The sequence below is a fragment of the Lathamus discolor genome, chromosome 5, assembly GCF_037157495.1.
Source record: "Lathamus discolor isolate bLatDis1 chromosome 5, bLatDis1.hap1, whole genome shotgun sequence".
Taxonomy (NCBI): domain Eukaryota; kingdom Metazoa; phylum Chordata; class Aves; order Psittaciformes; family Psittacidae; genus Lathamus; species Lathamus discolor.
The window spans coordinates 12,899,074-13,041,211 of record NC_088888.1 but is presented as its reverse complement, the minus strand read 5'-3'; the positions used below and the strand labels follow the sequence as shown (position 1 = coordinate 13,041,211).

Below are 142,138 nucleotides of genomic sequence, written 5' to 3'. Positions count from 1 at the left end.
CATTTCTAGTCATCCTCTCTCTGGAAAAAAGGGAAGATCTATATTCTCATCCTACATATGCAAATGCAGAGCCTGGCAGCAACTGCTTGGATCAGCAGACTGTAGCATCACTCTATCCACTTATCTATCATTGCCCAAGTCCCGTGGAACCAGAGCACAGAGTTATCATCAGTGCCCAGCACTAACACAGCATTTCAGCACTCTGAATATTTAACAGGAGAAATGATGTAATTATAGTAAGAACTCCATGGATTCTTATCCTTGCTAAAATAAACAGTACTATACGTTATCCTATTATAATACAAAGACTTTAAATTTGCTATTTTAGAGTGCCATTTTCGCTCCTGAATGATTGCAAAGTCAGGTTGGAAGGGTGGAAAAGAATCTTCTAAGATGCTCAACCTGCAAAGTGCAATTCTATGTAGCAAGAAATCCCTCAGCAATAAGATGCTTTGCCTGCCCTTCATCATAGAATTATAGGGACAGGGCAGGGACACCTCACACTAGACCATGTCACCCAAGGCTCTGTCCAATCTGGCCTTGAACACCATCATCAGCACCCTGACAATCCCAACTTGCCTCTCATTCTCAACATCTTCAAAGTCCCCAGGCATCCAAACCCAGACACAAGCACACGGGTAGAGAACGTGAGAAGTACTAAATGAATAGCTGCAATAAAAACTAAAGTTTGACTCAATCCTATAAGCAACGAATGCTATTAGAGGGGGTTATAGGTTGGTCTTTGCTAACAGCCTGCTAGAATAAGCAAAGAGCTTTGTCACACACATATTTGCAGCACATTACAACACCAAGCACCTAGAAGGCTGCTCCTCCAAGGCTCCGATTCCTCAGCTTACACTGGAGTTTCAGCTCTAGCCTTTCACTCAGCCATGGCCCTTAGCCACAGACACTCATAGTATTTTTAATGCTCAGGTGTAATTAAATATCTTCACTAATTCAAACTCAGTAAGAATTAATTATTTAGTGTCTTACTGAGGATTTCTGATTTTGGAATTTCTTACTGAATTTGGACTCATGAATCACTGAATGCTCCAAATCATTTCAAAGAATAAACATTTAAGATCTTTTTCCACATATATATTTTCCATGTATATATAATATATATATTATAAAACACACCAGAAACAACCTTGTGCTCAACAGAAAATAACTGCTTGCCTAACAATACCAGGGAAAAAAACCTACATTGCCCAGGCAAAATGTGTACGAAAATCAATCTCTTCTAAATGGGGAGATTGACTGCCCTCAGAGTTATACACAACACCCAGCTCGAAGTGGACAAACAGTATGTTATTCACAGTCATTTTCTCAGCTAACCCTACTCACCACTCAAGCAGTGAATAGCAGGTTTTCTACAGATGCACCTTTATCTTCATATCTAATACCCTGCAGGGGAAATGAGCTTTTCATTTTCTTCAGAGTATGGCCATAGTGAAGAGATTTCAAGCTGCATCACACGATCTCAGGTATCTCAGAGAGGACCACTCATGCCTCAACATTGTATTTCAGTAAATGTCGAGACACTTTTTTCTCCATGACAGATGCAGGTTTAGATACGGATTCATTGCTTGAATTTAGTTTTCTTATTTGGTTTCTTTTGCTGTTCCAAAGAAGTAGCTATTGTAGAAGGATATCTTGACTATTTTTGGTGATAACAGTACATAATTCTGTCATTTTTGGGTTTTTACATTGTACTCACACATCTAAGGTCCAAGTACCATAGAGTAGTGCATTCACAACTGTTACCATCAATTGCTTTTTTCCCCTCCTTCGCTTCCTAGGGGAAAGGAGCACATAGATCAGAGTGCACTGCTCGGGAGAGCAATCTTCAAAGTGGCGGAAGAAGCCAGTACTGTTCTCAAATTAGCTGATGCTGTCTAATATGCATTTATTTTATAGCAAGTTCCTGCAATAGTAACAGTCACCATAAAATGCATCTGGGAACAACTTGAAGAGATCATCTAATCCACATTCTGCTCCAAGGAAGAATCAGCTGTACCTGTGCCCTTTTTGACAAATGCTTGCCTAGTGAATTTGTCTTCCACTGGCCCTCACTGCCTCTTCATGCAGTATCTGTCTGCTCCATTTTCCAGGTTATCTAGTACCTGTCCTAAATCTTTCTTACTGCAGGATAAACCCAATGATGTAGAGAAGATATTATTCCCTTATGAGTGTCATTGTTTCCTCAGTACACGGACAGCTTATGCTCTCACTTCATCCCTTTCTCAACAGATACCTGAATAGCTCTGATTCCCTCAAATTCCCTTTCCACCAACCGTGTGTTTCAGAGCATTCTCCTCATTGTTGAAAAACACCCACAGATCTCCCTCTACCTGATCTTCCTGTTGTGGTAAACTGGAGTAGGTCCTCATCTCAAAGTGTCCATGTTCTTCCCTCTTTCCATACCCATGAGACTAACTCATTTCATATTTTGGATTTCAGAGCAAGTATACATACTGTTGCTAAAAAGGGGAAAGCCTCCTCTTTTGTCACATCTCACTTTTCTAAGCAAGCGATGTTCCTTTTTATCCCAATTCACATACAGTTCTCCCAAGAGGTCTCAGACCAGAAGGTAAATCATACTGTTTAGCACGTATCACTACTTCCAGTTCCTTTTATTTATTCCCTTGCTTCAGTATTGTCTTCATCTAAGAGACCATTTGTTCTAGGCATTATTCCCAGCATGTGTCATACTGATAGAAATTTTCCCTTGGGATCTTCAAAAATCCATCTTCTAAAGAGTTTTCATTTTATGTGACTTGGTTCAGAGAAAGGCAAAGGTTTAGAAGTTGTGCCTTGGTAAAACACACTCACCTCCAGTCCATCCTACATAAGCAGTAAGCTCTAAAAAGCCTAATTTACACCCAGGATTTTTGTCTGCCTGTTCAATGTCATTCTAACATTAATGTTGCTGTTGAAAGGCAAGTATTGCCAGCAATAGGCTAAGTGGAAACATTAATGTGACAGTTTATTAAGCAATTCCATCCCATAAACCCTAATGCAACAAAAAGCAGCATAAATAAAGGCCTGATCTGGTAAAGTAATATATGGCCTTCACATTGAGACACAGGCCTACTTTAAACTTCTTGGCAGTTTTAGTTCAGGCTGCTAACACTTTGGAGGATAATATACTAGCTAAATGCATTAATGGTAAGTTTGGTTTGGGCTTCCATTGGATTTCCGGTGAAGTTCAGCACTGTTGAAAGGTGCTGGATCAATAGTGCTGGTTTTGAGCACATTTATTTTAAACTTTCCCCCACGGTCTTAATGGCTCTCAGATGGGAAACAGGATTCAGCTTAGCTGGTACTTGGTTAGCACTTGCTGGTTGCTCAGCTTGCGAGGACCAATCCTAAGTAAAGAGTGATGTGGAAGATGCCAGGCATGAGATAGTGTGTTGACTACAGAGAAAGCTCAAAAGAAATCTTGGAGCTTTAGGCTGGCAGCATTTCCAGCTCTGTGTCCCCTGCCCCAGCTATTCATCTTATTCCCGTGCTGATAGTACAATCTTTGCTCGCACGTGGGGAACCAGAGGGGAGAGCGGGGTTAAAACTACCCTGCTCATTAGGCTTGCACTGCCACAAGGCAGGGGGCTGGAGGGGCAGGAATGATGCGGAGGGGTCCAGCTGCTTCTATCAGTAGTAGTGCTGGCTTCCTCCCTGGTTAAAGTACCCATGAAATCCTAATGTCCATTTAATGCCTAAAATCAGGCAAGGTGAATCCAGAACTCCCTCAGTTTTCCTCCCTTGTACAGTCTGAAAGGGAACTGTGCTGTTCAGTTTGGACAACATTTTCACATGGGGTGAAAGAGAACTGAGCGAGACACAGTCTGTGACATTCCTTCTTGCAATCGGGTACAGATGTTCCATATTAAAAACTAATATTTACTGAAATACTTTCAAAGTTGCATCAGAACTCCTCAGAGTGTGTTAAAAATAAGCACATGCAAAACATTACATTTAGCTGGGAGCCAGATTCCTTCACCACAGCTACAGACAACTATACAACTATATAATGTGATGAGCCAAATCAATCCCCTTTATCTGAACACCTCTGAACTCTAGGACTGGTTTGATCTGAAACTGTATTTGGCCAAATGATTGTTACCCTCCAGTGAGTACATGACCACATGCAAAGAGTTCACGGCATGATAAGTTTGTTACATGAAGAAATGTGATAAACTGAAATTTAAATTGAAGACTCTCAAACACATTTGCCTGTTTGTTCAACAGAGAGAACTCTCAACCTCGGCTCATTTAGAGAGACCTAAGATTCCCCCAATCCAAATTGCTTCGGTAATTTACAGAATCATCAGAAACCCACTACAGACACCCCTGTGGATGCTGGGTTTCATTCCTGATGAAGAAATTCACTTCTTTCAAAGCAAGCCTTTGCTTTCATTATAGAATCACAGAGTGGTTTTGGTTTGGAAGGGACCTCAAAGCTCATTCAGTTCCATCCCCCTGCCATGGGTGGGGACACATTCCACTAGACCAGTTTGCTCTAAACCCCATCCATCCTGGCCTTGAACACTGCCAGGGATGGGGCAGCCACAGCTTCTCTGAATAACCTGTGCCAGCGCCTCACCACCCTCATAAGAAAGATTTGTTTCCCCTAATAATAAGTAACAATAACAATAAACCAGCACATGTGGTTCTGATAAGAATGAGCTATATAGGATGGCTTCAAATTCCTATTTGATTAAGAGACCATCATATGACAAATCCAGCAGAATCAAGTATCTGCCTGAAAAGCAGGGAAAGTGCTTGATTTACAGCACTAAATGGATGTCTGCCATGTTTTTTGCACACTTTGCTATCTTGGCTGACCTCTCCCAGACTTATTTTCTGCACACCAACAGATTTCACATGTTTTTAAATATGGGGACAACCAGGAATCCATAAATAATCTATCTCCACTGAAATATAACTGCCGTGTCTGAGCAGTTCCGGCTCCAGGCATGGGCTGCAGCAAAAGCCAGACACAGCTGAGGTTTATAGCAGCTCTCCCCATTCTGCAGCTATTCAAATGACTTCACTGGCACTCAGCTGCCCAGATGTAGACAGCTCAAGGTAATGGTACCTAAATGGAAGTATGAAATACTGCCTCTGGTCAGGAAAAGTTAGTGTCATGCATGGCAAATTTAGGTAGGTGAAACTGCAAAAGAAATGCATCAAAGTGTGGACATGAACACCTTGTTTCAAAAACCAAACATGAACATGCCACATTTGTGTTTGTCAATAGATTTCTTCAGCATCATTCATGCCCACCATGTAGGAATGGCAAACAGCAGCTGTGGACTGGAATATCGCTTCATTCCGGCACCCCAGGCCATGCCCCCTGCATCCCTCCCACAGTAGTGTAGGGAAAGCAAAGCTCAGAAGTATCGCCTTCAAAGGGACAACTAATTTTCTGGTTAGGTGCTAAGTATAAAAGGTTGGGTCACTGGCAATGCCTCTGGTCTTTCTTGCCTCTCAAATTGTTTGAGCTCCTATCCTGAATCACAAATCCTAGGAAAAACAGGATTCACTCTAGTTCTCCAATTTGCAATTGTAGCCTTCAGTGTGAAAAAGGAGAGGTGATAAATAATGAACATACAAGGAAATTTCCACAGAGACAACTTCACATTCATAGGTATTTTGGTCTTCTCACCATCTCCCCCCATCTGTTTCCTTATTGTTCTAAACTTTAGCGGGGGGTTTCTTCTATGCTTCCTGAACATCTACACTAAAGACACTCTGTTGCTTGGGACAGCTCAAAATGTCTATCCTGATCTGAAATCACCAGTCACAGACCGACTGATACTAAAACCTTATTCCTCTTCCCCAAAATCATCATGTTCTGCCTGATTACAACTGTAAGGCACCATCCGAGACAGTAACTGAGACCAAGCTCCTTGATACTCACTCCAGATTCAACAAATTTGCAGCTATTAAGTCCCCCTTCTCTCCCCTGTACAATACATGACATGTCAGGCAATAAGGCTGCTCAAAATGCTCAATCACCCCCTTCAAACAGCCATGTGAGGGAAGACTTCTCAGTGTGCTGAAAATCTTTAGTATGTGGTGCGCCCAGAACAACTTTTGACCTTGTTTGAAACATTCCATGTAGTCAGCCCACACTCAGGTGATTTATAACTGTCCTAAAAGTTCTTAAAATACTTAGAAAGCAGTTAAAAGCAGCCACCAAGGTACCTTCACACACCAGAGCCTGGTATTCTGTGGGTGTGAGAACCTCAGAACACAGCCAAGACCTTTTGGCACAGAGAAAGAGTTCTGTTACTCTCTTCACTCAAACACAGAGTCCTTGAAACGAGAGATGGGAAAGTCCAAGTCCATCTCCCACTCTAACAAGAAGGATAATTCCCCTGGGCCTATCCACCCATCAGTTTCCAATTACTCAAGCGATGGATTCTTCCACCTCATGTCCTGGGAAAGTATCTGTTGGTCTAATGAATCCCACAGCTACACCAAATTCCTACTTCCTCAGCTGAAGCTTTCCTTTCCTTTGTCTCATCCCCTTACTCCAAAAAGCACTCTCAGAATGTCTTCTCCTTCTGTGAGGAGCTGCTGATTCCCCTTTTATGCCTTCTAAACATCACATTTACATCACATTTGCATTTCTAACAAACCACATGGCTCTTTCGCACTGTTAATGTTATACTTTGGTCATTTTTAATCTTTCATTGCTCTTACCAATGGTGTGAACTCCAAACCCAGCCGGGTGGAACAAGGGTGGAGAACACTTTGTATGAAAGCACAGTCCATGGCAGAATCAGAGTACAGAATAACAAAAGCATAGAAGTGCCATTACGCTACCGTCATTGCTATAGCATCTAAGCCCTTCCTCACTAGTGCCAAATTTACCCTCCCATGGTTTGTCCTTCCATCCAGGTCCAGAAAGAAATCCTATAAAGGAGGCAGCTTTGTTTTGGTAGAGCCAATGGTCCTGTTTCTTTTAATGTGCCCTTTGCCATGGATTTGTATGAGCCCAGGAAATGCATGTTGGAGTAGCAAGCAAGCTAGCCTGTAAGTTATGCAGAAGGTCAGGGACATCATCAGATGGTCAGTTAGGGTAGGCCTGTGAAGCTCAGGACAGGGCCAGACACAGGGAGTGAGTTTACAAACCACATGCTCTTCAGTGCTCACAGGCTGAGTTCACTCTGAGCACTGTCTTTCCTGTGGTGAACCAAGACAACTCATGATAATATATGAATGTGCTAGTGCAGACACATCCATCTACTGCACTGAGCTAAGGCCAGCTCAGATGGTGCTGACTGCCTGAGTGCTTGCTAATGCCCTGCGCAGGCACTGGGCACTGAAATGGCTCTTTGTGAGATACTTTCCAGGTACTATCTTACTCTTCCACAGACATAAATTATGTCAATTATTGCAGCAAAACCCCCAATGCTCTAATGCAGTGCTCAGCTGAAAAACTACAAGGAACAGCACTTGCCTGGAGTGCATCCTAGAGTTACGCACGGTTACCTCTGCTCTCAGCTCTGCATTTAGTAAATGTGGTCAAAGTCAGTCTAAAGGTCATATTCACCCATTTGAGAACTCCCAACATTGTAAACCTTTTATTCTGTAGGACATACCCAAACCCCTCTATGTTTCTGTAACAACAGCAAAGGCATCCTTTGAAGAAGTCCACTTTTTCCATCAGGAATGAAACCTAGCATCCACTGGGGTGTCTATACTGGATTTTCACCCTCACAGGTTAAGAAAAGTGCCCTTAAATGGAATTCTGACTTTGAGGTTTAAGTTTAAAAGCAGGCCTACCCCTCTGCAACAAAAAATGGACATCACAAATACCTGCAGTTTACAGAATGAATGTACAGCAATGCTTGATGCATTTTATTTTCACATAAGGTATTTCATGTGCTAAGACAAAATGGAAAATACAGACCGAAGCCCCTGAAAACATCAGTGACAAGCACAAACACCAGCTCAGCTGATGGGGATGAAAAGGTCATGTACAAATCAGAACAAACTAAACCAAATGTTTCCACTGGAGCAATGTAATAATTTTCTTTTTTCTTTAGAGCTTACCAGCAAAGGGTCCAAAGAGCAACTCAAACTCTGGTTTTATTTAAGTGCTTTCTAAAGATACAGAGGAACTGAAAGAACAATGTAATATAAAAGATGTTCATAGAATATTCATTCATGTTGGGTCGCAGCCAAACTCAGCTACAGATTTGGACTCAAACATGCCAAAGTTTAGACATAGTCAGTGTTGTTGTTTCTATTAATTCTAATTATTTCTAACTTCTATTCCACTTCTGGCATCTGGAACTGGAAGAAGAAATCCCAAAATAGGCCTATGGTGTACCACCCATTTATACACTGAAACAGCGTGCTGCAGTGTGCAATGGGACTGTGAGTCAGACCTGCAACTGGAACCTGAATTCTGTACTTCCGGACCATCAGCTATTTTAAACATGCGCGTGAGATTGTGCATTTCTAACAGAAAACAAGGACTCAGGACTCAAACACAACTTTATTCTTAGGAGTTGTATAAGGAAGCAAAAGCTTTCCTGTAGCCTTGCTACTACTGCCTGCTCATTGCTGTTTTGTGGCCAGCAAAGTAAGAGGTGTCTCAGCAGGAGAGTATCAGTGCACCACAAAATGGAGACACCAAAGGAGAGGGAAAGGAAATAAGGCTTCAGGCTTCTTTAATTTAATAAATACTTCCAGGAAAGTCTGTCTCTCCTTTCCATTTCCCACCTTTTCTTTGCTTTTGGTCAGAGAACCAAAAGGCCCTCTTCTCCCCATGAGCTTCGTAAGAAGTTCTTCACTGTGAGGGTGGTGAGGCACTTTGCTTTGGTAGAGCCAATGGTCCTGTTTCTTTTAATGTGCCCCTTTCCATGAATATGTATGAGCCACGGAAATACAGGCTGACCAAGGAAGCGGTGAAAGCTCCATCCCTGGCAGTGTTCAAGGCCAGGCTGGACAGAGCCTTGGGTGATATGGTTTAGTGTGAGGTGTCCCTGGCCATGGGTTGGAACTCGATCATGTTAAGGTCCTTTCCAACCCAAACCATGCTGTGATTCTATGATTAGCTTCATCATGAAGTATAAACCATCTTTCAGATAGGAGCCCCTTTTAAGCCAGGGCTTTCACCTTTGGCCCTGCCAGAGCTATGCTGCACCATAGCCATGCCCAGCCATGTACCACACTAGTCTGGACCATGACTCAACCTCGGGCATGCACTGCCACTATAGATCTGCTTGGCGATCACTGCAGTGTGTCAACCCCAGCTACTGTTCCGATGTGCTCCTCAGCTAACCCCATACAATGGGCAAGGTCTAACAGGATCTCATCCTAACAGCAGTGTGCCTCAGGAGCCATCTTTTCATCCATTTTCCCAGGCATTCACTGTCTTGCAATATAATGAGAAAGGAAGAAGAATGCAGCTATTGCAAAAAAAGCCTGGACTTAGATATATACTGAGCTGTACAAACGCACAGGAGATTCAAGCACAACTGGAATGCCTCCAACCTGCTTTTTCCACCACTGACAGACAGCAAATCTTTCCCCCTAATATATTAATGTGGATTCTGTAACACTAAAATTCATATACTCCAACTCTTGCAACACCCCAAAGAAATAATAAAAGCATTGTATAGAACTAATATAGACCCATTTCAGTCTTCCCACACCGCTCCAGCAGTACAACAGCAGCAACAGAGCAGCACAAGGCCTGCATGTATTTGTACAGTGCCACCATCCCTGTCCTTGGCACAAGGGCAGTGCCAGGACTGGGGGTATGATGGAAGCATTCTGTGCTCCAGAAACAGAAGCAGCTGGGTAAAGTGTCTGCAAGAGCCCCCACGGGGGCTGCTCTAATTTAAACTGGCCCCTGAGCAGCTGAGAAGCTGAGGAATAGAAGCAGAGATGGCCTCAAGCCACTGTTGTACTCTCTCTTCCCGAAACCGCACCTTCTGAAGCACAGCAGAAAAGAACAGCAGATTGTAAGAGAGACAGGAATGAGGCTGGGCAGAACAAAGCCTCTTCACCCAACAAAGTTCCTTTTACAGACACCAAAACCACCCTCAAAGCTGCAGCCCTGCTGCAAGCTGGCACTGCTTGCTGTGTCACCTAAATAAAGATGAAGAAGAGGGAAATGGGTTGGTTTCTCATCATGTTTATCCCAGCTCTGCTGCTGAATACTGTCATTTCCATGGCATTGCTTTTGAATTACCCCCAGGAAACCAGGAGTAGTCAGCCCCTCTTAGCATATAGAACTGACCACAATTTGAGTTGTGATCTTGGGATCAGCCCAGATAGTCAGAGCAATCACTCTGGGACTTTGACTAGTCAGAGGAAGAGGGTTAAACAGGTAACAACCAAAGAATTCCTCTTACAAGTAATGAACCTTACTCCAGCACAGCACACTGACTGCCCATGTCCGACAGATTAGATTGGTGTAAAGGAAACTGTTTTTCCTTAATAAATGCTCTCAATGGGAAGAGCTGGAAAAGGGGTGAGAGAAGGAAAAAAGCAATTTGACATTTGTCCTGTGACACTGTGCACACGCAGGAGCTAATGCAGAAAGCTGCAAAGTCTCCTGTGCCCCACACAAGCTGTAAGAGTCTCCTGGATCCTCAGCCCTGCCAGTGAAAGACTTACTGGCAAACCTAGAAGGGAGAAAAGCACTCCCTTCTGCCACTGCTGAATGGCTGCTGATAGAGCACAAGTTCTAACTTAGCACAGTTAATTCCTCATTTGGACTCACATCCTATTTTCGAATTGGAAGGAATGGGGTGGCCTCCAGATACGGTTTCAGGTTCAAAGACAGGGAAGGTTCAGGGTTTTATTTCTAACCAAATTAAAGTTAGACTTCTCTTGTAAATGTGTGATGCTCTTGAGCCTTAGGCTGGTAGAACCCTCTGTGACCCACAGTATTTCTGGGAAATATGTATTCTTGGGCCTAACAACTGAAAACCACACAAATAATATGCAAATAAATATAAATGCTTGGTTTATTGGCCAAAATAATGTCCAAAACACCCCATCGCCTCCAGGGAATCTCTTAGCAAGTTACTTACAGAGTTTCTCTGCCTTGGGGAGTGAGCACACAGGAACCAGCAGATATGAAACCAGCACTGAAGTGGCAGCTGGTGTGGTCCCTACTGCAAGGCACCTTCTCGTACGTAACCTTATCGCTCTGTACATCCTCTCATTACTATTACGAGGGTAACCATATTCCCAACCTCATGGGGGTGTTGCAAGAGGAAAAGCATCAAAGCTTCTAAGTGCTGTAATCAAGTAAAAAAGTCTTACCTTAAAGTCCACAAGAATATGTTCTGAAAGCAGAGTGGGCTTTGTAGGTTTATAACAACAAATACAATGCAACTAAACAACGCCACTTGTAATGGTTTGGACTAGGGGGATAACTAGTCTTTTGGCAAGGACAAAGGCAAGAGAGCTACATTTTTAGCCTGATAAATCAAGACTAATGAGCCTCTAAATCCTTATGTTTCTCTCAATCAGCACACTATCAGCAGCGACACTATAGCAGCCTTCTCCATCAAAGAGCAGCCCAGGGGCCATCTAATGACACTCCAGCAGGAGTGACTCAGAGTTCCTCCATGAAGCAAAGCTTGCCTACATTTCCAGAGCAGATGGCTGAGCTGTGAGACAGTGCATCAGATGGCTCTGAAGTGTTTAATACAATTAAGAATATGCAATCTGGAAATGCCCCAGGCTCAGACAATTTGTCCACACACTTCTATAAAGATTTCAGAAATAAATCTGCACAGGCTCCTTCTGAACAAACTTCATTATTTCTTAGCCAACAGCAAGGGAATCAGGCAGTAGGGGAAGCAAATAGAACCCCACTTGCTAATGCCTTCTCACCCCTGTAATGGGCAAGAGGAACAGAATGTTGACTGCTGATAAACATCATGAAATAGGATCAGTTTCTCAATAGCAAACGCTTTGTGTGCATAGTGCTTCTCATCCAAGCAATAGAATCATAGAATCATAGAATCATAGAATAGTTAGGGTTGGAAAGGACCTCAAGATCATCTAGTTCCAACCCCCCTGCCATGGACAGGGACACCTCACACTAAACCATCCCACACAAGGCTTCATCCAACCTGGCCTTGAACACCACCAGGGATGGAGCATTCACAACCTCCCTGGGCAACCCATTCCAGTGTCTCACCACCCTAACAGGAAAGAATTTCCTCCTTATAGCCAATCTAAACTTCCCCTGTTTAAGTTTTAACCCGTTACCCCTTGTCCTGTCACTACAGTCCCTGACAAAGAGTCCCTCCCCAGCATCCCTATAGGCCCCCTTCAGGTACTGGAAGGCTGCTATGAGGTCCCCACGCAGCCTTCTCTTCTCCAGGCTGAACAGCCCCAACTTCCTCAGCCTGTCTTCATACGGGAGGTGCTCCAGTCCCCTGATCATCCTCGTGGCCCTCCTCTGGACTTGTTCCAGCAGTTCCACCTCCTTTTTATGCTGAGGACACCAGAACTGCACACAATACTCCAGGTGAGGTCTCACAAGAGCAGAGCAGAGGGACAGGATCACCTCCTTCGACCTGCTGGTCACGCTCCTTTTGATGCAGCCCAGGATACGGTTGGCTTTCTGGGCTGCGAGCGCACACTGAAGCCGGCTCATGTTCATTTTCTCATTGACCAGCACCCCCAAGTCCTCCTCTGCAGGGCCGCTCTGAATCTCTTCTTTGCCCAATCTGTAGCTGTGCCTGGGATTGCTCCGACCCAGGTGTGGGACCTTGCACTTGTCATGGTTGAACTTCATAAGGCTGGCATCAGCCCACCTCACAAACGTGTCAAGGTCCCTCTGGATGGCATCCCTTCCCTCCAGCATATCAACCGGACCACACAGCTTGGTGTCATCGGCAAACTTGCTGAGGGCGCACTCAATCCCACTGTCCATGTCAGCGACGAAGATGTTGAACAAGACCGGTCCCAACACCGATCCCTGAGGGACACCACCCATTACCGGTCTCCAGCCGGACACCGAGCCATTGACCACAACTCTTTGCGTGCGGCCATCCAGCCAGTTCTTTATCCACCGAGTGGTCCATCCAGCAAATTGATATCTCTCCAATTTAGAGACAAGGACGTCGTGTGGGACAGTGTCAAACGCTTTACACAAGTCCAGGTAGATGACGTCAACTGCTTTACCCTTGTCCATCAGTTCTGTAGCCCCATCATAGAAGGCCACCAAATTGGTCAGGCAGGATTTCCCCTTAGTGAAGCCATGCTGGCTGTCACCAAGCACCTTGTTGTTTTTCATGTGCCTTAGCATGCCTTCCAGGAGAATGTGCTCCAAGATTTTACCAGGCACAGAGGTGAGACTGACTGGTCTGTAATTCCCCAGGTCTTCCATTTTCCCCTTCTTGAAAATGGGGGTTGTATTTCCCTTTTTCCAGTCGTTGGGAACTTCACCTGACTGCCATGATTTTTCAAATATGATGGCCGGTGGCTTAGCAACTTCACTCGCCAGCTCCTTCAGGACCCGCGGGTGGATTCCATCAGGTCCCACGGACTTGTGTGCGTTCAGATTTTGAAGATGGTCTCGAACCAGATCCTCTCCTACAGTGGGCCCAAGGTCTTCATTCTCACAGTCCCTGCATCTACCTTCTAAGACCTGGGTGGTGCAGTCAGAGCCTTTGCCAGTGAAGACTGAGGCAAAGAAGTCATTCAGAACCTCAGCCTTCTCCAAATCCTGCGTAGCCAGTTCTCCCGAAAGCTTCCTCAGGGGGCCTATGTTGTCCCTAGTCTGTTTTTTGTTTGCTACGTACCTGTAGAATCCCTTCCTATTATCCTTAACATCCCTGGCTAGGTTTAATTCTAACTGGGCCTTAGCCTTCCTAACCTAGTCCCTAGCTTCCCGGACAACATCCCCGTACTCTACCCAGGCCGCCTGTCCTTGCTTCCATTTTTTATAAGCCACTTTTTTCCTTTGAATTTTCCTCAGCAGCTAGTTATCCATCCAAGGAGGTCTCCTGGCCCTCCTGCTGCACTTCCTTCTAGTTGGGATGCAGCACTCCTGAGAAACATTAATTCTCTCTATGTTCTTCAAAGACTTGCAGTTATACCTGATGTGCAAATAGGAAACATCCTATGTGAGGCACATCCCTACATAGCTTGTCTCCATCCAGGAGATGGTGAGAGAACAGCACACACTGGGTCTGCCTGCATTTTCCTTTTCACTCACCCTCTTCTCTCTTTCTTTGCTTTCCACCTGTACCACCATCAGCCTAAGGAAGCAGTTCCCAAAGTTCCCAAGCTCAGGAAGACAGCTTGCCTTTGACATCAGGAGAGACAGAGGACTTCCAGTGAAGGGACAAGCTCACACTTCTCACTGCAAGTTTGTCACTGGGGAGTGACCGTGAACCACACCAACACATGGTCCTAAGTACCCTTTCTTAAGTCATCACACCAATAAGAGCATCTCGGTACCTGACAGCAACCATCCCACATGTGACACCTCTGACATGTATTTTGTCTGCTGTGGAGAGACTTACTGCCTAAAACATAGGCCCACAAAGACAGAAAAAGGAAAGGAAATGGATGGGGCTGAGGAATGGCTGAGCTGCTATAGGTCAAAGCTAAAAACTAGCACCCACAGGCGATTGCCTGCTTCCAGGTGTGCTTTGTGATCTGTTAAAGGGCAGCAGGGAGATGACCACAATGTCATAGCAGGGCAGGTCAAATCAACCCCTGCACTCCAGGTAGGGATTTGTCCTCTTTGATCTCCAAATAGAAATACAAGAAGAACTTAAGAGTCCTTCCAATAACTTGAGGTGCATTGTACAGAAAGCATATTACATGTGTTTCCAAAACAACCAGTGAAAATCCAGGATATTCAATTTAAAGAATCTGGAAAGAACAGATAATAACTGCATGGCTACAACTACAACCTGTGAGTGCTTAGAGTCATATGCTGTGGTTCCATAAGCCAACAGAACCACCAGCTGCTGCCAAAAAACAACTCTCCCACTTCCCATTCTTGTCACTCCTTCCCATTCACACCAGCAACTGGGAGCTGCACCAAGCTGTATTGGTTCATGCTTGTGCCAGCACCAGTAGCAGGATTGGAGAAGCAGAGATGAGAGCAAAAAGCTGGAAATGATTGCGGCATTGTCATCCCAAATTAAACTCATCTGCTTTTAAAAGATACATGTGACTTTCCACCCTCACACTCACTTTGAGGGCAACACGTCTGACTCATCCTGCCAAAAAGGTGCAGGTTCTTCTGCCAAGACCCATGGGCTCCTCTCTAGGCTGAGCTTCACAGCATAGAACACTTCCTTTTGACCCCACAGCTCATGAAAGAGGCTGTTGTGCAGCCACACAAGTACCACACTTACCAGTGCTCAACAACCAGAGAGGAAAAATCCATGTGCCTGCGCAACTGAGAACACTACTGAGAACTGTACTGGTTGCACATGCTTGGATGGACAAACTAACACCTTGCAGATGAGGTACAGCTCCTGCACCACCGATCTCCTGCTGTTTGTTTTCATACACTTTTTCTGCTTCAGGTTTTCCTTTGTGATACACAGAATATCATCTTCCATTGGCAAGATTCCTGACACAGCTATGGCTGGGTAAACGGCTGTGCACTACACTTCAGGTGTGTGACAGCATAACTAAAAGCAAGTGAAAACCTCCTACTACATATTTTATTATGTATAATAAATGGAGATTATGCCTGTAAGAAGAGAGGGTGGAATCTGATGGTAGAGTACAATCGAAGAGTAAACAGGCCATAGAATGTATTTCAGGGTGGAAGACCCCATCTGCCAAATGTCCTGAAGGTCACAAACTAGTTCAGTCAGTATAACCTTACCAAAACAGGATAGCCAAGCCTGAAAAGGCTAGTGAAGGGTACCTTTCAGCCCTAAAAGAACAGGGGGTTGTGGCACATCAAAACTGGAATGATCACATGTATCACTGATTTAATGTTTTATAGCTCTTTCAGAATGCCGGGAGGACATGACAGAACTCCCAGTGTTTAGGGTGCTACATTTATTGCTGAGTGCAAGGCAAGCACACAGGGACACAAGAAGAGCACTTACAGGGACACTGCATGCCTCCTTGCATGATGCTGCAGTGTGCCCGCAAGGATGTCACTAGTTGGAAACTGCACCTGCTCAAACAAGTTCCAAGGTGTCCCAGATTATATAGTTCAAAACTCAGATTGTATAGTTCAAAGATTACATAATACAAGCTCCCTTCCAGTTCCTACACCGCAAATCCACAACGCTTTGCTCAAGCTGGCAGATGCAGCAGACACAAGAAATGCAGAAGCCATACCAGTTGTAGCATCACTACTCCCACCAGAAGACATTCCCATGCTTCTCCTTGAATCACTGCTGTACTAGGCTGGCAGGTTTAAAGGAGTGAGAAGTGACCTGTTATAACATTATAGCTAAGCAATTATGCCACTCTTTAGAGCTGTCAAGCAGTGTCACATTATAGTTTACATGCAGATTATTTACAAATGAGTTCAAGAGATACTGAACTTTAGTGTTACACTGGCAGTTGCACAAAGCTTGGCAGAGTCTGAGATAAATTCTCCCGTTTCTCCAATACATACTTCTAACCTTACCCTGTTTCACAGGATCTCATCCTGCATGCAACATCTGCCAAAAACCCCTACACACAGCTCCAGGTCCACTCTCAACCTGCTACACTTCCTCTGTCCCCAGGCTCATGAAAAACACCTTCCCTAGACAGCTGCTTCAAAGAAATTTATGTCTACAGATGCTTTGATAAACAGTCTTTTACCAGAAGGATATATCTATCAGGTACCATAACTGGCAATTCAGAGATAGGGTCCCTTGGTACACTTCCATTATGTTTTCTTACTGCTATTACTCAGCAGAACTACTGATGAAAGTCAGTGGGATGATAAGACAAATAATAAAAGGCAAATAAAGTCATCATGTGTTGTGTTGACAGCAGCCTGCAATAGCTGAGCTTCATTCTGTGTGTGACCCAGAGGATTAGTGACACTACATTAGCATCCAGGCCATGGATGGAGCGTCAGAGAAAGGCAGGTGGGATTATACAGGAGAAAGACTTACTCTGCCCCTGTGAGTACTACGGGGGTCAGAAAATCACTTCATTCTGCTCTAAACCTGCAAGGTGGGACATTTTGGCTGACATTCTCTTTCTGATAGCAGCTTTGGACAAATTATTGCGTGTGTGGTTTTATATATTCAAACTCTGACAGTTTCAGAAGATGTCCTTTCCTGCACAATAATGACATTTCAACCTCAGCACATAATTCAGATCTCATCATTTCACTGGGCGCTTGCAGATGAGAGCTCTGAAAAAGGTCTCACTTTCATCTGCATGCTCCTGAGGCAAAATGAAAACCAGAGGGGAGCACCTGATGAAGATTCTGCTGATGGGATCACCTCCAATTTTCCTTATTGGGACTGACCACAGTGTATAAATTCAGACATAAAGATTATTTTTATTAGCAGCATCCCACAAGCCAGATGATTTTTTCCATCCAACAGCAGCTCTGAGAGACAGAAAGGATGTTAAACATAAGGAGTCTAGTTTGAAATACGAGCACCTCAAAAGCATGTCCAGATACTGAATTACATGGCTCAAACTGTCATTTAAAGTCATCATCTTATATGTCACAGACTCTAGCCTATTACCATCTAGCCTAGATTAGGACAGCACAGTATAAAGCAGGATCTGGGCTTCACAGTGTAAACACACTAGGCAATTTGCTCCTAGAAGAAAGAAACTCCATGTCCTTCACTTCTATTCTGACCTGATGTGCAACTTCTGTAAATTGCTCCTCCTCCATGAAGTACATCAATCAGATGTACCATAGCTCTGTGTCCAATACAGGCAGTAGGTTAACTCATGATCAGCTGGAAGAGCTCTGCACAGCTCAACCTCTAATGTTAATTGAGTGCAAGATTCCACAATGCAGCATAATTCATGCTGCCATTAGTATGAAGTGCCTTCACCTGTGCCTGTCACAGGAAAACCTGGAATCCAGGGTACACCCAGAGGTACCTGCAACGCAGACACTGTCACATACAGTGATCATCTAACATCTAACAGCTACATCCAAGTGTAAGTTCTTTACTGTTAGGGTGGTGAGGCACTGGAATGGGTTGCCCAGGGAAGTGGTGAATGCTCCATCCCTGGCGGTGTTTAAGGCTAGGATGGACAGAGCCTTGGGTGATATGGTCTAGTGTGAGGCGTCCCTGTCCATTGCAAGAGGTTGGAACTCAATGATCTTAAGGTCCTTTCCAATCCAAACCATTCTATGATAAGGAGCACTTAAGGCAGAAATGTGAAGAACAAAGTTTTGCGGTGTTCCATGGGTGAGGACTGATACCATGAACCTGGGACTCCTTGCACCAGGCAGTGCCCACCAACATGAGTAAAACTAATGATACAGTATTCAAAACAGCTGGGAGGTGGACATGCACTCCTGGAAACAATGTTCCAGCCTCTGAGGCTTTGTATTTGGGTGCTATGTACCAAAACATCTACACATCAGCCCAGCCTGGGCCACAGCATACTGATCCACAGAAAGAGCATCAGCCTCTGCTGCTCCTTTCCCAAACAACAATTAAAGAGAACATCAGCTTCAAGCTTCATTCTACTGCACCACAGGAGAAATGCTAAAATGAAAACTGGAAGGATGAGCCTGGAGAAGGCATTGAAGGGACTAACCCTAGGTCAGAGGGATGCAATAAAGGTTTCCAGACTGCTAATTCACCTAAACATTGCTGTGGTCAGGGCCCAGGGGCTTTGGGATTTTCATCTACATAACATTCAAATTTATTAGACTGGGGAGTTTTCAGGGTTCACTTTTTTTTTCTCATGGCAAAGGTGTGTTTGTACACACAATAGCTGATGCTATTGATGTTTTCTAACTTGTCCTCCAGAAGGTCAGGTGGAAAGGGTCATAGCACCATAGACTGGTTTGGTTTGGAAAGGACCTTAAGATCTCCCAGTTCCAACCCCCTGCCACGGGCAGGGACACCTCACACTAAACCACGTAACCCAAGGCTCTGTCCAACCTGGCCTTGAACACTGCCAGGGATGGAGCATTTACCACGTCTTTGGGCAACCTGTGCCAGTGCCTCACCACCCTCACAGTAAGGAATTTCTTGCTTAGATCTAACCTGAACTTCCCCTGTTTCAGTTTAAGCCCATCAGTTCTTGTCCTATCACTACAGTTCCCGATGAAGAGTCCCTCTCCAGCATCCCTACAGGCCCCCTTCAGACACCCATCATTCTGGAGTTTCTTCAGCTACGGTTTGATTGATCAGCTCTTGCTGTGTGAAATTGTTTCTGTAAGTGCTTCTGCAAACAAACGAAAAAACAAAGCCCTACTAGACTGTATTTAGTTCAGGCATTTAGCATGGCATCCGAACAAGCTAAATCAGCCTGGTGAGAGCACACCTACCTCCAGCACAGAATCTAGTGGAAAAAACATAAGGCTTCTTTTTGTTCACAGTTTTTATCTCCTTTTCCTCAAACCTGATAACCCTCTGTGACAAAGATTTATACAACCAGCAGTCTAAAGGGGGTCACTGCAGAGCAAGGAAGCATAAAATGGAAATGGAAGAGGGAGAGAGAAAGTAACTTAAACCTAGATTCACATTGCACGATTATCCCCGTAACTTCAGCTCAGAGGAGCCAGCAGTGTGCTGTTACTTCTCACTAAGCACATCTGAGTGATTTACAAGTAACCATCAGTTCAGCTCAAAACAACAACTTAAGTCTTGAAATTACCTTGACTTGCTACTCGCTGCTTTGAATATGAGCTGCGACACTCCACTTTCCAGTCTGCAAGTCTCAATTCCCATGAGGAAAGGCAGTAATAGCTGAGATCTTCAGCAAGATATTTGTAAAACCATCCTTTTGCTGGGATTGCTGGGGAACATTCACTGGGGAAAGAAAAAAGAGAAATGAACACCAAAGAACAGAAAGTCTCTTTGCGTTGATTTATTCTCCAGTTCACATTCTTAAGCACTGCATTATCCATCTTCCATGTAAAATGATGTATCTATTACTATCTATTTTCCAGACATCCCACAATATATACCAGGAGTTATCCTTACAGAGAACTCTGAGCCTAAGGACACATCTAAGGGGATGGGTACAAGCAAACCCAAGCTTCATTGCCTTTCCCTTCCAACTTAGTGCACTAAGAACAATGTGGGTCTCTACTCTTGCTTCATAGACACGCTCAAGGACTCCAGATGTGTGAGGCAAAAGAATGGTTTAGGACTGGCCATGTGCACTCCATATTAACACAAAAGTATCTGGTGGATTAGAGAATAAACTAGTGCTTCTGTATTACTGCTGCTGCTTCTATTCTCCAGAGGACTTTAAAAGTGTGTATATTTACTCTGGGAAGAATCCAAACAACTTTCATTCACTTGTCCTATAAAACCATAATAGCTGAGTCAGTCTTTAAAAGCATTTCTCTTTTTAGCTTTGTTTCCTTCATAGAGTACTTATTTATTTACCATAAAAATGGAATGGATCAATTTTTATTTACTTGAAAATGTGACCATTTTCTTTCCAGAACTGTTTGGAAGAGCTATTTCCCAATTGTAATCTCTTGTACCATATCAATAGGCACCAATGCCTTCAATCCTGAAGCAATTCTGCCTCAACTGTAGAACTAAATGAAAATTAGCATTTTTTCAGGAAAACAGCAACAACACAGCACAATCCCACAATTCAGTAATGTCCTAACGGGAAGACTAAGAACTCAGTGGTGGTCTTGGCAGTCCTGGGATAATGGTTGGACTTGCTGATCTTAAAGGTCTTTTCCAACCCAGCTGATTCTATTTCATAGATAAACTGCTAAATTATTCCCTACTTTGTAAGGTAAGATGTGTTTGATAGCCCAGAAAGTATAAAGCAACCGTAAGACCTAACAAACACTAGGCAAAGGATATTCCACATAATCTACATTCAAATTGCCCTGCTGATAAGGAATGTGGTCTTAACACTCTGGGTTTCATGCTCTGGGTCACAGAGGATGACCCGAGTCTGTTTTACAGCCTGTGAAAGGAGTGACTCCCTCCTTTTCAATGGGAGATTACAAGAAAAAAGAAAACCAACCAGTACAACAAATTCCTGAAGAGCGGCAAGACTTTACACCACTCAAACGAAGACACACGAGAAGGCATAGAAAAGAACTATGGACTGGTACATGGCAGACATTTCAGCACACTTCTGAACACTATTGAAACGGACAACACTTTAGTATTTTGCTGCTCTGATATCTAAACAGGCTTCAACTCATATAGACAAAATCTTCATAGAATCAGAGAATAAGCCAGGGTTGGCAGGGACCTTTAAGTACCATCTAGTCCAACAAGCAGGGACATCTTCAACTACATCAGGTGGCTATCGCCTTCTTTCAATCCCACTGGATAAAGTTCACATATAGACTAACGTACCTTGTACACTGATCTGTTCATCATATATCTGGCAGAAGCACCTCTGCACCCTGACCCTAATCACATCCTGACCCAGCCTTTCCACAGGGGTCGAATCCATTCCCCTCCATATAGCAGAACTCACGGGCTTGATAAATCCACTGCCTTTCACCCAGTCCTGGCTGGAGGTTACAAATGAGTCACTTCTAAATTTACTCACATAATAGCAAAGTAAACTGAGACAAGCATTTCCCAGCACACTAGAAGCATTAATACACCAGTTACCTCAGTGAATTAAGATGCACCTTCTGTGCCCTATGGCAAGTTGAGCTACCCTTCTATTAAAGTTTGGTTGGAAGAAGAATTAATACACATGTATAAGCTTTGAAAGAGATCTGTCATGTATGAAGAACAGCTGCTGGTATTTATGCCCTACAGAGAGGCTCACTTGGAGTTTGATTACAATAGTCTAATGCTCTGATTTGTGAATTACACTCAGGAACAATTTATCCCCTCATGCAGATGTGAGCTTATCCTCATCAGTCCTGTCTGACATTCTCAGTGGTGCTTTTAAAGCTTTTGGGCACATTTGATCACGGAGTCATCTTGGTAATTCTGCTTGAGGGGATTTGTCAAAGCCATTAGAGTGCAGGCTGGATGCCAGTGTCTGAAGGATGTAGTATCACCTGTGTAAGCCTTCAGTAGCTGGTCAGGACTATTATATAGTGAGCTAATTTAAAAGAGACAAACCTCAAACTAAAAGCTTTACACAAAGCTTAATCCAAATCCTCAAGATCCAAAACATTTTCATTCATTCTCTTCCCATTCATTTTCAGCTCTGCATGATGTGTTACATCAGGAAAGCCAAAGACAACAGTCAGCACCATGAAGAAAGCTGTACTCTCAGTATTTCCAATGCAGTCAAAGGCAGGAAAAAGGAGACACAAACCCAAACCCAATCCCAAAGCTGAACTACGGGTTCAGGCTTACTCAGAAGAAGGGAAGTTCAAGGGCCTGCAGACAGTTTGGCCCTTCAGAAGCAAAGGAAGAACTTGGAAACAGCCAATTACTCTCCCCTTTGAAAACCTGGCGCTGCTAGTTGCTATATTTGTTCACCTCATAAACTGCAGATATGCATAATTTGGTCAGATTGTACACAGGACCCTCAGCAGTTCGGCAGCTGAAGACAACACACCCAGAGCATGCAGAACTGCCTGTGCAATTCACATTCCAAACCCCAACCAGCAATGGGAACCACGGGAATGGGTTGCAGAGGAGGGCTTCAATACAACACAACAATTCACAAGTGAGAAAGTACACAGAAACCTTCCATCCAACGTTTCAGCTTGTTCTGTGGCATATGTTGGTCCAGTCCAATAAGTGGGAAGATGAATGTGTTCTCCTGGGAGAGAAGAGAGCTGCTGAGCAACACATTTCACCCACAGAACAACCATTAAGCCTATGTGTAGATAGGACCATGCAAGTCCATCCAGCTTAGACCTAAAACCAGAGAAGGGAATGTTTAAATTCCCATTCTCGTTTGGTTTCCAGAGCCTCCCTACCTGGGGCCTGAAGTGCCTGATCCCAGTCACTGCTCCAGAGCACGTTTCTGCTTCAGCAGAGGTACCCCAGGCTGCCCACCCAGGGATGGTGAGGACAGGTCTCCAAACGCCTGGAGATCAGAACATGAGCACACAGGAAATGAGGGCAGGATACTCTGAATTAACAGCACAGAAGACTAATACGTGGCTACTTTTGCGCCTCTAACCCACAAACTGTTGTCTCTACCAGCAAACGTACGGCAAAATCAGAAACAGAGCTGGGAACAAACCCATACTTTCAGTTCATTGACCTATCCCAGGAGGAAAAGTACAAATCACCCAGCTCCAGTTATCATGCCCAGCACAACACACAGTTTATGTATTATTTATCATACATGCATCATTCCTCCATCTACCTGAAGAGAGCTCCAGAACAAAGAACAATTTATTCCTTGATTAGCATAGAGACTGTCTGCCTTTGGGACCTGGATGTGTTTCACAGGAGAGGGAATGTGAGCACTTGAGGAGGGATCCTGATAGCTGTCACAGGTCTTTTGCCTTTCCCAGGAACCGAAACCCAGAGCAGAGCCAAGCATTTGTGATCACTTGGGTAGCTGCACCCTCAGTAAGCCAAATATTCAAACCTTTGCTGAGACAACAGCCTCCCATGGACAGCAGTGCTGACCACACGGGGACACATTCCCATTTCCCTACCTCCCACTGAGTTCCTAAAGGAGCTTAGTACCTACACCTTGGAAGAAACCATCACAGAAAGTTTATTTAGAACAACGATTCTGATGCCTATTAAGCAGCAAGAGAGAAATGAACCTGTTTGGGTTTTATTCCCCAGAGGCAGGGAGGTTTTATTCCATTCCAGCCCACTTGTAATCTTTTATTTTTATGCTGATAATAATAAGACTTTGCATTTATAGAGCATGCTACAAACACACACATCTGCCATTCCTCTTGGAGTCTGGGAAGGAAGTGCTGGATAGCAGTGGAAACAGGGCGCAGGGTGAAGTGGCAGAGTCCATAGCGGAGTAAGGATGGGCACTTTGGATCTCCGGTTCCTCTGCCTCACACTCATTCTTGAATAGTCTGTTTTCCAAGGAACTTAAAAAACTTGCTTGGAAAATGTGATCAGTACATTTTCAGCTTGGTTTTCCTTGGAAAATGTTTCATGTCACCACACTGGTTGCCAGCCCCAAGGAACTTTCAAATCTGCTAACTGGTTTCAGCCAAATTTGAGAGGATTAATGGCCTCAAAGCTGGTCCTATATTCCTGCACTTTTGGAAACCAACAGCTGAGCAGAGGCCTTCAGGTTAGTGTCACCAGAGAAGGAGAACGCAGCTGCTCTACACTCTGCTTGGCAGCACCAATGTACATACACGTATATGTACATACATCAACATGCAGGTCTAGTGACAAACCGACCAGCAAATGCACTTTCCTTCCTTGTGGACTTCTACAGGGGTGCTTTAAAGAACACTATCAAAAAGTATATACAAGGTATATATATATATATATACTGTATGTATAGAACACTATAAAAGGTCAGCTCTTTCCTTCCTTGTGGACTTCTACAGGGGTGCTTTAAAGAACACTATCAAAAAGTATATATACTGTATATATAGATATATACTGTATGTATAGAACACTATAAAAGGTCAGCTCTTTCCTTCCTTGTGGACTTCTACAGGGGTGCTTTAAAGAACACTATCTCCTTCAGCTAAGACACAGGCCTCCTAAATGTTTTCAACAAGGACATATATTTTTGATAGTAACACAGAGAAACACAACTTATTTAATCCAGGGCAACAAAGAAGAAATATTAGAGCTCTTTCCCAGACATGAAAACATCTTTCACATGCAGCCAATAGTATCTTGATTTTACAAAGTTCCAAAGGATCACCAGCTACCTTATTATCACAGACACACTTTACTACAATACATAGCTTCAAATCTGATCTGGATTGGAGAAATAACTCTGAAGCAAACAAAATTAGATTATTTCTTTCTTGTTTCAGGAAGATCAAATCATAAAGCAGTGAAGACAACATCCCTTCTGCTTGGATCCCTCACATTATGAAAACTCCACAAGACGCATGTTAGCTTCATGCGCTAATGCGTGTTTGTCCAAAACAGCACTGAGACTACCAAAATCATTCTGAAAAGGACTGAATCTATTGCATGTTTGAACTTTTTCCTCTGGAAAGCAGAGTACCAGAGCAAGGGGAGAGTGCACACCAGTATCTCAGGCTAGGATGGAGTAGGGATGCAAGCTCAAACCTGGAATCAGCTTGAATGGCACCTTATCCAGCCTCTGTTACAAATGGCAACAGCTAGTGGAAAAGTCACAGCAGGTTATTTGTGCTCATTTTTAATCCAGTGGTTTTACAAGGATTGATTGGGTCAAAAGTTCAGAACAACAGGACATTTCCTCAGGCATACCTCAATCACACAGGACTTAAAACTTCACATGCAGAAGAGAAGGCAGGCCTCAATCACATATCAAGAGTCTTCCATGCCTAAAATACCCCAAGGACCAGCTCCAAAAGCCACCCGAACTCAGCAGGAAGCATCCCCCTGATTTTGGTAACCTTTCACTCAAAAGAAAACATTGCATTTGTACAAGACAAATTAACCCATCTAACTTGCTAATTAAAATGAATACATTAAACTGAAGACACCTTTATGTTACTACAGAGTTTCTTTAAAAAATAAATCCAACAGTACTGAACCTGTCAAACAAACCCCACCGAACATCCCGATTCATGAGCGCCTGGAGCTGTGCTGCAAGTCCTTTCTCTCAGAGGCTGACAAGGAAAAGCCCATTCTGCTGCTCTGTACTTGTTCAGGGGTAACCCCAGCTGCACTGGGCTGCAGTGACCAGGGATCAGATATGAAGAGGGCAGAGGTAGGCAAGCCTCAACAACTTGTTAGGAGACACCCAGCACTGCTATTTATTTCATACACTGTAGCCCAAAGCTGGTAGCTGGTTTGTACAACAAAACTGAACCCTGAAAAACACCAGTACAACTGAATTGAGCAGGGAACTGGGTGTCTAGGTGGGCAATGGAGTTTAGAAAAGAGAATGCTGTGGTGTAAGAGAATTTCTGGGGTTAATTCATGAACCAGCTGCCTGAAGAGTCATTCCCTTGGTTTGCTTCTCGTGTTAGTATCTAAATGCAAGATAAGGCAATAAGATCATATGGAATATACATGAGATTAGCTCGCTGCTCTTAAGACGGATGTGGATTCACAGTAACACAGTTGATCCTAGTTCTCAAGTTACTTGTTCAGATTTGAAGTGATGCTGTACAAGAAGACATTGAGTATCAGCTCAGTTGTGCAGTGGCGGATGAACCCCCTAAGTCAGTACAAAATCATTTATAAGTTAGAATGGGCTATATTCCAGTATCTGAAAGGGGCCTACATGGATGCTGGAGAGGGATTCTTCATTAGGAACTGTAGTGATAGGACAAGGGGTGATGGGCTCAAACTGAAACAGAGGAAGTTCAGGTTAGACATAAGGAAGGAGTTCTTTACTATGAGGGTGGTGAGGTATGGACACAGGGTGCCCAAGGAAGTTCTGAATACTTCATCCCTGACAGTGTTCAAGGCCAGGTTTGGCAGAGCCTTGGGTGGGATGGTTTAGTGTGAGGTGTCCCTGCCCATGGCAGGGGGGTTGGAACTGGATGATCTTAAGGTCCTTTCCAACCCAAACCATTCTATGATCCTATGACATCTGTGGCCTGACATCAGCTTTACATACAGTTACACACATTATTTGTTCAGTGGGGCTGGTAAGGTCAGGTAAAGAGCTAGCCAGGAACAACTAAGTCCTGTTCTAACAGCCCTGGTCCAGACTGAGTGCAAGGCTGCATCTGTTCTCCCAGTACCCACCTTGTTCTCTAGCTTGAGCCTATCCTTGGTGGAGAGGCGGTCTGTGATACATCTTTCAAATCCTGCTCCTTCTTAACAATTTTCCTCAGGAAAGGGAAACTTTGCTGCATGCTGCTCCTGACAACTTTCAGCATTCCTCCCACCTTGGGAGCACATCTTGCAAAACTGCAATAAAAAGCCCAATGGGCTGTATCAGCAAGGCAGCTTGCAAAGAGCACGCACTTGCTTGCACAGGGGTTTTACTAAACGGCTGCTGTTAGTTCTCCACTTTTACCAGTGGAGAACCAGGTGAAAAGAACATGTGCTGGAGAAAGCCTTAGTTTATCAAGGGGGACACATGACACAAGTGTAATCTTACTGCAAATCAGACGGAGTTCTACACAGCATAACAGCATAGAGAAACGTGGATCTCTTCATGTTTGGCCTATCTTTAAACGCAAATCATCCTACAGATTTTTAGATATATTCAGCCAGTGTGGTAAAAATCCACTCTCTCCAGCATCTGAAGGCTGGGGTTTCCTCACCTCTTTACACAGTACTTAGGCTCCACCTCGTGGCTTTCAACAGCAACGAACAGCAGACTACATAGGCATTTTGTTGCCTAAACGCTTCATTTTCAAACCTGTGTGTCTAGTTGCAGAAAGAATCAGTCTTCTTTAGATATACAATTTCTCATGCTATCTCCCCAAAAATTCTCTTGGCCCTCTAATGGGACTTTCCCAACTACAGTTACTCTAGTTGAAACATCTAAAGCACATGGGTATTAAGTTTAACTAAAGCTTATTGTTGTGCAAATGGCACCACAAGAATGGGCTAGCTAAGAGCATCGGGAGCTTGCAGTCAAGCAATAAGCAGTGCTGATGTAGCTGTTAAAGCAGCAGCTGGTCCCTCCACAGCTCAATACCAGAACTGGGTTGGTACAAACCAAGCGAGACACATCTCACTTAACCACTGACGTCCCCAGCATCGACCCCTTTCAGTCAACTGGGAAACCAAGCACTTGTAGACTGTGATTCAGCCCAGATTTTAGAGGTTTAACTTCAGACGAGATGAATTGCACCCTAGAAGCGTCTCCCTTCCTCACTTCCATTACAAACAGAAGCTATAGGGCTTGCTGATAGCATGGTGCCTCCACCTTGAATCCCACCCAACATGTAGGACTTAACACTCTGCTACACAGTGTAGCCCACCTTGCAGTGAGCTCTAAGCAGGCAGCAGAAGGACTGTGGAAGCAACCACAGCAGTTACAGAGTGCACCTAAGTTAGAAGCAACTGCAACAGGTACACCTACTGCCAGAGAGAGCTTGAATTGGACAACGTTCTGTTCTCAGAATACATTTCACCCTGTTGCTCAGCGCTATGAAACTGAACAGGGTAGGTTTATTTCATAGACAGTTCTGCTCCTGCCTACTTTAAACTTACAGAACAATGTACACTTGTATTTCAGTTCCCTGAGGCACAGCACCCACCACAGACATTTTATCCCTTTAGGAAGGGCACTAAAGAGTCACCATCTTCAAAGCGAAGGGGGTTAAAAAGCAACCAAAGAAATCTGAAACTTCATGAGTTTATCAGCTGCCACATTAGGGGTCAAAAGCAGGTATTTTAAAGTCATTTTAGTGTTTTACATAAACAACAAGACAGAGCTCACCAGAACCAGTCTACTTTGCCCGGAGAGCTCACATCTATTTAAAGAGAAGGTGAAATAAGACATAAAACAAGAGGAAGTTGCCCCGGTTCATGATTTGTTGAGTGTGGGCTGGATGAAAGGTCCTTAACTCCTTAATGCAGCTTTTTCTGTCCGTTCTCATTTCAAGGAGCTTTCCTCCTGCTCACACACAGCTGGAGGCTGGCACCCAGCAAATCATGCCTGCTTGGCTAGAACGTGACTGCAGCGTGCAGCGGAGCAGCTCTGATTTACGACTGCCTCTTGGTTTCCTCTTAGCTTACCTCCTCACCTTCACCTCAGCTTTAAAGGCGGCTGCATGGGACAGACTGGCTCTTTTATGAAGAGAAAAGGAGGAAATCTTCGCTGGTTTCAATCCTTCTTACTCTGTAATGGGAAACTAAGGCTGCACACTGCCTATCCTGCCGCTGGGTTTATACCCCGGTCAACCTACGCTTTTCAACATAATTATACCCATTCTGCAAGGCTTATTTCACAAAACCTGAGAAGATTTACTAAACTGACCATAACCTCTCCATTTAAACCCACTTATCTTTAAACACTTGGCACAAAACCCTATGTTGTACAGCCTTACCCCCCCAAATCCTGAATCCTGCCACAGGGAGCAAGTGCTGCAGACGCTGCCAGATGGGTGGAGAACACGGCAGCAATCCTTGAAGCGATGCTCTCATGAGGCTCAATGGGCCACTGAAATACGTCTCGGTGCAGTGGCAGGTTTACCCTCAGGTGCAATTTTACCCTCAGGTGCGCTCACCCCTGACAAGGGGGGAAACATAGAGGAGGCCTGGGACGTGGATCCGGGCCGCCGGTGTGCCTTCTGCCATGGAGGAAACGGGTGTGCGGGAAGCTCCAGGGGCCGGGCTGTGGGCCGGAGGCGCCGCAGGGGCAGCCCTGCTGGGGCCTGCCGCCCCGGCCCTCCGCTGCACGGGGGCGGCAGAACGCGGCCGCCGTCGCCCCGAGGCGGGCGGGGAGCGGGCGGCGGGGCGGTGCCCCAGCCGCGTTAGTTTCACCGGCGAGGCCCGAGGCGCAGCGAGGCACAGGGCAACGTGAGCCCGCCGGGGGCCGCCATGGCGCGTTCGTGCCTTAAGAGGGCTGCTGAGCCCCAGGGGCACCGGCGGCACCGCCACCCGCAGCCCCCGTGAGGCGGCGGCACCAGCACCGCGGCCGGCAGCCCCTGTGAGGCGGCTCCGGCCGCAGAGGCACACGGGCCGTCAGGAAGGGTGCAAGAGATAGGTGGCTCCATAGCTCAGTGGTTAGAGCACTGGTCTTGTAAACCAGGGGTCGCGAGTTCGATCCTCGCTGGGGCCTCTTGAGTTTTTCCCTGATTTTCTTTCTTTTTCCTCTTTTTCCTGCTCTGAGGAAGCGTGACGGTTAGAGGGGAGGAGACAGCGGCCAGCCCGGGATTCTTCCTCGCCGGCGGAAAGTCTCAGCTGCTACAGGAGGCAGCTGCTTTTTGCAGGCAAAACCGCTGCGTCCGGAGGGTGGCGGTACGAGACAAACGTTACCGGACGTTGCTAAACGTTAATGCGCGCTGCAAAAGGACGGCATGCGCTTTGGCTCCCTCTCAGAGCAGGGGTAGGAAGCCAAGCCAGGGCCTGGCTCTCCTATACACAGAAATACACCTCTCTGGAAAAGAACATTTGAGGGCTGTTTCTGCCCTCTTCCAGCATGGATAATGCAACCCCTGGTCTTCGCTCCCCAACTCTCCATGCAGCAGCAGCCCATGGCATGTTAATTCCACAGCATAGGAAGGAGCACCCCTCCAGCTCAGCTCCAAACCCACACTAGGGAAGAGGCCTCACCCATCCCCCATGTGCAGGTCAAGAGATGCTTTCCAGCATCCTTTGGAACCTGCCCATCACCCATACCTTGGAAAAAACATTGCCTAAAAGAATGGTAATTTGAGTGTCTGAAAGACAACTACTCTTGAAAATACACTCTTCACTGTGTTTCAGTTAGAAGACACAGGAAGGTGAGGTCACCAGCATGCCCATTTTGTATTCTCAGATAAAAAGATGCAAGTCCTGAAAGTTGGAGGCACTTGGATTTATTAGGCAGCCATACACAGCCAAATCCTACCTGTGAATGTCCATCACAGACTCTCATAACTACTTACATGAGAAGAGGACATCAGAGCAGGATTTGCAAAGCCACTCAATAGTGGGAGGCTGGGGCTGTTGAGGTTTACTAACACATACACAGGGACTGCTAACACTGACATGGATGCTCCAGCCCTGGGAACACTGGCACAAGTCAGATGATTCTCTTTTATTTGGTCACTAAAAGTGACTTGCTTTCACTGTGACATTACTGAGCTCCAAGAGCTGCTTCTTAACTGCCCTCCTTCCTCCTCTCCCATTCTTCCTTCATGAATGCTGCTTTCTGTGGAAGAAGGTTCTTGGTTCTGGTTAGGTGGGATCTGCTCTTCTTTGGTGAAGGTGGTGCTGATGTGGTTCTGTCAACATGTGCAACCTTCTTCTGCTTTGGCTTGTGAGGCTTAGCCTCAGCTTTGATTTTCTGTCTCTTTTTACCAGATGGAGCTGGTTTCCTTGTTGATGCTTTTATTTTGGTGGATGGGGTCTTTTCACCTTTCTGAGAAGCAGCTGCTGGGGTGGCTGCAGTGGGGGTAGAATACTTCTTCAGAGGCTTGGTTGTTGAAGGTTCATTAAGCAGCTCAATAACTGTCTCTAAGGAAAGTAATTAACATGGCTCAGCATCCCCATGCTTTAAGACAAAAGGCTCATTCAAAGATATTATTGATATAAACCTTTATTAGAGCTGCAGTTAGGAGAAATAGCTGGCATTCTGAAAGAAGACATACACACTGTATAAACGTCTTCCATCAACAGAGGCCTGGGTTTCTTGGAAATAAAATTTGTTTAATTTTACAAATGATTAATGAGTATTTAAGGGAAATAAATGCAGGCAGAATATGACAAAAGCTCACACACTTTTGGCACACTGAATATGAGCTTTTCATGCTACACTAATATCTGGAAATCCCATACAAGACAACTTCAACCTGCTAAACACTTTGTCTACTCCATAACATGCAACCCCTGCTCCAGTTGCATTAGACATCATAAGACAGAAAAAGGCCAGGAAAAAGGAAGATTTAGTCCCCTATATGTACAGAGAAGGGATCAGGTGGCTCAAGGAGCTTATCACAGAGCCAGGCACTCAAAACTTCACAGACCAAACCCAGTGCCTGAATCAAAGCCATCAGTTCCCTTGTATGCCCATTTACACAACGGCTTAGCAACACTTTGGGGGAAAGAAAGATAATCAAAGGTTGGGATTAAAAAAAAGCATGGCATGTAGTAATGACAGAAGCCCACATTACATGTGGTAACCTAACTTCAACATTACTCCTGCTAAGTGCTTTAGGTTTCTGCTAAAGACTTTAGTCACATGCCTCTAAGATGGTTCTGTGTTTTGCTTCTCAGTAAAATCAAAGCCTAGCAACTTACTTGCACGTGGAACAAATGGTATCCATTTACTCTTTGTTTTCACTGGAATGGGCTTGTATTTACACTTCCCTGGTGGAGCTCTCCTTCAAAAACAGAAAGCCATATGCAGATACCAGAGATTGTTAAGGAAGTTTGTTTATTCCAGAGGCACACATAAATCCCCCATTGTCCTTTGCCTCTGCTGGAAGAGGCATGGAAGCATTTTAGGCACACAGAGTGTAACACAGGTGGAATTCAAGAGCCTAACTCAGGGCTGCAAGCCATAAAATCCTTGTCTGATTAGCAGTAGCATCTGGGAGGCTGCACCTTCTCTTGCCTCACCCTTCTGGCCAACTTTCTGCCATCAGGAAAGTTGGCCAGAATGCCTTGATCCAACAGGGATAGCTGGTTTGCTTGTGTGGGGCATGCAGGCTTGCCTGCATGAACTCGTAGCCCACCACCAAATTCAGGAGTGCTGATTAGGTGTGTTCAGCTACATGTCCTGCTGCTGGAGGCACAGCACAATGCTGCTTCTAGAAAACTAGTGGATGCACTGGGTGAACTTCAGACTATCAGTCACTTCGAGTTGACTCACCAATACTGGCTCATACATCCCACTTGGAAGTGGAGGGGTCTCATTCCTGACCATAAGGCTTGTCAGTGACAGCACTTTCTGTTCACTCAGGGTGGAGCATGAGGATCCATGTATATGCAACGGAATATTCCCACACAGCCCCACAAATGTTAGTGTGACCTTCAGAGGGTGCTGCTTGGACACAACACAGTGCTGCAGCAAGAGCAGTGGGATAGGAAAGGAACAGGCTAAAAGGAAGGAAGCAACATTTGCAAAAGAAGTATATCCACATTCCTCTCCTGCTGTTCCCTGACAACTTCCCACAGTACAAAAGCATCCAAAGAGCAGCACATTTTCCCTGAGGTAAAGCTGTCATGTGTTACATGACAGGAAGGGGGGTACAAAGAAGAGTAACAGACCTGTGCTTTTTGTTACCCACCAAGGAAACTGCTGTAGGACAAACAGGAAAAGGCTCTTCCAGGTTGGCATGCTCAACAGCACAAAGCATGACTTAAGGCATCACGTTTTCTTGTGATTAGCATCCTCCTTCAGACAGGAGCAATGCCAAGTGGGTCCTCCATACCATTTCAATTAAAAAGGTTACCAAAACAGGGTTATTGGCATTGCTTGTGATGCTTGGGCAAGGGGGAACATTTCTCTCTCCTCTAACTTTTAAAGGACTTTCTTCACTCTGACAGAAGGGATTTGGTGCTAATCCAGGCAGCGGGCATTCTGCTGTCTCCAAGGCAAGCTGAAGTGGGGACACAAGGCACTGCTGCCATCAGTTTTCCAGGGAGGTTCCTAGGAAAGTCCAAGTTGCCACTAGGTAGATGGCAGTGGCCCTGCCAGCATTTTGAAGGAGATTATTGGGTGGCTTGCTGCCCTTGCCAGCATGCTTGCTGAAGTGTAGGCAGGAAGCAGGGACTGCCTAGGCTCACAGTGAGACAGAATGGAAGAATCCTACAAACAGCATTAAAATGTAAAGGAGAAAGGAAAAATCTCTGCTTACAATACAATACAACAGGAGGAGGCCAGAATACAACCCTGGATCTGGTGGGGTTAGGACCTTGCTCCAGGGCCAAGCAAGCTCAGCCTCAGAGGAGCAATCAGCGCTTCGCACACCCTGGACAAGTTTGCAAAGTGCTTCTGCGAGCAGACAAGGGTAGAGCTGAGCAGAGCAGCATCCAGGCTAAGGTAAGCAAGGAGAACCAAAGAATAAATTCCAAACAGCCAAGAGAATAAATGCCCGGTCCTGCTCAGGAAGTGAAGGATATGAAGCTGCAAAAGCACAGGGAAGAGCTGGCTCCTTTCCACAAAGGCTCTTTGAGCATTGGAGCCATCGCACTCCTGGCAGGAGTCACTGTGACATAGTGCATTGCTGCACATCAGTCCTCAGGTAGGCAGGCTCCAGGAAAGGCTGCCATGGCTGCTTGTGACAGAGAAAGCTGCATTTCTCTCTTTACAGTGGGAAAAGAGGATTTATCACCCCAATAGTCTTCACAGCACATTAAGGAGTGGCAGAGGGACTGCAGAGGGCTTGGGGTTTTTGTTTTGAGGTTTTTGTGACACAGAGGACGCTTAAGATCACAAATTTATTTTCTGTAGTTGAAAATAGTACATTTTGGCAGCCCCAGTTAGTGCAGTTCAAAAGCTTCATGGCAGACAATAAGCTGTTAAAGGCAGGAGTCTCCTCAAGTAGTTGCAGCAAGTAAAAGACCAGATCTCCTATTCCCATCACCTTGGTACAGGGACCGAGTTAAACATGCAGCTTTGGATTTAACTTCCCAAGAAAACAGAACTGGTTTTCCTCATGTTGTTAGTGCCCAAGATCTCAGCAACAGCACAGACACACACATGAGTACTGTAGCTACATTACAGGGTGATCTGAAATTCATTTAATGCTTTTTAGCAAGACCCAAAAGCTTGGGGAGGGGAAACGCTTGCATAAGCATGCTTATTATTGGAAAAAACAGACCTTAGCAGGGATAACTGCTTAATGGGGAAAGAAAACATTTTGCTTGGAAACACTCTGCTTCAGGCTCCAATTATTATGTGAACGTTGCATAAAGCACTAGGGTTCACTCTGTGAAAACTAAACTATAGACTGCAGATTACTTATGTATATAAAAGTGCATCACAGATATTTGATGTCATCATCCTGAAGGATAAAGACTGTCATTTTTAGAACACTTCTGTGCTATACTTTAGATGTTGTTTTGATCCTTATTGTCCCAGACCTTTAAGTTACCTGAAGTCTGTCTATTTCTGGGTGCACAGATGTGATGAGTGAGGAATAAATTCACTAAAACTGACTGAAGCTGCACCAAGTGTATGGTGGATGAACAAAAAACAAGGACTGGATATGGAGGTCAGTGAGATTATCAGTAGTGCTTATTCTTTTTGCTGCGATAGCTGGAGCATGTATGGTGATTATAGAAGAATTCAGCATGGAAAAACATCTTTACTAACCTTGCAGGATCAATAAACTTGTAGAGTGATCCATGTGGTGCATAGGCACTGGGATAAGAAGTAGACAGAAAATACAGCTCACCTAAATGGAAGTGAAAAAAGAAAATCCAGCCTCAGGTTCAAGTGCCCAAGAAAAATCACAGTTCTCCATTCCCTTCTTGCCTGGCTCTTCACTAATTCACATGGTCAGAAAATCAGGAAGCTCCTTCAGTCACTCCATCAATCATGTCTTACTTCCAAAAAGTGGAATTTGGTCTCCCTCTGGCCTATGCAAGTGGACTCCCAGGGGCACCAAATGATCTCTTGGCTGCAGCAGGGTTCCACACAGAACCAGCAGCTCTCAATCAGGCAGAGTGCCTGAGCAGGACCTCCATTACCTCATATGAGCGGCCCTCCAAGAGGTTACTTTTCTCTGTATAAATATGTATTCTTTAAAGCCTGTTTGTACCAAAGCAGCAGCCAAAAGCTACAAATAGAAGGGAAGATCACACATCAAATATTTAGCCATCTCAGTCATCCAGAAAAATCCCACAAGAGCCAAACTGGCTAATCCATAGAAGACAGAAGCTTCTTATTCCTGTATGGTTGCTAAGGAGAGCAACTACGCCTCACGCCTTCCCTTCAGCATCCACTAGAACAATATCCAGGCAAACTATAGTGGATTGCAAAAGAGGCGAAACTATTGTTGTCTTTGAGGTTACGTGACAACACCATAGTGGTTTCTAAAAGAGCAACCAGTAGAAGAGACATTTACCATGCACCCATTCCATATGTTGTTAAAACAGTTAAAAACTGTACGTATTTCACAAAGAAGCCTGCACCTCCCTGCATATCTGATGGGATATGCTGGCCAGATGGTCCAGGATCTTACTACATTCAAATCTCTTTTCTCCTGAATCATGAAGCATCAGAGCTCACTAAAGCACATGTGTTCTCAAAACCCTAGCAGCTGCTTTTTCTATTACATAGCTCTGTCAGGAGACTGCACAAAAGTGAACCAAGTGTCCTTTGGTACTTTTACCTTGGTGAGAGATCTGGTCATCAAGACCACAGCAATAATCCCATGTACTGAGACATTTCCACTGCATTTTAAAATGAGTGGTTTTCCTCATCCCCCCCCAAAAAAAGTCTGATCAGTCATCCACAGTGTGAAGTGCTGCTGTTGTAAGACTGAGGAATTTGTATTAATCAAGTAGGGGAAATTCAGATAAGCTGTAAGAACTCAAGTGAGGATGAGCTGTTACAGTTAAAGAACAAACTGCATTGATACAGTGTTTTCATTAATGAAATAGCATAAACAAACAACAGCAAAAGGACAGGGGAAGGATGAAACAGGAGTTCAGACTCCTAAAAGGGCCTGGAGTGCTCAGACTGCAAGTTCACATGAGGATCTGTCAGCTGAGCTCTCCATCAAGCCTGTCTGCAATAGCCTCACAGGGCAGGAGACCTCTCTGAACTACATACCAAACCTACCTGCAATGCTGAGTTGGACACAAACCTGTTTGCAGTGCCTGCTTTCCAGTATGTGAGGAGCAACATAATCCTATATATTTGCCGTACAGTAAGAACTGACAGTACACTTTCCAGTAAAAGTATGGCTAACACGATACCTACCTGCTTCATCCTCAGCAAATGAGATGATGAATTTACTGTAAGAACTGATCATTCTAGGGAAAGCACAAGTTCTTGTGCTGCCAATGCAGATATCTTGCTTCTTCCATCTATTTCTCGTCCCATCTTCCCGTAAAGCCATAAGTCGACTAGATGAAAAATAAAACTGTGTTTTACGTTTCCATCATCAAGATAAGTTCCTGTCAAAATTACTACTGAAAAAAGTGAGGTGATTGGCTTTAACGGTTGTCTTTTGGAAAAATAGACATGAACAAAAGCAAACTTTTCCTTACAACTCTAAATTGGACAGAGTGGGACTCTTCGTCAGGGACTGCAGCAACAGGACAAGAGGTGATGGGTTTAAACTGAAACAGGGGAAGTTCAGGTCAGATATAAGGAAGAAGTTCTTTACTGTGAGGGTGCTGAGGCCCTGTCACAGGCTGCCCAAAGAAGTGGTAAATGCTCCATCCCTGGCAGTGTTCAAGGCCAGGCTGGACAGAGCCTTGGGTCTAATATGGTCTAGTGTGAGGTGTCCCTGCCCATGGCAGGCGGTTGGGACTGGATGATCTTAAGGTCCTTTCCAACCCAAACCATTCTATGATTCAATGAAATGTGGATTCCAACAAATATATTGTTATAACGGTCAAATAGAGAACTTAATCTAATACATAGACATCCAAGAATCTCATTTACTCCAGCTCAGACAGCTTTGGGATACTCTGATATCCTTATTTGCCGAGATAAGGCAATGTGGGTGCAGAATGGGAGCTGCAGAGAAGAAAGTCTCACCCATTCATGAAATCACCAAAGATGTAAAGACCATTCAAGTTGGGCGATTCACATCCTCTGTACACATAACCTCCAGTAACTGACTTCCCCACGCTGCGGCCATATGCAAATATTGGAAGAATGTCATCTGTTAAACATAGAAGAAATGAGAAAATGTATGGATATAAATCCAGCATCAAAAAGCAATTGGTCAATGACGCTGACAAGCACAAGCATTACTAGAAGGGCCCGTACAGATGCACAAACAGTATCCCCAGGGAACTAGTGGATTCCCCAACACTGGACACATTTCAGATTTGGCTGGACAGGGTGCTGGGACATCAGGTCTAGGTCATGCTTTGGCCAGAAAGGTTGGACCAGATGACCCTTTGAGGTCCCTTCCAACCTGGCGTTCTAGGATTCCAGTTAAACATCTGTGGGAATACAGTAATTTACTCCAGGACAGAAAAGACCCAGGGACTTTAAGAAGCTCCCTTATCAAAACTTGTCCATGATGATCTTTCATAACACATAGCACCAAGATTCTCTGCATGAAGCCAGCAATGTAGAAAGGTATCAGCCTGCAGGAAGCCAATATTAGCGGTTTGTTATTGCACTAATCATTTTAGCAGGGACTGTGTTCACAAATTCCAGCACTGTTAGAAAAGGAATAACATCAAACAACTACAAGTTAACATTTTTATAGGTTTGCTGACATTCTCAGCACAGAGCACATGTATGACCGCCACTTTATGTCTCATAACTCATGAGACTCATAAAATAAAGGGTTTGGCTCTGGCAACGTTAAAATCAACGTTAACATCAAACCCTTTCTTGGGTTGAATATCAGATTCCACAAAATTCTAGTCTTGTCCTCACTTATTTCCTGTGGATAAAGTAGTCTCTGATCTTTAATGATGAGGACAAAGATCATAAATGCAATTCATTACCAACTGTAGATTAACAGCAACACCTAATTCAGATTTGTTGCTAATGAGTATTGGCCTTTGAAAAAAAAACAGCCATGGCTCAGAGCCTCTGAAGAAACCACAGGGTTGCTTCCCTTCTTACACCAAATCCATTGTCTTCCTGACTTCACTGGGAAGGCTCTGTCTGTCTGCAAAAAGCATGGGCTTTGACCTAAGCACCTTGTCCAGTGCAGTGTATGGAATGGAATTCCCTGAATAAGCAGGGCATCATTTTATACCAGCACTGCAGGTATGGGGAGAAGAAGCAAACAACCTCCATTTAAGACACAACTATGGATTATTTAGCTTCACTGGAAGAATGGTGCGATAGCCCACTAAATATATTTGTATAATAAAGTAATCTCCTATGAGACACTTCTCCCTTACCCAAAGAGGAATTGTGGCAAAGCTTTGTGTCGTAGCATTCAAATCCTTCCTTTGCTCTCCAGCCGTAGTTCCCTCCTTTAACAATAATGTCAATTTCTTCAAACCTGTTCTGCCCAACATCTCCACAGAATATCCTCCCTCTTCCCTTCTTCGTGACAGGGTCCCCTCTGTCAACTGCACAGCGCCACATATTCCTGACCCCATATGCATAAACCTCAGGGCGGGCCTTAGGATCAGACACAAATGGATTATCAGGAGGGATGCGATAAGGCTTTCCATCAGGGCTTCTTCCATCCACATCAATTCTCAGGACCTTCCCCAACAAAGTACTCCTGAGGAGAATGACAGAAAAAGAAACCCCAGCATGAGAGCCAACTGAAAACACAATTCCCATTTTCCAAAGGGAAAGTTCTCTCTCCAAATAAAGCAACCAGTGGCTGGTATGTCTTGTAACTGCTCAAGTCCCAGAAGACTCTCTCCTCTCTGAACATAGAATCATAGAGTGGTTTGGGTTGGAAAGGACCTTAAGAACACCCAGTTCCAACCCCCCTGCCATGGGCAGGGACATCTCACACTAAACCATGTCACCCAAGGCTCTGTCCCTGTCCAATCTGGCCTTGAACACCACCAGGGATGGAGCATTCACCACTTCCTTGGGCAACCCATTCCAGTGCCTCACCACCCTCACAGTAAAGAACTTCTTCCTTATATCTAACCTGAACTTTCCCTGTTTCAGTTTGAACCCATCAGCCCTTGTCCTATCACTACAGTCCCTGATGAAGAGTCCCTCTCCAGCATCCTTGTAGCTCCCTTCAGATACTGGAAGCTGCTCTGACATCTTGGATTCCCTCAGCTTTCAAAATGTAGAATGTTAATTGTTGAACTACTGCATTGACCAGACTGACAGATGCACAAGCACTTTCAGGAAGCACTCTTATTCTTCCCCATTGTTCCATTTGCAAAACCTTGTATTTTGGCAAACAAGCACAAAGCTTTTACCTGCCCTCCTACTTACTTGTTCTGAGCATTCCCAAATGTTCCAAAAGGGTCTCCCGCTTTCCCTCCATCCCCTGTGAACAGATACATGTAGCCATCCACTCCAAAGAGCAGCTGCCCACCATTATGATTTGCAGCTGGTTCCTCAAGCTCCAGGAGATTCCTTAAAAAAAGGGGGAGAAATAAGTCCAGATGTAGCTACTGTGAAGGACTGAGCATTCAGGCAGGCTGCAGAAATACTGCATTGCTTCTACAGAAGAAAGCAAGACTTCCCAGCTGTATAGATTGTAGCAGGGGGTTCTGCTTTCTTGTATGAGGAGCAGTTGGTGAATTTGAGGGCTTCAGAACCATCTTGTGGTGATTGTGAAACTCAAGAGGAAATAAGCCTGCTATTAACAAACTCTTCCCGGGGAGATGGGGCAGGTGCATGTGTCAGATTAAATGAATGTACAGTACATTTTTAGTGTAGCACTCCTGTTCCCTTACTGTCTAAAAGACTTTTAGAGCAGATGTTAATTCCACAATAGGCTTAAGGCTATTACTGCTCTTTAGAAGCAAAGGTACAAGATGGAGAGAAGACAACCTGGAATCCTAGATCCTCAATCCTCTTTTCAGTTTCATCCCTATCTTGCTGTGTGCCCTTGAGCCAACCTTGTCTCTGATAGCTTCATGCAGCTGTACCAGGGTAACTGGGAATGTGCAGGTTCTGCAAGTGGAAAGGACAGGGAAAAAAACTTTCTCCTGGTGGCATGCAGTAGCATTCAGCATGAACTTTACCTTTCTGAGCGTGGATCTGCTTTGTTGGCATCAGATGCCAAAACCTTCAATTCACTGATCCTGATCTTTTCCACTCTGTTCTTATCCATGTATGAGTAATAGATATAAAACTTGCCATTGTCCTTGTACTTGGGGTGGAAAGCCATCCCCAAAAAGCCCCTCTCATCCCCTAGCCATGGCGTAGCCAGCACTAGACTTCTAACATCCAGAAAGGGCTCCTCCAGCCGACTACCACCAGGTAGGTAGACCCAGATGACTCCCACTTGCTCTGCTATGAACATGCGGTGGGTATGGTCATTTGCATGCACCATGAGCACTGGGTTCCTCAGGCCATTGGCAACCTCTGTTAGGCAAAGCTGGAGGCAGCCTTTGTGGTCCTCCACCACTGAGCCCAGGTTGGTGTTGAGGGCTGTGTTCTTCAGCACGTTGGGGAAGCAGTAGTCCTCATCATGGAGGTGAAGGAGGTTGCAAAAGCGTGTCCTGTTTGTCTCGCAGCATTCCTGGATGTGCCTATCGCTGGTCAGCAGGCTGATGGCAGAGTGGCAGTTGAAATGAAACTCAGAGCAGTAGTCAAAACAAAGCCCTGGGATGTTTCTCAGAGGTGTCTGAGGGTTTTCTGCATCATAGAGATGTGCAGCATATGGAGAACATTCCTGGGAAGTAAAAGAAATGGAATACATAGCTGTGTGGTTTTTCTTGATTTCAGTAAGGCATTTGATACTGTCTCCCACAGCATCCTCATAGATAAGCTAAGGAAGTGTGGGCTTGACGATCAAGTAGTGAGGTGGATCGAGAACTGGTTGAAAGCAAGAAGGCAGAGAGTTGTGGTCAATGGCGCAGAATCTAGCTGGAGGTCTGTGACTAGTGGAGTTCCTCAGGGGTCGGTGCTGGGACCGGTGCTGTTTAATATTTTCATCAATGACCTGGATGAGGGAACTGAGTGCACCCTCAGCAAGTTTGCTGATGACACAAAACTGGGAGGAGTGGCTGACACACCAGAGGACTGTGCTGCCATTCAGCGAGACCTGGACAGGCTGGAGAGTTGGGCGGGGAGAAACTTGATGAAATTTAACAAGGGCAAGTGTAGAGTCTTGCATCTGGGGAAGAACAACCCCATGTACCAGTACAGGTTGGGGGGTGACCTGCTGGAAAGTAGTGAAGGGGAAAGGGACCTGGGGGTCCTGGTGGATAGGAGGATGACCATGAGCCAGCAATGTGCTCTTGTGGCCAAGAAGGCAAATGGCATCTTAGGGTGCATTAGAAAGGGAGTGGTTAGTAGGTCAAGAGAGGTTCTCCTCCCCCTCTACTCAGCCTTGGTGAGGCCGCATCTGGAATATTGCGTCCAGTTCTGGGCCCCTCTGTTCAAGAAGGACAGGGAATTGCTTGAAGGAGTCCAGCGCAGAGCCACAAAGATGATTAAGGGAGTGGAACATCTCCCTTATGAGGAGAGGCTGAGGGAGCTGGGTCTCTTTAGCTTGCAAAAGAGGAGACTGAGGGGTGACCTCATCAATGTTTACAAATATGTAAAGGGTAGGTGTCAGGATGATGGAGCTAGGCTTTTTTCAGTGATATCCAGTGATAGGACAAGGGGCAATGGGTGTAAACTGGAGCATAGGAAGTTCCACGTTAACATCAGGAAGAACTTCTTTACTGTAAGAGTGACAGAGCACTGGAACAGGTTGCCCAGGGGGGTTGTGGAGTCTCCTACACTGGAGATATTCAAGGCCCGCCTGGACAAGTTCCTGTGTGATGTACTGTAGGTTACCCTGCTGTTGCAGGGGGGTTGGACTACTAGATGATCTTTTGAGGTCCCTTCCAACCCTTGGGATTCTGTGTGATTCTGTGATTCTGTGTACACACATCCAGGAGAAGCCAGGCCACCTTCATGGAAGCAAGCTGGTTATTAAAGTGGAAACTCAGTAAAGCAGGGAATATCAGTCACTCCCACACATGGTGTTTGCCTGGCAAACAACGCCTGCAGCACACAGACCTAGCAGGAGATGGTGGCCATTCCTCAGAATCTACATAAACTCCCAGGATGACATGGCCTTGCCAATCACTGTTGTCTGCTTTCATTTCATTGTGCATGAAACAACACAATCCTACTACTTCATAGAGCAGATGCAGCAGAAGCTGCTAAGATCAAGATGATACTTTTGTGCTGTTTTGTAATTGTTTATCCCCCAAAAGAGTGCATTCAGCAATCACAGGGCTCAGGTTAAAGAAGTTTAACAAGTATGTTACTTCCCCTGCAATAGTTCCTATCCCATGCTGATATTATGGCTTTCAATCAGCTTGAATAAGGTTTAATTGGCCTTTGGGGGTTTTTAAGCCTCTTATAGCAGTGTCCTGAAGAGAGAAGCATCGTCTCAGCCATCAACCAAAGAGCTGTTCTAGTGCATGCAGCAAGGTTTGCACTCAGGGAGCTTCTATAGCCACACAACTTGTACAGCACCTCCTTAAGAACATTACAAGCAGTATTCAAAGTTCAATATTCAGTTTCTAGGCTGAATCCTAGAACGGCTCAGCTGAAGGTCAGACTCTAACCTGCAAATGCTTAGAACAAGCATAGCTAGCAAAAATAAACCCAGATCTTGCCTGATGCAAGCAGATGCAGCTCTACCAGCAGGGCCAGAATTCTTTGGATGCCTCTTCCAGCATGTTAGTTTTCAGCAGATACATATCTGGTTTATAGTGAACAGCAGAAAATCCATGTTTCAGAACACATCCCCACTTAATCACCTTCTATTTGTTAAGAAACACACATGGAGTGCCAAGGTGAGGTGCACTCCATAGCATCCTTCTTGGGCTCTGCAGGATTAGCTGCAGTCCCCAAAACCAGGTTCCTCTGTGCAAAGCTCAGCACCACTCACTGCCCACCAGGAAGGCTGGGAAGTTGTCTGGGTTTACGGTCTGCTGGTTTGGGCACTGAAGGACCACCTAACTGAATAAGCTGCTTTATTGCAATGCATTGCTACTGCTCTGATCTCACCCAAAGGTGTGATAGAATGCTGTTCTTGATAAATTAGAGCATCAACTAATAATTCTGGTTTATCAAAAAGCCTCCTCTTTCCTGAAGCTCATTTTGGTCAAAAGACAAAAGCTGTTACTATTATTTTGTCTACCACTGGTTCTGAGACTAATCTTTGTGTCCCAAGTTCCATGTGAATAACAGCAACAAAAGCACTTGTTACAGCAGCAGTTTATCTGAAGCCCTGCCATACAAAGCAGAAAAGCACTTGGCACAGTTATATCCTGATTACATATCAACATCTGCCATTTTGTATTTGACATGTACTTAGTGACTACAAACTACCAGGATACTGTGGAGGTGACAGAACAGAGATGTCATTTTCCATCCCTTCAGTCAGCATTTGACTGAGCAAAGCAACTTCACTAAAGCAAAAACATTTGGTAGATCTTTGCTCCATCACTGATTTAACAGCCAAGTAAGATTTGCCAGGGAACCCAACCTCATTGTCACCAATCTGAACAGGAAGAGCAACACCCAACACAATCACAAGCTCCAAATCCTAACAGCAATCAGACTAAAAGATATGAAAAGAGCAATAACTTATTACTTTGAAAAATCTGAAAGAAATATAAGGGTAGTTTAGGTTTTTTTTTTTTTTGCTACAAAACACACAACAAATGTTAAATACATTATATCCTGCAGAATGAGCAATGCAGCAATAGTCATTTCCATAGAGGGATTTTTCTACTTACAACATGTAGCAAACTCTTCATAAAACCAACACTGGTGGTTCTGCCAGGAGCTGTAACCTGTCTTTTTCTGGTTTACTAACTGCAAAGTAACAACCAACCCTGATGCTGCTTTTTCCAGCCCTGGTGCTGAAGGAGTGTCCCACCTATCCTGAGGAGATGCCACAATATTGCCAGCATCCAAAAAGAGTGTAAACATTTTGGTACACAGACAATATTTTAGGGCTAAGGAAATATTAGAAAAGATTTACATGTTCTTAATAAGACTGAATGTGTCTTTTGGCTGCTGTGTGTTTTGGCATGTAGTGACTCCAGCTCTGCATGACTAACGGCTGTTAAAAAGGCAGGTCAGTTCTGCTCTCTAACTCCAGGGAGGCTCAGGAAGAACAGTGTCTTTGGTCTTTTCTTACTCCATAATGCCCGTTTCCCTGAGTTTGTTGGACAGTGGAGACAGAGCACTGATGGAAATGCAGTGAGACTGAAGCCTCAGCTGTGTGAAACCACTGCCTGGTAAGGTTTGTTCGACTTTAACCATTTGGAGCATCCTCGCCAGGAACACAATTGACATACATCCTTCACACAGTCCAGGGATCCAAACGCTCAGCCTGATAATTCCCAGCTATCATTTGACCCTGTAGACTTTGTAATCCAGCACCTAGCAGCTAAAAGAAGCAAATAAATATTGATCGGTAACTCCCCTTCGTTATGAGAAAGTGAGCAGCCTGATTGCCATCATGAGCCACATCATCACCAGCTATCGCCAGATACCACAAAGGGATGTACCTCACACAAAGCACTTTGCAAAATACATGGCTGAGGATTAGGTACCATTATCCTGTCGGCCCACTTTTCCCCTGTTCCCAACACCTCTTCCCACAGCAACACAGCTAGCTGTAAGAGACTATCAGAATATAATCGACCCCCAAGTCAGCCCAAAGCATAGGATACAGATACTGTTTTTCTGCCCTACCTGACAGAGGATATCTTTGATGTATGTTCCACACAGCTTATGCCCCCAGGGATCAATATAATTCATGATGTCCCAGTATTTTGCTGCAATGCTGTTGTCTCTCTCCTGGTCACAGCAGCCAAAATTCTCATAGGCAGAGCAGAATTCCAGATGGAAAGGGGGCTGGAAGGGTGGTCCATAATCCAGACACTGAGGATGTGCCAGCAGACAGCTTATGAGGCACAATAAGCAGAGGTAAAGCAAGACAAGTGGGCAAGAAAAGGAAACTCCAGAGCTGCTGCTGCTTCTTCCAGTGCATGGCCAAACATTCACTTCCTTCAATGCAGGTTTCCTGGGGTCAGATGTATAGAAATCCTGGACCTCTTCGTAGTATGGTTCATTCATCCTCTGTGTTTTATTAACTGCCAGCCACAGAGCTCAGCATTCACTCAGGTTTGCTTACATTCTCTCCCTTTTTCTCTCTGAAGTTTACTACTTGGCAGGAGACAAACCCTCCAGGCTGCCTCTCTGGTATTTCACGTCACATAGCTGAACCCTCCCCTCTGGGCATCTCTTAGATGCTTAGAAGCACTCACAGATCTAATCCTTATGTCTTGGTTAAACTGGCTGAGAAATCCTTCACCATGGAATACAAATAACAAAAATATGAACTATGATACCTATATACAGAACACTCTAATCCCTTCCCATTTACAAAACACAAGTGAATAGTATTTAATCGCTAACTACCATTTTACTCAGCTTTTAAGATACACCAAACCAGGGGCTGGTTTCATATGGACTGAGAAAAGGTCATAAAATACAACCAAATTAAAGCAGCAGTTAACCTGAAGTACAAGTAACTTCATGACAAGAAGTTTTACAGAGATACTGCTATTACCCCCAAATCCAGGTACACATTCACAGTTAAAATAAGAAGAAATTCAGAAAGAGTGAAGGAATAAACATACATTTAAGGCACCAGCACAACCTGCAGTTGACTCTAATGTTCTGTGTTAACCCTGTACTTAAGCTCACTGATTTTAGTGGGTTTGATCACAGCTGATGTTAAACCGATTTAAGGACACATAGGATTCTTGCCTACTTTCCCCTCTGGTGAAGGATGCATGAGCAAGCCCTGCAGTTAGTGAAGCACAACATCAGCTCTGTGCGCAGGACAACCACGTGTGTACACATTGTACCCAGCTTGTGTCTGAGAATGACACTTTCCCAACTCTGCTTTCCACAGTTTAATCACAACTAAGCTCCTTTATCACTTCACCAAAACCAAATGTTTCCCTTTGACAGACATCACTACCTATAACAAGGCAACAGAGCACTCCTCACCACTCTGCTGCACCACATGAGTTTAGGCTGAGCAGTGACCCAGCAAAGACAAGTATCTTCATTCTGCAGTTGCAGGAGTGCTGTCAGCCTGATGCTGCTAGGAAAAGGCTTTAACATGCACACACTCACTAAATATTTCCATACAACAGAAGTTACCAGAGAGGAAGGCTTTGTGATCTGTTCTGTTGCTTCTGAGACATCAGTGAGGAATAAAGCAATTTTTAAAAAGGCAATTAAAGTCTCTCCTCCCTGCAAATCTTAAGAGAAATTACAACAACCAATGCACAGATATGCATACAGGATCTATCTGTATGTAGCTGAAAGAAGTCATAACTCCCACTCCTAGTTTCAAAATGCAACCAGTGTAACGTGACAGCTGAGAATACTTTGTGTTTAAGGAGACATTATTGGGAAACACTTGTTCTAAAAACCTCTGGAGTTTTAACATGCTTTTGCTGTGGCTCTAACTTATGCCACTGCCAATAATCCTGTCTCTGCTTAGACATCAATGAACTGGAAACACACCAATCACAAGACTCAGCACTGTCACAAGATAAAGCATTTTAAATCCAACTATTTAAATCTGCTGAAGCATCAGCTTATCTCAGTTATTGCTCTCATACCTTGCAAACAATCACTGAAGTTAAGGTAGTAGCGTCCTATAGCAATTGTCTTATATTGAAGCCACAATAAACAGGATCAGTGAGGATATTTGCATACTCCTCATTTGTAACTGCAACCTGAGAATTCCCTATACTTTTAATTCCTTTAGCATTACAGAGCAATCTGGGGTAATTGACATTACTAGTTACTGGATATTTCTGACCAGGAGGCAAGAACACTCCTTGCTGCACTCCTGATGAGGGCAGAAAAGCCAGCATAGCCTTAAGCACATTCTGACAGTGAGAGAACACACAGAGCTTACTGCTGACATTACCCAAGGACTCCTTGCAGTGGGCAGTCTGGTTTTGCTTGGCCAACAAACCACCTCCAGCCATTCTTTAAATGCAACAAAAGACCAGGTGGAACTTTGCATTTACCATAGTGGATCAGAACACCAGTAACAGAAATCCCTGAAGAACTGTAAATTCAAACCAGTTCACAGCACAGCAATCCTTTGATTCCACAGGGAGTACTCCAAGGGTAAGGTAGACACTTGTTCTATGCTGACAATGTGCTTACACTGCTCTGAAGGCTGAGGCAAGTCCTCCCAAAGTCTCCAGAATGAGACAGCTGCTCAGAATACAGAGAACCTGAGAACCTGGTGGGGAAAAGCAAGAGGAACAGAGCACATGGGGTTGGCATGCTTTAAAAAGCAGCTGACACTTCATTAGCTTGCTTTTCTTGAACATCAGTAAAGACACTCTTAAAACAGGAAAGCACAAGCAGGAGCATGGAAAATATGACAGGGAAAGCAGAGTAGAGCTGAAGTGATTTGCAATTTTGTCTTCTTGTTACATTAGGTTTTAATATTTAAAATACCAGAACAAGAGGTGGGAAAACAGAGGGACAACAGAACAGAAACTGGGTCTGTGCAGAAAATGTGATTCCCTGAACAAGTTCCTTGCCTCAGCATAAAGTAGAACAGCAAAGAAAAGACATGCTATTTGTTTCATGGAAGGGGGTTGAAAACCCTCACAGAAGTTTTACGCTTCAGAGGATGAAGACCACAATTTGTCAGAAACCCAAACCTAGGGCAGAATTTGGAGCCAAAGCAGAATACTCTCATCTACTTAGTTACCATATTCCAAGTACAACACACAGGCTTGAAAACCCAGTATGCCCTGAACAGTTTGCACAAGAAAATTCACTCAGGACTTGTGATGTGCAGGTTTGTCTCAAGTGTAAGTATTGTGATGTCAGGAAAGAGCAAGTTTCTTGCAGGACATGAAAGCAATGAGCAATGCTAAAGATAGTTACATGAAAGCTGGGACTGTGCTGTTCTTCTCTTTGCTGACTGTGGTATAGTAGTTCCAGCACCAGGAGAGAACAGGATCCCTGGCAGCAATCCTGCTTTCAGAGGTCACAGGAGAAAGCTGTGAGCACAAAGGATTAACAGCTTTTACAAAGGCATAAAGCTGCTTTTTGTCCTCTTATTCTCCTTACAGCATCCTTCTTACCTCCACCTCAATTTCTGCTGCTTTGTTTCACTTCCCTTCCTCAACAGATGGTTTCCGAGCTGCTGCAAGGCAGACGTCTCCTACAGGCAGCTTAAGGGACAGAAGGGAAATGACACAAGAGCTCTCAACAAGCAGCAGGGGCTCTAGCATTCCATTTTTATACTATTTGTGTTAGGTTTTATGATAAAAGCTCTTCTGCATGCCCATGAAGGAACACAAAGATACAATGGAAGGAGAAACCCAAACACCACCTTGCTGGCATGCTCCAAGCCCATCACAAGTGTCACCAGCCCACCAAAGGTCCATCTTTACAGGTCAAGGAGCAGAGCAGAAAGGCAGGGAGACAAATAAGGACTCCAGGGAAGGGATACCCTGCCTGGTTGTCTCCCAGGACAGCTTTAGCTGCACTATCCAGGCAGAAAACCCATAAAGGCGAGTCACTGGGAGCAACAATGTGGATCTCCTTTCAGACTCAGGGGAGTCAAAGCTGCAAACACCGTAACAGCACAGGTCAGGAGCAAGGAATAATAGCGGTTTTTTGGTACAATATACAGGTATGGCAAATAGCTCAGTGTTTAAGACACTTTTTCTTACGGCACATTTCATGAGACCCATATTAACCCAGCCTAAAATCCCAGAAAAACACTCAGCTTTTAGAAGCAGAGCTGTACTTATCCATACACTACCACACTATAAAAGACAGCTTTATTTCATTTCCAGAAGTAGTTCAAGCAGCTCATCCACCAAAGTTCTACAGACCTGTCATTAAAACAGAAGCAGTATTTGGAAACCATTTTGTTGTTTTCAAGCAACCTGGAACACCAGTTTGCAATAACACACTAACATTTGCTTTCCAAACACACCAACACTGCATATTTCACTTCACAGGCAAGACTGTAAGAAGATTCAGGAAGTCTCTTCCACCAGGTAGAGAAGCTTGCAGTAGTTCTGTGCCTTTGCTCTTTCAAAGCATTGCAACATGTCATGGTTTAAACCCAACCACAAAGCTCGTTCACTCACTCCCCCCCCCCCTTTTTTTTTTCTCCCTCTTTCTTCCCCTCCCCACTCCCTGACCCTCCCCACTCCCGCAGGGATGGGGAGGAGAATTGAGAGAATGTAACTCCCACGGGTTGAGATAAGAACAGCCCAGTAACTAAGGTATAACACAAATCACTACTGCTACCACCAATGATAATAATGATAAGAGAAAATAACAAGAGAATACGATACCACCGCCGAACGAGTTCGACCCCCTCAAAGACAGCCCATGCCCTTCCAGGTAACTCGCGTTTACGTCCCTGTGCATGGTGTACTGTGGTATGGAATACCTCTTTGGCTAGCTTGGGTCAGGTGTCCTGTCTCTGCTTCCTCCCGGCCTCCCCTCACCCCCGGCAGAGCATGAGACTCACAAAGTCCTTGGCCAGAATAAACATTACTTAGCAACAATTAAAAACAATCGGTGTTATCAGCTCTCTGCCCAGGCTGGAAGTCAAAACACAGAGCTTGCACCAGCTACTAAGAAGGAGAAAAACGGCTACTGGTGAACCCAGGACACAACATTAGCTTCCCTCTGCAGCCATGCAGCTACAGCAACCCTTAACTCTCCTACCAGTCTTACGAAAACAAGTCCTGAACTGGACACGTCTGGAAAATTGCCTTTGGATACGTTGAAGAGCATCATCTCTTTAAAGAAGCTGCAGTAGATCTTCACAACATGGAATTCTTCTCATATACAATGCACAGAAAAACCTCTCAATCTTTCATAGATTTCAGGAAATGATCAGTTATAAGCAGCAACCTATGTAACCTTTGAAGGGTGAGGTGTTTTCACAGTGCACCACATGCTTACTGCTCCTAGGTTAAGACACTACACCTGTGAATACCGCTGCTAGTCCTGAATGGATTTTAAGCTACATTTCAGCAGTCATTTAAATCACCATCTACACACCTAAACATGAGGATCAAGCCTACTATACTGCTGAAACAGAAACTCCACACCATACAACTAAATATTTTTCAATATGCATTGGAAATCAATACTGTTTGCATTTCACACAGAAATATGGGACTAATCTTAAAGAAATCCCCCAACCTTATCAGTTGATTTATACTCATTTTATTATAAAATAAATAAAACCCAAAGCATTTTTTACAGAAATATATTAAAGTCTAGTCCTGAGTCAATAGGTGCTGCCTAGAAGTTCTAGAATGCCAGCTACAGAAGTCAGTTTCACAAAGATGAAAAAGCACAAGAACCTGAAGGACGCCTTCTAATCAAGGTTGTACAGAGGACTCAAAGACCAGATATTTTCATGTAGACAGGATTGTGCTTATGCACAAACTTCTTCAGTATCCGAAACCTTTTCATCTGAGCTTTGCAGCCTTGATGGGATATGTATTTAAAGTACTTGTCATCTACGGGGAAAAACAGAAAGGCATTGCAAGTTATAGCATGACATAAGCAAATACAAAATGCTTTCATTGTTTAAATAACATGCAAGCATTTCAGGAAGTTTTCAGTAATGAAAGGTAATAAAATAATCCAATACATGCCCATGGCAGGGGGTTGGAACTAGATGATCTTAAGGTCCTTTCCAACACAAACCATTACAGGGTTCTATGCACACTGGAGCATAATTGCAGCTTTAAATAAGCTATCATCATTTGACTCAGAAAACATTCTGCATGTATAGGACAAGGGGTGATGGGTTTAAACTGAAACAGGAAAAGTTCAGGTTAGATATAAGGAAGAAGTTCTTTACTGTGAGGGTGGTGAGGCACTGGCACAGGTTGCCCAAAGCAGTGGTGAATGCTCCATCCCTGGCAGTGTTCAAGGCCAGGCTGGGCAGAGCCTTGGGTGACATGGTCTACTGTGAGGTGTCCCTGCCTGTGGCAGGGGGTTGGAACTAGAATATCTTAAGGTTTTTTCCAACTCTAACCAGTCTGTGATTCTATATAACCATATGCTGCATCTTACAAAATATTTTCTTCTAATTTTTGCTCTTCATGTAGATCAGAAAGTAAAATTGACAATGTAAAGCAGCACTGATTTCTTACACGAGCTTACTTTGTTGGAGAAGGAAAACAGAAGCTTGTGTTGACACCAATAAGCACAGAAACTGCGTTTAAGAAAATTATAGCTGGAACAATTGACCATCTGGAAATAAAAACTGGGGGACATTTGATAAAAAATTACTGAAAGAACAAAAAAACACTTCCAATATGCAAGATTGTTTTATGAAGCCCAGAAGACAAAGTTCCAGAAAAGGTGACAAGCAAGTTGCCTATCAACCAGAAGTTCACAAGAGGGAACAAACCATTATCTCCAAACCATACTCTTATTCTCAGTGTAGCAGCTGCTTTTGGCCCTGATACTCCACTTGGGTTTCGCAGCACTTCAAAAGAATGCTACTAAAGACGTCATGACCTTACCAAACTGCTGGCGGTTTTCACTCAAGACACCACCCCCCCTTTCCTCCTGCATTACGCCACCTCCATGGTCCTTACTAACCCCAGTATTTGCTGAGATGCTGCATCCAGCAAAGCAAACCCTAACAACATTCACTCAGGAACGTGTTGTGCATGTTTGAAATTGTGGTTTGAAGGTAAAACAACATGATAAATAGTACTGTGACTGCTCAACAAGGACAGACAAAACAGAATTCTAAACCAGGATGCAAAATATGCCTCACTGTCAAATACCAAACCACTTTGAATATTTTTCTCACGTTCTTCATGCTTCAAAGACTATCTTTCCTAGAAGGAAGAAACTGCATTTCTTCCAAGAAGTAGATCAGCTGCATGTCATCTGATTAGGGCTAGAACTAGACATTAGTTCTGTTCTATGCAATGAAAAGGAAAGAACATTTAGTATTACCCTTGCCCAATAAGATTCCAGCCACCAGAGCTTTTTCATAGGAAAGGCTTTGATTTTCCTGCCAATTCCTTTTTCCCAGGTAACGGCTAAAATGGAAGGCTGGCCACCAGTCCTTTCTGGAGCTCCACTCTTGCTTGAGCCAGTCAAGATGTTTCTCAGACCTGGAAAAAGGTAAAAAAAGTTATAGAAAAGCCTAAGTTGGGATCAAAAGATGATTAGGAGACACTGCATTTTATAATCGACTTGCTAGAAGTGTCATAAGTTGCTAGCATAGGCACACAGACCTTATACTGTGGACAAGCACTAAACAGAAACAACTTTATTTAATCCCTGGCAGCACTAATGAGGCAGGAGGTGAACTCCAGCAATCTTCTTTAGACTTGGCAATAACACAGATTATGGTGTGAAATGAAGCCAGCCTTTACTTGTATGCCAGTTTGTCAATATTAATGAGAAAGTTTCTTCAAGTTTATCAACAGATCAGTAGTATGAAGGGGTTGGCTTGTTTTTAAGGGCTTGGTTTGTGTTACTCTATGCATACTCAAAGACTAACTTATCCCAAATACTTATTTCAAGACCTGTTAGGCAATAAAGTCCTTAAACCTAGCATTTTGAAATAGAAACTACCTATAACAGGTTAGTGGTATTCCCATAAAATTACCAACATGTCCAGTGTATTTCAAAATCGTCTGAAGTTGTCTCTTCAAAAACAAAACTGCAGGCAAAGTTAGAGAATCATACTGGTTTTACTAGCTCTGTGCAACAACACTCCCAGCTGTAATTCACTAGCTTCTAGACCTTAACAGCAGACAAACTGGTGATGGCACAAGGGCACACAGAGATAGGACAAGGGGGACTGTTTTAACCTGACAAAGGGGAGATTGAGATGAGATCTTAGGAAGAAATTTTTCTCTGTGAGGGCACTGAGGCGCTGGCACAGGGTGCCCAGAGAAGCTGTGGCTGCCCCATCCCTGGCAGTGTTCAAGGCCAGGCTGGACGGGGCTTGGAGCAACCTGCTCTAGTGGAAGGCATCCCTGCCTGTGGCAGGAAGTTGGAACTGGATGAGCTTTAACGTCCCTTCCAACTCAAACCATTCTGTGATTCTATGCTGCAGAAGTGGAGGTAGTAATAAAACAGCAAAATGGGTCAAATTAAACTCCGAATTAATTTGATGAAAATATATAGGGCTGAAAAAAACACAACACCCTGTTCATTGGTTAGAATAAAGTTCAGACGCTGTAGGCCTTCTAGGCACAGACTGTCTGAGATGGCTTCTTCTGAAGCCAGAGGCCATGTCTGTCAGTGTTGGCAAGGACACATCAATCCCCAGGCATGTTGGTTCAGCTTTTAAGAATACACTGGACGCATTCTGTAACAGTTACCAGCATCACACAACACACCAGTCTGCGTGGTATCAGTCATGCCCTTACTGCAGCCCAGCAATTCTCAAACTAGCTTGAAATAATGCACACACAGTAACAGAGCAGAAGGCTCAACAACTTATTCCCCCCTCCCCAAAAGAGGGAGATTAGTGATGGGAAGAAAATGCTGCCCAAACATCTGAGTAACTCTTCCTGCATAAACACTTAACCTGGTAGAAAAAAAACACAACCCCAAACCTGAACTAACAGTTTTCAGCCAATGACAATACTGGAAATTTGGAATTCTCCTCACTGATTTCTAATTTCCATCTCTTTTCTTCTTCCCAATGAAAGCACACTGCGGTCAAGCACTGCCACAGAACTCAGGATAGGGCACAAGCCTGCCCTTCACCAGCAGGAAGAGAAAGGCTACAGAGTGTCACTATATCAATTGCCCAACAGAGACTTGACACTGGTTTTAGAACATCGCATCAGAGATACTTACATTACAATTTGTTTCAGCTGCTTTGCCAAACAGCTCCATGCTTTTACGCTTTCCTTACAGCCAGCATAATCCAAGGCTGCAAAAATAACTTGTAGCCCCAGTCGACGTTTTTTCCTCTTCTCTGGAAAAAGATCAGGCTGAATAATAAGTTACTTACATCAGGCTGAACTAACTCATCAGTAGCCAACAAGTGAAAGTTCTCCATTCTGCCTCCTACTGTCCCTTTCATTGAGGGCTCCCACCGTTGCTTTCTCTCTTCCAAGAAAGAAGGAATACATCCTAGCTCTAGAGCATAACTCTTATCAGAGACACTCTGTCCCTACACTCATCCTGCCCAAAACCTGCTGACACAGAGAGGCACACACAGGACTGCTCACTTATCTCACACTGCCTTTAGAACAGTCACTGTTTCCAAAGCTCGCTACCCAGTGCTTCTAATCCACATGTTCTTCCCACAGGAAGCGAACACAGTGTCTCTGGAACACTTCAAATCCTGAGGTACCAAAGATCAGATGTGGGACTGATAAAAACCAGATATTTCACAGCAGTAGCTACGTATCAGCAGAGTTCTTAAAACAACACTCGAGCTGTATCACAACAGGTAAAAGTGGGAAAAGTTGCATTGATCAGTATAAATTTCTTCAAAAAAATTCAGGTTGATCTGATTAGCTATGAAAAGTTGGTAAATGTGTCATGAGTGAACAGAAAAAGGGAGGTTTCAGCCAGGAGGTTGTTTTTTTCCCCTCCCCCCAAAAAAAAGCAGAGAAGAGAAAACAGTCTTCATTCAAGGACCAGTCTGCTGACCTGCTAGAATATACCAGGTCGCAAGCAGACAGCTTGGATTACAACTGATCAGCATGGAAAAAACAGTCTCCAACTGGGAAGACTTTTCTACCAGCTTGAAGATAAAACTCCCTTAAAGAGGAGGAAGTGTTTGTTCTTTCATCAGTAACCATGAACTAAAGCACAGATCCATCTCAACTCCTTCAGAAGAGAAAGAATCAATACATTGGAGATTCCAAAAAGGGAACAGGACCCTGGCAAGGGGTTGAAAATAGGTGATCTTAAGGTCCCTTCCAACCCAAACCATTCCATGATTCTATTTTTGAACTCCTGGCTGTGCCTTATGATAGGTTGCTTTGATCAGCCTTTAAAATGAAAAAGGCATTTGTTTAAGTAAGTTTGTAAATGCCTGCTCACACATCCAACTTAAGGGTTCCTGTGATTGGAAAGTTGAGGGTTTAGGTTGGTTTTAACAAACAAAACTACTTCAAAAGGCAGAAAGGAGGCTGCAGAATAACTTCAGAACCTCATTCTAGATTAACATAAAAGAACAAAAGATATTTGAAGACTTACTTGATTTTTGAAGCATGAGATTAAAATCTATCATCAGTTCATGAGAAGGAACAATATCATGCAAGTTCTGAAAAAGACAACCACAAAACCCAGATGCATTATTTTAATGTGAAAACTTTTGCAGACTTCTGCCTGCTCAAGAAAAGCACAGGGTCCAGTGTTCTGGGGGTTCTAGTGAGATAAAATAAGCAACCTAGTACCTTAGTGCCTTAATAGAAAGAATGAATATCTAGGTTCATCTTGCACATCTGTGTCCCTACTCTGATACAATGGAGGAAATACATTGATGACTGCATGTGACAAATACAACATGCTCAAGCAACAGCCCAAATCCATATCCAGTGTCCCCATTCTGGGAAGCAAAAGTATTTCCTTCCTAGACCTAGCTCTCCTGTATGCTGCTCTGTGCATTGGATCACAGATCAGTTCTTCGATTTGTCACTATCTTGTAGGTGACACAAGATATCACAATTTTTATGCTACAGTTTAAAAGTCTAAACTTTATGAAGCAGTTTTAAAAGCTTTGCCCTAACGAAAGCACCTTAGTGCCATCAAGTGGCAAAACAAGACTGCAAAACATTATTTGCAAGAAGCTACTAAGATCAATGAGCAAGGGCAAGGAAAGCAGGAATTTAAAATCAACTGTAGAAAAACTTAATACAGGAAGACCTTGTCTGCCAACATCAGCAGACATTGACTTCTATTTTAGCTTAAATGCACAGCTTAGTGAACAGAAGCAGAGAAACTAACTGCAATGTGTGGAAGAGCAGGCGTCTAATAACTTCTTCAGCATTGTAAAGATCAAGGTGTAACAGAAATCAGTGCATGTTGTGTACAAACACAGACTTCTGGAACCGTGTAAACACACACTCTGAGCTTACTGACTTTAAGAAGTTATATAATTTATCAGTGAAAGGCAAAACAAAGACTTGAATTCAAAGACAGCAAAGGATACTGCTCATTACTTGCATCCCTACCACTAACTTCCCTCTAACACTCTTCTTCCCACAAAGAATTTAAGAGGGTAAATAGCATTACAACTGAACCACTCTCAGACCAGCATGCAATAGGAGTGACCATGGACTGCATCTACCATAGAATATATACCTTCAGTGCAGATATGAGTGATTTCTTTGATTCACCTTGTCTCTTCAGGAACTGATAGAGGTAAACATGAGCATTGGGATTAGCAGGAAACTTGGAGTTGTAGGCATAGTCATATAATACTTGGCGGGCTTCGTTATGGTCTCCGTAGAACTCCAACAACTAAGGGAAGTTAAGTCTGTTGTTAGTTTATCACATAATCGCAATCAAACTCTCATAATTAATTTTGGGCTGCTACAGAACTATCCAATAGCACAGCCTGGATTTAAGAGTGCAGCATATTAGGTAAGACTATGAGTAGTGTATTTTCATTTTACTTGCTACTCTCATCACACATGGATGGAAATTAACACATAGAAGCTGCTACAGGAGAAAATTCCTTGAGCACGTACTTAACTGTCAAAGAATTACCAGCACTTGCTCACTGGAAAGACGCTGAAGCAGCCATGCCTTTAAAGAATGCTTAGTGAGAGAACTTGGCAGCACCAAGCAAAATCCTGTAAGATGTGCTTAGAGCACTCAGCACTTACCAACATTTACAAGGAGTAAATAATTTCAAAGATAATTCAAGACTAACTTTATTTCTTAACTACAAATTCTAAGCAGTTATTTTCTATCCTAGCATCACAAAAACGAAATATGCAAGCTGTCTGGCTATTTCTTTTTCTTGGCAATGCACAGATAGTCCTTTTTGTACACCGTACAGGCTCTGCAGTTCTACCAGGAGTAAACTGTGCTCTAAATCAAAGCCAGTGAGATACATCTACACATTTGTTGTCATCCACACACATCTTAATGAAAGTTAGGCAGGGAAACACAAAAGGGAGGTCTCTGTAAAACATGCCCTTACATCCACGTAGCATTTCACAAATTGATCCCAGATGCCAGGTATTTTAATAATCTCCTTTAAGTTCACTGCTGCGTTCCGAAAGCAGCTGTGCATTTCCTGTTCAACAGACAAGTCTTCAAATCCATCCTCACCTACCAAAACATGAAAGAATGCCACCGTTAGCTCTGCTAATCCAAAGGGATCTTGAAGTGGTGAACCTAAGATCATGACATTTTGCTAAGCAAGGACTACAGTCAGCTTTTAAGAAGAGAGGCCACAGTTTTCTCAGTACTGAAACAAGAAACTCACTGCTCTTCATTCAAATTTATTATCATCCAATTTCAATTTACGGGACATGACAGGTAGCATTCGAAGACAAGATGCTACCAGCACAAGGTCAATAAACCAAATTCAATACTTAGTTTTCACAGAAACAAGTAGAGATCCAAAGTAACTGATAACACACAGTCAGCAGGTATATGCAGATTAGATGCCACACACAAGTAGCAACTCAGATGCCTTTAAGAAACTGAAATTCAGACAAGTTGTGGGGGTTCTTTCCTAGCACTCAAAATTCTAGCAGCAGTCAAGCACTTATACACCTATAAGGCCACTGCTGTAAGTGAATACATTCCTTCGATCATTACTTCAGGTGATGCTGGTTGGATATAAGAAATGTGATTCAGTGGGGTGAAGAAAATGCTTCAGAGCAGCATTCCATGACACTTCAGGAAAGTGCAGGTCCTTGCGCCACTTTGGCACCACCATTTATGATACAGGATTATTTACCATCCCAATTCTGAAGTCTAGCAAAGGAAAAGGTGTCATTGCAAGCTACAGTGTCTGCATAGGCAAGCAAGTTTACAGCGCAACGCAATAATACTTACCATGCTCTAATAAGATGTTCTTCTGCTTAGACCACTTGTAGTAGTCCAACAGTCCCCTGTAAGCCTGAATCAGTTTCATTTCTTTATCCTGAATGACTGTTTGTTCTCCAAACCTCCAGCTTTCTGCCAGGGACAGGTTTTGGTAAGCTTCCTCTATGAATCCATTACAAAGGAGGTGAAAGACATGCTCTAGGCAAATCTGCAATTCAAACAGACCATACCACAGCATTTCACAGCACAAATACAATCCTCAGCAATACAGCAAAGATCTACACAGCTGTGCAGGGAAAGGTAAGACTCATTACTGACATGAATATAAACTATTGCAAACATGGACAGTAAAGTATTTTAATTAGAAAAGCATTTTATACTTTTTAGCCAAACATTATCTTTGTATGGAATTTTGGAGAAAAATTCAGGAATAGGAGAATATAAGTGTCACTGGGGGCAGGAAAATGAGCCAAGAACCTAAGTAATGCTTCCTGTCTGAGGATTTTGGAGAAACGTTAATAATTAAAAGCATATTTTATATACAGATAATTTCTGCTTCACAGACTAAGATCCATGAGTCAAAAAGTCACCCATCAGGTGGTAGATAATGATACTTGGCAAGGCAGCAGAAAGCAGTTGCCTCTGAAACCCACTTGCTGTTACCAAGTGCTGTACTTACTTAAGATGGCCCAGGAATTACTTGAGGGAATCCAGTTACCTTTGCTGATCTTCCACATGGTTACCCAACTGCAGAACACCTGAAAGAGGGGTGTCCTACCACCCTATCATGCTCATTAGGCACTGGATGTAAGTCTAAACCTCTAGTTAACTCTAGTAAACTCTAGCACAGAGCTTCAGTTGAAGCTCTTGAACAAATAGGATAGAATGAAAGACAGAAGATTCATCCCAAGCAATAAACAAGGAAACCAAAACAATACAGGTTTGAATGAGCCACCACAGGGTGTCACCCGTGGGTGATACAGGGTCCACAGTATAAGGCCTACTGTTTTGTACACAGATTAGCTACCTGAAAAGTTAATGGGTAACAAAAGCAAAAATTAAGCATAGCTGTTTAGTCAGCATCACAATGACCAAATTAAGGACAAGAAGCTAAGCTTAGCAAGCGTTAAAGTGTAATTTGATGTTACTGGCACACACATGAAAGAATTTAACTGTTTCAAATTCGAAGATTAAAGGATCTAGGCACTTCTAAGGACTGGCAATACACATCTGTGATCAAACACACAGACCAAATGAGATATGGTTAGGTACAGAATAACCCTCAAAATATCATGCAATTGGTAACTCAAATGTGTTATCTTTTGGTTTTGATGCTATTGTCAGCAATATATTTCAAAAGAGAGATTCAGAAACTAATAATTAAGTGATCAGCTAAACATGGAAAATCAACATATCTGTATTAAGTGCACTCACCTTCAAATACTTTTTTACTCCTAAAACCTTCATCTGTTCCATGAAAGAGTTGAACTCTTTTGTGCTGCTAAGGGAATGATGGCAGAAAATTTCAGTTCCTATTCTCCAAATAATCTACGAATGGGAAGAGAGATTCAGAAACAACCTTGGTACAAAACTGGCAAGTCATCACACATACAGCGTTATCAAATTTATAGTTACTCTAGCACACGAAAAAGATGCACACTTGAATTGCAAATAAAAAATACTAAGTATTATCTACTGCTATAGTAACCTACATACTCACCAGTAGGACTTTTACAGTCATTCAGAGGGTGCTTCACGATTGCTCATTACAAATGCAGCTCTCCAGCAAAGCTTATGAGAACTGCAGCTGCCAGAAGGTTCCCCCGCTGTTACTAAGGAAGTTATATTTTCCTTTGATATGATTCCACTGAGACATGAAGTCTACATAATTCTTTGAACTTAGTAATAAAGATTATTTCCAATTAGATGTAATTTCCCATCCACATGCATTTGTATTTTTAAGGTCTGCCTACACAATGTAACCAAGTATTACAGCAGACTAGCCATATTCAAGTACTCAGTCTGTTTAAGGCTCTGATCCCTTTCCTCCTGCTCTTCTCTCAGTACCTGCCAGCTGTTTTGCAAGTACTGGAGGAGGTGGTAAAATCCTAAATAAGCCACTAACTTTCCAACAGATTCTGTCTGACGGCATGCCAATGGCAAACACATTTACTGCTTTTCTGGTTTAGAGGACTCCTTTAAGAAGATGACTTCTCACAGATGTGCTCCTGATGGAGGTAACTTATACCAAGCCAAGTCAGGCTTTTTTTCCCCTCTCTCAGAAGAGATCAGACAGCCCTGCAGATTCTTAGCACCCCTAAAAGTGAGCCCTCAGCAGAACTCCAGCTCCAGCAAGACTGGTTAACCCCACAGCAAAAGCAGGGCTGTGCAGAGGCAGACTTCTGGCAAGTTGACAGCATGGTGCCTGGAACTCTACTGGGGATGAGGGCTGAAGGACTTTCTGCAGCCTGCCATCCATGAGTTTCTACATCAGCACCTGAATAATTGCTTATTTGGGTTTGGAAGCTCCTTTTTTTTCCTTTCTTTTTTTTTTTTTTTTTAAGAAAATAGCTTAGTTTATAAAAGTTACCCAACTTTTCTGTCTTTATTTCTAATACTTTTTAAAACAGAAGAAAATGAGCCTGGGATTAGCTAATTCAGATAAATGTTAGTCCTGAAGTATTATAGATGACTCTTGCAAGTATTTCTTCAACTGCAAAAGAACTCTGATAAGGACATTAGCTTACCTCTGATGGACCCATGTATTCTGTGGAACAGTCTTTCTCTAGTGACTCAATATAGGAGGTCAGAAACTCTGCAGCCCTTTTCCACTGCTTCTGTAGGATGGCATCCTGAATGTAACTTAAACACACTTGCTTGCTCTTCTTGAAGTTTAACTTGTGTTCATAAGAAGATGCTAAACAAACAAACAAATAAACTAAATCCACAACTGTCACAGCCTTTATTCAGATAACAATGCACCTATCATTTCAGTCTCCCTCTTGTACCATTTTTCTCAGGCACTACAGAAAGTGCTCTTCAGCTATCAGGCTTTTAAATTAAAGACACCTACTAATCTCCAGGGCAGCAAGATTATGGTCAGAGCTAAAATATAATATGAAAAGGCATTTTCCATGAGCAACACATAGCTGCAGATATTTGAAACAGTGAAGAACCAAATATTACACACTACTGCCCTACCACAGAAGATCACGGTGTCTTGATAACATCACAGCAGTTTGTTATATTTTGGGGACCACTCTCTTCATCTAAATGTGCTGAAGATTTGCATGCACACATACAAACAGGCTACTCCAGTACCAAAGGCTAAGCAGTTCCCACTACATAAACGTGGAGAATTAATTCTCATTTGAGTACAAGGCTGGAAAGAAACCACTTGACCTTTTTACACAGATACTGGTTCAAATGTGTGTTATAGCACAAAACTGAAACCATTTTTCCACATCTGTGCGCCATGGTTTAACGTGCCCCCTACAATGCTCAAGCCTTAACAGCGTTTAGCAAAGGACATGCAAGGCTCACCTAGATGCTATAGGCAAAGGATAACTTAAACATTGGTTCGGAGCAGTTTTATTACAGTGCATTCTACAAAACTACCTATAACCAACCTACCTACAGGTTTAGTCTTCGTGCCTATTTCTAACCTTAAAGGTTTCAAAGTACTAAGAAAATAAACCCCACAGTAAACACCATAAGATTAAATACAAGGCGCATGGCTACTTCAGGTAAGTCAGAATCCCAGACTGGTTTGGGTTAGAAGGTACCTTAAAGCTCAGCCAGTTCCAATCTCCTGCCACGGGCAGGGACACCTTCCTGTAGACCAGGTTTCTCCAAGCCTCGTCCAACCTGGCTTTGAATACCTCCTGCTAAGCAAGTTGCTGAGAAGTGACACGATGTGGATAGGATTGAGGTAAAGCTTCACTACAAAACCACTTCGAAACACCTTCTCCATAGGCTTTGCAGCCACAAAGCTTCTGTCATCAGCCACCTCACCAACCTTTACTTTACTAGTAAGCGTTCATGCCGCCTCCAAGCGGCATGGGGAGCCCCAACCCTAACCGCCTCCTCAGCGGCAGACCGACGGGTAGCGCGAAGGGCGAGGAGCAGGTCGGCCACAGCGGAGCGTTTCCCCCCTCAGAGCCGGAGCGGGGCGGGCAGAGGACGGGGAGCAGTGCGGGGACAAGGGGGAGCAGTGCGGGGACAAGGGGGAGCAGTGCGGGGACAAGGGGGAGCAGTGCGGGGACAAGGGGGAGCAGTGCGGGGACAAGGGGGAGCAGTGCGGGGACAAGGGGGAGCAGTGCGGGGCCGCCCTTACCCGGCTGGTAGAAGTGCGGCGACAGAATGGGCAAGTGCAAGGGCGGCAGCAGCGCGCTGCTGGCCGGCAGGGCAGGACTTCTCCCCACCCCATCCTCCTGCCAGAGACCATTCACCTTTGTGGCAGCGGCCATCTTTGACCCGGGAGGCAGACCCCCCCCACGGGGTAAACAACCGGGCAGGCTGAGCTCCCGCAGCCGAACACCGGGAGCCAGCCGAACCCTAGCAAAGCTCGGTTTAACAGCGGCCGCCCCGCACACGCTGGCAGGAGGAGCTTCCGGGAGGCGCATGCGGCCTTGTTCAGGCGCGTCTCTGCCGCTATAAAGGAGGGGTGGGCAATGCCGCCGCCATGGTGGAAGAGGGATATCTCTTCGTGCGCCTGCGCGGCTGAGGGGTGGGGTCACGTGAGCAGGAAGGGTGCGTGTGGCCGCTGCGGGGGTTACGGTATCTCCGGTGGAGTCCGGCCGGGCTGAGGGGTGCCGCCGCCGCCGCCGCTTCGTACTTACCTTTGGCCTTCAGAGCAGGCCCTGGGGGCACCTCTGGTGTGCCCAAGCTGGTGGGGTGCTCGCAGGGTCGGTGTGACCCGAGTGGCTGGTAAAGCCGGGCTCACTTAGGCCTGTCCGCACCCGGCTGGAGCGGGGCTGAGGGCGGTAAGGAGGATGCAAGCTCTCGAAGGATGAGTGTCAGAGCGGAGGGGCTGGGAGCTCTCCAAGCCGAGGAAGCACAGCGAGGAGCTGGCTCCTCTGCCGCTGGTGTAGGCGAGATGTGTTGGTTCTGCTCCGGGTGTGGAATGAGAAGTGGTAGTGAGGGGTGAAGCAGGAGGGATCAGAAGCATGGGAGGCTATCTGGGTGCGCTCAGTAGTGCGGCAGAACTGCTTAATCCTACAGGTAGCATGATCAGACGGTTACTACAGCTGTGAGTAAGGCAGTGGTCACTGGAAGGGGTAGTTAACCAGATCCTGTGATCACCTTCCCATTAGCGGTGTTGGTACTTTTAGTTTATGACTTAAAACATCATGTTGACAGCAGAATTCTGAATCAAAATCTTGTGCATTGCAGTGCAACAATATTGCCTCTTCTCCCACCTGGATCCTGGAAATCTGCCTCAACCACAGAATCTGTTTTGTACCAAACTGTGCTGAACATGTTTCTTTAAATCACTTTTGGCAACTGACTTTGCCTTGGAGTGTTTTGGTATATGTAAAGTCCAGGGTTTGGAGCAACAGTTTACAGTTGGGTTTGGTTTTTTGTTTTGGTTTGGATTTGTTTTTGGGTTTCTTCAGAATGGCTCTGCTATGTGAGAGTGAGTAAATAATAAACTGGCTCAGAGTAAAGGTTCATGTAATCCAGTATCCTGGTTCAGCTGTAATTGATAACGAGTGTCAGGGTAATAGTACAAGGCAGAAAAGTTCTAAACATTTAACCTCAGTATCATACTTTAATATGACATTTAATAATTCTATGTGGACATACTGGAAGTCTCCTGTTATTAATCCTGTGTTCTTCTAGTATATGACAAGTTCATAACTATTTATTATTATTAATTGAAAGTTAACTTAGTTAACTTGATGATAAACTGTTATATGTCACCACTTCTTTAACAGCATCATCTTCCTTATCTGTCCTTCATAATTTTGTACCCCATGAGTGTCTCATTGATCAGTGGTGTTCCCCAAGTGTGGTGTCAATTCCTACATTTCTGACTTCTTGTTAGGTCAGTGCACTGATCTCACTGATACCCAGCTCACCCCACTTTATTTTTGTAAAGCTCTCATGTTTGCTTAGAAGCGCGTTTACATTTGCCTTGTTATTTTTATCTTCCTATAGCGTGCATGAGTGAGAGTCTTTGCTGATTCTTAGGTAAACTTAGCCAAGTGATGGTGGTAATGGTTCTCAGTTTCTTTAGTAGATACTTCAGTATAGGAGAGGTGGGAGAACAGTTTTGTAACTGTAGACACACACAAAACATTGATTCCTCATGTACAGCAGGACTACTCTCAGACTTGAATACACCTGTTTCCAAGATTGAAGACTGAAGGACATTTTGTCTGAAACACCTAAATTGAACTAAGCAAAGTATTTCTTTTCTATGTCACACCCTGGAAAAGGGTTTGTTAGTAAGTGGGTATATTATTACTATGAAATACTTGAATTGTAGGGGATACTGGACAGTTGCAGTGGTAAACTCGTGTATACGTATTGACTGCAAGCTACCTCTTATTGCACAATAAAGGCAGTGACTTATGCAAGAACTATGTGATCTTGTATCTCTTCACATCTCCCTTTCTTGCCTTCATCTTTATGACCATAGACACCGTTACTTCTTATCTTGGTCTTTTAATAAACATAATCTGGATAACGTGATACTAATAGGAGTGGGCTGTAGGAAATGGTGGGATCTAAGGTACATGGGTTGGTGAGGTACAAGAGCTGTTCATTGCAACACTGAGGAAGATACCTGTTTCTACCTTGATGCTTTTTCATCATATGATTAAAATGAAGCCATCTAGATGAGGGTTGAAATGAAATGCTTATGTATATTTCAGAGGTTATGTACCAGTAACTAACTTTGGATCGTGGGCCCTGTACAACTGGGCTGTGGAAAGGGGAGTATGTAGCACAGAAATCAATCATGAGGATACTAGAAGAACACAAGCAGTGCCTCTAATGCAGTTAGCAGTGGTGATCGCTAACTCTTGTGGTAGATCATTAAAAGGGCTCTTTAAATCAAAACGTGAGCTGTCTGCAGTTGTCCTTTGACATGCATGTAAAAGCAGGATCCTTCACCTTGACTATCAGTTCTGCCAAATCACTGTTGGTTTTGGGAGCAGCTCCAGCATTTGCCCTTTGGAGTGTGGAAAAAGTTAAATTTTGGCCATTTGATAAACCAGCAAGAAGCCTCCTATGTTACCTATCCCTTCTTGGCTGCACCTTTTATTCTCTTTGTCTGGTCAGTGCCTGTGCTGCATAAATAGCATGGGTCTGAAAAAGAGAACGGAGGAGCAGTTTTGTCTGGTTTTCTCCTGTGTGTGACCATTTCCTCCCATTTCATATCTCTAAAGCAACATAGGTGAGGTGGATGTGGAGAAGAGGGAACTGTAAGTGCAGTCATGCTTGCAAAGAGCGGTTCTTTTGCTTTGCAAACATTAAAACAGCAGCAAGTGGGAGCTGAGGGTTCAGCAGAGGAAGAGCAGGCCTGGTGGACGCTGGGTTTCCTTAGTTGGGTGTGCAGCCTTTGTGCCTCTGCTTTCCTGGATGCTCGGCGGGTGAGTGAGGCCGTACACGCACCTTACTGCTGGTTTACCCGGGCATGGTGGGGAGAGATGACATCTCGCTTCGTAGCATCCGGCCTCTCACGGGGAGATGTGAACTTGGCGTGGCAGCGGGAGCGCAGCGAGGTGGGTGTTTGGGTCTGTAGCATCCCCACCCTTGCGCGTGGTCAGGGGTGCGCAGTGACACCTTTTCCGCACCGCTGGGCTGTTCTTGTTACCTCAGCGACCCTCTGCTAGAGAAAGCCGCCGTGAAAAGGAGCGAGAGCGACGGGCAGGACCTTTCCCCTCTCCCCTCACTCCTCCGGGCGGGGGCAGCGCCTCTGCTGTAGCGCAGCCGCCGGGGGTCCGCTCTCCGCCGGGAGGGAGGGGAGAGGGAGGGTCCGTGCGCTGCCCTCCTCCCTCCGCGCCGGCGGGGCCGGCTTTGGCCCGTCCCTCCGCCGCCACATCGCCCTCCCGCCGGCGCTGCTGACGTGTCTGCTCCCTCCCCACCGCCGGCGCCCGCCAACATGGCCGCAGCCGCGCCGCCGGCCCCCCGGCTGCTGCTCGCCCTGCTGCTGCTCCTGCCTTACACCGCCGCCGCCGGGCCCGGCCTGGGCCGCCGCTTCGCCGAGCGCAAGCGCTGCGCCGATCCCGAGTGCAGCAGTGAGTGGGGGCAGCGGGGCCGCGCCGCAGCCGGGGAGGGCTGGGGGGGGGTGTCCCGGGGAGGGCGGAGACCCCGGCCGGGCTGCGGGTAACCCCTGCCCGGTCCCTGGCGCTCGGCCCGGCCCCCGCCGCCGCGAAGCTGCTGCGGGCATAGATGCAGACGCCGCATGCTTCGTGGAGGCGCTTCCCAAAGCTTCCCTCCCCCCGGCTTTGGCACGGAAACTGGGAGGAATCGGGGAGATGGAAAGGCGCCTCGTCCCTCTCTCTCCTTCCGACCAAGTTTTCTGATCCCCGCAGCTCCTTCGGGCTTTTTATTCTTCTCTGCAGACCCCTTTTGTGATAAACCCGCTCTGTGGGTGGTGGTTATGCGTTTCAGGGGTCATTTCAGGGCTGATTCTCTAGGGCACCGATGTCATCTTTCAGCCCGTCTAATTTGATGTTAATAATCAGCTTCATAATGTGCTTCTGCAGTGTAATCCTCAAGTGCTTTGTCAAACGCTTGTCTTGATCAGTGAGTTTGCCTTATTTTTTTTAATAACCTCTTACTTGTTTTTAATAATCTCCTATTTTAGTTATACTTTAAGTTCTTATCTCTTCACCTAATCTGGAAAATAGGAAAACACTGCATGTGCAGAGGTCTGGCTTTCTGTCACTTAGCAAAGACCCTTTTCACTAAATGCTTTTATTATTGCTGTTATTTTGAAGTAATACTATTCTTTTTTGCATTCTTATGCAGTGTTAATGTGCCGAGGGAAGGCAATGCAGGATTTTAAAGGTCCAGATTGTCGCTTTGTAAATTTTAAGAAGGGAGAAGCGGTTTATGTATATTACAAACTCATAGGAGAATCAACCGAGCTTTGGGCTGGAAGTGTAAGTACTGTAAAGCATTTGTTCTGCTTGCTCTTCTTAGTGTTCTCTGGTCATCTTTTTGTCCTTCCTTTTGCCTTGTAAGGAAATGCATAAGGTTTTGAACATAGCTAAATAGCATAATGAATGCCATTTTGTCTTGAGACCCGTGTGAAATGGGATGTGCTTTGATCAAACCTAAAAGATTAAGCGCTGTGGAAAATGGGCAATGCTAATGTGTGCTAAAAACTGTTAGAAAACTACCTTTGTGCTGAAAACCTCCCTTTGCAGCGCTATAAGCCTTGGCCCATGAGCCTGCCTGGAAGCTGAGCCTCCCTTCCCTTGTGTTTACCAGTGACGTGGTCTCATCCTGTGCGCTGTAATCCTGCTAAAGATTGTTCCATGTACACGTTTTAATTGTGCTTCTCAGTATCGAGCTGCTGCCTTCCCCTTTTTATCTGAGCTGGAAAGAGAGTTGGAGGAAAAGGCTGTGAAACTAAAAAGAATGAAAGAAAATTTGGGTTTAAAAAGGGCTGTTTCTCAGCTGTGGTGTAGAAGCTTGCAGAGTTGTGGCCTTGTCTGAGTCGTCTGCTTTGGGCAATCTGAGAGGCTGCTACTAATGGGAAAGGAGGGTCCCCATCCTTGCAGTTATTTCATAGAAAACTCCTCTTAGCTTTCATGATAAGGACCTTGTTTGCCTGACAGAAGTAGAACTGAGATTCCCTGGAGGAAGAGAAGTTTCTGTGGGCTTCCCTTGAAAATGCTCACGGTCTGGAGGTTGCTTAGACCTAGTCCCTGTTGCCCCCTCTCCATGCTTCCCCAACATACCTTTTTGTATCAAAATCGTTTGTGTCAACCTCCTTTCTTACTCTGGGCTTCTACAGGGGGTTGACAGTCGCCCACAACTGGGCTGCTCAAAGCCACACCAGGGTGTTGACTGTGGGACTAGTGGTTTAGTGAAAAGCAGGATGTATCACTTTCTCCAACCTGTTCAGGCTGGGTGTGGACGGCCAAGCTCTCAGCAGGATCTGAATCCTATTAGAATGATACAGGAGAGAGCAGAAAACTGCAGTACGTGGTTAAAGAAGAAATTATAATTGTATCATGCTGGTAATTCCCTTCTGACATGAACTGTACCATAAATAATGTGGTTAATTAGCCAGTGCAGGTTTCCAGGGCTGCCAGTTCTTGAGACGCGGAGTAGCAGCACGGGCCAATTTTGCATTTTCTACCAAGGTGTAATAGAGGCTGCAAGATCAGACAGCAGCTTTCAGGTAATTGCTGAGTTAATATTCACTTTAACTCTTCACTGATAGGGAAGCTCACGCAACAATTAGGTGTGTCTCCAAGTTAAAAGGATGTTTGCTTTGAGTTTAAAAAGTAAAAGCTGAAGTTGCAGAATTGCCGAACTCCATTTGTTTGTTGTTGGTTTTTAATTGTGTTACAGTGTTTCCTGTGTTCTTTTTAGGGCAGCCATGGCAGACTGTTTCCTTTCAGTTGGTGGCTATAATGTATTTCTTTTCTCCCTGGTTTGATTGACTGCTTCTGTGTTAATCAGTAATGCTGCAACAACCAGCGTGCAAACGCTGCAGCAGGGTCAGAGGTGCTTTCCCTGGCATGTGTGACCCTGTCTCTGACTTGCAGATAGTGCTGGGGTCTCTCTCGTGCAGCATGACTTCCCATGCCACATTCGGCCAGGCAACTTGATTTATGCAGACCAGGCGTGCCTGCAGTGAGCAGCCTTGGAGCTGGGGGAGGCTGCTGCTTGCTAATTAAATCCAGGTTACTGGTGAGGTCTGTGATCAGACAGATCACAGTGGAAGACGTGTTACCTTCTGCCACAGCACTTTTTGTGTTCATGCCTGTCATTTGATCCCGTGCATCTGCTCTGCTGTTTTTTGACTTTTCTCAAAGTTTTAGGGGAAAGTGTTAGGAAACTATTTTAGTAGAAAGTATGAGATCAAGGATAATTGGTATTCTCATCTTCAGATGGGGGCAGAGGCTAGGGGAATATGTGTATGAGAAACTCCAGCTACTGCAGCCTGGGTCTTATTTCAAACAAGCTGGAAATACAGACTAATCCTGACATTGATTTTGAGGAGCAATGAGAAATACAGTAGAATTTTGGACCTGAAGGGGGATAATATCATAAGAAAGGAGCCTTTTGCCAAGGCTGAAAGACTATAGCAGTTGGGTGTGGGATTTATTTGCCTTTCCTTTTCTAATTCACTCCACCCTTCTCAAGCCATTGTTGAGTATTTTATGATCCCAGTCTTGTACACTTCATTGCCTGTGGAACTCCCACTGAGCACAGTGAAAACCTCTGGAACCCAGCTATAGTGTCTACTCTATACATTATATGGCACGTAGTTCTAGCAGAGCTGTCTAAACCTCATTAATAAAGCAAAGCCAAATGCTTGGTCAGTATTGTCTGACCATTATTTAACAGTGATTTTATGCTATGAATTTCATGGATACTTCAGTTCCAGGAAAATACTTGATTATTACTTCTTTTCCCCAGATTGAAAGGTGAAGAACATTGGGTACTCTCATTGTCCAGTGCACTGTGTCCTGCCCTAAATTTAGTCTCCTCTTCAGCATCCCACTCTCGTTGCTCACACCGTAAATTTGTGTTATGTAGACTTGCCTCCCATGCATTTCTCCTGCACTCTGCCCTCATCTTTAGCAGGGTCCAGAACTCCAAAGCTACTTCAGATAATTCCAAGTAGACCCTGCTGCTTTTTAACAAAATGCTTCAGCAGTTACGGCAGCCATAAGATAGAATAACAGTCTTCTGCAAAGTGCTGATCTTTATCCCTTTGATACAAACTTGAGAAAACTGTCTGGCTTTGCATTCCAAGAAATGGACTTGGCTGCAGATTGTGGCTTTTTTGGAGTAGTTTTTGTTTTCAAATCTTGCACATAAGGTAATAAGAAGGAAGTCGAAGGATAAATTTAAGGGAAGATGGGAAGACGGAATATGTCTGGAGGACCCAGAGGATGCGGGATTTTTTTCCTATTGTTTCTGGTTTTCTTAACAACTTAGGAGTTCAGCAAGGGTAGATCAACCCAACTCTTCTTTCACCAGTGTTCTGCAATTTGAGGTACCTGTGATGGCTGATTTAGGGATGTGGGCTATAAGCTTAAAAACATTTGAACATCTTCTTTCCCAGTTGTTTTCTGTCTCTGAGGTAGGTGGTGTGAGGGTCTGGCTTCTTGGTGGTGGCTGGTGAAGGTGATCTTACGTGTGGCCACAGATGGGGATGGGTGCTGTATGCACAACTATGTGGTTCATCCACCCAGAGCATTTTAGCTGGGAACAGAGTGGCAATGAAGGATGCACTTTGTGTTTGCTTTATTTACTTGGCATTCATAATGCCTTTCCTCTATCATGTCTATAGCGAATGAAGAATGTTTCCTTTATTTGCACAATGAGGCATTTTTTCCCTTACAAGAGAGGACTTGTAAGGAGAGGATAAGATGAAATTTTGGGCATGCAGTTCCCATATGGCTCATAAACCACATAAGTGGCAAACTGGGTCACTGCAGAGGACTCGTATGGTCAGCAGCTTGGATTATGCTAAATGAGTTTCAAATTGTGGTGCCTAATTATAATGGTAGTCACGGAGGTTAGGGTATAAGGAGACAACTTGGAATCTTTCGCTTTTGTTTGCGGAAAGATCATTTAAAACTGGAATAGAAGGCTGTAGAGAGAAATGGGCCAATTTAGAATAGAACTATAGTATACCCCAAAAGGACAAGCTTTTGATTTGGCTAGTCTAGTTTAACTTCCCATTCCCAGCAATTCGCAGTAATAACCACACAGACATTCTCTCTTTGCCAGAAGGCAATAGATTGATTTATTTATTTGTTTTCCCAATGTATGTGTAACTACAGTGATACCAACTATGGAAGGTTGATATCTCAAGATTTGAATGAGAAATAGTTAAAGAAGGAAGCCCTTTAATGTATTAGTGCTTATTTTGATTGCATAACAAAACCCCAAAGGTTTTAATACGTATTATTTACTGGGTATAATTTCCCTCCTTATTTTTTCTGTTATGCTATTGTAAATCCAGTAAACTTCATCCCAGGTTAACCTACTTCAGTGATACCAGTGTAACAAAGCATACACTGATATATCCCTGATTGTTGTGACATGACTGGTTTCCTTTTGGTCTTCAACTGAGTGCTCTTACTGAAGAAGAGTAACAATTCCTGAGGAAATGGCCAACACTTTTTATTCCTCCACAGATATTTTGGTTGTCTAGGAAAGTCTGTACCTCTTGAGGTGTGTTCACCCAGCTCTAACTGCCTGGATTATCTAATCTGCATAGTGACAGCATTCTATTAATATTGGCTTCTAGACAGCCCTTCTCAGAACTCTCAAGTGAGAGCATTACTATGTAGATCTTATCTGGTGAGTGAAGAGAGAGATTCTTTTCTTCCACCATTTTTGCCTTGGCTTAGCACATTGACTTGCTTGAAAATAGCCATCTGTGACTGATTTTTATGTGTATTAGTCACTGAAGAGCAGCAATGCATTTGCAGAGGTTGTATATTTTCCAGTCAGGCTGTAAAACAGAGGATTATCTCAGGTGCAATTCTGCATTTTTTTCCTTAAGATGCCAAGTGTGCATGTTTCAGGCTATAATATTGTGCAGTCAAAGATCCTCTTTGCTTACTACTTGTGAAAATTACTTGAGGCATGTGTGGTGCCAGTGAGAGTGCTCCTAGCAGTTAAAGCACATAAGCCCGAGCTCCTGGGCTTCACTCCCAGCTCCTAATAATCTGTTACAAGTCAGGCTTTAAAGAAATGAACAGTGAAACTAACCAACTTTGCAAGGGTGTTGTGAAACATAAGTATAAAACCTCAATGAAAGCTCTTGCATGAACAAGGTATTGCTCATCTTTCTGTTTTATTTGCTGTGTTAAACTTCATTTAGAAATAGTTGAGTTTGATGTGTTTGCTACTAGTGGCTGTAATGAGGATTTTAACATAGTCACATGATTTTGAAAGATTCTTCACTGCTTTTTGTTTGCTTATGTTTGCTTTCTGACAGGTTGGAAGCGATTTTGGATATTTTCCAAAGGATTTACTTGAAATAAATCATAATTATTCCAATGAGGAGCTAGAATTACCAACAGATGTAAGTCTTATTTTTAATTTTTTAATTGGGCTTCTTCCTGTTTCTTACCTTGGCAATAATATAACTATTAATATAATTAATAAAAAATCCCTGAGGAGGAAAACGGGAATATGTCATCCATAGTTACCTTTTGTTAGTAAGCAGCTGCATATGTGCAGAGATGCACATGTGTCAGAAATGGGATGTTTGTGCAGCAATGTATGTGCAAGCATCAGCCCACAATGTGGGCATCGATGTTTCTTTTCTTGAATATTCTGGTTTTCTTCTAACAAAATCTGCTTGGATTGAGCAATAGAGAAGCTGCTAGCTACTCTCATGTAGGCTCTTTGGGATGTATTCAGGATTGTTTCTTTACCCAAACTTTGGAAGTTTAAAGTACTATCAGAAACAAACAAAACCTGATACACTAGCCCTTTGATTCTAGTCCTTCAACCTTCTACATACATAAAAGCACATTCTAATAGTGATTAACTTCAGAGTTGTGTGAGTAAGGCCAGTTTGTGGATGCAGCTTCAGACCCTGATGAAATTGTGCTTGGTGCCTTGTGCTGCTGTGTAATTTTCAGAGGCTGTGTGACAGGCAACTCCTGCTTGGAGGACTTGGGCATTTAGTAAGAGACCAGCTAAAATAAATTGTAACAAACAAGTTAAACAATGCTTGCTTCTCCTCTCTTGCACTTGGCAATAGACTTGTTCTCAATTTAAGATAGATGTGATGAGTCAAATCCATTGCTTCCTTCCAGTTTGTTCCTTGCCAGGACTTTGATGGGGCTAAGGGATAGCTTTTTATTTAGGTTTTTCAAGAGTTCTTGGGCAAAACTTCCACTTATTTCAAAGATAGTTTTGGTTAAGGACTCCAGGGGTTAATTCTGCATGATTAACAGAATTTCCTTTGCTGCTGCATCTCTCTCTTACCCAACCAAATGGATTTGCTGTCCTCACTGTAATAAAGCAAGTAATATTTGTGACTGCATACTGTTTTTCATTTCAGGAAACAGACTTTGTTTGCTTTGATGGCAGAAGGGATGATTTTGATAATTACAATGTGGATGAGCTTTTGAAGTCATTGCAAGAGACAATAGCAAATGAAGAGGAAACTGAATCAAGTGATCCAGGGACAAATCCATCTGAAGGAACTGAAAGGGATGGGGAGATGTATCAGGTTGATTCAGTAAAGTCCTTTGATGCTTTGGAGACAGACAATCTTGAGCGAAGCACAGAAGATGAGGAAGCTCCTTCCGTGACAGAGGAATTAGACAGTTCTCTTACAGAAGGAACTGAAAATACTGGGGGAGACTCCAGTGTCAATAGTCACAAAGAAAACTCTCAGGGAGATCAAATTGCACACGAGCACTTGAAAGGAATGCTACATGGGAAACTAAAAGGGCTAGAAAGTGAAAATACCAAAAACACTAGTATTCCTCAGGGTGAAACCAGTCAACTTGACAAAGAGAGTGAAGACGTCAATGCCTACACGCTTTTAAACAGAGAGCTCTCTGTGAACTTGAAAACAAAATTTGGCTCAACTGCTGATGCTGTTGTATCAGATGATGAAGTGACTGGCCTTGTTACATCTCTGGAAGATGATTTTAATGAAGATTTGAGCATTAATGCTCATGATGCAGAGAACGAACCAGACTTTGCAGATCAGTCTGATGAAATTCCTTTGCTGTCTTTTATGGCAGAGGAAGAAATTCCATCCCAGGTGGATTTAGAAGATTATGAAAATGATGACATTGAGTCACAAAATCACAAACCCGATGAAGATGCAAAAGGTGCTGCAGAGCTAAATAACCAAAGAGACAATGAGGAAGAACCCAATTCAGATGCATTTGTTCATAAGGATGCCTTCAGTATGAGCAAGAGCTTGGATGACGGTATAATCATGGAGAGGTCTGAATCCAAACAAACAGAAGAGAAACAGGATGAGGTGATGCTAATAAGTAAAAGAGAAGCACCAGCAATAACTCAGCGTGCGGATCTCTCCAAAGAACTCCATAGAGGTGAACCTGTAGGTACAGGTGATCTGGGCTCAAAAGAAAAACCAAACAAAACTGAGCAGTTTGAAGAGCAGCTCACCGTTGATGGAACTGAGTCACATACTGAAGAGCTGAAGAGTACAGCTGTGCCTGATCCTCATGTTTTGCCTAGTCCAGGAGATGTTGCGGAGTCCAAATCATTTATTAAAAGCAACGAAGATACTTTAAAACCACCTGTTGGTGATATCAGCAAAAGTCCAGGAAGAGTGCTACTTGCTCAAACAGAGGAAGATGAGAACAGATTTGAAGATGACAACTTGGAAGAGGTCTTGGAAAGCAATTTAAAGCACAAAAAGTTATGGGAGAAAGCAGACGAGAAAGGAAGAGCTGCGGACAAGCCTTCTGTTGATGTTCCAGCCAAACCAGTGGAAGAGGTAAAAAATACATCTCAAAGTGACTTAAGAGATGCTGACCTCTTGAAGGAGCAACTGAAGCATGGAGTGCCTGCTGTGGAGAAAGAACTTCTAAGACATGAAGATTTGAAACAAACAGAGGAGACTGATCATGAAAATCAAAAATCCATCTCTCTTAACAAAGAACCTGAAATGAAAAGGAGAAACATGAAAGAAACCCCTGCAGGGGAGGGGGATCCAAGCCATAGAGGAGCTGTTGAGCAACCTTGGCCATGGGAAAATGAGACTGGGTATTCAGAGGCAGGTGTGGAAGAAGAGCTTTCAAGAAAACTTGGCAAGACAACCATACTTGAAGAAAGCATTGAGAAACGTTCCCCTGAATCAAACACAAAAAGCACTACACAGAATACTAATACAGAGAATCTTACTCAGCAAAGAACTGCTGGTACTGGGAGTGCAGATACAGACACAAATCTTGGCACAAATTTAGCTAAAGAAGGAACACTGAGATCAGAATTGCCATCTGAAGAGCCAGGTGCTGAAAATGACCCTGACCTGAAACAAGTAGTGGAAGAGCTATTAGAAGATGAGAATGCTGCAAGTGCAAAGCTGTCACAAGCAAGGGCTGCAAATGTACAGGGTAATATGCTAAATATTAAAGGTACAAATCCTGAATTACAAGTGCCGAGTGAAGCTGTCTTGGGAACCACAAGCCCTACTTATGAAACAGAAGAGGAAATGAAACCGTTTTTTATGGAGGCTAAAAAACATACCAGCATGCAAGACACCAGCAAGACTGTGAAGGGAGAGGTTGACATGCCAGTGAGTGAAGATGCTAAATTGGATGCGATGGAACATGTCATGGACAATGATGATGATGATTTTTTTGAAGCTAAGGAACCATCAGCTGGGGAAGAGCATAATTTCCCATCTCCAGACACAGAAGACAACAATGACTTTAACCAAAGGAAAAATCATCTCCCAGAGGACATTTCACAGAAAGACTCCGAAGAAATGCAAAATTCAGAGCGTACAAGAAATGACCACCATCACTCTGGGCATTTCTACAGCCCTGCTGACAGCTCAGCAGCCCCCAATGACACTGCAACAGACTTCAGTGAGTCTGTGAAGCGGCTCACAATAATGAGAGATTTTCTTGATGAAAAGCGCATAACACGTCTACAAAAGTACCTTGGGCTCCAGCACGTGGTGAGGATAGAAGCCATGTTTCAGGACATGAAGATAGAGATGGAGCTGGCTCAGAAGGCAAGCCATAATAATGAAGATATAGAAAAAACTTTGGACCAGATACTTGAGTTTTCGGAAACGAGCATTATGGATTTTGTAGGAAAAGTTCTAGATTCCAGAGTGGCAGAAAATAAAGAGGAGGTGGTGAAAGAGATGGATTTGTATGATGAGGAGAGCGCACTGATGGATGATATTCAAGAATTAATATATTCTTTAAGGAGTAAATACTCGTCTGCTAGTGAGAGTGTCCCACTTGCATCTATTCCAGAACTGGAAGATGATCAGCTGCACATCCAAGGTAGGGTGTTAAACTGGTTAATAGATGAAACAGAAGGAAAGCCCTATCCCAGACAACACTGTGTAACCCAGAGAAGCTTTAAGAAGAGGGTGAGGGAGAATTGAAAGAGGCCCTGTGCAGCTTGCTGGGAATGTGCTTATTTTTAATGTGTATTTTTGGCATTGTGATGGGTGCCCAGGGATAAATTCTGAGAGAAAGTGTTGAGCTTAGCAGGTATGTTATTATGGGCCAGGTTCTGTGTAAGGTAAGTATATAGATGTGGGTAGAAGAAGACTTTCAGATCGTGTCTGTACCTCCTCTCAAGAAATAGGGTTTCACATATACTGATGTGCTGACTTTTCTGGAGGGTGTAGAGCAGTTTGTTGGGTTTTTTCCTGTCCAAACTAGCTAGCACTAATTATGAAAGATTCAGTGATTAATGCAGAGTTCAGGCACTAAATCCATGCACCTCAGATCTCAGATGTCCCTATTGTATTTTTGCCCCCATTCATAAAAGAATGCATAAGTACAAATACTGAACAAACAAGTCTTTCGATGGAGAACCAGTAGTAGAGTCTGCTGCAAACTTGCTTGTTTTTGTAATTAATGTGCAGGGTGGTGAGATACTCTTAGCAAGGCTCCTTTTCCAGTAGTAGATGTTAAATATATGATTTATGATAAAGTCATGAATGATGACAGTATTTCACCTTACAGTATCTCATAGCAAGGTCAGAGGTTGATACCTTGCATAAATTCCATGTAAACATTTAATTAGATGTTACTAAAAGTTGACTGGGAGTACATTGGGAGCAATACACAAGCTGAAGTGTTTAAAAAGTACCAGGGAAGCCTTGTCAAATGCAGTATTTCACTGGAGACAGCTCTGGGTAAGAAACACACATTAGCTCGGTCCTTAATTCATGTCTCCCTGTCTGTCGCAGATGGTGCAGAAGAGACTAAATATGATGGAGTTTCCATCAGAAACCCAAATGCCATTGATGAGAACAATCAGGAATTTCAGCAGCTTGAGGATAAGAGGCCAGAACAGCTTACTGAAGAGAAGGAGGAGAGTGCTGTTAATGTTCTACCTGAGCATGAAGAGGCCAACTTCTCAGAAGGAGAAGAAGCTGAAGAAGGGAGTGATAGTGAAGGAAGATCACTGCTGCAAGATAATTCCTTTGGGTCAAATGATTCAGGAGAGGCTACCAGGGAAGATATCACTGCAGGTAACCTTTTGGAATTGGGCTATTTTGTTCTGCTTTTAGGGAGGAGCCTGGTGGAATGGCCTTTAGGCAAATACTAAGGTTTTTCACTAATGTTTTTATTGTATGCTGCTGTAATCCTACTGGTTTTCCCTAACCCGTGACAGTCCTCTAGTGGCAGTATTGTAGTGCTACCACTCATCTCAGCAGAGCAATATTTCTACTACCTTTTTGCACTACAGAAATCAGAAAAGTTCTCCTGTAAGTGCCACAGTCAGAGCTCTGAGCTGCGGCTGCTGGACTGTCAGGATGGTAGGGGTCAAAGAGCAGAAATCTCTGGAAGCATATCACTAGCTCAGGTTTTCTCCTCCTTGCATTGGACTGACAGTCTATTAGGCTATATAATCATGTGCTCTCATTCATTTTAACCTGTGACTCTAAGCAGTATTTCTAGGGAAGATGGACTGTAGCTTCCGTTTATCAGTTCAGTAATTTCTGGCTTTTTTTTTTTTTGTGGAAGTAGGAGAAATGTTTGACTCTGTTTTGCTGAGACCTTCTCCCCCTGAAACAAGTGTGCCAACTCATCAGTATGCCAAGGAGGGAACTTTGTACCATCGTATCCCCCAGCTCTATTTTGGGCATGAAACTACCTTTGACTCCATTCTCAGTGCTAAGCCCAGCTTTGCTATCCTGCATTCATCTCTGATTATGCTTAATACATCCATCTTAACGGAGCATATAGAAGAACTTGAGGCACATTTTGCTTAGCTTTCGTACACTACTAAGGTACTGTTCCATCCCCATAGCCAAGTGCTTTTGACCAGCTTCTGAAGGAAACTCTAGGTTGAATGCAGAGATACCTATGGATTTTGAATGGCTGGTAGATTACTTACATGGTTAAGCAGTCACATATCCTGCTGTATTTTAGGCCATCTTCCATTCCTTCCTAAACGGTTGTTGAATGCTGTTTGTCAGGAATTCCTGTCAGGGCTGCTAGGAGTGCTGAGAAGACCCAAGGTGGATGTTCGTAGAACTGCTGTTCCACAGTGTAACAACACGCTGATTATTTTCAGCTGCTAGCTGGAAATCACAGCAACAGTAGCAGGGAGAGGAGGCAGGCTGCAGATCAGGGCGGAAGTAAAGACAGCTTAAAGCTTGTGCTGTATTAACAGTGTTGTAAGCTTACTAGAATATGTAGGTTTATTGATTAGAACGTGTTTGCTTTTCTGTTGCTGACTTGCTGCTGAAGGAGCTGTACACGCTCTGAGGCAGGCTTGGCAAAGTCACTGTGTACTTGTGTCCGTAGTTCCTATATCAGCCTGTGGAGCATCTACCACCCTTTCTAAGGATTTTTGCCTGGTTTTTTCACTGGCCTTGAGCACGGTAATTTGAAATCTCGACCGCTGGGGTGGGAGGCATCCAGAAGCGGGTTTCCCTGTCAGCGCCTCACGCTGAGCTGTGAGGTGACACACGTCTCTCTGTCCCCGCAGACACCGAGGAGGCCACCGGGCTGCCGCTAGGACGCGGGTCGGAGGCGCCCGCCGCCTCACAGGAGGGAGCCACGTTCGGTGCCGGCCCTGCCGCCCGGGAGCTGCTGCGCCGGGTGAGTGCCGGGGAGGCGGCGGCGGCTGCGCATGCGCGCGGCGCGCGGCGATGACGCGCGGGCGGGGCGGGGCGTGTGTGTATGTGTGGGGTCACTCCGGGCTGACGTGTGACACCGGCGGCTGGCTCGCGCCGCCATGGACCAGGTGCGCGGCGGGGGGGGGGGGGAACCGTTGGGAACCGTTAACGGCCGCCGGGTCAGACGTGACGAGCGGCGGAAGCGCCCCTAGTGACACCCCCCCCCTCCACCACCCCCCCCGGCCCCTGTCCCCCTGAGGGAGACGGGCCGAGGCGGGAATTGCGCCGCCACACCGCGGGGTTCCGCCGTGCCGCACGCCTGCCCCTCGCCCTCGGGGGAAGGGGCTCCGCGATGCGGGGCAGCCCCGCGGGAGCGGAGGTGTCTGCGGCAGAGACACGGGCAGGGACGGCTGCCCGGCCTCCGCCGCGCTCCGGGGACCGGGGCCCTGACAAAGCCCCTAGGGTGGGCTTTGCGCGGGGAAGGGTGCGTGCCATCGTTTCAGCGTCACGTTCGGTCCCTGGCGGCTTCCTGCGGGGCTCGTATTGCGAGTGTATCGGTCCTGTAGGCTCTGCCAAGGTGCTCATACCTTTTCCAGGCGTTCCGTGCTCTCTGGCCCTCGGAGCCGTATGACGAGGCACATAACATATGACCCTGTGACCAGGGTGGCAGCTGGGAAGAGATCTGAGCCGTTGTTGCAACATCTTGATATAAAGCTGTTTGTCTCCCTATATTTTTCCGTCCTCGCAGCTTTATTTGGAATCTGATCAAATAACTGCTAGTGCTGTGTAACGCAGAATGTGTGTATAGACTTATTCTGCTGTAGCTGTTCCTTGTCAGCAGGTTGTTACTGTCAGGTGTCTTCCACATACTCAGACTTTACAGTTGAAGTGCAGGCATCAAGCTGCTCTGTGGTTTTTCAGTTTCAGTTTACATTACAAAGTGCCAGAAGGATCTAGGTACTTCTCTGGTTTTATGAAGGGAATAAAAGCCTTTGGCTTATGCTTATTTTGCCTGAGTGTTTAGCAAAAACATCTTCATAGTTGTCAATGCTGTTGGTTTTCAGCTGGTTGCTACCCTGCCTGAGGAAATTCGTCCTGGGCCGGATTTCCACGGACTTCCATGGGAGCCTATTATCATCACTGCCTTAGTGGGAATTGCCACGCTTGCTATAATTTTCTGGAGAACCTGCCTTTCAGTGAGTATACTTCATGCTTGCAAGCCTGCTGGTATTTCACTTGCTGAGTGGTCTTTTGTATGGTTCAACTGTTTCAGCATTACCGGGGTTGAAGCAATATGTAGTCTTTCATGTTGTAGAGCTTTCTACTGTTTAGAGCATTAATGTGAACTAAATGCTGGGCTTGGTGGCTAAAGTAAGTTGTATCTTCTTTCAAGTTAAAAAGCAATTCCTCTAAGCTATTAATTGACGATTGCTTAGTAAGAGGCAGTTTCAAAAGCAGACTAGGCAGTATGATGTAAATAAAGGAGGATGAGTTAAGGGTCATCGTATCTTTGAAATGAGAAGCCTTCCATGTGCTTGAGCCTGTTGCTGACTATGTCCTGTCTCCAAAACAAGCAGTTAATCCTCTCCCCTTCATGTTGTCCAGCTTGCAGGCACTGCATTTGGAAACCTAAAACCTGATCGTACTTCTCACTGGAGAGCCCCTTTCCCACTCTTTTCCTCACTCTGTATTTGTCCTCTCCTTTTCTACACAGATAATTTTCTGTGTGAGGAAATTCCTATCACCAGATCTCAAGTGTAGCAGTGCATCTCCTTGGGAACTGATGGATTGAAATCAAACGGGGCAGTTTATTCCACAGCTGGCCAGTTCAGTGCCGATAAACTCTGGAAGGCTGTGGAATACTTTATCAAAAAAACATAAATATTATCTGTAACAATATTGGTAGTTTTTTTCCTTGCTTAGTTTTAACATTGCATATACCAGGTCAGTTTCAAATGCAAAATAACGTTAATAAAGTGACATAAAAAGAAAGCTTCTGAAACTCTTCAAGGGTGTTGATTTCAAGATAAGCAACTGTCATGAACCGGGGTGCAGGTGTGTTTTGTGTTTGCAAGTTCATGTCTGGTTTATGCAAAATGGCTTCATATTCTTTATTGCAAATTGGATGTGGGCAGTTACTGCTACCCTTGTAGTGACGGTTACAGATGTTTACCAGGGCCCTAGGACAGGGCATTAACCTAGAAGCTTTTATTAGGAAACAGCTTAAGCTTGTTTGCAGCATTATTCAACACTCTTGTTGGCAGTGGGGGATATGTTTTCCATATGCTGCTTTAACCGGTGTATAAGCGGTGACTTTTTTAGCTTGCCACTTTTTATGGCTAATTTTGTTTTTCTTTTCTGTAGGTAAAAAGTAGAATATATCAAGGTAAGTTTCTCTGCTTTTCAGTGTACTTGATACTTAAAACGCATGTAAGTTTTGAAGTTTGTTTTAGACGACCAGGTATTCATTTTCACTCCCTTTCAAAGAATGCTCGGTCTAAGGTTACTTTGTAAGCTAGGCTAGTAGGTACTGAATCTGAAGATTTCAGGTTTGGTTTTGATAATGCCTTTATTAGGAGAAACAGTGGAGCTTGCACCTACAAATTAAAGGGCACGGAAAAGCTCCACCTTGTTCAGTGTAAATGTAGTCTGTACTGGTATGATGGTAGTAGGGCAGTTTGGTTTGGTCTTCTGACTAGAAGTGGATCTGACTTTGCTTGTTGCTTCTCACAAAAAGCATTATCTTGTTTCTCTTGCCTTTTTGGATTGAGGGGAGCCTGAAACTGACTGCTGTGGAGTTGCAAAGAGACCTTCTAAATGTAGACCTAAATATGAGATACACCTGTGGCTAGCACATCCTTTCTTACAAGAGCATTTCTCCAGCTTCAAGTAACTAAAACTGAATTCTACTTCTTCTCCATTCAGTATACTTTAAAATAGGGTGTTTGCTGAAATTCATAGTTGAATACAAAATGAAAATATGAAAGAATTGTCTTCACGTGAACTCTGCCTCTTTCTTCCTCACAAATCATACTATTTATCAGTCATTCCTCTCTAGTTTAATTGTAATTATACAGCAGTTTCCTTCTATACAATTAATGCAAAATTGGTGAGCTGGAAGAAGTCCACCTTGGATCTTTAAGGTGATTTCTATGCTGCAAAAGAATTACTGTCATTGGAGGGCAAAAAGAGTTGGTATCGGTGATGTAGAAATTACTTAGCAGCACGCCCCAAAAAAAGCGAGAAACATGGGTCTCATCTTCTTTCCCCTCCTCAACCTCCCCAGGTATTCTTTTGCATGATACTGTATAGAAACTACTAAATCTAAGGGCAAACAGATATTCTTAAAGCATGATAAAGGTGATGTTATTTTTGAAGTCTTTATCTAAAACAGGGGAACATTAACTGTGACAAAAATGCTTTGAAAAGGTAGATTATGTTTGGAATCCCAAAGATAAAATCTACTATCCTCTCTTCACTACAGTAGTGAAACTGGGAGACCAAGCTAATGCAGGGATCCCTGCCCCCCTTAAACACACTGCCTGGTACCTCAGCATTTGTTGGCTCTTCTCCGCAGAGCAGGAAGGGCTGGGGATCTTATGGCCCAGGAGCCCTTATGTGGGAGGGGAAGGAGGAGCAGCAGTTGCCATTGCACCCTGTGGGATGTGGTTGGAACAACCAGTGTTTCCCGTTTGTGCTGCAGGATTTGCTGTGAAGCAAATGGGGCTTGGGGTGTTCAAATATGGGGGTGTTTTAAGACTTGAAAAAGCACGGTTGAATGTTCTTTAAATTAGTTTACAATAAAGTAATTTAAGTTTAATGATTTTTGTTGGATCCTAAGGGTTGGTTGACAACTTGTTTAGGCTGAGAAACAAATGCATGCCTAAAGAACTGTTGCTCAGTCACAGCCCTTTTGAAGTCTGTTAGAAAGTGGTGCATTTCCTTGAGGCTTAATGATGCCATCTGCTAGCTGAGGCTTTTTTCTGTTCCCAGTAGGTCTTCCAGAGCTTTCATCCCATTATCTTTGCTGACCAAACGTGTGGTTTCAATTGAGCAAAAAGAGGCAGTTGTTAGGGAAGGTGTTAGGGAAGGTGCCTCTCCCTGATTGTCACAGCAGCAGTCTGAGACTGCTCTGACATCCTCGCTGGCAATTCTTCCTTTGGGCATACCCCGTCTGTGTATAGCCAGCCCCTTTATTCTGCTCCCGTGTGTGTTCTGTGACCAGCTTCTGTGAAGTGGATGCTAGAGCTGTAAGCTTTGCTTCACTCTTCAGTGCTTTACTGTTCTGTTTTCAATTGTAACTTGCACTGAAAGTTGCAGATGGTCAGACTGCTGCAGAAATGGCTGACTGCCATGGAAATGACACTATCCTGGTTTATGTTTTAGTTCTTACTAGGAAATGTTCCCTAAAGTGGTGGTAATGATAGCTCTGATTTTCTTTTATTTCCCCTCACCCAGGATATGAAGTACAGTTACTGTAAGCTTTCTTTTTCTTCCTAGTGACTGAAAAGCAACTTGCTGAAAAGATTAAAAACCTCCTGCAAGAGAAAACAGAAATCTTACAAAAGATATCAGAATATGATCAAAAGGTATTGTTCTAGGTTATCATCCCTTGCTCCCTAATTTTATGTTACTGGTTTAATGACACAGTCCATGCAACAGTTAGTACATTGTTCTTTTCTGTTCTTACTATTATGTTGACGGTCTCCTCAGTTCTGTTTGATTGTTTCTCTGCTTAGATAAAGGAAGCAAAGGAATCTGTGAAGGTAGCCCAAGAAGAAAAAGATGTTCTCTCCGATGAAACTGCAGGGCTTAAGGTAAGGAACAATTAACTGCCTGTGTGCCAAAAGCAAGAACATCAGTAAAATAACTTGCTTTAGTTGGTAGTTTTACCTTTTTTTCTTTGTTAGGATACTGTCAAAGAACTGGAAGAAGCAAATCATCAGTTAGATGACAAAGTAAAAAATCTGCACACAATGCTTGAAACGGAGAGAAAAAAGAATGAGAAGAAACAGAACAAGGTAGGATCAATCACACCTGTGTCTTGTATTGTCCTTAACTTGATGTCCCTTAAAAGCTGATCACAACCTCATGAGTAAACAGGTAGAGGTAGAGCAAACAAGATGAACCACCTCGAAAGGAGAACTGAAATGAAATTTCAGGTTCATCCCAAGCCCAAGGGGGAGAATCAGTTGCTTTTTGTTGTTGTTGTTGTATTGTTTGTTTGGGTTTTGTTAATTTTTTGGTTTTGTGGGGTTTTTTTTTGGGGGGGATGGTAGCTGGCTTTTGTGTTTTGTAAGATCTGATGTACTTGTGTGGTTACCTGCTTTCACACACAGATACATTCAAGTAATGGGCTAGTGGGCTAGTTAAGGAGCCAGGAAGCTCCTTAACAATAAGGAGCTGAAGGTTTCAGGTTGGTAAGAGATGTTTAGATGTTTTGCTGTACTTAGAGGAAGCATCTAGATCTGTTGTAAGTGTGAAGGTCTCTAAGCTGTCCTTCATTCTTGTTGGCCGAGGATATATATGGGGCTTTTTTTCTCCTCTTTTTAAAGCCTAATTTTCTGCCATTAATGATAAGCTTCAATAGGTTCTTTGGTCTTGTTTTGATCAAAGGTTGTTGCTAATGACAGGACCACGTGTTACTTTCGTTCTAGACTGTGCAGGTGTACAGGGAGCTTTCCCAGCCATGAACAGGCAGATGCACAGGGGGAAGTTGGTTCTAATGTGCTGTTCCTTACCTTGCTGATAAGGCAGCAGTATGTTGCTGCTTGTCTAACAGCTGCTTTAAATGGGAATTTGGTGGTGTTTTGACTTTCCATTTATGTTTCCAAATCACTCAGGCTAAGGCGTGTATCTGACTAATACAAAGTCATTTTCTTATACAGATCTCAGAAACTCAGAAGTCCTTGGAGAAACTACAAGAGGCTATCAGTGTACATTCTGCAGAGCTTTCAGAGGTAAGGCATTATCTACACCCTCTCAGCAGTCACAAGTACTTGTACCAGGAAAATTCATATCTAGGATGTAACAGAAATCACTAGATTGGCAGATTCCAGGTTGTTTGTGAATGTATACCTGTTTTGTATTTTATCAGGTAACACATAGCTCTTGTTCCATTGCAGTTCGACTTTGTCTTTTTGTTCCTTTTTGTTTCATATGTAGGTGCAGATAGCCCTTAATGAAGCTAAACTAAGTGAAGAAAAGGTGAAATCTGAGCTTCACCATGTGCAGGAAGAGAATGCCAGGCTGAAAAAGAGCAAGGAGCAAGTAAGTTATGCCCAAGCCAGGCAACTTCGTTCATCTTTTGAATGAAGTATTTTGGCTTTATTCCTACTTTTCTTGAGTATAGCTTCAGTGTGTCCCTCTTCTTAATTCCATATTTCATATTATCGAGATAAACCTTAAGCCCCTTGTGTCTGCCTGCACAGCTTTTTGTACAGGCGAGTCACACGTCTTTAGCATGAAGGCATTGCCAGTTCCAGCAATTCGGTTTTTGTCAGCAACTTCACAGACATTCTGTGGTCAGGAGATAGCTACTTAGGATCAGGACTGAAGGAAGTTGTGGTAAAGGATTGCCAAAAAGCAGTTCTGAAGCTAAGCTAAACAGGGGAGGCCTTTAGTCCTGAAATGTCATCACAGTTCTTTTACATATAATTGTAAATATCTGTTTGTTTCTCTGTATGAGAAGTAGATGGCTTTTTAGAGAATGTAGTTTAATTACCTCTGGACTGCAACTAATTCTTCGTATTTTGAAATGTGTGAGCCCTTTGGTTCTGATGTTAGGATATTAGCTGAGAAAACATGAAATTTTTAAAATCACCCAATAATATAAACTGCAGAAAGATTTTGAGCATTCAGTTCTACCAATGGGCTAGTGATGAGTGTGGAAACTGTGAAGTTTACTCTTTTTCTGTCACCTGTGGTGGTTGGTTGTCAGTAGAACTGATATACACCCTGTGCTAAAAACAGAACAAGTAATCATCTTGCCTTGGTGCTTCATACAGCTGCTAAAAGAAGCTGAAGGTTGGAGTGAGAGGCATACTGAGCTCAGTGAGCAGATCAAACTGTATCAGAAATCTCAGAAGGACATAGAAGAAGCACTTGCCTACAAGGAAAATGAAATTGAAGTAGGTTCTCTATAACATGCTTGCTTTAAATACTACACATCAGAAATTACTTTGAAATTACAAAACACAGAGTGATTCTTCTTCAGTGAAACCTTGTTTTCATTACTAGGTTTTAACTAACTGCATTATGCAGCTGAAGCAGCTCGACACGGGTTCGGCATCTGAAGCCAAGAAGGATGACGAAGGGCATGAATGGAGCACAGGAGAGGACCTGGCCAATGGGGAGTTGCCAGGTACAGTCACTCTACCTCCTGGCTGATATGCCCAGTGGCTAAAGCGTATGCAGTGATATGCTCATGTCATTTCATACAGTGAAGAAGGGGAATCCATATTTATAGCTGCCTTTGGGTTAAGAGACTGCCGGCTTCAATCGTCAAACACAAAATTTATATATATGCGGGCTCCAAATTCCCATGTTTTGATTTTTAGATACTGTGTCCAGTAGAAAGTAGTGCACCCAAATTAGCATTAGTGTAGTGGCTAGAAGTAGTGACAAGAAGGAATCTTCTGAATGCTTTCTGGAGTAAATCTAATAGTTCTATTGTGCCGGTTGTGCAATTGCAATTGTGCGTTGTTCCCTGTGGTTTTTGGTTTGGTTTGTTTTTTTTACCAAGTAAGGAGACCTAACCCAGATTAAAGTGTGGGGATTGTTATTTTTAACAGCTGCAGAGTCCAGGGAGTTGGGGATAAAAAACAGGGAACACAAATATATTTTTATCTTCTAGATAACGAGAGTGAGAAGATGAAGACTCAGATTAAGCAGATGATGGATGTATCCAGGGTATGCTGCACAAGATACCTCATAGAATCATAGAATGGTTTGTGTTGGAAAGGATCTTAAGATCATCCAGTTCCAACCCCTGCCATGGGCAGGGACAGCTCACACTAGACCATGTCACTCAAGGTTCTGTCCAACCTGGCCTTGAACACTGTGAGGGATGGAGCATTCACCACTTGGGCAGCCTGTTCCAGTGCCTTAGCACCCTCGTGGAGAAGAACTTCTTCCTTATATCTAAACTGAACATCCTGTGTTTAAGTTTAAACTCATCACCCCTTCATCCTATCACTACAGTCCCTGATGAAGAGTCCCTTTCCAGCATCCTTGTAGGCCCCCTTCAGATACTGGAAGGCTGCTATGAGGTCTTCACATAGCTTCTCTTCTCCAGGCTGAACAGCCACAATGTTCTCAGCCTGTCTTCGTATGGGAGGTGCTCCAGCCCCTGATCATCCTCGTGGCCTCCTCTGGATTTGCTCCAGCTGCTCCGTGTCCTTCTTACGTTGAGGACACAAGAGCTGCACACAGTGCTCCAAATGTGGTCTCACGAGAGCAGAGTATTATCTAATAAATGCAGCCACGTTGCTGCTATGCCTAAGATGGTAACTTTCTGCTCCTCTTTTCAGGTAAAAACTATGTTATCCATAGTTGAAGAAGACAGAAATCTTCTGCAATCCAAACTGAGTGATGAAGTAACAGCAAGACATGAGCTGGAAGGTAGGCTTAGCAAAAAAATTGTTTAAGATGAAACATTGTTTGTGGTTTAAAAAGAAACGGAGCATTTATGGGGCATATTGGTTCTCGTAGCAACTTCTTTCACCTTCTTCACTTAACTTTGCTTCTCCAACAGAGCAAATAAAAAAATTAGAACATGACTCCTGTTCGCTCCAGTCGGCCAAAGCTCGGCTAGAAAATGAATGCAAAACACTACAGCAGAAAGTGGAGATTCTTGGGGAGCTTTACCAGCAGAAGGAGATGGCACTCCAGAAGTAAGCCTCCGAGTACTGTTCCACAGCAGAGCGTATTATATCATGGGCACTATCCAAATGTTCTTTGCTCAGAATGGTCAAATTACTTGAAGCTGTATTTGGAATGAAAGGCGCTGGCTACTGTTTCAGCATGGTTGAAGCTAGTAATCCTTTGTTTTCCAGTGTTCCACACAGTATTGCCTTCTACTGTTCTGCAGAAGGGGGGACGTGTGGCTTGGTCTGCAAATTCTGTGCTTTGTCCAGAAGAATATAGTGGCCATTGAGATTTGTTTCAGTTACTCTGACCTCAGTTCAGTGCAGTCTAATTCTCATCCAGCAGAAGCCTTAGTATTTTAGCTGTAGGAGCTTTGTGCATTCTTAAAGGGATTAATGAAGGCTTAGTTTGTGGTGCAGCCGAGATGAATGAATTGCTAGCAGTGAAGAACTAGTGGTGTATCTGTGTTCATTCCTTATTTATTTACTTACTGAAATATCTGTAATACTGTCTGAATTTTGGGGGGAAATACTGAGCAAAGATTCGGGGACATTTTCAGCTGAATTCCGTAGGAAGGCTGAAACTGTGGTGGAGAAGCAACTGAAGGTTCTAGGGTTCAGGTCTGTAGGTTGGCAGAAGCACAGGGGTTGGAACAAGCTAAGTAGTGAAACTTCCTGACCTAATAACTTCAGGATCCAGATGTAGTAAACACATAGTGGAGCTGCAAAGAGTAGCCCATCTTTCAAGGAAAACTTCCTCTTGACCTCTCTGAAGAGTTTTTATAACTTCCAAAACTCTTAGGAAGTTACACTGCCTGTTACTGCTTCTTGGCTAGAATGATTCTATGTATGTTCATGTAGACAAGGAATGGTTATTAGCAATAGGTAACTTCCTACTAGGTTAACAGTTTCAGTTATGTGGGATAGCTCTTGTAAGTTAGGATCACATAAGAACCTCATCAACACTTTAAGAAACATACGAAAAATTACAAAGGTAGTGAACTGAGGAGTTACAAAAAGACTGTGGAAATGTGTCGTGTAATACATTGCCACCGAGTGAACTTGGAAATAAGCTTGTTTCCACATGGGTGATGACTACTGAATGTGTGTATCACCTGGGTCCTAAATTTCTCTCTTTTTACTACACATTCGTTTCTTTGTCTCCCTTGGTTGGATGTTAGTTCTGTGTATTTTCGTATTTGTACCTTTGTAAAGCTGGATTACCACCTGTAGAACTGGGAAGTAAACTACAGGATGAAAAGAGATGAACTGTCTTGCAATTGTTAGATTCTGGCAAAACTTAGTTGCTGACAGAACTTTCCAGTCAACTCTGCCTCCTTAATTTTTGGGTGTTACACATAATGGGTTTGTCTGTTGGTTTCAGAAGACAGTATTTCTGTCTCTTAAAAAGCCCCAAACCTCTTTTTATTCTCTTTGTAGTCTCACTCATTTTTATACATTCTGCTTATCACTGTTGTTAGCAGGGGAATACTTTGGTTTTGAGATGTAGTAGATGTAGGATGGTGGAATAGATGGCGCTTTGTTTTGTTTTTCCATGCAGAAAACTAACTCAGGAAGAGTATGAGCGTCAGGAGAAGGAGCAGAAGCTGTCTGCTGCTGATGAAAAAGCAGTGCTGGCCATCGAGGAAGTGAAAGTTTACAAGTAACTTCAGTTTCTAAAGGCTCCTTGTTTTCCTTTACTTCAGCTGTTGAAGAAAATTCATTTAAAGCTTTCTCCTTCCTCTCTTTTTCCCCTTTGTACAGGCAAAGGATCCAAGATATGGAAGAAGAATTGCAAAAAACAGAGAGATCTTACAAAAACCAGGTAAACTTCTTGCTTGCTGGTTATTGTGTCACCTTTTACTGCATTGTTCCAGTGCTCTGTAGTGAGTTACTGGAAGTACTGGGAGTTGCACAAAGTAAACCAAACCGCTTCTTATCTTCTCAGATTGCTGCCCACGAGAAGAAGGCACATGACAATTGGGTAAGAACATTCTTCCTTTTCCAACCCAGACCGCTTATATTTGACTCCAGGTTGGTGCAGTTAATGCAGTTGGCAAAACTTTTCCTAACAGCTTATTGCCCGCTCTGCCGAGAGAGCTCTGGCTGAAGAAAAGAGAGAAGCTGCCAACCTGAGGCAAAAGTAAGTACAGTACAGACCGTTGTTACTGCTCATGGAACGTGTTGCTTGGGAGAGAAGGAGCTCGAACAGTGTGAGGTGCTCAGGCAGCCTGCTTGCTCAGAGTGTGTTACGCATCCTTGAGTTACTACTTTTAAACTATGAGGGTTAAAGTAAGATTTCTTGGTGAACGCTGTAACATTATACAGGGCAGTTTGCCTTGTTACATGATAACAAATATAACTCGTACTATGTGAATAAGAAAAGCTCTATTTTTATTTTTTAATTAGATTAATAGAGGTAAACCAAAAAATCGTCATGCTTCAAAGACCATTAATTGTAAAGCCAACTCCAGGCAGACCCGACCGTCAGGTCCCACCACGGCGAGGTAAATCCTGCTTGTTCTCCCAAAACTGTGGTCTTTGAGCCAGAATATCCTAGAAAAATAGGGCTATGATATAGTGTAGAAAAGGAAATCAAGTGGTTGTAATTCTTTGGCATAGGGCCCTTAAGCAGAGATGGCTCTTTTGGCCCATCACCTGTGAGTGGAGGAAATCCGTCACCCACACAGATGATCGAAGTTCCTGCCCGGCCCCTTTCTGCTCCTCGCAGGGAAGGCTCAAGAGGTGAATTTGGTAAGCAGTGAGGCTTCCCTGCTGTGATAGCTGTCTTTTGTGCTACAGACCCAGGAAAAGCAGAAATAGCTCAGGCATATATTGATTAGGTTCTTGTTTCCCTTAAGGTACAGTGGTAGATGGTCCCCCTGCTCCACGAAGGCCACCAGAGTTAGCTGGAAGGATGTCTGTTCCGGGTGAGTTACATGGGACTTGCAACCAACTCAACTTACTCACTAGTCTTTGACTGTATAAATGTAAATTACAAGTTCCTTACCCCAAGTGTGGCAGGACATGCATTTGTGTCTCTCTTTGCAGACCTTGGGCCTGCTGTAGCGTCCCTCATCAGTAGTGGGCCAAGAACCTCCTCCCCTTCCTCAGCAATGGATGGATTGGTAAGCTGAAAACACCCTGACCTTCATGTTTCTAAGACACGACTTGCTGTACTTCCTGCTGCTTCTTTAACTGTATCATCTTCTGTCTTGTCCATATCCTGTCACTATCCTTATTTGCTGTCCAAAAAACCCCAAAAGCAACCCTCTCCCAAAGAGTCTGAAGCCCCTTGGGCAGCTGCTGATTCACCTTCATCTCTTGAACCAGCTACAGTGAGTATTCAGAGGCTGCACATGGCGTTACTCTGCTTTGATGGAGAGGAATAACAGGCTTGGTGTTCTGAGCTGCTAAATAACTCTACAAAACTAACCCAGGGCTTACCCTTCTGTCTCAAAAGTTTTCTTTACTGATGCTCAGTTGCTGTCTGGTTTTTATGGAATTGTGGAAATGAAATCTTTCTTGTTACGGACTGCAGGCAAACACTTGGGAGTGACTACACCAATAATCCTAAGAAGCTGACTTAGCTGCGGTATTGCAGCACAATTCCTTATGTAATTCCAGGTGCCAGGCCCTTTTCCAAAGGGGTGTCTGCTGAGGACACTTCAAAAGGGATCAAATTTTTCTTTAGGACAACTTTAGCTAAAGAAAACCTGACATCTCAGACAGTACATCAGGCACTCCTAGGCAGTGCAAGCAGTGCTCCTGGTGAAGGGACAATGGTGGTGCAGCAGCTTGCCCTGTTTAATGTGTTTTGGGTGTGTGTTTTTCTTCTTTGTCTCTCTTCCACCTCTTGGCCTTTGGGCGAGTATTTTGGTGTGCAGCACTGTCCATGCTTCCCTGGTGCAGTAACACACTCAGGTATAACCTCATCTCACACAGGCTAATGCCAGTACCAAAGGCCCACCTTCTTTCCCTGCGACACCTATTATGACCTCCCCAGTGATGGGACCTCCACCTCCACCGCCTGTGCGCTACGGACCGCCGCCGGCTCCTCTCCGTGGGCACTTTGGGCCTCGCCCTCTCCCTCCGCCCTTAGGTACGGTCACGTTGCTGTGTGCTGAAACTCAAGCCCACTGTGCTCCTTGGGAGCCTTCTGCAGAGCTGAGACCTGCCGTCCCCATGCTTCATGGGGTCTGCTGCCTTGCCCAGTAAGCTGGGACAAGTGAGCTTCTCCAGGCTCCTTAGTGCCAAGGTATTCCTCGTTGAGTCTAAAGTAGAAACCAGCAGCCAACAGTCGCCAGAATCTAATTCATGGCCTGTGAAGTGTGCATGTGAGAGTGACCCATTCCAGAGCTGCTCTGGAAAATGAAGAAATGAGGAGCGAGTCTGGAGCTTCACTGCTTAGGTTAAAGCCTTCGTTTAACTCCGTGTTTTCCTTCCCTTCCAGTTCGTGGTGCTCCCTTGCCACCTCCAGCTGCGAGAGATTTCTTACCTGGCCCACCCTTAGGGATGAGAGATCTGCCTCCTGGCCCACTCCCGCCGCCTCCAGACCCCAGGGGCTACGGACGTGGGCACCCTCCTTTTCGACCCCTAGGTCCTCCTGGCCCCAGAGATTATCCTCCAGGCCCACGGCTCCCCCCGCCTGGCTCCAGAGACTATGCACCTTCTCCCAGCAGAGACTTGCCTCCCTCGGGGGCCAGGGACTGCCCCGCAGCCCCAAAGGACTACGCACAGCCTCCAGCGCAGAACCCCTGACGCAGTGCCCGGGCAGCAGCTCAGCAGAATGGGACTCGGAGCGCACTTCCTGCAGTCAGGATTTTAGGAAATGGCTCTCTGGTCAAGGCCATTTGTCTCATTTCAGTATATTTTGGCTTTTGCAGGATTAATTTTTATCCAGTTGCTACAGACATGTGCATTTATGATCACCTTAAACTCATCCATCCTCTTGGCCTGCAAGAACCTTTTTGTGATGGACTCGAACCTCCTCTAAACGTGCAATAGAAAGGAAGTACCTGTGTGGCTAGTTTGAATTAAATGTAGCCTCTGTAACCAGTTGGTGAATGAACTAATTCTGTGACAAAATGTAAATCAAATCATTTCCTGTGGAAATAATTTTTTAAGTAAAATGCTCTCCTACCTGCCTGCTCCACCACATCATTGAGCTGCAGTTGGGGTAGGCCAGGGGTTTACATCAGGACTGCGAGGTCTGTCGGGGCTTTTTAAGAGGGGAAAAAAGGATGCGTGGTCTGAGCTCAGAAGCACAGGTGACACTGTATGCAAAGGAAGGTCATAATAAAAAGCAAAATTCCTTTTGCTAAACCCTGAAGCCTTTGGTTCAGTGCCGGTTTTTGTCCAGGAAGGATGTTAGTTCAGTAATGGAACCAGAGACTTGAATCAGGACTGACCAACGGCCGCTTCTGTGAGGCTATGATGACTTGTGTTACGCTCACCCCGAACTCGTCTTGCTTCAGGTGAATGAGGACAATGGGGGGATCTCTCCCTCCTCAGCTGAAGGGCAGCGCAGAGCTGCAAATCTTTACCATGTTGTGGAGTTAGGTTGGAAATGCAGCCGAATGCTCCAGGGTTCTAGAGACTACGAAATTTCACGGTGGCTTTTGGCTTTTGTGACTGGCTTGCAGCATTAAGCATGGTTTGAGAGAGAAGTTTTCCTTTTACTCAGTATTTAAGCTCAATTTGGCTTCCTTAGCAGTAAGTCCATACTTTTACAGCCTTTTTACTTATGGAGAACTGGTTTCTTTCCTTTTTTAAGTGGGGTGACTGTGTATGAGCTGTATTCAGCTGTAATGCTTTAAATGGGCTTGCATACAGCGAATAGCTTTAAAAGCACACCCTGTGTTTGTAGATGCTCAAATTTGAAGTCCCTGAATGTTAGCTGATACAAGGCTTATCTAACACTGAGGTTTTTCAGAAGTGCTCTGTACTAAAGTAAGCTTTAGGGAAGGAAAAAAAGGGGAAAACAACGTGGAATAATAAACACCACCACTGAAAGGCCGTCACAGCTTTACTGCCAGAGCACAAGCAGCCTTTAAACTCACCATCTCACTGTTGCATCCTTACAGCACAAGTACTAAGCTTTAGATTTGAGGTGAAAGACAAGGTAGAAGGTCACTGCAGCATAAAGCAATGCAGGAGGCGGTGGGGGGAGCAGGAAGTAGTCCTGTCTGTAAAAGAGAGGTAATGGAAGAAAGCGCTAAAGATAGAAGCACCTTTAAAAATGGTATTTCATACTCTACAGCCATCGGTTCACAATTCGTTAAATACAAAGCTCTACTTGTGTATTTAACAAAAATACTTCAGAGTTGCCATTTGCTATAACAGGAGTTAATACATACATCTACAAGCTGGGAAGAGGTGAGCTGCTGGAACAAGGGGTTTGCAAGTCAAGCGCACGTGTTCTGTTTCTGTGGTGGCTGTCAACACACACGATCAACATCCGTGTTGAAGAGGTGGCTTCTCTGAGGCCAGGATTGCTCCTTGCCCAGGACCAAGCTGGGTGATGTTCGGTGTCTCCTCCCTTGCCTACCCCAGGTGCTGTGGGTCCTGGGGACACAGGACCAGCCGGCCATGAGCAGCACCAGCAGCCATGGAGGACAGCAGAGCCGGATGGAGCCCCAGCATCATCCCCGATTGAGAGGATGGCCTGAACACTCTGCAGGGACACTGCGTGCTGCAGCTTCTTTGAAGGTCAGACAGACCCAAAACCAGGGAACACTTCAGGTCACACAGCTGCTGATCAAGCTGGGATTTATTTGCCACCACAGCCCAATGCTCCTCTCCATCTTTTTGCAGGGATCAAAGGATGATTTTACTTTTTTAGGAATGTAGGTATCCTCCTTTTGCCCGGTCTCCAGAACACTGCATTCAGAGGTACTTCCATAACTCGGAGCTAAAGCATTTCAGGGCTTGATACTCAATGTATCTCATGTAACACCACTGGGGTATTGTAAAAGACCCATAAACAGGAAAATTCAATTGCACTTTTTGCCCCCTTCCAGCCAGTAGTGGAATTGAGGAAGTGTTGCTGACTTGTGTCATCACACCTAACTAACATCAGCCCTAGTTATGCCAGAACAGGGGGAAGGCAAGATTAGGACATTCAAAAACAGCTTTTTGTCCTAATCAATAGGGTAAAGGCAAAAGTGCTGAACACTTGCCTGCAGCCAGACAAATACCACAAGGAAAAGTAACATCCCTTCCATTAAAGCATCATGTAACATTTCGGGATTAGAGGACAGAAATGAGGAACTGGTGACGCAGCTGCATCCAAACTTGAAAATAAACCCAACACTGGACACTATTCTTGGGGCTGAGTCTTTAGTTAGCACAGCATTTAGGCACTAGTTAGATATGCAAGAAGTATTTCAAACCTTATTGTATTAAATATCAGACAAATATAGGAAAGATTTGACTGGGTTCTACTTCTGTCCCTTTATTAGGTCAAAAACTGAATGCAAGTGTGTCATAATAAGCCAATGTCCTGCAGCTTATTACACACCAAATCCAAAATATAGAAAATAAATGATAATCCTGTCTACTTCCATAGAAAGGTACTTTTTAGAGTTAAGTTTCCAGACTTGCACAAAATAGGCAGAAAACTGCATACAGTTTCCCTAAGAACAGCAGTTCCATGTCAAAGGTGGGACCCCCTGCCAGCCAGACCTGCTGTACCAAAAGCTCTGCTGCTGGCACTGAACTGCTGACCGCCTCTCTCCATCCCCCACCACCTTTGAAAATCTGTGACAAGATACAGAAGAATCAGCTCTATGAGGGAGTAACAGTGAATTAAAGGACTGTAACAGGCATCCAGAGCTCAGCACGAGTGGATCAGGCAAGGCTGTTCCATTGCAGTTGTTTGTTCCCATCTGCAGTTGTCCTCCTGGCCTGACCAAAGCAGAACCACTGCCTGTGGAGCTCCTCTGTGGCCACCCCACTTGGACCAGCATCCTCCTCTCTCTCATCTTTAACCACATGCAGCACCTCAAGCTCCTTTTCCCACCCCACCTCACCTTTCTCTTGGTCTTCTCCCACCCAGCCTGCTACAGAGGACTCCAAAATGCAGATGAGAGGAACTACAATAGCACAGCAAGTGTAAACAGTTAGTAGGCCTGCCACATCTTTATTGCTACAGGTTTGGCAAAGGGGCAGTCTCCATCCTTAGGCGGAGTTTGAGGCAAAAGGATAACGGTTAAGATAAAAAGTGATGAACAGCAAAAACTAGGAAAAGCAGTCAAATATTTCAGGGCTCTCAGAAAAACCTGGATCTGGAAGATACTGAGAAACTAATCTTGCACTGGAATGGTGGCTTGCCCCTGACCCTGAAGTAGTACTGTGCAGTGTGTGATGGTCCCTTCTGACCTACTGGCATGATTAGTCGTTCTCCTGCCCTGCGAAGGCTACTACACATAGCTACCGCGACCGGTGGTGCAGTTCACAGAAGTGTCACAACTAGGGCGGGTCATTCCTTGTGCAGTGTTTGATGGAGGTGAAGGTAAAGTGGTTTCTTGGTCAACAGTTGCAGTTTCTTCCTTTTAAAGTCAGTGGGTTTTTTGTACCTGTAACCACAAGAAAGTGAGTTAATCTGACTGCGAGGGGAGACGAAAAGCACCTCCTGTACAGATCTTACTACCTTAATCTTGTAAATACATCTGACAAGAGTCACTGGCAGCTACAACAGTGAGCAGCTTTACAGGAAGACACTCAAAACCCCTGTTTTCTCCAGGTTCTTATTTTAACAAACCAAAGATTTCTGTTTTCAAATGAAGCCCTCCTGCTAGCACAGCCTGAGCACCCAGAACTGCAAGCTTCACCCTCTTCCCAAAAGCAAACTCGCCTCCATCTCTCACTCAGTCCTTCAGCCACACAGCAAGGGCAGGATGCACATCACAGCCACGTAACTGCCTCCTCTATTGGTTTGTGTAACAACCACCCCAACGGTGCTTTGAAATGTTCATAACATTCAGCTACAAAGCAGTGTCCCAAGTCTCAAATCAGATTTCCTCTACAGCAGTTCTGTACCAAAAGGCTCTGTGAGTCGATTTCAACTACAGCTGATCTGATGCTCAAGCTAAGGTCAAAATGAAAGTGTGCCATACAGAATTTGTTAACTTCATCGAAAATGTAGTTACAAACGCCAGCATTTTATTTGGAAAAAGTCTAGGTTGAGAAGGGCCTCCAGCCATTTTATTTGCCTAAAAACATTCTATCTTCCCTTCTTTATTAAAAGCAGAATATTCCTTATGGAAGTTCGTCTAACGACTCCAAAAATGCAACACGCCACACATTGTAACTGAAGTCTAGGTAGTTTCCTCTGTCATTGGCATCTATAATCACAAGTCACTTACAGTTCTATAACAATTGCCCCAGGTTTAATTTCATCCATCTCCATGAAAGCAAAGCACTTGGTGCTGGTAAACCTTTTCTTAGGCTTGTAGTGTTTGAATTCAAAGAAAATAGCTGCACCTAGAGAGGAAAATGGTTTAACAGAGAAGTTACCAGTTATGGCCAGTAGTTTGCCACCAGGATGCTCTACATACACTGGAGGGAATTATCTCCAGCACTCATGTTATTACTGAAAAGCTGTACCATGTTCTTAGAAGGCTCACAAGAGCTTCTGCTCTTCACTCAATGACTCAGATCCAGGTAACAGTATTTCCAACGACTAAGAGGGTGATAAGGCAGCTCAATTATCTGGAGCAAAGCAGACTGCTGCATTTATCTCTCTTCATTCCTCCCATCTGCAAGTCATCACAGTGACCAACTTGCAAGAGACAGGATGCAAAGGTCTATTTTTATCCTTGTCTGGATCTAGAGCCCTGCAGCAGCAGCTCCGGCACAGCCGGATTATTAGATCAGGAGCAGGCTGCTGTCTGTCTATGCCTGCAAAGCTGCTGGCCCCTGTTTCTGGTCTCGGATGCCACATACCTTTTGTTAGTCTTTCAATGTGTTTCTGAATCTCGATGTCCACGTTAAAATGGACATACATGTCCTCCTTCCTCACAGCCACAGGAGTGTCTTGCACAGGAGTCAGGTCTATCCCATTCAAATCTGCAGGAAAGAAACAGCATGAGAATGGCAGAAGCTTCTTCAACTTCAAGCTACTGCTTTAAAACATTTATAAATCGCTCCTAATGCTGCCACAGAAAGTTCATGCCAATCTGGATTTTCTTCCTAAGCTCAGGAAAGGGGCAATCCTGCTCCTTCAGTGAGTTTTCTTTTGGATTGCAACATGAAAACAAGTAAAATTCTGACAATGTCTAAGATAAAAGCTGGGAATTATTCCTCTTTTCATTTTTAAGAGCACATTTCTTCCTGCACCGGAAAGCCAGCAGAACAGGATAAGCACCAAAGGCTGCCCTGCACACAGGGTCTGCGGGCACAGCTCAGACACGATGTGTACCCCCAGCACTGCTGCCTGGGCTCAACATACAGGACTCCTCTTGGTTTCTGCACTGGCAGAGGTGTGCTGGGGTCACAGGTTGTATTGCTTGGGCACAGCCACCACAGATAGATAACATTGTTTCTCACGAAGCCTCCACTGTTTACACAACTACATTTGTCCTCTTTACTCCTTCTCTCACTAGTGATCCCTTTCCCCCAGGTGGAGCAAAGTTGCTAATGACAAGGCCAAGACTCCTCAGTACAGAGCACATGCAGTGTGCTTGGGGTACAAGCTGGGGCCATGGAGCACCACTGATGCACTTTGTCTCAGGAGTGGGCTGGGACCACCAATGTGGCATGAGGAACAGACCTGCAGAGGAGAAACCTGGTATAGAAGGAAGGAAAACAGCTATTAAGTGCCCTCAGACTCCTAATAGGGACGATAAGACTTTTCAGAGTTACTTTTCCTCACCAAAAATCTCAAAAAATTATGTATAAAAAGTCACCAGTCTTAATGGCAGCCATCATTTATAGGGGGTTGCAAATAGAGCACCACAAGTTAACAGAAAGACTTGTTGGGAAAGTAAGCCTGGCAATAGACAGTCTGCCTTAGCTCCAGAGAGAGCTAGCCCTGAAGGCAAGCACCAGTTTTAACAACATGTAATAAGTTAAGACACACAAACACTCCAGTGGCAAGGAACAACGAATGCTTGTGTTACAAGTTCGGATGAGTTCCAGGATCCAATGCTAAAGCCCTATCAGGGGGCTGGTACCTTCCTGTTGGCCAAGAGAGACGCAGCATGGAAGAATTACATTTGATTAAACCCACGCCCTTGTAGCCATCCTCACCACTGAAGTCACCCATCCCTCAGCTCTCTGGCATACAAGAGGCAAAGCAAGATCCACAAGTGACTAAGAGAAATGGAGCCCAAAGAATAGTTACACAACCTAAAAGCAATGCAGCAAACCTTAGGCAACACAGCATAAACAAAGAAATACTGCATGTTTCCAAGGCAGAAAACACAAGAAGGCAGTTGTATCTTCTGGGGGAGAAGCAAGGGTCATGCTTCAGCTTCCATCCCAACCAGGTGAACTCCTCAAAGGTCCAGGGAGAATCAGAGGAAACAGGATTAAAGCTTTCTATCTGTGTATTTGGGTAGGTAACACTTGAGAACATCACTGGGATTCAAGTGACATTCAATACTGTGACCCTTGCTTCTGCCAAAGAGCTTGTCTGCTGGAGGAAGCACTTGATCACACATCTTAACAAGTATTTTATCCTGACGTTTGGTATCCAGTAGCACACTGAAAGAGGACGCGTACAAGGTCACTATGGCAGCTGAAAATAGCAAGAGGCTGTTGGCTCAGCTACAGATTTCTATATGATAAGCAAAAAACTCATGTACCTTAAAAGACTCTACAGATAAGCAGGAGTCAAGCAGGGCAGGCTATGGAAAACAGCTCTGACTACAGGGGCTTCCTGCTAAGAGAAGAGGCAGATGATCTCACTAGAAAGAGCCTGAATCCCAACAATCTCAGCCTCAAGCAAAAGCTGTCATGTGAAAGAGTGAGAAATCCTTATGTTGTCTATCATGGACTGACAGAGAGGTTCTTTCTCACTCTTGTCAGTCGAGGAGGCTCTCAGAGGGGGAGGCTCTTAGCCCACCAGGCTTTGGCTGAAATATTTCACTGCGAAGGCTAAAACAAATGTTGTATGTTATCTCACTTCCAAGCTTTGCTTCATAGCCATGCCTCTAAACCTTAAGCCTTGGTAAAGATGATTTTTGTTTTACTAAAAATCAGTTCAATACCAGACCAAACCTAGAGCCAATGGGCTGTGGTTCCAGAAAGCCCAGTATTTGGCTGGGGAGTACAAGCAGTCCAAACAGATCTGTGCTTAATAGTCAGCTGAAGAAGCTGGAATAGAGGAGTACAGTGCTTCTGTCACTGATGAAGAGTCACCGATGCTCAGCTCCCTGCACAGTGAATGCACCCCAGAGCACACAGCTTAGTGTCTTTCCTGCAGGGATTCACCTCCCAGGATGTCTCAGCTACAGAATGTTTCCACTTTTGATTAAAGCAGAAGCCTTAAGGCCACAACAGGAAATGCAAGGACCAGGGAGTATTCTTCCCAGGAGCTGAAAAATCCATACAGCTTTTAGAAAACACACTCCCTCCAAAGTAGAAATGAGGAGCAAGAAACAGAAATCATTACCCTTCACACTGACTGTGATGTAAGGATCAATGCACTGCCCAGCATCTTTCAGACCGATTTTCTCTATGTTTATGGTGAGTAATGTCATCCCGGGTTCAGATGGCAATCTGGGTAATAAAGTACCTGCAAAGAGCAAAGTAGTAGTAATAGTGTTATTAATTATTAACCGTTAACCCTTTGTGTCATCTTACAGCAGAGGCTTTGCTTATCCCACTAGCTCTCATGGAAGATGCTGTGCTCTGTAGGAGGTTCAAAGCCCAAGGATTCATATCCCAAGAGTACACAGTACTACAGGAAAAGTCTGTACAGCTTTTGACAGGTTTCGAAGCCCACACCAAAACCAACAAAACAGAACTGCCACAAGTCAAATGAATTCATAACAACTTAATGCATAAGAACAGAGAGTAGCTTTGTTTCAAGTGTTCTTTCCTGCTCTCATGCAGAATAACTCATTCATGGAACTCACTTCATGTAGTCTCAAGGATTAAATTGGGAAGGCTGGATTCAATCTACAGCTGCAGGAAGTTCAGACACTTAATCAGGAGTCCCACCCCACTGAACATGACTTGGCTTAGCCTGGGAGAGTAAGGAGGAAAATGGCATTGCTGCAAATCCCATTGGACAGAAGGGAACCGGAAGAGAAATTCTTAATTACTCAAGTTCTCCTGCCCTCTACTTAAAGGAAAAATGAGGAATAAAGAGCATTTGCACCTCCCGAGTTCCCTTCTGCCTTAAGGAAGTAGCTCTCAGCTCTGCATCAGGAACATTTAGTATCAACGCTTCATGGTCAGCATAAATCATCCACACAGCACTGAGGAAGAGCATGGAGCTGGCAAGAAAGCCAAACTGTTCATTAAAAGCCATCAGATTGTCATCAACAATGGAGTGGGTTTCTTCATGCTGCTTTTAACGACAACTGGCAAGCTTCAGGCCTCTCTCCAGTATGAGATGAATAAGCACCAAGTCAGAAAATGCTCAGACTCAAAAGTGAGTTTGATTTAAAGCTTTGGTTTTCTAATTACAAAATAAACGTTATTCCAAGGCTTGCAAATCAAAGTAAGAGTTTCCTTTGACAAGTCCAATATGGGTTTTTCTTGATACTTTTTTCTCCCCTCTTGATCTGTTTGAGGAACTGAAGCAGCAAGGAGTTTCTGTCCTGTACAAGAGATCAGTTTTGCAAGAGGGGACCATGTATTCTGCACTTGGAAGTAGAGCCGTAACTTCAACAAGATTTCGTGAGCTTTCCTACATCCAGTCCCTCCTTCAGGATCACCAGCAAGGCTTGAGTTCACACCTATGATGCAGTACATGTCTGTGTTCCCTGTCCTGGCTGCTAGCAGGCTCACAACCTCCAAGGTACTGTATCTGCATACACGTCACAACATATCATGGCAGAATTCGACCCACCATTCTGAATTAATGGGACAGACTTCTGGCTATGGAATGAGAAATGTTAGAAGGGAAACTTATTAGAGAGCACTCACTTCTGCAAAGCAGCATTCACGCTCCAGTTAACCCTACTCTCTCTCTTGACCAGATGTTCAAAGACAGAGTTCTTATTTCAATCTAAATGAAGGTAGAAGCAAACCCGTCCTTGTAGGCACAAAACTCTCTGCTCTGCTATCTTTCTGTTGTCTCCTAAAAGCAGCATGCCCCCAAGAGCCAAGAACAACTGTACCCTTCAGTTTTCCTATCCATCACTTCAAAGGACTAAGTGATGGGATACTTGACAGAGAAATCATTTGAAAGATGCGTCAGACTGGCATCTGTTATAAAAACAGTGGCGGAAGTTATTCTGTTCTTGAAAAATGCTTTCCAGAATGTGTGAAATTGCGGAGTTGCAACAAACAGAAAAGTCCAGCTCACTTCCAGCTGGTAAGGGAACAGAAGGACAGATGGGCTCCAGGGAACACAGTTTCCTTTCTGCCTCAGCAGGAGGAGCAGCCAAGCCAGCAACAGACCAAGGACTGTAGCCTGCCTCATGTGAGCCACAGCCACCCAAGCAGGTCTTTTGCTGAAGCTTCTGTAGTCACTCCACAGAGGAGCCACTGGCTGACAGTAACTCCCTATAACTGTGCTAGGGCTGGGCATCGCACCGCCAGGCTGCCACCACAGCCTGGGCCGGGCCCACTCCCCTTCTGCAGGCTCACGCTGAGGCCATCATCAGCAAACTGCCAACTACCTCAGACAGAACCACAGGGCATCACTGCCAGAGGGGAAGGGGAGCATCTACAAGTGAAATGAGTGACCTCCTACGAGTGCATTTCAGATACACAAAGGTGAGCCAACCCAACAGCCACCAACGCAGGCTGAGTTCAGTCTCTCCCTTCCCAAAGCCCGATTCACAGAAAGGGGAAAAAGTGACAAGTCTCCTGCTGGGTTCACAAATGGAAATGGTTCACAGGAGGAGCCACTGCCAGCACAGCACTGGAATAAAGAAGTATATAACCAGGAGAAAGGCAGGAAACCTTTGCTGTTAGAGGCAACAAGCCATTGGTCAGTTCAGGTCTGCACAGCTCAGAAGTCTAACTACAGAAGTACTCTTTGAGTAAGATTTCCCATAAAATGTGTGTTCCACTAAAGAAAATCTAGCTACACCTACCTTTGGCTACACTGCAAGTCAGACTGTCTTTATGAGCAGAGTAGAACTTCTAGAGGGCTATGAAAGGTGGGTCAACGAACATGACCATCCCTCTTTCTGGTACAGACAGCAAACGCAAATCAACACCTAGATGCCAACACCACAGATGTACTAGGATTGTTACTAAGGATTGTATCTTGAGGGTTGAAACTAAGAGCTGAATGAAGAATATCACAGCTACATAAATATGGTCAAAGAAATAACTGTATATACTAAAAGGTTTTCATACCTTCATTGGCTCCTGGGTTAGATGGATGGTGCAATGTGATAACGATGAAGCCATGCATGTAGAAGACAAGACCATGATCAGTTAGACAATACAGTTATGCACTATGGATTAAAGGCATATAGAAGCAAAGAGTGAACACGGTTCTATCAATTCAACATGGAAAGTCCACTTGACTCATAAGGCTCACCCTAGAGAGCTGCAAACTGCTTTTGTTTAACCCTTATAACCCAGAGAAAGAGCAACAGACCAACCTACAGCCAGGTAAGAAATACCACATTCATTTACACTCAGTGGGAAAATGAGATCTGCGTTCAAGTAGTACAAGACGTCCTTACAGTTTGAATTATTGTAGCTATGGGGAAATCTACCTTAATGCAAAAAACCAACAGAGAGGTTAGATGTGCAGTCTATTAAGTAGCTGACAATGTAAAATATCAGTAAGTTCTGGCATTGCTCTCACCTTCTCTTAAAAGCATGGTCTTACTGGGGAATAATTCTGTAAGAAAGTAAATGCCCCAAACTTCTCCCCTTTCTGGTTTGGCTACCACTTGGAAAATGATGTGACTGTAAATTCCATCTATCATCAACTTAGAGCCTTTCTTAAGCACACACACTCCATGTCCACTATATACATACAGCTCTGAGTGGCACAGAGGTAACTGTTGACACTACCGTCATGATCACAGCCTTCACCACTATAGCAAAAGCTACTCAAGGTCTCTCTGCTGTACTTTGGATACACAGAATCCATTTTCATAAATGGATTTATCATGGTGAATAACAAGGATTTAAATAGTAAATGTCAGCAATAAAATATCACAATATATTACAGCCTACTTGTGAATTTAGCATAAACAACTGTAGGCTGTGCAACTGTAGGCTGTGCATCCCTACATCAGTACAGCCTGCAGGGATCTTATTCTATAGCACGCTTTGGCTCAGATCCAAGGACAAAAATATGCTTTCTCCAGGCATAAGTAATGCAGCATTCTTCTGATCCAGCTCTTTCAACTATAATTCCAGTACTAGTTTCCCTACTTGTTGTCTCCTTCCTGAAATACAAAGTTTGCTAACCTGCTCTGAAACTAGAAACTTGTTTCTCTGCAAAGAAACTATGCCAGCCGAAAGAACCTCTGTTGAAACATCCTACTCCTTCACCTGGTAAACTGTCAAAAGCTGAAGTTACAGGAAGACCTTCAGAATCTGTAGGTATACCCAGTTCCATGAGTGCTTTCACACTGACAAGGGCTTCAGCTATCAAAATCAAAGCTCTTTTATCTTCTCAGAGCTTGGCTTTAGTCTAAACCATTGTCTCACCAGAGGATGCAATAAAAATAACTAGCAATACCTTATCACCTCTCTAGCAGGCTGTGATACTCCTTGCAGGACAAACAGCGCCACAATTTACATTTGAACACATTTGAAACACTTAACGTAGCACAGTTAAGAAAGTGCATAGAATTAGGATACTGAGTTTGAACAGGAATTAATTATTCGAGGTAGATGGTACCACCCTCACAGATTATCCATACCTCTGTTCTGCAGTAAGATATTTGCTGAGCCACCTCTGTGGTTCTCTAATACAGCATCAGAGTTTATGTTAGCCTGCTGCTCCTCACCCAAACTTTGCAAATCACAGGTGGGGAAACAGGCTTCTCAGAGACACAACTTACAAATGCTACATAGGCTGGCATGCCAAGGCTAGTGCCCCTACCTGGAACTCTAGCAGGAAAAGAGTCTGGAGACCCTGCTCCAGCTCCTCCTTCCTCATCATCCTCCTCAAACTCCAAGTGTTCCTCTTCTCCAGGTGCTAAAATCTTCCTGTAAAACATGAGAAAGAAGGATGAGACCAAAGATCATTCATCAGCTGGCTTTCAACTCACAGCTCAGTATCTGAATATAGAGCAGGGGCAACATGCTTTAATGTCATTTCATACTTATTACCGTGTACCCACAGCCTCAGAGAGAGACTGCAGGAGCTCAGCCCAATAGAAAGCACAGTCTAAACCCATGAGACAATACAGAGAAATGTAGGGATGTGCCACATCCTGATTTTACCAAAAGCATGGGTGTGATTTTTGGTGGTACCCAGACAGACACAATTCAAAAGTACTTTTATTAACCAGATCACCCAAAGCAGCGCAGCAAGTAGGTGGCTCTGAGAATTGTGTTTCAGGTGTACACCAGGTTCCAGGCTATGCTCCCAATTCAGACACGTATCTGTACATGAAGTGACCCAGTTCCCTCTTACCTGAGTGGGACAGGCTGAACATCAAAGGGGAACTCCTTATTGTAAGTGAGGATATTCTTTAAAACTGCAGAGAGGGGGAAAAAGATAAGAATCCAAACCCATAAACAAGCATTAATTCTACTGCTCTGCACAGCTACGTCCATTCTCACAGCATCTTCACACAAATAGTATTAGCATTTAAAAACATAATCAGATCATACAAAACCCCACCATCTGTCACTGTAAATACCAGTACAGTCCTGACCAGAGCTGTGCCACAGTAACATTCAGACAGGATAACGGCGACTCCAGCACATAATCACCACCACACTTAGACAAGATGACCAAAAGAAGCATGGAAAAACTGTAATGTTATGGTAGCAATCTTTGGTGGCTGTTGAAGGGAGGGTGGTGCTGTTGTAGGCATGGAACATAGGCTTGGATTTGTGGAATCCAACTGTGCTGGTAAGACATTGCTCAGTTGAAATTTCCTACTCTTTCATGCATGGGGCTTAAAAGGGGGCTTGTCAGCGGGGATTTTGGTCTGGTTTTACTTTCTGGTCTGCCCTCGGATTTTTGTAGATTGGCAAAATTCAGAAGAGACACAGTGCAACATCTGAGCATCAAGCCCCAGAGACACCCATTATAGTCTCCAGCATCCAGTGGAGCATGACTTTGCTATTTGTATTGGAAACTTACTCAGTTTTTAGCCATTGCAACTCAAGCTGCTATTTCCAAGAGATGAGTAAAGGCAAAACTTGTAAAAGCACGTGAAAGAAATCAGCAGTTCATGACAGCGGGCCTACACATTTACAAGGGAACGCCTGCAGGGAGAGGCACCCTCCTACCAGAGAAAGAATATCTCAGACTGGGCAGGGGCAGAGCAGGTAGAAAACTGAGTCCTCTCACTGAGCTCCACTTTGCAATGAGCCCTCTCAGAGCACAGGAAATCCCCCCTTAGGGCTACTGAGTGGAACAAACCATGTTAAAATTACACAAATACCCAGAGGTACTTAAATACCAGTTATGCTGAAGCAGCCACTGCCCCTCTGTACACTGTGCTTCTGCGCCCTGCAGTTCAGGCAGTGTAGGAGAGCTCCTGCCTGTCTTGCTAAGCACAGCACTCAGTAATTTACCAGACACCATCTGTGTGCTACAATGGATAAATAATCCCTCCAGGAAACTATAAAGAATCCAGAAAGTCTTTCCAGCCTTTGCTCATTCTGATTTTGTTTCTGATTTCCATACCACTACCTGAGAGGTACTGCCTGATTCCAGCTGGACAAAAAGCACCTGAACACACAGAAAGCTTTAAGCTCCCTCCAGTCAGAAAGGTGACAGACAACACTGATGCCAAGTCTCTTTCTCTCTCTAAAGACTTCTGCTCTGAGGAACTGGTATCGCAGCTCTCAACATGGTGGCCAAGAATCACAGCCACTTCCCAACAGAAAAGCAGCCGACTCATAGCAGCCAGTCACCTTCCAGCACAGCTGAGGACCAGGGAAAGAAGGGGATTTTTATTACTCAGGATTCCCCAGCTCTTGGAAAGCTCCATCAGACCAGAGACAGAAAGTGAAACTGCCCGGGCAGGGAAATCTCAGTAAAGCAAGATCTCTTCCAGATCACAGGCGCGATATACAGAAGCAATAGAAATCACAGCAGTTCTCCTCCCATCTTCCAAAGATCGGTAAGCACTCCGTTCCTCTCTTCCCAGCAACCAGTTTCTCTCACTACATGAATGAGCCACCACCGAGTAAAACCTTCCAGCAATACATTTCAGCCATCACTAGAGGGCATAAAATACTCCACTGAGCGCAGGAAAGAGGAAAACAGTTTTTACAGCGCCTAAACTCATGCTGCTGCTGCCCGGAGGCATGGCTGAGCATCCACCCTCTTGCCACGGAGCCAAGCCCCGCACACGGGCCTTGGTACCCGCCCTGCCCACGGCAGCCGCTGCTTTCGGGCATCTCTCGGGCTTGGTAACGGAGGGGATGCTCGGAAACACTTCTGGAAACACCACCCAGAATCTCCTGCCTTTTGCCATCGAAAGCTGCGTATCATGTTATTAAAGGGGCTTTGACTCTGTCATCACCAACGGCAAATCATTTTGCCAAGTTGTTATACAGCGATTTACTAAAGTGCTGCTTTAAATATCATCACGGTAAGAAGTGGATCTACAGCACTCAGCCTGGTGAAATGCTTGTTTAAAGTCACTAAGGAAAAGCAAAGCAATAAAAAAGCAACATAACGATCTTCCTTTGAGGAAAAGGAAAATCCTCTCCATCTATCACAGGGGAGAGTTTCAGCTGCTTTAAATAAAAATAACCAGATTACAGAAAAAAACCATTAGGTTACAAAGAACAGGAATCTCCCTTCCAATGCTGTGTAAGGCACCCAAGTGTTAAGAGGTTGGTTTGGGCTTTTTTGCCTTTTGTTTTAAAACCACACATCATCTCTGGGAGAAAGAGTGCTTCCCCTCTGCTGCTGCTGAGAACGTGATTCAAGGAGTTCTCCATGTGTGTAAGTAATGGGCAGATTCCAGCACTGTGGCCTCCAGTTATGTTGCTCTTCCAACAGGAATCTAGTTCAAATACTGTTCTGCAGGCTCTTAAGCCTGTTCTTTAGCAGCAGTGGACAACACCACATTGATTTTATCAGCTCTTGAAAGATGTTAACTGAAATTATCAACACCAGGACATGCTAACTCAATGAAGACCACTGTCCACTTACAGTTTTAGTGACAGCCTAAACGATACTTGTATATCTTGATTTATGCTTTCTTAAATAGACAAAACAAAGTAAGTCAGATACAGGCTCCCCAGTACAACTGTCCTTGGTCAGAGTAAACATTACTGAGCAACAACTAAAAACACTGGTGTTATCAGCACTGTTCCCAGGCTGAAAGTCAAAAGCACAGCACTGCACCAGCTACTGAGAAGGTAGAAAAAATGACTGGGGGGGGGGAGTGAGTGAGGGGCTGCGTGGTTCTGGTTTGCCGGCTGGGCTTAAACCAAGACAACAACCCAGTATCTGTTTCTCTTATAATACATACACACTGAGTTTGAAACTAGTACCTTAGTGCCTAGAGTTATCCACACAAACACAGGCCCACTGCACGTCCCAGCCTACCCATCTGTAACGTGTGTAACAACACTGGTATAAGCTTTCACAACAGGATTTGTGGGATCCAGTGTGTTAGCCATAATTTCACACAGTGTAGTATCAAAAGAACTGTTTGCATGCACAGACCCTCCTATATTCTATTCTAGCACACAAGATTCAATGACAAATCCTATAAACAAACAGAACTACCCAACTGCTTCACGTTCCAAGCAGTGTGAAATGCAACTTAATAGGAAAAGTTAGAACTTGACAACACAAGACATATAAAGAAAGTTAAAACTAAGGGCTGTGGTTGTTATAACACCACCCAAACCAAATTTCTCAGCATTTTGACAGCTTCAGGCACAAAAGTAATTAAAACAAGCCAAACTGTCTGAATAGCTGTTTTCGTTCCACCCTAACGGAATGGTCTGCCCTAACAAAGGAATCACTTCTTTGCATTGCCAACCCAGATGTATTTTTAAGCTTTTTCTAGTGGAACACAAGAGCAAATTGACAACACACAAATGAAAACACTTCACAGTGTATTTTATGAGATGATTGGTGTTGGCCTGATTAAGATTTACTCTATTCAAGATATACTTAAAATCCACAAAACAAAGGCATGATTCAGAGAGAGAGAGGCTGGAACAATCCCAGTCAGACAGCAGCATTAAGAGCATCAATGTTCAATTGTTGTTGTAGAAGCACCCGTTCTCCTCCAAGGAAAATAACTCAGTGTCTTTGAAAACTGATGGCCACACACTCTGCCTCAGTTTTAATACAGTTTCCTGTTGTATGAGGCATGGACTGAATGCACTTCACACTGTTCACCAGGTTTTTGACAGCTAACAATGAGTTCTCTGATGGAGGGCAAGAGAAGCAACAGGACTGTTGTTCTGCAATAGACATTCTGGCTTTTAAGAAAAGGAACATTTCAAGGGAAGCTTTATGTCTGTTGGCAGAACATAAATTCTGACTGAGGCCTTCAGTAGTCACTTTCGATTTGTAGAACAGTTTGATCGATTAAAACATGACATCTTCTCCCCCTTCCATCATTCAGTTATTCGCAGGGCATGTGCACAATGGAGTCTGAAATCCACAGTCATCAAATAGTGACAACATCTTAAATACTTTGCAAACAGAGAGCAGGCGTATCTATACAAAATAATGCCAAACCAGAGACGCAGAGGCCAGACATGCAGTACGTATACTGAGAAAGACCTAACGCTTCCAACACATTGTTAAACCCTTTCCTGAGTTTTGGCCTTCACTGACATAGCCATCTTGTAACATACTTTTACGTTTTCAGGGGATAGTCTGAAAGTATTTGGACTCTGTTTTGGTAGAGACATTAGGAAGTTCAGTTCAATGCCTGCTTCTTGATCCTGTGGGATCCTGTGCCAGTTACTTGGAGAATGGAAGTGCAGAGAAGCTCAGCTTATTCATGAAGCGGAAACACTTGCCTGCCCACCACATTTATCACCAACATCCCCCTTAGTGATACAGTTGTTACAGAGGCAAAATAAAACCAGCTTTACCAGCATGAAAGCAGCTTTTCCACATGTCCTGGTCCCCCAAAATCCCAGAAACATTAACATTCAGGATAATATTGATAAAGATGCGGAAGTTCTGATCATACAGATGCTTTGAGAACAAAGCAGCTAGTGTTATGGAAAGGAAAATGTAGCAGGTAAATAGATACTTCCTACATGAAAAAGCTGTTTCTGGATTGACATAGCAAGAACTGACCAAGGATCAGCTGGGAAAAAACAACATCACACAAACCCCCTCAAAGAGTGACTCACATCCTCTTAACCTGGTTAGTCTGGTGGCATGGCAGTGGTAGGTGATGGGTGATTGGCTGCCAAGAGCACAAGTTAAATCTTTTCAGATGCAAAAAACAAGTTTCATGCTGCTGGGAAGAAGACCACATAGTCTTGAAATTCAGTTCAAATGAGAAACGTGCAGGTCGATTTCCCAGCTGATGGTACGGCACTACTGAGAGCTGAAATTACTACTTTGTGCAAACTTAGCAGCACCCAAAGAATTCCTGATTTCAGAATATATTATCTGAAACATTAGGACGACCATACTTTGAAGTTACCCACATTACATTCTTTGCTATACATCAAGTTTTGTCTACATGGCAACAGGTATTTGGAAGAAACACCTAAACCAGCATTACTGTCAAACCACACCGTGGTCAGTTGGTATTCATGCTGCTGTTGCATTTTCCACTGTAATGATAAATGCCATTCACTTAAAACACAAAGATACTACTTACTTGGTTCCAACTTCTTCAGATCCTCGAGCTTAAATTCATCCTGTGACTGGGTGGACTAGGACATTACAAAGAAAGAGTTAGATCTTAGTGTGCACCTTCCCCTCAGACAGAGCTCCCATATGTTAGAACAAGCATGCAAGGTGCTTCTGTTGTTCAAGTGTATCGCATTACTTCAAAGCTACATCCTAAAGAATCCCAAACGTCTCCTCAACACAGGCTAGGTTCACAGGTGAGACAGAAAGTACATTACTTCTCATTTAGTGAGAACAAATCTATCCCACGTTTCAAGCTCTAATGCAAGGTAAATGCTTTTAAAGCACCTTGTTGCTCTTTCATACTTACTACACACAGGAACATCAGGACAGAGGGACTTGTTTTAATTCTTCCCCAGTCAGATTGTTCTGAAGCAAGATCAGCTGTAAGACTGCACTGCAAAGTGATGCGCCAACAGGACCATTCACAGTAAAAGACATGTCCAACATCATAGTACTGGTAGAAAGTACAGTATATAGGATGAGCTTGACAAAACACCCAGCTAAGAGCTCGCTGCAAATGGAAGAGGGCTTCCCATCTCTCCTTTCTCCAACTCTGAGGATGCCGTTTCCTCACTGTCTGTAGCTCATGTCTGCCTCTCAGTGAGCCTGTTTGACTAACTCCACAGAGAAGTGTGTAACCTTTTATTCTGAGGTAGTTCACTGACAGTTTGGAAAGCTCGAGTAGCCTATTCTGAGATGAAAAGTGGCAGAGCTGGCATCAGAGAAGTGCTGCAAGTTAGCGGATTGACACTGGACATCCTCTTTTAGGCAGAGGATTGGGTCATACCTATTGTGTCATTGTGCCCTTGGCATTTCTTAAGATTACCCATTGTTGTCAATATTTCTTTAAGACCTAATGTTTTTTTTCCCCTTGATTTTGCCCAAGTGCCACTGGGGACCTACTGCAAGACTCCAGAAGGACAGTAAAGCAGCTATATCCATACTATTAGAAGAACAGGAAAAGATGATCACACTCAACTACTTTAATCTCTGCTAAGAAACTATAACAAATTTCAGCAAGTAAAATACTTGCCAAAGTGAAGTGGATGAGAAGTTCTAGTATCCTCACACAAGGTTATAAAATCCTCCAGTTACTGCTGAGGAACCAACAGCAAGGAAGGCTGCTCTTGCAAGACATCATCTCTTCACTTGTGCAGGTTATGACATTGCTGCATATTCTACTGTTGCTCCGAGATGTCCCACAATGGAACACCTCTGCCCTTGTCACAGTGACTCAGAACAAGTGCAATGCTGCTCCAACACCCCTGGTTAGATCAAAATAGAAAGACAAGTAAAGCTACCCAAATAATCCTTCAAACCCTGCACAGCCTCAAGACTGCTCAGCCCTACCTCATCAGTCCAGCTCCAGCATCTTGCCTAAATCACCACTGTACTCCAGCCTCTTGGGCAACTGACAGCAACACAACATAGCTGCTGCACCTTGTACAGCAACGTGAGGAACTCAGGAGCACTGCTGTGAGTAACCTGATGTAAAATTTGCCTGCCACTACTCTTTGTTGGTAAAGAGGTAATCCAGTAAACCAAATATTGCTTCAGCTGATTCATCCCTCCCCATCCGCACTCTTCTGGAAATTTGACTCACTTCCCTTTTGTTTTGGGGATAAGATTGTGTTGAGAGAAAAAGAAATTCACTTCCACGACATCTACTTTCAGTCCAGAAAGAGGAGACCAAGAAGTAGCCTCTAAATCATTACTTTCACACATCCGCCTACGGACCTGCCCGTTTTCATGACTGTTACAAAAGTAATTTTTATTCTATACACACATTTGTCCTCATGCTCTATTATCACTTGTGAAGCAGCTGAATTAGTGCAATGATCACTCTGGAGATCTTTTTACCCTTGCACACAGGTTATGAAGACAAACCAATCCATTCTGAAGGAGGAAAACAAGGCAAAGAACCAAAGACACAAAACCTGCGGTTAAATTCCTGTACAAACCCCAATACATACTCATATAAGCACTTAAAAAGGTTTTAAGGCAGCCACCTGGGGAATCACGGTGACAATCTGGAAAGTCCAAGTGCTCAACAGTTTGCTCACTCTGTTTTCAGAAGTTCTGGCTATGTCTGAATACCCTAAACTAGCTTTCAACAGCTCTACGGTTACCTATCACTGAAGTATTAAGTCACATAGGAAAAAAGAGCTTTACCTGTAAAGCTGCACTTCTCAGTTCCAAGCATGTTGCAATTTTAGCTATGGTTTTCTGAAAGGAAAAACACAACTATATTACTAATTCAGCATAGAAACTGTATTCTTCCATATTCACATTTTATAAACAAATATAAATACAACAGCTTTTTCTTGCAAACATTTCAGATCTATTATTCAGTATCAAAAGCTTTTTTATACACAAGCAAAAAGAAAAGCACAAGAGATGGAACATTACATCTGCCATTTAACTACGTTCACAGAGCCCACCACCACAGACAGGGGTCATTCACGCAGCAGAACCTGTAAGGATGCCTACCACAGCATAAATCGTTTATAAACTCAACTGCTCTGAAGTGAAAGGGAAGATTAAAACTACAACCAACCAAACTACCTTCTGAGAAGCTGAGTGATGTGTTCTAATTTGCCCTTACAGGAGTTATACCTATAGTATATGGGTATAGATATATATATCAGGCCCAGAGCAGACCAAGTCATGCCTCCTCAGAAGTTCCAGAAGCCAGTATCTCAGCACTGAAACACAGGCCACTGTTGTGGGTGCTGGTGGGAGAGGAAGTAAAAAGGCAGATTATTTTTCCAACTATTTTTGCAGTTTTAAAGAGATCTGAGTGAAGCATGAGATCTATTGATCCACACTTGTCATTACCTAAAATATCTCTGAGTACAACTGGGAAGTCATTTCTCATTTTCATTTAAAGATGTAGAAGAGGGAAAGGCTTCAAAATAGCCTGTTGCTAGCAGCTTTACTTTGAAGACAGTGCTACTTCAGCTTTTATTTCTCCCTAAATAAAAAGCTCCAGCAACAGCCACATTTGTTTCTAATACTACCAGCTGAAACGAGGAGTTAAAAGTTCCATAATGGACATCATTGGGCAAAACTGCAAGGCATATTTTACCCTGCCTGACCATCACATGTTTGTTCATCAACTAAAAGCTTTTAGTAAAGAAAAACCACAACTATCTGCAGAGATAAGGGCCAAATATAATTCAAAATGATCTGTGGAACATTTACAGGGCAAGAAAAAAAGCAACAATGCAGCTACAAAGAAAAGCAGCTTATTTCCAAAATGAGTTTTCCCCTCAGAAGGAAGATTAAAGTTGAAATACACACCTGTAACTCATTCTCTCCTTTTAAATCAGGCAGTATAAAATCACCTCCCCCCCCAAGCTGGATGCAAAGGGGAGGGAAGATTTCCTAGAGCACAACTCTAGCATCAAAGAATACAAGAGTATGGGCATCTGGCAAGTTGTGAGATACCAGCCAAAAGCCAAAACATCCCTTTAAAAGAAGGTTATATTTTAGGGCTCCAAGAGGTTTGTAGCAGCAGATAAAAAGAGACATGCTCTCCCAGCCATCTGCCCTGACTCTCCTCGCAGGGATGTCACAACTCCCTTCTCAATCGGCCACCCCTAGTTCCAACAGGCTGTGCTAAAAGCTAAGTGGCTCCAGTTGCTGTTCACCTTATGCCAGTTGAAAGAGTTCAGGAGCTGAATCATGAGCAGGTCAGACACCAACACCTCAAGGGCAAAGCCAACAGCTGAAGTGTGTAAAAGCCTCAGACACCAGACACCTGACTTTCACCTCTACCACAGGCTCCTCACGGCTTTCAAAGCTGTTTCTCCCCAGCTGGTATCCCCTCTTCTCTTAAACACTCTGGTGCCACATGACATTAGCCCAGACTTTACAACCTCACAGTTTATACGCTGTTCATTGCATGGAGGTCTTAAAGAAATCTAGTTCTTTTGAACACCTCCCAGCAAACCAGTGAGTGATGCTTACCAGCACAGGACATATACTGTTTTCTCCTCTTCCTGGGATGCAGCACATGCAGCTACAGTGTGCTGTTTGGGAATTATAATACAGAACACCATGACTGTATACTTGCAAGCAGCATGGCAGAGCAAAAATACGACAGCTCCCATACCACAGCTTCATTTCCACGAAGGTTCATTTTGTAGTTTAGTTTCAGTCAATGAACTTCTACCACTCCAAAATAAGTCCTGCTACATAACAGAGATTCATGGCTGGATCTCCAGCATAACTTGGAAACTCACAGACTTTTGAAAGACAAAGGAATATGTACAGTCCTGGATTCATTTTGACACTTTCAGACCCACACATGGGTGCTGTGGATTTACATGTATCTTCAAGCTGGACGGGAGGACACCAGGTAGTACTACAGAAGCAGATAGTCAGTAGGGTGAGAATGCACTATGTCTGTCTCATCAGCTGCAGTGTAACGAAAGGAATTCCTTTTTACATTTGAGAACATCTGGAAAGATACGTTTGCAGCAAAGGTAGAATCTTAAAGAGGAAGGTGTGAAGTAATGGGTAAAAGAAAGGAATCCACCGGTTCCCTTGGGGAGGGAGGGGAAATCTCAGAGGTTTGACTACAGCTCTACCATTTGCTAAAGCCCAGCTGTTTGGATGGTTTGGGTGTTGACTGCTGAGCAAAGAGCATGACCATTCCCCCTCTCACTGCACCACACAGAGGCCCATGAGCTCCCAGGGTGCCCCAGCATGGAATCAGAACATGGAAACAGATTTTCAAGTAGTTCTTCCCCTCCTGGTCTCACATGCAGAGCATTAAGCCCACACCACAAATAAGGTCTCAAGAAGCACTGTTCAACCCCTATTTCCTTTGTCAATTCACCAATAAGCACAGCAACACCCCTGCTCCCTATCCTGCAGATTCATAACTGTGTATTCCTAAAACTGCCTGAACTAGGTACTTCCTATTAGGACAAACGGCAATACAAAATGTGTGTCCTCTGGCTCCTGGGGGCTGAAGGGCAATAATGCCTCTAGAAACAGATTAATTGAAGAGAGTTTGGAAGTCTTAAAATAGTAAAGAATAGGTTTTATATGGAATCTATTGAAACATGGCAAGCTCCCAGCAGGCATTATTCATAACTATTTTTTTAAGGGACCACACCCAGCCCAAAAGTTAAAACTGCAGCTGAACACTGCTATCATTTTCAGCTGCAACTGTCCCATGCAAAGGCTCCTTTCTGAAGCAGGGAAAACATCCTGCATCTCATTAGAAAGACTGAAGCCATAATTAACTTTGCTAGTTTACAATAGTTGAGATTCAGTTTTATGTAAACTCGTGATTAGAAAGGGGAAAAAGTCAGTTGATCTCATAGTCAAGGTTTCTTCAGTGCAGTCGTGTGAGTAATGACTGTGCTAACTGTAAGGCAGGCAAAGATGTTTGCATAAATACAGAGCCAGAGTGGAGTCTGGCTTTAAAGAGAGGTCTAGGCTGTTAGGAGACCAGTAGTTTAATGAATCATGCTAAGAGTGTTCAACAGCGCTCTTATTTCAGTGAGTTACCATTGCATAAAGCAGCGCATGGTTTTCTGATACCAAAGAAAATGCAGCCCAGCACAAAAACATTTACACGAGAAGCAACAACTGCGGTTAGAAGAGGGCTTGAAAGGTCAAATTTACTGCATAGAGAACTGGGTGAGACTAACTATAGCTGGAGGCAAGTGGAAAACACAGCCAAACCTAACTGGAACAATTCAAGTAACAAAACACAGCGGCTGATCATGAATGAGGAGGGGATTTTGTTAGAGAATTAAGGTAAAATAACAGCAGGATGCAGAGGGTAAGACTGGGGTAAATCCACCAGTAACTATCAGTATTCCATACGTGCAGCTTCAGGGTAGTGAAACTGTTGCACAGCCTCCTGAAAGGGTGACTACATTTAAACTCAATCATTTGTTCTTTACAGTATTTATCTGCAGAGAAATTCTTCAACAAAATTCACAATCACTAAGGATGACTCCAGCACTGTCAGTTATCCAAGTCAAGACAGAGCCTTCCCTAAGGACTAGAACTCAGGAATTATGTCCAGCAATAGATATAAGGCAAAAGAAAATGAAAATCCAGGAATGAACAGCAATACCAGAGACTGCTCTATCAAGAGAAGCAGCATACAGCGTTTCAAAACAGACCCTTCAAATAGGGAGCAAAAAGGCAAGATATGAATATTTACAAATCTGAATTCTTACCATAAACAACACATTTATTATAAGATAAATGATAACTGGCTCACAGTATGCCTAGGAAAGAAATTGGTGGTACCTGTCAAGTGTTGTTAGATTAACACACTGTATGATTACATTAGCAAGTAACATACCATCAATTATGGTGTGGCCATATCTGCACTGGAACACCACCTGCGATGCATGAAATAAACCCAAACATGGTAAAAGTTTATACAGACAGATGGGGCTGAGGATCTGAACCTAGCCTTGTCCTTTCTGTGTAGCTGTAAAGTAGTAGTTTTCCCTTGGTACACTGCTGAAAATCCATCTTCTCCACAGAGGATGTCAAGTAAAAGAAACAACAACAGTGTCACAGTAATTCTCAGCCATATGTATGGTCCTTTGGACAACAGCTAGCTCTAAATCTACACAGAGACTGGAATGAGGGTAGATCAAGCAGCTGGAAAACATATTTAGCCTCACAGCCTTGCCTTTTCCAGTCTATGGAATCCTGTGGGCACTCCTGGTCAGTAATACCAGATAAGCAAACCTTGAAGTTGACACACACTTTTACACTGATTAAAATGAAGCGGTGGCTGTTATATGACATACAGAACCTCAGAAAGACAAGACATTAGGAACCAGGAGGAAACAGCTTGCTGGAATACCATGCATTGGCAGGAACTTAGTTGAGCAAAGGTAGCTTTGCAGGTTGGTATGTAGATGTTTTTGAAGGGTAGTGAGAGAAGATACACTTCTATTTAACCAAACTGCTTGAAAACCCAGAAGTGTGCTAAACTTCACTCCTATGTGTCAAGTAAATGATACTTGCAATGAATGGCTGAGCTCTTGTAGAAACAGGGAAACCCAGAACAGCAAGGAGCTTAACATCAAACCAAAAGGTTTTTCTGTAAAGAATTTTAAGTGTTCCTTTCAAAGCAATAGCAATACTCTTATTTTTGTGGTGACTAGAATTCCTCATGGCAGGGAAGAGAAAGAGAATATCCTCTCAACAAAATGTTGGGTAATCTGTCTGTGTATGTGGCTAATGAAATAGGCACCACCATTTGATAACCAGGCTCAAAGTCTGAGTGCATCAGCCCCTCACTGATCTGCAAATAAGCACAAGACAGAAATGTCAACCTCTTCTGTATCAGCTTTAGAACCAGGCATATAGCCCTGCAAGGATTCAAAACAGCCACTCATTTTTTCTTTACAGAAGACTGTCACCTTAAGACATGATTGCAGTTGCACATGTAACATCTGAGGTCAGTTATCTCCGCTTCCTGAGCCCCCCAGGCCTTCCCTCATGGCTGACCTCACTCACTTCCACAATCTGGTCCAAGGTCCTTTCCACAAGATTCAGGGAACATCTGGAAGCAAAGCCCTGTGCGGTTCTGGTTCCCATATTCACAGGACATGATGCCTCCAGCAGTGAGATTAATAGCTTCACTTTCATGAAGTAACCATATTCTCAAAAGCATCCACAGAGGGGAAACATGCTGCAAAGATGCCTATAGCTGAGAACGGTGGAGGAAGCCACCAGCAAGGGATGGAGAGCAGAAGCCATCAAAGAGCAAATAGCTGTCCAACATTAACAAGGCTCTAAAGCCTTCAGATCGGGAAAGGTGGACCAAATCCTTCTCCAAGATTATGACTCTGTTTAGGATGATCACAAGCCTGATCCTCCTCTTTGCAGAAGACAAACAGAACATGGAAGATTGGCTCTTTGCTTTTCTCATCGATACATGTCGAGGAGGCAGTTACAAACCTCTGCCACACTCTGCACAAACGTATATTTCTTTGCAGTGAGTTTCTTCAAACAGATGAAGCTCATCTCCAATTCCTGTAGCCAGGACTTGTTTTCAGGACCAATATTTCCAAACACAGATCCCATTACTCTAGCACCCTGTTATCATAGGCAAGATTCTGGGCTAGAAAATGTCAACTTTCAGGCAATGCTATTGCTCAAACAAGTGATTTTATGACTTGGGAATCTGGAAATACAGGGATTCTCTAAATTGGTATTCCCAAGAAAAACATGCCTTTATGCAAGACATGAAAAATGAGCAGGACCTTGCATCTCACCAGATTTTATTCTGCTGAAATTCTGAAGTATGTGAAACTTCAGCTAGCATTTTCCACTTAAATCCTGTCACAGAATTGCATGAATGATGTTAAGACAAGAAACAGCCTTTTCAATTGAAGGCAGGGAGGAAGGAGTAATTTCAGTATTTTGAAGGATTATAAACAAATCACATTCTAAGAGACTGCTAAGCACTATTCTGCCAAGACCCTTTCCCATCAGGTGTTACATGTTAAGTGAACATCCTCCTCACACACCCATCATGTCTGCAGTTCGAGACATTTCATGTTCAGACTTCACACCATAAATCGTGCTAACGTTGTATAAGCAAGTTATCAAAAGGTCACCCAAAAAAGAAACACCCAGGTTATGAAGGGCTCTGGCCAGCACACGTGACACTCAGTATTACACAGCAGAGCATCTGCCACATCTAATGACAGCAACTGTTTTAGCCATGCTGGGCTCAGATTGTGTTTGCATATACTGAGGGAGGAAAGAAGGTCTCACAAGGTTCTCGTCTGTGTGATAAAAAACACCATAATACACACCACCATCAAGCTCCTTGACTGAGCAAATACTCACCTTTTGATCTTCTGTGAATTCCGAGTTGTTGTGCTGAGACTGTGCCTCCTTCTGTAGATGCCTTGCTAATCTGAATGGGGAGGAAAGAAAGTTGTAGAGTGGGAACACAACACAAACACACACACCCCAGTCTCCAGGAAACGTGTCAGCCAAAAGGTCCACAGTCTGCAGCTCCAAATAGTCCTTGGTGTGGCTTTTTTTTCTGTTTGTTTCTTTGGTGGTTGTTTTTTGTTATTGTTTTGGTTTTTAGGGGATTTGGGGTTTTCTTTTATACAAACGTGCCTATAACCATAGTAGGCCAAACTAAAAAATCCCCAGAAGATGGACAAAGTATGCAACTATATTAGGCAGAAAATCATAGAATGGTTTGGGTTGGAAAGGACCTTAAGATCACCCAGTTCCAACCCCCTGCCACAGCCAGGGACACCTCACAGTAGACCATGTCACCCAAGATTCTGCCCAGCCTGGCCTTGAACACTGCCAGGGACAAAGCATTCACCACTTCTTTGGGCACCTTGTGCCAGTGCCTCAGCACCCTCACAGTAAAGAACTTCTTCCTTGTATCTAACCTGAACTTCCCCTGTTTAAATTTAAACCCATCACCCCTTGTCCTATCACTACAGTCCCTGATGAAGACTACATATAGAGTGTATCGTGAAGAAAGAACAGCTAAGAAGGTCCTTCTAGCCAACAGCCCCTTTGAAAGCACTGACCCGTTTCCTCTGCCCATCCCTTTACTTTATAACAGCCACCTATAACCCCTGTGGGGACCCACTGTGGTACAAGCCCAAATCCACTTCTCAGGGGGTGTTTGAGGCCAGTGTGGCTCCAGGAGGTGATGGCTGTTGGGAGCCAGGCGCAGGGCCAGGCCAGGGTGTATCAGCTCACATTTGCGCCTGTCAGCATCACATGTGGAGCAGAGCCCCCACCCCTGCTCACCACGGAGACAGGATCACCAAGAGGTTTGGAAAGTAACAGTAAGCAAACAGCTCCAGAAAGCGAAAGGAAGCTATGGGAAGAGTTACAGTTTCCGACTGAGGAGGAAGGAGAACATTAAACAAGCAAAACCTCTGGGCAATTGTTGCCATTCTCTGCAAATCATTATCCTTTTCAAAGCAGAGAGGGAGGCAAACCCAGGGATAACAGCACCACTGGGGCATCACGGTACACTTCTGTTTGGAACCTCCCAAGTTTGCACTGTTAAAGGGATTCAGCTTCTTGCCACCACTGCAGTGGGCATCAGCCCAGGGTAATTTTTATCGTGCCTGCGTAAAATGTATCCACCAAAACAGGCTATCAGCAAAGCCTGCCAGAAGCAAAAATCAGAACTTGATCATTTCTTTGCTTTTCCTCAAAGTAAGCTCTCTTAAAAAGCCACAAGGATTGAGGCCACTGTAGCACCAGTGAAACACAATCAAACAGGACAATTCAGTGGCACTGTCTCCCTCCATAAAGGGGGAAACAATGGTGGCTAAGACAAAATGAACAAACATGCTGGAACCCAAATGGACACTCAGTCCCTACCACCCTGCCATATGACATACAGGACACATAGAAAGGTTATTTAAAAGTAACAAGTTAAGAAAACACACCACCATAGCAGCAACATGCAGCATCATGGTATTAACTTTTCTGCAAGCATCAGCAACACAACTCACTTTCCATTTGTCACTAATGCAAAGAAAACCCACACTAATCCACACACACATCTGGCATCCCACTTGAACCTTGTTCAAAGCTGGATCAGACCAAGTTCCATAGATGGGGACATTCAACAGGGAAGCACTGCTGGCAGCTCGGTGGGCTCCTGTACAAGCAAGCACCTGAATGAACAAGGGCCAATCCTGGCACCAAGCTTCCTGCACTTCCAGGAGCAACATAAAGACCTGAGGAGGTGCAGGTCCCCTGGACACAGGAGGCAAATAATAGTGTTTTACAACAACAGCCATTAAATCCATGGAATGAACTAGCATAGATTCAGGAAAACCTTTCTGTGTCAGCAAGCAGCTTCTCCCCAGCCTCCTCGTGCTTATCAGAACAGACCTCTTCAGCATCAGCAACACGCTTGTGTGTCCCATCTCAGGGACAACAGCATCAAGCCATAGTGTTATGTCTCTCCAGAGGTACAGGTATCTTGCCCTGTGCTTCTTGCAACATCCACTGTTATAAACTGTAATTGATTTTACCTGCTGTATCTACAAGAAGCAGATATGCACACTGAAAAGGTTCTGCTCCTCCCTATGAAATATCTCCCTGTAATCCTTTGATCTTCTCCCTCCTGGAACCACAGAGTTCATCTGCTGACTACTCTATTCAGCAGAAACTCACTGATAAGGCTTGTAAGAGCAGCTTACAATACTACTACCCAAGAGGAGCTCTCTTACAAAGATATCACACTGCTCCAAAGTCAGAGCACAGCAAGAGCACAGAGATCCCCTTAATTCTCACCAGACAACAGTGATGCTGGCAGGAAGGAAAAGTTATACTTCACCTCTCAAACTGGACTGTCTGCAGACATTTAGGGACTTTAATTCTCAACGAAGTGAGCTCAGAATGAGAAGCCTGAAGAGCTTTCATTCTGAAGAAACACTATGACATGAAACTGACTGCTGAGACTGCCAAGACAGTTTGACATTTAGGATTAAAGTTTTAAACTTAAGATCTGCATTAGGATCCTACTGGACTCTCCTCGCAGCTGTCCACATAAAAGTATCTTCCTTTACTTTCCTATAATTAGTTTCCTTTTCTTCCAAGATACAGATCTGGAAGAGAGCTACTTTTCATCCCCGTGCCAAGGTTTGTAGTAACAGCTTGCCCTACTCTAAAGACCATCAGCAAACTGCAAATAACCGAACTTGCATCATCCTGTCTGGTGAGTGAATGGAATGGTGAGATTATAACATCTCATGACTGTGCTGTACACAGCCAGCAGCCCAGCTACCCTGAATGGCAACTGAACTGGTAGCCAGTGTGGTCACAGCCCAGCCCGTAACGTGAATACACCGGAACAGTGCTAGAAGGGCGAGCATGTCTCTTCAGCTAACTCTCTTGGGGAATAAGTGCAAACCCTCTAGAATTCTTCCAGAAAATTCACCAGAAGAAACTTTGCCTGCAATACTCCCTTCACAAGGGAGTAACTTCCATCTTCCTTGTCAACGCTGTAGTAGAGGGCAGCATTTGACTAAAGCTACCAGGTGTGTTTCTAAGGATACCATGAACCCTACAGTGCCCATACTCCGTCGATACCAAAGGATTCATGGATAGCGCAGTCCCACCCTGCACAAGCCAGTCTAACGGGGGCTGCCCAGATCCCCACTCTCCCACCCTGGTTTCCCCCGCGGTGGAACACACAGCATGCCATGGGCCAGTTTTCACACTGGTGAGTTCTCTGGCGTTTTCTGGAGTAAGGCTGATGCTTCAGCAGCCCATTTGCCACAGCCGGGCACCCCGCTTCCCCACCAGCATGGTGCCTGGGGTACAGGGCCATGGGACATCGCGGGTATCCGGGCACCCGTCGCCCTGGGGCTCCACCGACCAGCCCCACGGCCTAACACCGGCCCTAACTAACAGCCCAGCACTAACCCTAACCCTCGCACAAGGAAGGGCCGCTACCGGCCCGGGGGCAGCGCCCAGCCGAGCACTCACCACCGACCGCCGCTCTCGGCGGGGCGGCTCCCGGGGGGGTTCGGGGGATATCCCCCTGCTCCCACCCCGCCCGCGGCCCTCAGCACGGCGGGGGACCCGCGGCCCGGAGCGACGGGTGAGGGGGCCGCGGCCTAGGCCCGGCGGCCCCCTCCCCGCCCTGGGGCCGCTCCCGTCCCCCGTCCCCTCTCCCGAGGCCCGCCGGGGCAGCATTGGGATCCGCCCGTCCCTCACTCACATCTGGTACTCGTCGATCGCCTCCACCAGCTGCCCCCAGGAGTCGAAGTCCGTGCCCTTCCTGAAGCTGGCGCCCCAGCGCTGCAGGAGGCTCCGGGCCGCCTCCGACATAGCCCCAGCACTAGCGCACCATGCTCACCCCGGGCCGGGGCACCGCGCCGGGCAGCCGCTCCCGCCAGCCCCGCGCCCGCCGCCGGCCCTGCCCAGCCGCCGCGACAGCCAAACGCGGCGAGCGCCGCCCAGCGAGGGAGGCTGCGCCGGCCGCGCCCGCCCGCGCCATCGCTACCGAGGAGCGGCGGCTTCCGCCTCGGTACGTGTCATGGCGGCTGTCACATGGCTCCTCCGCAGGGAGCCCGCCCTCAGCTGAGGCCCGGCGGCTGGGGCCGGACGAGAACCGCACCGCTCCTTCCGTGCGCTCGCCGCCGCTCCCGGCCGTGCCGCCGCGGGGGTCCTGCTCCCTTCTCCCCGGTAAGCAGCGCTGCAGGCAGGTCACCCGTTCGGGAGGGTGTCGGTGCCGCTTCCGCCTCTGTCTGTGGTGCTGAGGGGTCCCTACCGGGGCTGCGGGGCCTGGCCGCGCCTCTGTCGCCTGTCCCGGGTCATCCCCTGCCGCGGGGCTGACGGCGGCGAACCGGGGGCACCCGGCTAGGAGCGGGGTAACCGCCGAGATCGATGCGGTCGGGCCGGGACGATGCCATCGGCCGTCCGCTGGCGCTGCCTGCGGCGGGTGCGTGACGCCGGGCAGGGCCGGAGGCCGCGGAGGGCCCGTAGCGGAGGTGTCGGTGCGTGCTCGGGGGGCCGGGCGGGCTCGGTCAGTGTGTGCCGCTGGCCCGCGGCGTGCGGCTGAGGCGGGTTGGACACGGAGGAGCTCCTGTCAGAGCGGCGGCACCGCTCCGCTCCGCAGGCCGCTGCGCAGGTGCGCGGGGATGTCGTGATGGGCGCCGGTACGGGGAACGAGTCACCTGCCGGGTCTGGAACACCCGGCCGGTGCGAGGAGCTCGCTGCTTGGCTCGTTTTTGTCAGCAGAGCTACGAAACGTTTGGTAGCGATGGAGGAAGATTCGGAGAGGATCGTGAGGTGATGGAGGTCTCTAGTCCACGGTCCTGCTCAGAGGAGCATCACCTCTGAGGTCACGGCCTTATCCCATGAGGTCTTCAAAGCCCTTGAGGATGGGGAGACCACACCAGCTCTTTGGGCAGCTTGTTCTTTGGTTTCGCTGTCCTCACGGTGAAGTTGCTCTGTCTGTCCAGCACGGACTTCAGTGTGCTCCCATTATCTTTCATCCTCCTGCTGTTGAAAGCTCATAGGAATGCAGCTCTGTGTGTCTGCTGACACTGAGGTGAAAGATAAAAGGATGGTGTGTTTTAGCTGTACTCTGTCAAACTTCTAGGTGTGTTACATGTATGTCAATACATCCACGTTTTCAGCAAGGATTAGTGTGTAATTGCAGTTTCATTGATATCAGTGGTGCCAATAAGGCTACTAATGGTATCATGAAGGCTACTAATAAGATTGACCAGAGACAATAGAATGACCTCAATGAATGGAAATTACATGGGAAATATTCAGCCTTATGCAGGAGGCAACAAATGCATGAGGGGTTTTGAGCAGGAAAGTGTGCAGTAATACAGAGTAAAGTAAGTTACAGCTTTTTGCCCAACTTAAAATAGTTGCTTCAGAAAGCAAAGAGGGAATTTCAAGGGAGTGACATTCTCAGACTAAGCACATGGATGATGCAGACAAGGTATATGGAAACTCAGTGTTTCAGATGGGAAAAATAAAGAAATATAATTGCTTCTGTGTGATTCTATGCAACTTTGCAAATTGATTTCTTTTATAACTGTTTGAATTTGGAATATATTTCTGTGAGCCGAGGAGCATGACATTACATATCATTACAGCATCTCATCTATTCTTGTTCATTTCTATCCACACTTTAGATTTGGCATCAGACAACACAAGAGAAAGAAGATGACCCACTGGTTTCACCGCAACCCTCTGAAGGCTACAGCTCCTGTTTCATTTAATTTTTATGGGGTAGCCACCACTCCAGCTGCAGCAAAGGTTTGCAAGTAAGTGTGCTTACTTCACACTTCACACTTCACACTGGCTCTCACAGTTTGGGGGGCATTCTTTAAAGTAGTGGTTACTCTTCAGTTTTTGTTCTGAAGATGATGAGAAATGTGTAGGCTGGGAGACGAGTGTTTGGTTACAAAGAATGAATTATCCAGTTTTCAAGTCTCTGAGTGTGTGGTGAGGCCTATTATAATAATGCGGAGGCGAAAGAGTGAACATTTCATTGTCTTTCTGATGACTGGGCATTCTTCTGCAAACCATTATTTAAAGTCGTTTCTATAAGTGAATAAGGCATGAATGTTCTATTGTAGATAGGAATAGAATGAAAAGAGATCTCAGCTTATTTGGTAGATCTGTGCTTATCTCTTCAGACGGTCATCCCATTCTAATGTTGAAGAATGTTTCTGCTTGTTACTTCCCTTCCCCTGCACCCAAGATCTCAGTAGACAAAGACATAGTTATTTTACTTTAGATTAATAATAAGTACTGTTTATCCATTGCTGTCTGTCCAAAAAGGTGGTGATATACATGGGTGGGTACATTCTTAATAGTACATTTTTGTGTAGAATTTCTTAGAGATCTTTGTATTGTGTTTCTTCCCCTCCATATAGTGATCTGAGGTTATCTCGATCCCGACTGCTGGAGCTGTTCACAGACTCAAGTTGTAATCCAGAGATGATGAAGAATGCAACTGACCTGTACTTCTCACTCTTGCAAGGTAGGAACGTTAATTAGCATTACTGCTAATACATCTAGAAGTGTAGAATTTGAGCTTTAATGACACTTCTCAGAATGTGTATTGTGCTAATCTTCCATAAAGAAGCTTTGCACTTCTCAGGAAGGAGTGTGTCTTCATGGGTCGTAAGCTTGATACCAGTCATGAGTACTTTCTATGAGTTCCAGTGTTCTTTGCGACCCTGCCAGTACTAAGTGTTGGCAGTTCTGTCCTCTTGCTTTTAACCTCTTTGTGCTTCCTGCTGGAGGAGAAAATATTTAGGAGTCACTTTTTGATGTAAACTTCACTCTTTGATGTAAACTTCTGGTTTGTCTAATGCTGGATAATAGACTTGTTGTGAGCTTCTTCTGCTGCTTATCTTAGGTGTATATACAGGTGCTCATTAGAACAGTATCTACATTATCAGTAGATGGTTACCTATGATGATGCATTCCCTTGAGACCTTCCTCCTGCCAGTATTTCGATAACTCTCTCTTAGCAGTCAGGTGCTCAGGCAAGATTTTTAGGACTGAGTTGTCAGGAATAAGCTGATTCATGGAAACTGTGATCCTTCAGTCTGTGGGAAGTGAGGCAGCTCATGTTGGTTTAGTTCCCTCAGTCCCTGGGAGGGTGTAAATCAATGTGACATAAAGGTAAAATAGCAGTCTGTGTTGCTGTCAGAGAAGATTTGGAGAGTTTCTTTAGGAAAGCATCACTCTTGATCACTAAAACCTGCTGCATGTGAAAGGAGCAAGTATTTTCTGAGTTTATAAGCGTGTCAGCACCTAGAGCTATAGCTCAAATAGCTGCTGTTGCAAGTCTTGAGTTCTTGAGGTCTGTAAGACCTGATCAGACCAAGGCCAGACTTACTCTTCCCTGAAAAATTCCTTGGGCCTGCATGCGTTAGGATTTGAACATCCAATAGCATAAGCTTCAGTCCACTGACTGCTGCTTTCTGAGCTGCTGGATGTAAAGGACCAATTTCCTGTAGCCCTGGAGACAAAAAGAATGAGGAGTAGGTGAGTAAGTCATAAGCCCTTTTCCTGTTGACCAGGCAGCTCTTCCTGGAATTTCCCAATAGCCACTAACTCACTCACCTTGAGCAGTCTCAGTCATCCTGTACCTGGGTCAGACCAACTCCCAGCTAGTTACCATAGAGGACATGTAGACACCTGCAAGGTTTGCCTTGAGCAGTCAGGACTCAGAGGGCTGAGTTGGAGACCTGCTGGGCAAGGAGTGTCTTGTAGCTAGTTTGGGTTTTTTGCACATCTTGTTCTGAAGATACTGAGGAATAAAAGCCTCGGGAAGTAACACAGGTTTTTGAGCAGTTCAGCAAGAAACACTGTTTTACTTTTATCTGTGTTCTTATTGATCCCTATTCCCGTATTACCTGTTTCTGTTTCTTACCTTGACATTGCCTGTTGGTACATTTTTTTAATCCTACAGGTTTTATCCTTTCACTGGATGACTCTTCCCAAGAATGCAAGTTGAGATATATTCAGAACTTCAAGTGGACAGACACACTGCAAGGACAAGTTCCAAGGTACATACACTGTTATGATTACAGGGTATGCACCTGTTTTCTTTTGGTCTGTTATGTGTATGCACATGTGTGGAGGAAGACTTAGAAGTGTAGCAAAATGTAGAAGCGTAGCAAAGTAGTGTCCAGAACCTTGTTGCTGTGTGGTTTTGATAGTTGCTCTACTGTATTAGGTGCTCTGTAGCATGTGCTGCCTTTATGTAAAGGTGTGATCATAGAATTGGATTGGATTGGAAGGGACTTTAAGATCACATGGTTCCAACCCTTCTAGTGGATGCTTTCCACGCAACCAAGTTGCTCCAAACCCCGTACAACCTGGCCTTGAATACTGCCAGGGATGGGGCAGCCACAGCTTCTCTGGGCACCCTGTGCCAGCACCTCACCACCCTGACAGGGAAGAATTTCTTCTTTAGATTTAACCTAAATCTCCCCTGTTTAAGTTTAAACCCATTACCCATTGTCCTGATTACTACAGTCCCTGATGAAGTCCTCTCCAGCATCCCTGTAGGCCCCAAATGCATGATGATAATAATAAAGATTTTAGTGATAAGTGATTGTGATAGAAGGGTCTGTTGTGTCTCAGTTGATCTACAAACTATATCTGCAGTTAGCTAGCGCAGTACAGAAAATCAGCCTTAGGAGTATTAATGAATTGTATATGATAACACAGATTACTACAGTTTAAAACTTCCATTTGGCACTATTGCCTGACCATTATCTGTGGAGTTTTTTGAAGCACATTGCTGAAGATCTCATTTTGGTTTTGTCCTCTGAAGCTCATAGTACATGTGCTCCTGGTACAAAGAAACAGAGCTTCTGTTGTAAGTAGGGATACAGATCTATAACCTCCTGGACAATACAGTTCACTCTTGCTATTGTAGGCAAGTGTGTTGTATAACCACACTTACAAATTTGTCAAGCTTTATCTAGAACAAATGCTCAACTTCCTCAAAGCTTTTATTCCCTTTGGAAGACAATCTGTTGATTAGGGCTCTCTCCTGATTTTCTCATCGCCATACGCACTTGTCCTTGTGCCAGCATGATTCTTCCCACTCCCACACCTTTCTTTTTAAAGTTTACTAGTTCCTAAGCTATCCTGAGCTTGTGATTGGAAGTTCACTCTTTCCACAGACCATGTTTTTAGCTTCTGAAACTCCCTGCTATTTGCACATGCTGTTCAACTGCAGTTACATAAATACTTGCAATAACATTCATTCGAGGGAGACGTAATAGGCTCTGACTTATTAACTCAGGAGCTACAAGTTTAAAGGAGACATTCCAGAGCAAGGCTTTCCACAAAATGTGCAATTTAAGGAAAAAAATCATGGAAAAATGTCAGCCACACCCAAAGCTAAACAACTCTCAAGTTACTGCTTTAAAGTAAAAGTTCCCAAATGGCAAGGGGAGGCATCTGAATGTGGGAGATGGAGCTCTTAAAGGGAATAAGTAAAAACTGAAGTCCCTTTTAGGCAGTTCAGAAAGTGGGAAACTGTTGACTTCTTAAGTGAAAAGTGTTTTATGAAGAGAAACATTGATTTATGTTTGTGTGACCTATCAGCAGAGAGAGCTTGTCAGAACAAAATGGAAAGCATTTAACTGTTTGGGGGGGTGTGTGTTGTCTGTCTGTAGTGCCCAGCAGGATGCAGTGTTTGAACTGGTTTCCATGGGATTTAATGTGGCTCTGTGGTACACAAAATATGCATCAAGACTCGCTGGAAAAGAAGAGTAAGTGTTTTTCATTTCTTAGTAATTCCATTGCAGCAATATTCCACCCCAAAAATTAGCAGGTTCTGAGTTTTGACTGCTATAGTGCGAGTCTGTCTGAGACAGTAGGAGTTCAAGGAGGCAGCTGGACTTCATTCATGTGTTGTAATGTCCAAGTGCACTTCTGTCCCTTCTTGCATCCATGACAAAGTGACTGTGGTATAGAGAAAGTGTCAGTTCTGAATAAACCCTTCATCAGTCCTGCTCTGAGTGTCTAGATACAAAATAAGGATTCTCAAAATTCCAGCTCTGCTGACTTTTAGCCCTACAGAGTTCTAAAGCTTTTGCCTTTTAACACTTGAGGTTACCTTTAACTTGAAAGTCATTAGAAGGTCTTACACTTCTTTTTTCAAGTGAGTTCTATTTGATTATTTAATGATGGGGCACTAAAAAACTTCTTTACCATGAGGGTAGCGCAGCAGCAGGACAGGTTACTTGGAGAGTCAGTGGGCTCTCCGTTTGTGAAGGATTCATCTAGACAAAGCCATAACTGACCTGATCTACTGTTGTTTATAGTTCTCCAAAAGTGGGAGGTAGGACTAAATGACACCTAGAGGTCCCTTCTAACCAAGATCTCATCCATTTATTCTGTATTCTTAGTATAACAGAAGATGAAGCAAAAGACGTTCACAGAAGCCTGAAGATAGCAGCTGGGATCTTTAAACACTTGAAGGTAGAAAAACTGTCTTTGCTGTCTGTTCTGTATGTTGTTTCCAAGTACTTGACTTTGTCTTAGGAAAGCATTTGCTCTTCTGACAAGGTTACAGAATAAACAAATACCTCAGACTATCTGAATGATACAAGAAAAAAAAAAGGCATGCTGTGCAACCACTCAATCCTTGCTACTCTTTCCTAATGGCAGTGGAAGAGTAATGGCCAATAGCACACGCACAGTGCAGCCACCTGTCTTGGGACCTTCACTCAGTGTCTCATCCATGCAGGAATAAGGGACTTGCTTTGCATTGGCAGCTGTGGTATTAAGCCCAAGCTAACTCTGGGACTTGCTTTATCCTTAGGAAAGTCACATTCCAAAACTGATTACACCTGTAGAAAAGGGAAGAGATTTAGAAGCTCGGCTTATTGACTCATACATCATCCAGTGCCAAGCTGAAGCTCAAGAAGGTATTTTCAAATCTGCGTTTGTTGGGGTTGGGAAATGACAGTCTTTGTGGGTTACTTTGGTGTCTCGTGAAGTCTGCTTGGCAGCAATGCCTGGTTTTAATTCTCCTGAAGTACTGTGGTTTAGTGGGACGGGTTGCTTTTAAAGAAACTTCAGTTACAATTATAGGAGGAAACTGCCAAAAATCAGTCTGATATAACACATGTAACCAGTTTGGAAGAACTTGTGTGTGACATTCCTTCCCTCTTTGTTTTTCCTTTCCTGCAGTTTCTTCACCACCATGCTTGCCTAACGTAAATTCCCAGTCCCTTTAAAAAAATACTTGCAGCTTGTTTACTATCCAGTCTTCAGACCAACTTTCCTCCAGCTTTTCTATGAATTTGGAAACATTCTGTCCAAGAAACAATCTATCTTTATTCTGCTGTTTGCTTGACTGCATAATACTTGTTCTCTGCTCATGCAGGGGGTTTAAAACACTAAATACCTCTGCTCTGATGTGACATCTTGAATTAAATACTCTGCTGTGAAACTTCTTTTTACAGTGACAATTGCTCGGGCTATTGAACTGAAACATAATCCAGGACTAATAGCTGCTCTTGCTTATGAAACAGCTAACTTCTACCAAAAAGCTGGTGAGTGTCTTGTTTTGTATCCTTAGTGACCTGGTTTATGCATTCTTGCCAGCAGACATACTTTACCCGCCCATCAGTTGTGATATGAACACTGTTTCTCAGTGGACATGCTTTGTGCATTTAGCTTCTATTTAGCCCATTTAAGGCTTCAGTTATCAGTGTAACAGATATATCTTGATAAGGCCTTTGGTTTGGGGGGAACCCTTTTCTGTAGCCAGTGGCAGGAAATGTTAGTGAGGGGAAACAGAAGACAGATTAAAGTCTTGAGGATATGTAATAGCTGCGAACAAGTGGCTTGATGTAAATGGAGTGTGTTTCAGCTACCTTTGGGCAGCACATGATGATGCAGACTGTAAAGTGTGTGTAAAGCAGGTTAATTATATACATACTTCCAGATGAGTGAGCTGATCTGTGGCTTTACTGAGGCAAGTAGGAAAAGTGCAGAAATATGGGAGTCAATATAAGAGATGGAATATTGTAGCATACGTAGGCTTTTATAAGTCACTACTTGAAATTAAACTAGGAACAAGCTTTGAAATGCTGCCTAAAAATACTTAGGAGAATTAGCCTTCCAAAATTAGTGGATGGCAGTTTCAGGGATTCCAAGGACAACTGCATGATAGCTCAATAAACTGCATGGGTTTTGGTTTTTCTTATAGCTTCTCTGTGTTTTTGCAGAAGTAACTTATGTCACTTGCGGCTGGCAACTTTATAGTTAAGATCTGTTGCTGAGTTAAAGAATTCTGGTCTTTGGGGGTGTGTGTGATTTTTTTTTTTTTCCTTTTTGGAAATGTCTTAAAGAATAACTTGACATATGTGTTATAGATCAAACATTATCCAGTTTGGATGCTACCTATGCGGGAAAATGGAGGAAGTACTTAAACTTGAAGAACAGTTTCTATATGGCCTATGTAAGTACTTTGCTTGACAGCTGTCACAGCTTTTAATGTTGTCCTAAGGACTGGATAGGGAATGGGGGCTTAAGTGTTGACTTTCTTTCTGTGCTGTGAAGGGAGATGGGGCAGTGTTGATGGTGTGTGAAGTGGTTTGTGGAACCAAGTGAAGTTACTGCAGTGTGGAATTAGTTGTGATCCCATATTGTTAAGTGAAGCAGTTCAGGTTGAGTGTAATACTGCTGTTATTGTCTGCATCACAATCTAACTGATCATCTTTTTGAATGCCCTGAGTGAAACTGCATTAAGCAACGTTAGGTACCATTCCAAGTGCTGTCCCTTTGAGAGTGACTGATCTCTTAGCAAGTGCAGTGCCTCTCTTGGGATCATCAGCTGCTCAGTTTGCTGTTTTTTTTCTTGTTGCCTGCCACAACCTGTAGCCCAGCTCTTTCACACTGTAATAAAGGCCCAGACTAAGTTGTTTGGGCTGAACCGGTAGCTGAACCTGTAGCTCAAAGCTGCTTGCCTTACTAGCAAGTTTGAGAGGGGAGGGAGGCTCAGAGCTGTGGTACTTTTCCGTTCTTTTTAATTTGTAATATGGGCAGTGGCAGGTTTAGGTAACACTTGCAGTACTGTGAGAACAGAGTAGTTAAAGGAAGGAACGCAAGGTAGGCATTAGTTCATGGGATTGTTCCTTTACCAATGGTATTTAGTATTTAAACTCAACAATTCCTGATTCTAGAAAAGAGGCAGTTCAGTTCTCACTGGAATACAGTACTATATTCAAGTGTAAGTGTGAAAGAATGGGACTTTTTTTGGCTGGAAAAATTATTTGGACTCTGGCAAAATATCTCAAGCAGCAGAACGCCTCATCCCTTCTGGATCAGTGATGTTTGTTGCAGGTTTGGTTTTTGACTGTTCAGGTTGGTTTTAGTCTTTGCTTTGTAAACTTGACTGGGGTTCATCCTCTTTCTGTGATGGGGGAACCATAGAATCAACTAGGTTGGAAATACCTTTGAGATCATCAAGTCCAACCATTACACCAGGATTATGGTGCACATTGATACAATAAGAAAGGTTTGAACTAGACCGTATACTAGTGCTTTTGGTAAAACAGCTCAAAGACTTTCATCTAGACTTGACACAGCTTGCTCCATACCTACCTCATGGTGTTTATGTTGAATGCATTGTTCAGTGAATGCTGCTTTGATTTGCAATCCCAAATTGTCAGCTGTCTGCAGGGAATGGCAGCTTCAAAGAGCTGCAACTCTGAAGTAAAGAAGAGCAGAAGTGAATTGGTGCAGGAGGTGCCCTGTGGTGCTGGTAATGATTTTTTCCTCTCCCATTAGGCATATTGTTACCATGGTCAAACTCTATTGGCGAGTGATAAATGTGGGGAAGCAATCAGATCTCTGCAGGAATCGGAGAAATGTAAGTGTGATTGAGACTGGACTGTAGGATCTAATGATGACATGCCTGGGTTATTTTGCTGTATCGTGTTTATTTTGGTCTCCTATAAACTTAAGGTTTTTATCTGTCACCTGATGAAAATCCAGCACGATTTTGAATGGAGACAATGTATTCTTTCCTGTGTCTTACCAAAGACTGTTGTTCATAACAGTGCTTCAGAAAACATCATCTTCACTTCTCAGCCTGTTGGAGACTGGCTCTGAGCTGCCTGCAGTGCAGCATGAGAATCACTTGTCTGGTATTGATGGATGTTAAGTTACTGCAACCTTTTCTGTTGTGGAGGTTGCTCTGTCTTACATTAAATAGCAAATCTAGATCATGATTGTTTGGTTTTAAACAGGTTTCAGTAACTTACTTCCTTTCTGTTTCTTTGAAAAGTAGACTAAGGAAAGTTAGCAGTAGCTCAGTGTCTCTTCAAAGCTATTGCTACCCCAGCAGCCTGCACTGCATAACTTTACCACGTTGTATAAAAAATGCTCAAATCACCACATGAGAAACCTTTAATATTAATTTTAAAAATAAAGAATTTATTAGAGGCAGTTAAGTTGGATTACTTGCAGTAAACCAAATACTGTGTCTGTTCTTCACAGAAGAGTATTTCCTTGCCCACTCCATATTGGGTGCTGTTTACTTTGGGGCATCACCTGTGTGTGGACACCTTCATTCCCTCTCCTTTTCCCTACCATATGTCACAGGTTTTGGGCTTATTGTTGCGTTTTGCCTCGTGTGGGAAGAATGCTTTGCTGCATCTTCCTACCCAAAAAGCTATCTCTTATTTTTTCCTGTTCCTGGTCACTTTTTGGATGCAGTAAATCTTGGCTGAAAGTGCTGCCTTTGAGCTAGTTTATTTTTGTTTCTAAGAAGCAAGAAGCCTAAATGGACTCTGGTCTCTCCTAAAACTGAAGCACTGTAGATCAGAACCATGTCATGTAAATTATTTTTATTACATTTCTTTCTTGCAAAGTTTTCGCCAAGGCTGAAGCATTGTGCAAAGAATATGGAGAAACCAAAGGGCCTGGGACTACTGCCAAACCTTCTGGACATCTCTTCTTTAGGAAGTTGGGAAGTTTGATTAAGAACACACTAGAAAAATGCCAGAGAGAGAATGGGTTCATGTGAGTAATTTATGGTTTGGTGGAGTGCTCTGTATGAACTGTTATTACCTCATTTGCCTTTATTTCAAGATAGGATAAGATCCTCAAGATAGGTAAATTTTTCACTCCAGTTCTTACATTCCTTTAGGGTATGGCATGTAACTTAAAGCAGATTTGCTATGGGTCTGTGCTCTCACCTTCTGTGTTCTGTGCCAGTTCAGCAGGGCAGGTTGGGCTGACATGGAGAGGTTAAGTGGTTTTCTTCCTTCATTCCTCAACCACTTTGTTTCATTTCCTTCTACTCCAGAGAGAGTCCTGCAGAGGTTGTTGTGTTGCTCTAATGTTCTCTTCCCAGCTGCTGGGACCTAGTAGGCAAAAGAGGACAGAAAGGAAATGGAGAAGAGACTTAGCTGCTTCTGCTTTGCTACGGGGAAGCAAACACATGCTTTCAGTGAAGAACATGCTTTAGAGTGCTAGGAGCTTTACTAGGCTAAGTATAATTAATATTGTGAATAGGGATTTCTGTTAGTTAATACCCCTTCCAAAAAGAGTTTGGAGGCCGTTTAAAATAGCAAGATTAGCTTGGCTTTAGAATTCTTTTGCTCATTTCTTTCTCCCTTCCCCTTCTCTTGTGATTTAGGATTCCATAATAGTTTTGTTATTTCCCTTGTTACGGTATTTATAGACCTGTGTAATAGGGAAATTGACTAAACAAAAATAGTTAAGTACATGAAGCTGAATTTTATACCCTCATTCAGGCTTCTTGTTGTACCAAGTCTTCGTGGGTGTTGCAGTGGTGTTGCTATTATGCACTGTGGCACATTAAGGCTGATTGAGTAAAAGAACCATTCTCTTCATCTTCCTTGGGAAGTATCTGAAATCCTCCTTTTAACATTAAGCTGGGCAGGGTGCTGGAACATCAGGTCTAGGTTGTGCTTTGCCTCAAAAGGTTGGACCAGATGATCCTTGAGGCCCCTTCCAACCTGGTGTTATACGACTCTATGTTTTTTAAGGTCTTTTGGAACAAAAGGTGCTTTTCTCATCAAAATGCTGGGACTAATGGTTATCAAGTAGCGAAAACAAACACATGGTTATGAGGGGATGAACAATACTAAGAAAGAATGGCTTTTGTTCTTCTGAATCTCGCTGACAGAATGCATGTTGAACAGTACCTTAATAAAGAAAGAGAGCAGCAGTGATGGTCACTGAAAAAACCCAGACTGTTCTTCTTTAGAACTACAAACAAGGCTTGCAGAGATGGTGCACTGTGTTTTAACTATAGTGCTGTGTTCTATGACAGCTATTTTCAGAAGGTGCCAGCAGAGGCTCCCCAGCTGGAACTGAAAGCAAACTATGGCTTAGTAGAGCCTGTTCCTTTTGAATTCCCTGCCTTGAACGCACACTGGACTCCTGAAACACTCGCGGCATTTGATCTCACCAAGAGGCCAAAGGATGACGCTGTAAGATAATCTCATGTGCTGTTTTCTTGTTACCTTTATTCTGTGTCTAATACAGAGTTACTGGTTTGCTTTTCTGCAACATTCCCCAGCTACGGGTATGGACACAAGGCTACCACCTGAGCTCACATTTTCACTGTGCCAGGAGACAAGTCAGGTAACTTCTGCCACACTGTCAGCATCTGGAAATGAGGAGTCATTGTTTTCTAAGTCCTGAATAGGAGGAAGTTCTTAAAGGTGTATAAGATGCTGGAATGTTACAGGAGTGAGTGCTATAGAAGGTTCTGTTTTAGAAAAGGATTCATTTAAGGATGCTGAAATAGAAAGTATGTGTCTTTTTCAAGGCTTGCTCAAAGCCTTCAGCCTCAAAAATAGAGGCAGCTATTAAATTAGAGTATATAAAGTTAGCTGTGCATAAATACTGTGCAGGCACAGTGGTTTGTACTTGTGGTATTTAGGGCTTTTTCTTCTTGTTTGCAGGCTAAACCAAAACCAGATGAAGAAGTAAAACCTCTGAAGGAACCAGATATAAAGCCTCAAAAAGACAGTGGATGCCAGATTTCTTAAGTGCCATAAGTGCTATGAATTCACTTTGAAGCTGTATTAATGGGACTCTGGGGTTTTAGTTCTGATCTTCCTTTTTCTGATCCTTCTTTTTTAATTTAGAAGACTAATTTAATTTACTTTTGTTAGTGTGCATCTATCTTGCTTGAGAATGTGGTGGATTTCTAGGAGTTTATTTATATCTGACATATTTTTGGGTTTAGTGGGATATCATAGAATGAATGGGCTTAAATGTTCCTATTGTGCCTCTAGAGAGTTTCTTTTTGTGGGTTTAGTTTCTACCCGCAAATAGCAAAGGAAGTATCATGATTGTAACATTTGAGGATGTTTCCATTAAATTATATGCTATATAATGTTAAATTGTGCAAACAAAAGTTTGCATGAACAGTTCTATTTGTCCAGGTTTTGCCATTCAAGCTCATCACCCTGTCGTGTTCAGATTCACCTAATTGGAGTGAGAGAAGAAAATCTGGGTTTGGTTTGTAACACCCCTGTGGTATTTCACAGGACTTAGAAAGCCTTAAGTTCTGTGTAAGTGGAGCACAATTTATATTCTTCTGAAATGATTAGTATCTGTTCTTTCCTCTACAGATTAGGGTTCTTGTATCAGAATTTGTGGTAAGGTACTTCAGCTTGTCTGTCCTGAAGTTAAAATCCTTTAATATAAAAGTGTATATGAAAATGATGCAGCAAGTAATACGAATGTGCTTAAAAGCAAAGCTCAGTCAAGACTAAGAAAGAGTTTCATAGAACTTGCTTCTTCCATTTCTTCCTTCTGTGGAAAATGTGATAACATTCTTTAGTGCTGAGCACTGCAAAACACTCATGTCAACAAAAACACAGCTTTCTCATATGCTGCAAACACAAAAGACTGATGCAGGCATTGAAGTGAGACCTTGCATTCTCTGGGTAGCAGTTGCTGCACTTCACTTTACCTGAGAAAGAAACTGGACAGCCTGCAAATGCTCCTGTTTCAACGAAACATGATGGCATATGCACTTACCATGAACTATACTATAACACATTCCTCTCTTGGTGCTGTTTGAATTGGTTCATCTTCCACTGTGGTGTAATTCTGTTTGAAATCCTTCATAGGATTTAGAGTAAGTTAGCTTAGAGGCCAGGATTGTAGCTCCTTGAAGGCCCACGGAACAAAAGCTTTTGAGGAGTTAATAGGAAACTCAGAACTCTTCATGAGATACTGGACCAAACTGCAGAATTTGTTGCTGCAAAAGGCACAGATGCTTAGTGCTGCCTGGCATAGGTGAACCAAATGCAGAATTTATTGTGTCCAGTGATGGATTTTTCTTCCAGCCTGTTTTGCTCACAAAATAAGTGTAAAATCAGCTGAATTGCTTTGAAAGAAGTTTCTGTTCTGCAAGGGCTTGAGTGGGTAGAGGATGATGAGTAGCAAGAAGAATTTATATCTAAAATTCCTCAATTTCTATTGATGCTGCACAGGGGCCTGGAATATGGTTTATGAAGAGTTACTCATTTCTGTTCATAACTTCATCCACTGACTTTTTAGTCTTCTTGCATTTTAAGAGACCAGCTTAGGTTTTGCCAGAATGGAAAGTGGAGCTACTTTGCTTATACAGATTTCAGTTCTGAAAACATTTAAAGCTGTAGTCATCACCATTTGCTTAGCCTGCCTCCTTTAAGGCTCAAGATACGGTTAACTCAGTTTCATAATCATGATTTTATTGTTGCTCACTGTTTTTCAGATGCTTGTGCATGTTAATGTGTACATGTCTGAACCTAAATAACTTCCTCTATGCAGACTAAGATGCTGGTTTCCCTCCTCCCCTCATTTTCCCTCCCATCTGCTACATGTCTAGGTCCTGGGACTCATTTCCAATGAGGCTTTTGCCCATGGGTATAATTCAATATATGAATATCTTAAAACAAAACGAACTGATCATGTCTAAATCATTCCCAAACAACTTCTTAGGAAAGGTTAGTTTTATGGACTTCTAATTCTTTGGGCTCTTTTTTGAACCAAGTGGTTTGTTTGAATCAAGTTCATTGTAAATAGTTTGGGGCATAACCAAGTGGATTATGTCAGATTATGGCATTACTTAAGCCTAGCTTTGTAACCTCTTATGCCGTAGCTGTTTCAGTAAATATGATGTAGTAGTTTAAAAATAGACTAATGGAACAAACTAACTCACTTGACATGTGTTGCTTTTCAAGGCAAACTTTGTTTACTTGTAGTTAAAGTCCTATAGCAAACATTGGATAGTTTTGTCCCAAAATAAGAAACTGGAGACAGTTTAGTTTGCAAAGTATAGAGAGCTGTGTGTCAATGAGCAGTTTTCTCTTTGGGTTTTGTTGGTTAGTGGCAAGAGTAATTGTAAATACTATGTAGATTATCTGCCCAATATATTTAGGAATATGGGTGAATAGACTGGGAGTTCCAGCTGATCTGGAAACGTAACAGCCATATTCCTTCTCTTATGATTTCCTTGAGTAATCTTGAGAAATTAGGTATTTTGAATGGTGACTTTTTAATACTCGAATGCTGCAAGAGCCTGGTTTTGTGGCCTCTCTCTGGTTTTAGAGGCTCTCATGGCTAAACCTGCAAATCTTGTTGGTATAAATAGTCCTTAAAGATTTGTGTCCAGTCTGAACTAGGACAAAACTGCAGCTAAATAAATTATGGAGTGCTGGGCCCTCTATTTTGTGCTTTAAAAAATGCAGTGATTGCCTTTTAATCTGCTATAAAACAAACCATTGTGGTCTTTGTAAGTTTTCTATTCAAATACCTTTCTTCATGTATTTAAATATACTTCCTCCTTGTTTCGTGTTCCTGGTTTACAAGTAGTTAATCTCCATCCAGCATGTGACACTCCAACAATGGAGGGACTAAATTTGCCCCTTGGATGCTGATGTCTGCCTCCCACTGGATTCACTAGAGGAGCTTTTGCCTGTCAGCCTAAGGATGACATTTGGTCACTTCAGTGTTCAGCATGGATATGTGGTGTGTCTGTAATGGTGGTGGTGGTTCATACTATAAGCAAGAAAGCAGATCCCTGTATCTGTGTAGAATATAGACAGCTTTGCACTTTAGAGAGTTCTGGTCTTGCAGTTTTGGAACGATACAATGTGGTTGTAAATATTCCTTCCTGTCATTTTGATTTTGTTGCACTGATTTCAGTACTGTGCTATTGGTAAGACTTTTTATGGGAAACATTACTAAAATGTACTGTTAATTGTCTGTGTATAGAACAAACTCGTGAAGCAGATCTTTACCTTTAGTACTGGGGGAACATGAGAGGAGGCCGTAGTTCATCTGCCTTCCATGTCAGTGCACAGAAATGAAAGTTTTCTGTCTCTGGGGTGATAGATTTCATCCTATCTCTGTGTCTAAACTGTTTCAGCATTAACACAAATCCTGCTCATGATTATTAATTATCTCTAAAAAAGAAGTAATCTGCCTCTAAAGATCGTTGTCAGATTGTCATAGCAGCATGAGCTGCTTTTGGGTTTCTTCTTTCTTTTTCCTTCTAACTGGCCCAGTTGTGTAAGGAATAAATCACAGCGAGTATGACTGGCATGGAAGAGCCCCTGCAGTGGGTACCTGTCTCCAGGTTCTGAGTGCAGTATAGAGAAAAGCTTTTCCACAGTGACCTCTGCTTTCACTCAGATCTTTCTCTGCTGGGGATGCTTTCAGTTTCAACAATGTCTCATGGTAACTAAGGGGACCCTTGATGTAGGAAGGCCTGCCTCCTTTGGTGCCTTTCATGGAGTACAACCTTGAAGCCATCCTGTGCTCCCAATAATCAGACTTCAGTGGCATCAGCTCCAGGATTGACCACGCAGCCTTATTTTGTGCAGACAGTCACCACGCAATCTGAAGCTTCATAGTTTGCAAATTTGTGTTTAACCACGTGTTTCAGAATACCACTTAAAATAAACAATCTCAACGTATCGGGTTTAGTTTCGTCATTTAAAATTTAATGTAAAAGGGTTTATCTTGAATGTTACTTTCTCCAATTTAATGCAAATTTAATGATTATAGAGTACTTTATCCTTGCAGTGTGCCAAAGGAGGACTTAAATGAGAAAGATATGTGAATTGAGTGCATATGGGAGTAGTAGCTACAACGAAGCACTTCAAGGCATGGAGCAGAAAGAGAAAAGATGGAATTTCCAAACTTCTGTTTTTTAAAAGTACTTAGGTATGATTTCCTATGCCTGTACAAACTCCTAGTGCTTCCAAAGCTCTGTGACACTGAGATTGTATACTCTGTGAAGGGGTTATTTGGGAAGTTACTTGCTGGTCACTCTCTACATTGCCAGCAGGTGGGAACATAGGATTTGTGGGAACAACTCTTTCCATATTCAGATGCTTGGTTGGCTTGTTCCGTTTGTAGTGTAAATACACATAATGTCTTTTAGCCTCTCAAACTTTAGCACAGTTTCTAGCAGAAATAAATAGTCTCTGTTGGACT

At 43.9% G+C, this 142,138-nt stretch overlaps 5 protein-coding genes and 1 non-coding gene across 20 annotated transcripts; 3 read left to right on the top strand and 3 right to left on the bottom strand.

Moving 5' to 3' along the window:
• Window positions 1–29,825: 29,825 nt before the first annotated feature.
• Window positions 29,826–29,898, top strand: TRNAT-UGU (transfer RNA threonine (anticodon UGU)). Its single transcript has one exon. It is a non-coding gene; the product is annotated as a tRNA-Thr (tRNA).
• Window positions 29,899–30,621: 723 nt separating this feature from the next.
• HHIPL2 (HHIP like 2) lies at window positions 30,622–49,662 on the bottom strand. Of its 6 annotated transcripts, XM_065679815.1 has the most exons (11): window positions 48,729–49,662; window positions 48,529–48,644; window positions 47,791–47,869; window positions 40,590–41,242; window positions 39,832–39,975; window positions 38,817–39,148; window positions 37,483–37,609; window positions 36,697–36,842; window positions 35,083–35,164; window positions 32,061–32,143; window positions 30,622–31,277 (listed from the first exon to the last, which is right to left on the bottom strand). In XM_065679815.1, coding segments are annotated over exons 2-11 (2,004 nt in total). In that variant the 5' UTR covers window positions 48,531–48,644; window positions 48,729–49,662; the 3' UTR covers window positions 30,622–30,921. The 6 variants fall into 6 exon arrangements, with proteins under 6 accessions (XP_065535887.1, XP_065535884.1, XP_065535888.1 ...); XM_065679812.1 differs by lacking the exons at window positions 47,791–47,869; window positions 48,529–48,644; window positions 48,729–49,662 and adding an exon at window positions 45,283–47,778; XM_065679816.1 differs by lacking the exons at window positions 47,791–47,869; window positions 48,529–48,644; window positions 48,729–49,662 and adding an exon at window positions 44,316–44,344.
• A 1,166-nt stretch (window positions 49,663–50,828) lies between these two features.
• Window positions 50,829–63,347, bottom strand: TAF1A (TATA-box binding protein associated factor, RNA polymerase I subunit A). Its single transcript, XM_065679819.1, has 10 exons — window positions 62,975–63,347; window positions 61,386–61,555; window positions 60,073–60,186; window positions 58,648–58,846; window positions 57,782–57,912; window positions 56,935–57,093; window positions 55,828–55,894; window positions 54,472–54,592; window positions 52,606–52,766; window positions 50,829–51,143 (listed from the first exon to the last, which is right to left on the bottom strand). Exons 1-10 carry the CDS (start codon window positions 63,261–63,263, stop codon window positions 51,022–51,024), a joined length of 1,533 nt encoding a protein of 510 aa, XP_065535891.1. The 5' UTR covers window positions 63,264–63,347; the 3' UTR covers window positions 50,829–51,021.
• Window positions 63,283–93,635, top strand: MIA3 (MIA SH3 domain ER export factor 3). Of its 4 annotated transcripts, none has more exons than XM_065679809.1 (29): window positions 63,283–63,390; window positions 67,624–67,757; window positions 72,797–72,883; window positions 73,874–76,820; window positions 77,741–78,025; window positions 79,492–79,604; window positions 80,686–80,817; window positions 81,986–82,007; window positions 84,122–84,210; window positions 84,361–84,438; window positions 84,532–84,642; window positions 85,510–85,581; window positions 85,787–85,891; window positions 86,629–86,751; window positions 86,861–86,984; window positions 87,477–87,532; window positions 88,153–88,243; window positions 88,377–88,515; window positions 90,050–90,151; window positions 90,253–90,313; window positions 90,437–90,472; window positions 90,564–90,631; window positions 90,898–90,995; window positions 91,111–91,242; window positions 91,350–91,418; window positions 91,540–91,616; window positions 91,755–91,826; window positions 92,434–92,590; window positions 92,942–93,635. In XM_065679809.1, the coding sequence occupies exons 1-29, from the start codon at window positions 63,312–63,314 to the stop codon at window positions 93,247–93,249; spliced, it is 5,967 nt and encodes a 1,988-aa protein (XP_065535881.1). In that variant the 5' UTR covers window positions 63,283–63,311; the 3' UTR covers window positions 93,250–93,635. The 4 variants fall into 4 exon arrangements, with proteins under 4 accessions (XP_065535881.1, XP_065535880.1, XP_065535882.1 ...); XM_065679808.1 differs by lacking the exon at window positions 63,283–63,390 and adding an exon at window positions 66,722–66,887; XM_065679811.1 differs by lacking the exon at window positions 63,283–63,390 and adding an exon at window positions 67,383–67,398.
• A 2,289-nt stretch (window positions 93,636–95,924) lies between these two features.
• On the bottom strand, window positions 95,925–124,569 carry AIDA (axin interactor, dorsalization associated). Of its 2 annotated transcripts, XM_065679828.1 has the most exons (11): window positions 124,365–124,568; window positions 120,485–120,554; window positions 113,804–113,857; window positions 111,597–111,651; window positions 106,229–106,292; window positions 105,692–105,798; window positions 103,978–103,989; window positions 101,108–101,230; window positions 98,437–98,559; window positions 97,857–97,974; window positions 95,925–97,067 (listed from the first exon to the last, which is right to left on the bottom strand). In XM_065679828.1, exons 1-11 carry the CDS (start codon window positions 124,472–124,474, stop codon window positions 96,971–96,973), a joined length of 933 nt encoding a protein of 310 aa, XP_065535900.1. In that variant the 5' UTR covers window positions 124,475–124,568; the 3' UTR covers window positions 95,925–96,970. The 2 variants fall into 2 exon arrangements, with proteins under 2 accessions (XP_065535900.1, XP_065535901.1); XM_065679829.1 differs by lacking the exon at window positions 103,978–103,989 and having other exon boundaries at window positions 124,365–124,569.
• Window positions 124,570–124,638: 69 nt separating this feature from the next.
• On the top strand, window positions 124,639–141,615 carry BROX (BRO1 domain and CAAX motif containing). 6 transcript variants are annotated; one of them, XM_065679820.1, is made up of 14 exons: window positions 124,639–124,831; window positions 126,301–126,432; window positions 127,048–127,154; window positions 128,598–128,694; window positions 130,321–130,416; window positions 131,056–131,128; window positions 131,472–131,577; window positions 132,118–132,207; window positions 133,033–133,118; window positions 134,450–134,531; window positions 135,535–135,685; window positions 136,965–137,124; window positions 137,214–137,278; window positions 137,602–141,615. In XM_065679820.1, exons 2-14 carry the CDS (start codon window positions 126,332–126,334, stop codon window positions 137,627–137,629), a joined length of 1,242 nt encoding a protein of 413 aa, XP_065535892.1. In that variant the 5' UTR covers window positions 124,639–124,831; window positions 126,301–126,331; the 3' UTR covers window positions 137,630–141,615. The 6 variants fall into 6 exon arrangements, with proteins under 6 accessions (XP_065535892.1, XP_065535895.1, XP_065535893.1 ...); XM_065679821.1 differs by lacking the exon at window positions 124,639–124,831 and adding an exon at window positions 125,048–125,142; XM_065679826.1 differs by lacking the exon at window positions 124,639–124,831 and adding an exon at window positions 125,155–125,276.
• Window positions 141,616–142,138: the final 523 nt, after the last annotated feature.

Coding starts and splice junctions, on each gene's coding strand:
- HHIPL2 (XM_065679812.1), bottom strand. CDS start 45,666: ATGAATGAACCATACTACGAAGAGGTCCAGGATTTCTATACATCTGAC. Junction 41,243..45,282: donor TCAAAGATATCCTCTGTCAG/GTAGGGCAGAAA, acceptor TTTACTTCCCAG/GAATGTTCTCCATATGCTGC. Junction 37,610..38,816: donor TTGCCACAATTCCTCTTTGG/GTAAGGGAGAAG, acceptor TATGTTTAACAG/ATGACATTCTTCCAATATTT.
- TAF1A (XM_065679819.1), bottom strand. CDS start 63,263: ATGCGCCTCCCGGAAGCTCCTCCTGCCAGCGTGTGCGGGGCGGCCGCT. Junction 60,187..61,385: donor AATACATGGGTCCATCAGAG/GTAAGCTAATGT, acceptor TCCCATTCGTAG/ATTATTTGGAGAATAGGAAC. Junction 57,913..58,647: donor GAACATCTTATTAGAGCATG/GTAAGTATTATT, acceptor ATGTTTTGGTAG/GTGAGGATGGATTTGAAGAC.
- MIA3 (XM_065679808.1), top strand. CDS start 66,752: ATGGCCGCAGCCGCGCCGCCGGCCCCCCGGCTGCTGCTCGCCCTGCTG. Junction 66,888..67,623: donor CGCCGATCCCGAGTGCAGCA/GTGAGTGGGGGC, acceptor ATTCTTATGCAG/TGTTAATGTGCCGAGGGAAG. Junction 80,818..81,985: donor TCTGGAGAACCTGCCTTTCA/GTGAGTATACTT, acceptor TCTTTTCTGTAG/GTAAAAAGTAGAATATATCA.
- AIDA (XM_065679828.1), bottom strand. CDS start 124,474: ATGTCGGAGGCGGCCCGGAGCCTCCTGCAGCGCTGGGGCGCCAGCTTC. Junction 120,555..124,364: donor GCGATCGACGAGTACCAGAT/GTGAGTGAGGGA, acceptor CTCCCCATTCAG/ATTAGCAAGGCATCTACAGA. Junction 105,799..106,228: donor GTTCAGCCTGTCCCACTCAG/GTAAGAGGGAAC, acceptor CATGTTTTACAG/GAAGATTTTAGCACCTGGAG.
- BROX (XM_065679820.1), top strand. CDS start 126,332: ATGACCCACTGGTTTCACCGCAACCCTCTGAAGGCTACAGCTCCTGTT. Junction 128,695..130,320: donor CTGCAAGGACAAGTTCCAAG/GTACATACACTG, acceptor GTCTGTCTGTAG/TGCCCAGCAGGATGCAGTGT. Junction 135,686..136,964: donor CAGAGAGAGAATGGGTTCAT/GTGAGTAATTTA, acceptor GTTCTATGACAG/CTATTTTCAGAAGGTGCCAG.